The 140,025-nt window shown below is 38.6% G+C and overlaps 21 protein-coding genes and 1 pseudogene across 21 annotated transcripts in view; all 22 read left to right on the forward strand.

Moving 5' to 3' along the window:
- The window catches only part of LOC132851134 (extracellular calcium-sensing receptor-like), a 3,665-nt gene extending 3,623 nt beyond the window's left edge, over nt 1-42 (forward strand). The window contains exon 7 of the mRNA XM_060877769.1: nt 1-42. This exon is cut by the window's left edge and continues 857 nt beyond it. Within this exon, the coding sequence (XP_060733752.1) occupies nt 1-42 (42 nt within the window).
- Nucleotides 43-7,998: 7,956 nt separating this feature from the next.
- On the forward strand, nt 7,999-11,316 carry LOC132851135 (extracellular calcium-sensing receptor-like). Its single transcript, XM_060877771.1, has 5 exons — nt 7,999-8,151; nt 8,817-9,569; nt 9,656-9,883; nt 10,110-10,233; nt 10,397-11,316. Exons 1-5 carry the CDS (start codon nt 7,999-8,001, stop codon nt 11,308-11,310), a joined length of 2,172 nt encoding a protein of 723 aa, XP_060733754.1. The 3' UTR covers nt 11,311-11,316.
- A 1,304-nt stretch (nt 11,317-12,620) lies between these two features.
- On the forward strand, nt 12,621-21,903 carry LOC132851136 (extracellular calcium-sensing receptor-like). The gene is made up of 8 exons (XM_060877772.1): nt 12,621-12,690; nt 13,936-14,117; nt 18,288-18,445; nt 18,535-18,823; nt 19,326-20,081; nt 20,174-20,401; nt 20,704-20,824; nt 20,990-21,903. Exons 1-8 carry the CDS (start codon nt 12,621-12,623, stop codon nt 21,901-21,903), a joined length of 2,718 nt encoding a protein of 905 aa, XP_060733755.1.
- A 2,219-nt stretch (nt 21,904-24,122) lies between these two features.
- LOC132851137 (extracellular calcium-sensing receptor-like) lies at nt 24,123-27,630 on the forward strand. The gene is made up of 6 exons (XM_060877773.1): nt 24,123-24,316; nt 24,406-24,694; nt 25,157-25,912; nt 25,999-26,226; nt 26,425-26,548; nt 26,717-27,630. The coding sequence occupies exons 1-6, from the start codon at nt 24,123-24,125 to the stop codon at nt 27,628-27,630; spliced, it is 2,505 nt and encodes an 834-aa protein (XP_060733756.1).
- Nucleotides 27,631-29,027: 1,397 nt separating this feature from the next.
- LOC132851138 (extracellular calcium-sensing receptor-like) lies at nt 29,028-38,174 on the forward strand. The gene is made up of 8 exons (XM_060877774.1): nt 29,028-29,295; nt 30,061-30,131; nt 34,162-34,313; nt 34,815-35,103; nt 35,753-36,511; nt 36,595-36,822; nt 36,972-37,095; nt 37,261-38,174. The coding sequence occupies exons 1-8, from the start codon at nt 29,028-29,030 to the stop codon at nt 38,172-38,174; spliced, it is 2,805 nt and encodes a 934-aa protein (XP_060733757.1).
- Nucleotides 38,175-40,052: 1,878 nt separating this feature from the next.
- Nucleotides 40,053-43,505, forward strand: LOC132851706 (extracellular calcium-sensing receptor-like). The gene is made up of 6 exons (XM_060878691.1): nt 40,053-40,246; nt 40,397-40,685; nt 41,053-41,808; nt 41,907-42,134; nt 42,332-42,455; nt 42,592-43,505. Exons 1-6 carry the CDS (start codon nt 40,053-40,055, stop codon nt 43,503-43,505), a joined length of 2,505 nt encoding a protein of 834 aa, XP_060734674.1.
- Nucleotides 43,506-47,436: 3,931 nt separating this feature from the next.
- On the forward strand, nt 47,437-50,864 carry LOC132851139 (extracellular calcium-sensing receptor-like). The gene is made up of 6 exons (XM_060877775.1): nt 47,437-47,597; nt 47,757-48,045; nt 48,342-49,097; nt 49,183-49,410; nt 49,671-49,791; nt 49,957-50,864. Exons 1-6 carry the CDS (start codon nt 47,437-47,439, stop codon nt 50,862-50,864), a joined length of 2,463 nt encoding a protein of 820 aa, XP_060733758.1.
- A 1,324-nt stretch (nt 50,865-52,188) lies between these two features.
- On the forward strand, nt 52,189-55,290 carry LOC132851140 (extracellular calcium-sensing receptor). The gene is made up of 6 exons (XM_060877776.1): nt 52,189-52,391; nt 52,542-52,827; nt 52,920-53,717; nt 53,847-54,074; nt 54,166-54,289; nt 54,383-55,290. The coding sequence occupies exons 1-6, from the start codon at nt 52,189-52,191 to the stop codon at nt 55,288-55,290; spliced, it is 2,547 nt and encodes an 848-aa protein (XP_060733759.1).
- Nucleotides 55,291-55,964: 674 nt separating this feature from the next.
- Nucleotides 55,965-59,327, forward strand: LOC132851750 (extracellular calcium-sensing receptor-like; annotated as a pseudogene).
- A 3,951-nt stretch (nt 59,328-63,278) lies between these two features.
- Nucleotides 63,279-66,491, forward strand: LOC132851707 (extracellular calcium-sensing receptor-like). The gene is made up of 6 exons (XM_060878692.1): nt 63,279-63,493; nt 63,617-63,908; nt 64,024-64,815; nt 64,930-65,157; nt 65,264-65,387; nt 65,584-66,491. Exons 1-6 carry the CDS (start codon nt 63,279-63,281, stop codon nt 66,489-66,491), a joined length of 2,559 nt encoding a protein of 852 aa, XP_060734675.1.
- Nucleotides 66,492-70,394: 3,903 nt separating this feature from the next.
- On the forward strand, nt 70,395-73,640 carry LOC132851141 (extracellular calcium-sensing receptor-like). The gene is made up of 6 exons (XM_060877777.1): nt 70,395-70,606; nt 70,724-71,015; nt 71,181-71,972; nt 72,092-72,316; nt 72,424-72,547; nt 72,733-73,640. Exons 1-6 carry the CDS (start codon nt 70,395-70,397, stop codon nt 73,638-73,640), a joined length of 2,553 nt encoding a protein of 850 aa, XP_060733760.1.
- A 3,824-nt stretch (nt 73,641-77,464) lies between these two features.
- On the forward strand, nt 77,465-80,834 carry LOC132851708 (extracellular calcium-sensing receptor-like). Its single transcript, XM_060878693.1, has 6 exons — nt 77,465-77,679; nt 77,823-78,114; nt 78,267-79,058; nt 79,196-79,423; nt 79,536-79,659; nt 79,927-80,834. Exons 1-6 carry the CDS (start codon nt 77,465-77,467, stop codon nt 80,832-80,834), a joined length of 2,559 nt encoding a protein of 852 aa, XP_060734676.1.
- A 2,103-nt stretch (nt 80,835-82,937) lies between these two features.
- LOC132851142 (extracellular calcium-sensing receptor-like) lies at nt 82,938-86,322 on the forward strand. Its single transcript, XM_060877779.1, has 6 exons — nt 82,938-83,149; nt 83,277-83,568; nt 83,811-84,602; nt 84,736-84,963; nt 85,074-85,197; nt 85,415-86,322. The coding sequence occupies exons 1-6, from the start codon at nt 82,938-82,940 to the stop codon at nt 86,320-86,322; spliced, it is 2,556 nt and encodes an 851-aa protein (XP_060733762.1).
- Nucleotides 86,323-92,236: 5,914 nt separating this feature from the next.
- LOC132851143 (extracellular calcium-sensing receptor-like) lies at nt 92,237-95,539 on the forward strand. The gene is made up of 6 exons (XM_060877780.1): nt 92,237-92,451; nt 92,590-92,881; nt 93,034-93,825; nt 93,964-94,191; nt 94,302-94,425; nt 94,632-95,539. The coding sequence occupies exons 1-6, from the start codon at nt 92,237-92,239 to the stop codon at nt 95,537-95,539; spliced, it is 2,559 nt and encodes an 852-aa protein (XP_060733763.1).
- A 2,120-nt stretch (nt 95,540-97,659) lies between these two features.
- LOC132851710 (extracellular calcium-sensing receptor-like) lies at nt 97,660-101,069 on the forward strand. Its single transcript, XM_060878694.1, has 6 exons — nt 97,660-97,874; nt 98,002-98,293; nt 98,458-99,249; nt 99,413-99,640; nt 99,845-99,968; nt 100,168-101,069. The coding sequence occupies exons 1-6, from the start codon at nt 97,660-97,662 to the stop codon at nt 101,067-101,069; spliced, it is 2,553 nt and encodes an 850-aa protein (XP_060734677.1).
- A 2,651-nt stretch (nt 101,070-103,720) lies between these two features.
- LOC132851144 (extracellular calcium-sensing receptor-like) lies at nt 103,721-106,978 on the forward strand. The gene is made up of 6 exons (XM_060877781.1): nt 103,721-103,935; nt 104,081-104,372; nt 104,545-105,336; nt 105,430-105,657; nt 105,817-105,940; nt 106,077-106,978. Exons 1-6 carry the CDS (start codon nt 103,721-103,723, stop codon nt 106,976-106,978), a joined length of 2,553 nt encoding a protein of 850 aa, XP_060733764.1.
- Nucleotides 106,979-109,550: 2,572 nt separating this feature from the next.
- Nucleotides 109,551-113,061, forward strand: LOC132851711 (extracellular calcium-sensing receptor-like). Its single transcript, XM_060878695.1, has 6 exons — nt 109,551-109,765; nt 109,895-110,186; nt 110,332-111,123; nt 111,324-111,551; nt 111,647-111,770; nt 112,157-113,061. Exons 1-6 carry the CDS (start codon nt 109,551-109,553, stop codon nt 113,059-113,061), a joined length of 2,556 nt encoding a protein of 851 aa, XP_060734678.1.
- A 3,161-nt stretch (nt 113,062-116,222) lies between these two features.
- LOC132851712 (extracellular calcium-sensing receptor-like) lies at nt 116,223-119,455 on the forward strand. The gene is made up of 7 exons (XM_060878696.1): nt 116,223-116,440; nt 116,545-116,836; nt 116,947-117,738; nt 117,878-118,099; nt 118,205-118,328; nt 118,557-118,708; nt 118,838-119,455. The coding sequence occupies exons 1-7, from the start codon at nt 116,223-116,225 to the stop codon at nt 119,453-119,455; spliced, it is 2,418 nt and encodes an 805-aa protein (XP_060734679.1).
- A 2,257-nt stretch (nt 119,456-121,712) lies between these two features.
- Nucleotides 121,713-124,994, forward strand: LOC132851145 (extracellular calcium-sensing receptor-like). Its single transcript, XM_060877782.1, has 6 exons — nt 121,713-121,927; nt 122,041-122,332; nt 122,524-123,309; nt 123,423-123,650; nt 123,777-123,900; nt 124,093-124,994. Exons 1-6 carry the CDS (start codon nt 121,713-121,715, stop codon nt 124,992-124,994), a joined length of 2,547 nt encoding a protein of 848 aa, XP_060733765.1.
- A 1,467-nt stretch (nt 124,995-126,461) lies between these two features.
- Nucleotides 126,462-129,694, forward strand: LOC132851713 (extracellular calcium-sensing receptor-like). Its single transcript, XM_060878698.1, has 6 exons — nt 126,462-126,676; nt 126,856-127,147; nt 127,242-128,033; nt 128,192-128,419; nt 128,519-128,642; nt 128,787-129,694. The coding sequence occupies exons 1-6, from the start codon at nt 126,462-126,464 to the stop codon at nt 129,692-129,694; spliced, it is 2,559 nt and encodes an 852-aa protein (XP_060734681.1).
- Nucleotides 129,695-132,963: 3,269 nt separating this feature from the next.
- Nucleotides 132,964-136,156, forward strand: LOC132851714 (extracellular calcium-sensing receptor-like). The gene is made up of 6 exons (XM_060878699.1): nt 132,964-133,178; nt 133,268-133,559; nt 133,685-134,476; nt 134,651-134,878; nt 134,984-135,107; nt 135,246-136,156. The coding sequence occupies exons 1-6, from the start codon at nt 132,964-132,966 to the stop codon at nt 136,154-136,156; spliced, it is 2,562 nt and encodes an 853-aa protein (XP_060734682.1).
- A 3,627-nt stretch (nt 136,157-139,783) lies between these two features.
- Nucleotides 139,784-140,025, forward strand: part of LOC132851146 (extracellular calcium-sensing receptor-like) — a 2,974-nt gene continuing 2,732 nt past the window's right edge. Inside the window, exon 1 of the mRNA XM_060877783.1 lies at nt 139,784-140,025. This exon is cut by the window's right edge and continues 10 nt beyond it. Within this exon, the coding sequence (XP_060733766.1) occupies nt 139,784-140,025 (242 nt within the window).

The following is a 140,025-nucleotide window of genomic DNA, read 5'->3' on the forward strand; positions in this document are numbered from 1 at the left end:
CCTGAACTGAACACAAAGAAAAATATGATGGGGAAAAATTGAAGCATCTAAATCATTTTAAGAAACAAACTTTTCATTGTCATTTTTTTTTTAACATTCATGAAGAATGTTAATCTTGGAGACATTAAGTCAAATATAAAAACTAAATAACATTGTCTAATATGTTTAGTATACTTTATTTAATTAAATCTGATATGGATATGCTTGTGACCTGAATAAACCAATCATGCAAAAATGAGCCTTAGTTTCTTATTTCTGTCCATAGAAATATATTCTGTATTCAGCAACATGCATGTTTGTAATATGGATCTAATAAAAAGTTTTTATCAGCACAAATAATTTTGAATTGTCAATGTCCATGAAAAAAGAGAAGACTGCTAAACTGCACATTAGCATGAACCAAGAGTCCATCCAACCAACCAACCAAACAAGCAAATATATACAGATATAATGACAGAATTGAACATAAACTTCACAAACAAAATATGGTTATACACCATGGTTATGGTGATGAATAGTAAGTAATTTTTAAAATGCATCTTCTGTAGTCTCCATCCAATCACTTGTGGGCACTGTTGCCTGGTTGACAATCTCAAGACTATGCAAAAGCTTTCAAACAATTTACCCAATATCCTTATTTAGTCTTATTCAGATAAAGGAAGCAGAGCATGCGGAATAGAGGTCCTAGAACCAGGCCCAGCTCCATGGGGGGGCCAGAGTGGGCCTGGCCCACCCAATCAGAGGCTTGGCCCACCCTGGCCCCACACCACATAACAGCCAATCACAAAATTGGTGCGATATTCAATTCAGCTCGAGATACGTTATTTTCTCATTTCTGCCCAACCCCTTTTTTTCCCCTCCTAGACAGACAGACAGACTTAGCTCATTCATTCACATTCACGCAACCTTTGAGGTAAACGGACATGCTTATAAAGCAATAAACGACAGTCACACTAACTTTATTAGAACTGTTAGTGAACTTGATTAACACACTATATATAGCCTAATAAAATACAACATGTACAGATTTCTTGTTCCGAAAGGACAAAAGAAAACCACTTTAGCTCTCCAGGACACAGCTACCACCTCCTCATCCATTTGCAGCAATGAGGTGGGAGAAATGGTCGAGTTCATCTGCAGCTTCCGATGGTGTCAAAAGCACAAATACACCCACTCAAAGATGCAGCAATTCTGTCCCGAATGATTTAAACAGGGCGAATCCTTACCAGCCAGTTCTGAAATCATGCCCCCGAACTCTTTTTGGAGGGAGAGAGATGTTTTACGGCCGCTTGGTATCAGTCACAATATTACAAATGCAAAAAGAGAGAATGTAAAAATAAACATGTTAACCCTTTTTATATATAAAGTTACTAAATGGTTCCAAAATATGTACAAAAAAAATATTAAAAATGAAGAAAACACAAACACAACAATAACAAACAACCCTAACAATTGTCTTAAATATATGGTATTAAAACTATAGACATGAGAGACAAAAGCATTAAAGAACCCCACCCCCCCACCCCCCAATCCAACCGGCCCACCTGGAATATCACTTGGTCCACCTTTCATCTCATATTTGGAGCCGGGCCTGCCTAGAACTGATCCTTGAGGGACCCCATAATTAAATTGCAAAAAACTGGAGGATTCACCATTTAATTCTACAAAATGGTGTCGATTAGACAGGTATGATCTAAACCAACTTAAATCCTGTCCCTGAATACCTGTGTAATTTTGTAAGCGATCTAGGAGAATGTTGTGATCTATAGTGTCGAATGCAGCACTAAGGTCATGGAGAACTAATAGGGACATGCAGTCTTGGTCCAAAGCTAGGAACAAGTTGTTTGTAACTTTCACAAGTGCAGTTTCTGTGCTATGATGTGGCCTGAAACTCTTCAAAGATATTGTTCTCCTGTAAGAAGGAGCTCAGATGAACAGACTCAACCTTTTCTAGTATTTTAGACTTAAACAGAAGATGAGAAAAAGGTCTGTAATTTGATAGTTCGTTGGGATCTAAATTCTGTTTCTTAATGAGCGGCCTAATAACTGCCAACTTGATTTAGGGACCTAACCTAAAGATGATTTAATAATATTAAGAGGAGACCAAGGCAGAGCCAAAAGTTTATGAATGACCATGGTTACAGTATGGCAAATGTGAGACTCAGGAATGACCTCCGTGCTCACATTATAGCATAAGTGAGAGTTGGCATGATGTGAGCAGGCGTTGGCATAGCAGGCATGACGTGAGTAGGCTTTGGCATGACAGGCATGACCTGAGCAGGCTTCGGCATGACAGGCATGACCTGAGCAGGCTTTGGCATGGTAGGCATGATGTGAGCAAGCTTTGGAATGGCAGGCATGTGAGCAGGCTTTAGATTAGCAACTTGTTCCTCTTCCGCGACACCCACAGAAAAAGCAGATCCACTAAACCTTAGTCTATGCATTGTTTCAGGGTCCATTGTGGGGTATGTGAAGGCATTAACAGTGAAATTTCACTCGATAAACCAAGCTGGAAAATGTCATAAAATTTTACCTTATAAGCAAGTCCGCAGAATTCCTCCACAAAGTCTGTCTGTCGAATCCCCTAACGAAGGCATAAAATCCTCACTGCTGGATCCATGATATGGTTGTTTTTTTTGTAATGTGTGCTGAAAGATGAGGCAGAGTATCCAAGTGCAGCTAAAATATTTTATTTAAAAATAACACAAAGTAATTTGGGCAAGGGCAATGACAATGACAAAAGAGGATGAGCATCAAGAGCACATGAAACAGCCATTAGAGACAACAACCCACACAAAAAAAAAACTTTTCTTTTCTTGGTTTATATGGCGGGTCGCAACCAACTTGTTTAGGTGCATACCGCCATCTACTGTACCAGGATATGCAACCTCAGGGCTTCAATGTACCTACACAAAAAATAAATAACATAAAAATAAAAAACATTCTATATTCTATGGTATATTTCTAATTCTTTTAGAAAAATAAATAATTATTACATTCCCACATTTTTCACCAAACCCTAATATCCCTTTCAAACTCCATTCTTTTCCCAACTCATATCTTTCCTTTAAATATTTCCCTTTCTAAGTTATATTTTTTTACACATCATTATGGCATGTTCCACATGTTCTGGAATATTTCATGCATCACATTTACTGATTTGCATTTTCTCATTAAAAATATGGTTGATTTTAATCCAGTGTGTCGTAGTCTTAATCTTGATAAAATCACTTCATTTCCCTTTAGTTGTCTTGACCTTGATTGCATTTTGTATATTATAATAGTGTCTCCCTTGTGTTATCTATATCCCATTTTTTCTGCCATGCTTCCTCTATTGCTGTTTTTAATAATGACTTGGCCTCACCTTTCCCAAATAGGATTTTCATAATTTCCTCATTCTTTATTTTTAGGGCATTTTTTGCAGTCAGATCTGCTCTCTCATTGCCCTCTACACCAACATGAGCCGGGGCCCAACAAAATTGTACATCAATTCCAAGTCTTTCTATTCTTAGCATTATCGTGAGTATTTCGTTTAATAGGTCATCTCTTGCTGTTTCATTTGAATCCAAGCTATAAAGTGCTGCGATAGAGTCAGAACATATAATTACTCTTTGAGGTTTTACTTCTTCTACCCATTGTAAACCTAGAATTATAGCTACAACTTCAGCTGTGTACACAGATAGACTATCATTATTTTTTTTTTTTACATATATTTGTCAAACTCTTCCTTTGATAGTCTATCTGATTTTCTTGACTTAAGTGCTTCCTTAGAACTCTTAATTTCTTTACTTTAAAGAAAGACACTTTCAGTTTCTTTCTTTAATTGCATTTTTACATTCATCATTCCACCATGGAACTATTTTCTTTTTTCCATTCACTATACTTCTTGGAATACAAATTGTTGCAGCATTTATAACTAAGAATGTCACAGCTTCTGTACATCTATGAACATCTCCCTCCATCATTATGGTTTCAATGGCTTCCAGACAGCATTCTCTGAACTTTTCCCAATCTGCTTTATGAAAGCACCACCTCTCTATTCTGCACACTTCCTGCATATGTAGCTCAAAGGTATAAATGTACTTAATATCATGTAATGATCACTCCCTGTATTGATGTTGTTAAATAATTTCCATTCACAAATATTACTCAAATTTCCAGTAACAAAGTAAGGTCTAGACAGGATACTGACTTCTTTCTATAACATCTACTCTAGTACCACTTCCATCATTAACACACACAAGCGATCTCTTGTCCATTAATTCTTCAACTACTTCTTCATTCTTATATGTATGATCACTTCCTGAAAGTCTATTATGAGCATTAAAATCTCTGCACCATATTTCTCTTCTATCAACATTTGGTAAAATGACTTGAAATATTTGTGTTGTTAAGTTCTTACATGGATTATAAAAAATTATCAATTTAATATTACCTCTTGGACTGCACATTTCTATAACTACACATTCATGTTCATTTGAGACATTTATTCTTCTATATGCCAAGTTATCTTTAATGAATATTATACATCCTCCACCTTGTGATCCAATTCTGTTGCTTATATACATAGCATACTTATTTTTTTCCTTTTTTTCAATAGCTTTTTCAGCTTTACCAGGTGAAAATGAACTCCTTCTCTTTTGAATGTTACCATCACTTTCCATTCCATTTCTTCATCCTCCTTTCTCATGCTTGTCTTTACAGTAAAACCTACAGTTTTTTTGTTTTGTTTCACTAGTCTCCAAGCCTAATGTAGAGCTTCCAGAATTATTACTCCTATATTTCCTCTTCCGTGATACCTCCTGCCAGTGCATACCTATCACCATCAGTACTTTCACCCATGATAGTTGCATCCATGGTACAGTTGTTACTAACCCACCACTAGCACACTTCCTAACATAGGGAGCCAAACCATCGCTGAGTGTTCTCGTCTCTCCTTGGATCTAGTCACAATGCTATGTGGGGGTTCAAACAAACGCTGACTTAGAGCCAAGATGGCAGACAACTGAAATGTGGTCGAGTTACCGAGTTCTCTTTATACACTTCCTCTCCACAAAAAATCTGGCAAACACTTATGGTTAAATACACACAGGGAACCAATGACAAATAGAAACACATGACTAACAACAACCAATCACAACATGACACATACACTAGGCCAGAAAACATAAGGGCAAGGGAAGAAAAACAAATGATACAAAACAGGTTAGAAAATAAAAGACATGAAAACCAGAACATAAAACCAAAGCATTTAACAATGTGACATGTAAAGCTGGAAATTTGCCCCTCCATATGCAAGCCTAAAAAGTTTGTGTTTTGTTTGCTAATGTATTAACAAAAGTAAAAAATATTACAATAGGTAATTGGCCAGGATTCTGGACCACCCTGTGATGTGTCCACTCAGATGGGGGACTGAAAGGAAGAACACAATACTGGAATGCTTCTCTACAAAAGTGAAACTGATTAACTTTCTGTGCTTTTGCAATGTGAAAAAAATGTTAATGGTGTAGAAAGAAACAAAAGAAGAGTTTGTGATATGGGTGAGGACTGAAGCAATTCTGATTGGATAAATCAAGACAAGTGATTCTGATAAGTGCTTCCCATACATCAAGCAGCCCACACAGAGTAAAAATCCATGTGCATGAGGATTACTGACGGGGTCACAACAGTTCTGGTCCTTACCACAAAACACAGTCAAACTGTTAAATCAAAAACAATATTGAAAATGTGCTCAGAAAAAAGGGCACGGACAAATTACCAGATATCACAAAATGGGGTCAGATGGGGAGCAAGGCACACGGCGAAGCAGGTGGGAGGAGCAAGGCACACGGCGAGGCAGGTGGGGGAAGCAAGCCACACGGCGAGGCAGGTGGGGGAAGCAAGCCACACGGCGAGGCAGGTGGGGGGAGCAAGCCACACGGCGAGGCAGGTGGGGGGAGCAAGCCACACGGCGAGGCAGGTGGGGGGAGCAAGCCACACGGCGAGGCAGGTGGGGGGAGCAAGCCACACGGCGAGGCAGGTGGGGGGAGCAAGCCACACGGCGAGGCAGGTGGGGGGAGCAAGCCACACGGCGAGGCAGGTGGGGGGAGCAAGCCACACGGCGAGGCAGGTGGGGGGAGCAAGGCACACGGCGAGGCAGGTGGGGGGAGCAAGGCACACGGCGAGGCAGGTGGGGGGAGCAAGGCACACGGCGAGGCAGGTGGGGGGAGCAAGGCACACGGCGAGGTAGATGGGGGAGCAACGCACACGGCGAGGTAGATGGGGGAGCAAGGCACACAGTGAGGCAGGTGGGGGGAGCAAGGCACATGGTGGCGCAGCCAGATAGGGCCGAGCGACGTCCACAGCTGAGCAGATAGGCCGAGCAATGTCCACAGCCGAGCGGAAGGGCCGAGCTACGTCCACCGCCGAGAAGAAGGGCCAAACACTACCCCGATACACCGTGACCAGACCCATGTCTCAAAGACCAGGGAGGAAGGGAGGGAAAGATCCTCTGCCACGGGCCTGCAACACCCCCATGGAACAAAAATGAGGCAACGTATTCCACGGAAAACCAGGAAGTGAAGCAACATCCCCCACCAGAACAGGTGCGGGACGATGCAGCAGGACCCCCCAAAAAAAGACAAAACCGGGATGGTGACATCGTCTGTAGAACAGAAGTGAGGTGATGTGCTCCGCCTGGGAACCGGACGTGGAGTGGCGCCCCTCACCAAAAATGCGGAGCAATGTCACCAAAAAAAGGAAACAGTCCAGGGGAAAACAGAAAGACTGGAAGAACCATCCAGAAGGAAAGTAAATATGCTTGCAATAAGCCAGTCCAGGCTGGAAGCTATCCTGCTGGGTCCGAGTTTGCGCGGAATCATTCTGTCGCACCGGAAGGAGGAAGACAGACCCATACGCAGGATAGCTTCAAATAAATAGGGTTTAATAACTTAATAAACACAGAAGAGGATCAAAGACGAAACTAAACAGGACAAAGGACAAGGTTACATTGACGATGATTCCGCACTGCCATCGGGAATGCGGCACGGTTAAATAGACATAACAATAGGGAACAGGTGTGCAGAGAAGGGGAGGAGTAAACAAGGGTGGGGCAGACACGTGAAACGGAACATAAATAGAAGCACATGGCCAAAAGTCCGGGCTGAGTAATGACACTAATATACAATATATAGGCTTCTAGCTTTTACCAAAGTGGCCTAGGAGCAATATTATATGAACACAATAGAGTCACACAAATGATTGAATGAACACACATTTTTGCCACACTGTTTGAGAGTTCATGCAGGCCCAGCATACAAACCAACATAGTGTCTAAAATAAAGTTATTTTGAATTAATCGAATTAATAACAGAAATAACAGAGTTGCAGGCAGCATTCTGTCTTTCAGTGACATCACAAATCTCACCAGCTCTTTGATTTGTCCAACCCAAATTGTCATACCCAGAAGACTCAGAGCATGTCCATAAATACATCATGAAGATATCCTTTTGAGAGTAATGCAGCAAAAGCAGTGGAAACACTTTGTGATGTTATTCCTAATACTACTCTTTTCTCTTAGCCTGGTAATAGGAGAATATTGCCATATTCTGGAAAACCCAGCAAATCCTCTGCTGTCTAAAGATGGAGATGTGATAATTGGAGCTATCTTTTCAATACATAAGGAAACACAGATGCGGTCATTAACATACACTGAAAAACCTCAACCTTTAATCTGCAATAGGTTTGTTATAGTGGACACTTTAACATAATACTGATTTTGGGAAATGTACAATTGTGTGCTTTGTAATAATTTGCATTTATTTGTTATATAACTTTACATTTCATAAAAAATAATTTCATATGATTTTCATGTATATTTGTAGCATTGACCTAGGTGAATTACGCCTTGCTCAGTCTGTGACTTTTACAGTTGATGAAATCAACAGAAACAAAGGCTTGCTCCCAAATATCACAGTTGGTTACAGGATTTATGACAACTGTCTCTCAGGTTTGTTAGCTATGAATGCAGCCTTGGCTTTTATGACTGGTCATGAAACAACAGCAGATGATGGCTGCTCTGGACAAGCAGCAGTACAAGCCATCATAGGAGAATCAGAGTCTACTCCTACTGTAGCACTCGCACAAACTACAGGACCTTTTCAGATGCCAGTGGTAAGGAGCAAATAATTTAATTATTGTTTAATAACAATGGCTTTTATATACTTTAAATATGCATATGAGATGATGATCTTTATTAACAAAGAAATTTCATCAATTAAGTCATTACATATTTATTTTTAGTTATTTTTTTAATTATCAATTCTTGGATCTGAGGCATTATATATTTATTGCCTATTTATTTAATCTATTTGCTATTTATCAGTATTCCGAACTGAGGTTCTTTGAATTAGAATTGAAGCTCAATATTTGTTTCTTTGGTATTCAATTCAATTCAAGTTTATTTGTATAGCGCTTTTTACAATGGACATTGTCTCAAAGCAGCTTTACAGAACATAAACATAGAGCAGAAGGTAAACATAAGGAGAAGTATAAAGGATTAATATAATAAAAATTCAAGATGTATATAGTTCACAGCATGTATGTATGTATGTATGTATGTACATGTATTTACCCCCAATGAGCAAGTGTGAGGTATCCTGAGGGTTATTCTTCCTATCAAGATCATTTACACGGGTATACAATATAATTAGATGTATAGTACTCCATACATAAGCTTTTGTTTTTGTCTCTTGGGAACATTGGAAGTTGAAGAACTTTTGGTGTAAGGGGCACAGAAACACAAATGGGCCTTATGGTTTTTTCCTGTCTTTCTTCAGGTAAGCCCTTCTGCCACATGTGAATGTCTGAGCAACAGAAAAATATACCCATATTTCTTCAGGACAATACCAAGTGACTACTACCAGGGTAGAGCTCTGGCATATTTGGTCAAGCACTTTGGCTGGTCTTGGGTGGGAGCTGTGAACAGTGATAATGACTATGGGAACAATGGAATGGCTATTTTTCTGAAAACAGCCAAAGAGGAGGGAATATGTGTTGAGTACTCTGAGAAGTTTGACCGGTCAGTTCCTTCTAAAATGAAAAAAATTGCTGATATTATTAAGAAAGGCACAGCCAAAGTAATCATTGTATTTTTTGCCTACTTTGATATGACCATTCTAATAGAACATCTTATTCTAAACAATCTCACTGGCTACCAGATTATTGGGGTTGCATGGATTTCTGCTATCAGCCTACAAACACCAAGAAGTTTTACTGTACTTTCTGGATCTATTGGATTTGATGTGGGAAAATTGAAAATTGCTGGGTTTGCTGACTATGCTCTTGATGAATTTTGGCAAAATGATTTTCCTTGCTTGGATAAAGATGGAAAGATGATTTCTCAGACTGAAAGCTACTGCAGCAAATATGAAGATATAATTTACTTTAAAAACATTAGTAAAGATATTACAGACCTGAGATATGCAAATAATGTCTACAATGCAATTTATGCTGTGGCACATTCTCTACACAGCCTGTTGAAATGCACAGAAAATAGTTGTGAGAAAGAGAAAAAAATACAATCATGGCAGGTAACACAAAGAAGATAAGCAAAGCAGATCAAATCAACAGCTGATGTTATCCTGAAATTTATACTTGTTTTCTTTTTAATTTAAAGGTTGTTGAGTCCCTACAAAAAGTAAATTTTACCAGTAAAATAGGAGACCATATTTTACTCGACAGCACTGGGGCAACAGCTGCAAAGTATGATGTGGTGAACTGGCATCGAGGGCTCAATGGTGAAGTGGAGTTTAAGGTTGTGGGCTATTATGATGCCTCTCTGCCAGATGGACAACAATTTGTACTAAATCATGAAGATATAATCTGGGCTGGAGAGAAAAGAGAGGTGAATAAACTATTTGCAATTTCCAAGTAACTGAAATATATCAATAAATAAATAAATAAAGCCCTTTATGTACCACGGATTCTACATGAAACATCTGTGGTGTGGTTCAAATAACAAGTATAAAACTGTAAACCTGCATAGATTTCATTATTAAACATGCAGTTATGGCAGAAACAGATAAAACCTTACTATTCCAAGGTTGTAGCCAAAATATATTGTATTTTAGAAGCCGAGGTCTGTGTGCAGTGAGAGCTGTCCTCCAGGAACCAGGAAAGCTGCACAGAAAGGAAGGCCTGTCTGCTGCTACGACTGTATACCATGTGCAGAAGGAGAGATCAGTAACCAGACAGGTAATTTCAGCATAAATAAAATTCTAAGAGAATTTGTTAAATATAATTTCTGTATACTTATATTATTATTCAGGATACAGTTCCTTATTAATGGTATTAATAAATAAAACCATAATAAAAATATTTTTCCTTCCTAATGATAATAACCTTAATTATTTTGCAGATTCAAATAACTGTGAGCAGTGTCCAGAAGAATATTGGTCTAATGCTCTCAAAGATAAATGTGTTTTAAAGGTTGTAGAGTTTCTTTCATTTACAGAGGTCATGGGGATAATACTGGTGTTTTTTTCTTTGCTTGGAACTACATTAACTGTGTTAGTAGCTATTTTATTTTTAATAGAAAAAGACACTCCTATTGTTAAAGCCAACAACTCTGAGCTGAGCTTCCTGCTGCTCTTCTCTCTGACTCTGTGCTTCCTCTGTTCACTTACTTTCATTGGTCAGCCCTCTGAGTGGTCCTGTATGCTGCGTCACACAGCATTTGGGATCACCTTTGTCCTCTGTATCTCCTGTGTTCTGGGGAAAACAATAGTTGTGTTAGTGGCCTTCAGGGCTACACTTCCAGGCAGTAATGTCATGAAATGGTTTGGGCCTCTACAGCAGAGACTCAGTGTACTCGCCTTCACTCTCATACAGGTTCTTATCTGTGTGCTTTGGCTGACAATTTCTCCTCCTTTCCCATACAAAAACATGAACTACTACAAGGAAAAGATTATATTAGAATGTAGCTTGGGCTCAGCTATAGGTTTCTGGGCTGTGTTGGGGTATATAGGAGTTCTAGCTTTCCTGTGCTTTGTTTTAGCTTTTCTAGCTCGGAAGCTGCCTGATAATTTTAATGAAGCTAAATTCATTACATTCAGCATACTGATATTCTGTGCAGTTTGGATTACTTTTATTCCAGCTTATGTGAGTTCACCTGGAAAATACACTGTAGCTGTGGAGATATTTGCTATTTTGGCCTCCAGTTTTGCTCTACTATTCTGTATATTTACACCTAAATGTTATATTATTCTGTTTAAACCTGAACTGAACACAAAGAAAAATATGATGGGGAAACCGGCATCTAAATCACTCTAAGAAACAAACTGTCAAACATATGCATTGTCATTTTTGCTAAAGATTGTTGAACTTGGAGACATAATTAACTAAATAATATTTACAAAATGTCTAATATACTTAATTTAATTAAATCTATTATGGATATGCTTGGTACCTGATTAAACTAATCATGCAAAAATCTCAACTGTGTCTTATTTCTGTTCATAGAAATGTACTCTATGTTCAGCAATATGCATGTTTGTAATCATGGATCTAATACAAGTGCTTGTCCCAGTGCACATTAGCATAAACCAACATTCCATTCCACCAACCCAACCAAGCAAACAACAAACAAGGAAATAAATACATGATGAGTAAAACGGCATCTAAACCCCTTTAAAAAGCAAACTGGTTAAACATATACATTGCCAATTTTGCTGAAGAATGTTGAACTTGGACACATAATGTCAAACAATCAACTCATTAGTATTTAGAAAATATCTGATTTTCGTCATTAAATTAAATCTAATGCGTAGTAATGAGTAGAAATAAGCCTGGGACCTGATTAAACTAAACATAAAAAATCTGAAATTTGTGTCTAATTTCTTTTGATAGAAATATATTCTATATGCAGCATATTCTATTGAATATACCCTATTCTATAGAATATATCTTATATGCTATGTTTATAATCATAAATGTAATTCAGTTATCTCATTGGCACAAACAAGTTTGTGATATGTTAATGTCCATGAAAAAAGAGAAGTTTAAAAATTAAAAAAAGAGTGCTATCTTCTCATAGTAATCATCGCATTTTATATTAGCATAACCCAACAATTCCTGAACAAGCAGATAAATACATGTATAATGACAGAAAAAAAAAATCTAACCACAATAGATGCGAATAGTCAGTGGGTATTGCATACCAGATCGGTTGAGGCCTGATTAACAATGATCGCCACCCGCGCAGTTGACATCCAGGGTGACGGCTTGGACCACTGTTGGTCGAGGAAGGAGAGGAGGATGAAGGCTTCATAGACAGAAAGAAAAGATAGGTAGTAGTATATGTCCAAGAATTGAGACTCTTAACAGGGAAATGACAATGACAGGGCGAAGATAAAGATAGGAGGACATGATGGAGAGAAGGAAGGTAGATATACTGTGTGTGCAAGAGATCAGGTGAAAGGGAAGCAAAGTATGTAGTATTGGAGGGATATACAAACTGTTTTATTATGGTATTGATAGGAAGGGAAATGGGGTATTAGTGATCCTGAAAGATGAGATTGTGAAGAATGAAAAGATTGTCAGACAGAGTAATTAGTTTGTATTTAGATAAGGGATAAGGGATAATGTTGAATGTCGTCTGCGGTTACGCTCCACAAGAAGGCTTTGAGTTAGAAGAGAAGGAGAGATTCTGGTGTGAGTTACCCTGGTGAGGGGAACAGAGGTGGTGAGAAGGTGATGGGCAGTTTTGGTGTTAAGGAAAGGAACCTAGAAGGACAGATGGTGGTTGAAATTGCTAAGCAGATGGAAATGACTGTAGTTAACACTTATTCCCACAAGAGAGAGGAACATATAGTTACATATACAGTAAGAGTGGAGGTAGGAGTATGCAGGTAGAGTACATTCTATGTAGACGAGGCAATCTGAGAGAGTTTAGTTACTGCAAGATGGTGGTACTGTATGGGACAGTGTAGCCAGGCAGCATCGGATGGTGATGAGTAGGATGTCTTTGGTGGTCAGGGAGAAGAATGATAGAAAAGAAGTCCAAGTGGTGGAAGGAAGTTGTAATGAATTCAGAATTCAGACAGAAGCTGAGGCAGGCTTTGGTTGGTCAGGAAGAGATTCCAGATGACTGGGAAACTACAGCAGAAGTGATTAGGGAGACCGGTAGGAGAGTGCTATTTGTGGCATCTGCATGAAGAAAAGAAAGAAAGGCCAAAGAGGAGATTTATCAATGTGGTAAAAGAGGACATGAAATAAATTTTTTTGAGTGTAGAGGATGCAGAAGAAAGAGTTAGGTGGAAACAGATGATTTGCTAGGGTGACCACTAACAGCAAATCCAAAAGTAGAATAAGAAGATGACAAAATAAAGTATACACTTCAAAAAACAATATATGGTTTCACCTGGTGATGGATGGTTATCGTTTACTTTAAAAATGCATCTACTATGGTCTCCATCAGAACATTAGGGGAACACTAGACTCATAGTTAAGACCACAAGGTCAAGCATTAGGAAACAATTCTCACACAATATACTTATTTAGACTGGTTCATATATGGGAGCTGGAGCCTGTGGAATTATGGCTGAGGTGGTTCTGTGAAGATTGTCCATACAGATAGAGGAAAGTGCAAAAAGCAAAGAAATCATAGAGATCGCATCTGGGTTTGATTGGGACCCCAGACAAAGGGGTCACATTAATTGAAAAATAAAAAGCCTGGTTAAGTGCCAGAGCTGTATGGGGTCTGCTGTATGGCTGTAAATACCTACCCTCCAGTAGAACTAGGAAAACTATACTACGTTAAATATGTAACCCAGCTCCCTGAGAAGGGAATGAGACGCTGCATCATGGCTGACACTATGGGAATGCTCTGTATAAAAGGTGCGCATAAAAAGTGTCTGAAGCTCTGTATAAAAGGTTTAAGTTATATAACCTGATAAGGGTGTGCGAAAGGACCAACCCGCCACTGCACAAATCTGCTGGAGGGGCTGTCCCTAGCCAGAGTAGTGGACAAGGTGACACACTTAGTGGAGCAAGCTATAATCGCTAGAGGCAAATCCACACAGTGTGCCACAAAGGCCAATGAGATAGCTACCACTACCCTGTGTTGTGGAAGTTCTGAGGTTCAAGAGATTTTAAAGTATAAAGTATCACACTGGTAAACACGGGCAAGAGTAAAAAAAGGTTTCACAATTTATTGTGTTCAGCTGCGAAGCAGGACCCAAGACTCCGCATATAGCATGGGAGATGAAGGGCCACGATCGTTCATTACATCAAGATTTTATATAGACAGAACTCAAGTAAAGAAGATATGTAAAAGCAAAACATCATCAATCATTGGCTCAACATCACCGCATGCTCATCTCCTGATCAAGCTAATCTGGACCGGCCAAGGTCTGCTAGCAGGCCTACTAGAAGATTTACTGAAAGTTTTTTTATGCCTAATTTTCAACAACTCGTCTCCAGTCCCTTCTGCCCTTGTCATAATCTAAGAAAACAACTGCTGACAATGTCAGTTTCTAGCCACTACTGATACAAGGTAAAAGCATAGAACACATGTCAAACTCAGGCCCTACTCAGCGCCGAGTTTTCCCGACGATTTGCCGACTTTGAAGCCCAGAAAGGCAGATTTGAACTGCTCACTAATCCATTTGCGATCGACGTGGAAAGCGCACCTACCAATCTCCAAATGGAGCTAACTGAACTCCAGTGTAGTGGCATGCTCAAATCAAAGTATGCCTCTGCTGGTGCTGCACAGTTTCCATGTTTCCTCCTCGACACAATGCCCCAATCACATGCTCTCTATGTTCGGCAGTACATATCTATGTGAGCAACTGTTCTCTATTATGAAGTTGAACAAAACACCTCACAGGAGTTGACTCAGTGATGAACACCTTCAATCCAGCCTGACTCCAGACATTGATGAACTTGCATCTAAGAAAAGATGCCAGGTATCTGGCTTAGATCACTGTGCAGAGTAAATCAGAGTGTAGCAAACTGAGTTTGAATATATGTTTTCTTTATGCACTTTTTCTACTCTAAGGCATGAACTGTTAATAATCGAAAAGTTGGATTTTCATTGAATGAAATTATTTTTTTTGGTTGTTTTGTTTTTGAAAAAGATCCACTTCAAAAAGGAACTTAAAATGATGCAGTGAGAGGCATCATTTATTTTATTTATTCAAATGTAGCCCTCTCACTGATTAACTGGCTCAAACTATGTCTAGGGATATAACTTTACACGTGAGAGGCACATCTAAATTTACTGAAGGTGTAATATGTTTATTACCAAAGTAACTCAAAACTACTGTATTTAACCTAGGGCTTCAGACTTCAGTGTTTCTTTTAAATATTCTCTTCTCTCTCTCAAAATAATTAATGATAACAGATAATAATAAAAAAGGGCATTTGTACCACACAATAAAATAAATCTTAAGTCACCTAACAGTCCTCCTTTTATCAATCTCTTTTTTTCCATAAGAAATCACAGGAGATTATGCTGTATAAACAATAAACAAACATTTATAAACTCAAACAAATGTAAATGAACAAAACCCCACAAAAGAAATATTTTACCCAGCTGGGATTTAAGTCTCTCGTTGGTGCACTTCGTTGGAGCTCATGTGAATGTATGTACACTTTATAATACTCACGAAATCCAATGGAACCGTGAAACTCAATAACGAAACACCCACTTAGAAAAACACGATAATCCGATCAGCCGATAGGATTTTCACTGACGTCCATCCACGAACAAACACTGTGCTAATCGCCCATCCGACGAGGTTAACGAGGCAAAGTTGCATAAGTCCCCACGCGGCCTTGGTCTCTCCTGAAAGCTGCCTTCACACTGCACACGACAAACGACCGCCGATAAACCGGAAGTCATTCATTTTCTATGGAGAGTCGCAAGGTCGCTGCGTGAGGTGCCGACCATCTGCGGATCCGTAATTTTCGGATCCGTTTTGAGCGTTGGATCTGTTAAAAAAATTGAACTTGTGCGACTACACCGCATCCGATATGCCGACCGGATGTGATGTATTCTAATGTTGTCCTATCAGGTTCGTGTGCGCGAGGTGATAAGAATTATTGAAAAGCATTAATATTTATATTGTATTATTTTTAATGTTGCGTCTATGTTTCCTCAAAAATTATTCAAGGTCTTTCTGGATTTATTGTTGCATTGATTGTTTGTATTTACTCCTTCATTAATTCATTTCTTCATTCACCACGATAAATGGAGGGAGAATACAGGCTCTTGCTTTTACTCTCCTTTACTGGAGACGCCAAAGAAAACATTGCAAATCAGTGTGTATAAAACACTACCTGACTCGGAGAAAAAGTCTCGGCGAGTATCACCGTTTAGTGCAAGAGTTGCGCCTTAATGGAGAAGATTTTTGTCACGATCATCTAGTAATGGGTTTTCCGAGACCGCGAGAATGAATTTATCTCCCATGTTGACGTCTACACGATCATATTGCATATTCCGTGCGACTGTCACTAGGGGGCGAAATCCGACAGTCGTGTCCGTTTGTCGTGTGCAGTTTGAAGGCGGCTTCACACTTGCACTCCTCTATGTAGAGTTCATTCACGTTTATTTTACTTAGCAGTCTCTTATCTGTTCAGTGTTTTTGTATGCAGTCTGCAAACTCAAGTTTCAGCTTTACAGACTGATTTTCCCCGGACCGGGCGATTCGCGCACGTTTGTCGGCCACCTCGTGTCGTCCGTTCCTCTCACTCCACTTCCTACTTCCCCCACACTCTGCCCTCTGACATCCAGAGGTCAGTCAGAAACCCACCTCATTGGTTAATACAACACCACATTTTTTTAACAACAGTAGTTATTTTTCTTATTTTCTTAGTTATTTTTCATCTGTTTTAAAGTAACAAGTTTTTAACTGTTTTGTGTGAAAGAAAACACAACCTAAATTATTATTAGACCTTAATTTAGCAGGGCTCTACAAAAATAAGAAATGAACACCACTGATGTGTCTTTTATTTCAAATTTAATTTCTTATGTGTATGTAATATCAAGCTCTGGTTGTTCCAAATCCTGTGTTCAAGCAAAACTAAAGTTTGTTTCCATATGAAACGGTTGAACATTACATATCAGTTGCAGTTAATTTTTCAATAAATATTCAGTTTGGCCCGTGACTTCATCTCAGTTTTATATTTTGGCCAACTGTGAATTTAAGTTTGACGCCCCTGGCATAGAAGGACAAAGCCTATAAACATCTTTAGATTAGAAATTTCCACCACACCTGCATAAGGTGCTGCTTGGAGACTGGATTGCTTTTGTTGCAGTCACCAAAGCAGATGAAAGGGAGAGGATTTACCCCACATGCTCAAGTAATGAGTGTAAAATCTGAGAACCATAACTTTGCACAGATGGCAAAGATGTGCACTTTTTTCACACAGACAAAAAGTTTGGATTTTGTTTTGCCTTAATAATAAAAACCTTCATTTAAAAACAGCATGTTGTGTTTACTTGTGTTATCTTTGACTAATATTTAAATTTGTTTGATGATCTGAAGCATTAAAGGTGGGGTGCACTCAGAAAACTGAGTCGGGTTGAAAAACAAAACAAACGTGTAGCCAATGAGCAGAAAGGGGCGTGTCTTGTCAATGTACGGTGGAGAGAATGTTCAGTGCGCATGTCTGACATCAGCTGAAAGCGATTGAAACATTGACATGGAGGAGACTTGCCGTTACCTCTGCCTCGGGTTCTACTGTAGGTGTTGAACATCGTCTTCCGTGTGAAACGGAGCTAAACCTTTCATGGTACAACACACAGTACTACAAAAACACATTTGTATTGCCATAGTATTACTCATTGAGTTCATTTATTGATAAAAAGATCCCCTCGGCCAGCTGCCCCAAAAGGAAATACCAATACAATCTTTGCCAAAGAAGCCAAAGAGCAATATCTGTTCCCACACTGGTGAGTGAACACATGCGAGAAATACAACAATGCAAATAGATTTTTACACACAATTTTACAGCACATGCAACCCCAGCATGTACAAGCCAACATTGGTAGCTGTAAATACTTTTTTGGATTATGATAAATCATTTTAACCAGACATAATTAAGACGTGTGTAGCATTCTGTCCCTCAATGACATCACCAAGCTCAGCACCTCTCTGATTTGTCAATAATAAATGGCAATACCAAGAACTTCCACTGCATGTGTATAAATATATGAAGAATATAGAGGTTGAGGACTGATCCAGCAAAAGCAGTTGATAAACTTCGTGATGTTATTCCTTGCACTACTATTTTGTTTTTACCAGGCAAAGGGAGAATATTGCCATATTCTGGAAAACCCAGAAACTCCTCTGCTTTCTAAAGATGGAGATGTGATAATTGGAGCTATATTTGCAATACATCATGATACACAGATGCAGTCCCTGACATATACTGAAACACCTCAACGTTTAATCTGCATTAGGTTTGTTTTACTGGAAAGTGTGGCACTGTATTCATAATCTTTCATTTAAAATAGGTAATTTGATATATGATATTTATGTATATTTGTAGAAGTGACCTCAGTGAATTACGCTTTGCTCAGACAGTAACTTTTGCAATTGAAGAAATAAACCGAAGCAACAGCTTGCTCCCAAATATCTCAATTGGTTACAAGATTTATGACAATTGTCTCTCAAGCTTGTTATCTATGAAAGCAGCCATGGCTTTTATGACTGGTCATGATACAACAGGAGATGATGGCTGCTCTGGACAAGCAGTAGTACAAGCCATCATAGGAGAGTCAGAGTCTACTCCTACTATAGCACTCACAGAAACTACAGGACCTTTTCATATCCCAGTTGTAAGTAGCAATGTTTTTAATCATCAGTAATTTACCAATTTAATTAATAGTTACAAAACAAACTTGAAATATACATGAAATGATTTTTATTCATTTATAGAAATGTCTACATCTTCAATTATACATCTATTGTTATCTATTTACTAATCATTTTGCCTTAAGAGAAGCTCAATTTCACCTTGTTACACAATTAAAATGAGGATGTAAATTATAGGAATTCTATTTAAGAGCCCTGAAGATGTGTGTTATTAACCATAATATCTATTGGTTTTTTGAATGATATGTTATGATATGGATATGTTATTGGATGGCACAGTGGTGCACTGGTACCATTGGCACATCAAAGCCCAAGGTTTAATACTGTGCTTGGGCTACTCTTTGTACAGGGTTTAGCATGTTCTCTCCATGTTTGAACCCTTTGAATTATGCAGCAAAAATGCTGTTTTACCTGTCAATTTACAATTAGCTTTACAAATTGTTTTACCTGTCATTCTGTTTTCAGATAAGTCATGCTGCTACATGTGAATGTCTGAGCAACAGAAAAGAGTATCCATCTTTCTTCAGAACCATAGCGAGTGACTACTACCAGAGTAGAGCTCTGGCATATTTGGTCAAGCATTTTGGCTGGACTTGGGTGGGAGCAGTCTACAGTGATAATGACTATGGAAACAGTGGAATGGCCATTTTTCTGAAAGCAGCCAAAGAGGAGGGAATATGTGTTGAGTACTCTGAGAAGTTTGACCGCTCAAATCCTGAGAAAATCATGAAAGTGCCCAATATTATTAAGCAAGGAACAGCCAAAGTAATTATAATTTTTCTTGCCTATTTTGATATGAACATTCTAATAGATCACCTAATTTTAAACAATGCCACTGGCTACCAGATGATTGGTGTCGAAGCATGGAGTTCTGCTGTTGACCTAGCAACGCCAGCAAGTTTCAGCATATTGGCCGGATCTATTGGATTTGATGTAGGAAAATTAAAAATTGCTGGATTTGCTGATTATGCTGTCAATGGATTTTGGCAAAAGGATTTCCCTTGCTTACATAAAGAAGGAACAATTTCTCAGACTAAAATCGACTGCAGCAAATATGAAGATGTGATTCAATTTAAAAACTATAGTAATGACATATCAGAACTGAGATATGCAAATAACATCTACAATGCAGTTTATGCTGTGGCACATTCTCTACACAGCCTGTTGAGATGCAGAGAAGGTTCAGGTTGTGAGAAAGGCAAAACAATACAACCATGGCAGGTAACACAAAGAAGAGAAGCAAAAGAGGCAATATCCATGATTGATAATGTAATGAAATTAATACTTGTTTTCTGTTACATGTACATTTACAGGTTGTTGAGTCTCTAAAAAAGGTTAACTTTAACACTAATATAGGAGACCATATTTTGTTCGACAGCACTGGGGCAACAGCTGCAAAGTATGATGTAGTGAACTGGCAACGAGGATTCAATGGAGAAGTGGAATTTAAGGTTGTGGGCTATTATGATGCCTCTCTGCCAGCTGGACAACAATTTGTTCTAAACGCTGAAGATATTATCTGGGCTGGAGAGAGAAGAGAGGTACATAAATTGTTCCTACATCTTAAATGAATATAATCTAATCGGGTATTTTTTTTCTTTATTAAATAATTTTCTTTACAGCTTTATATAACGAGTTTCTTCCAAAAAGCAAATTTTCTACAGTACAAATAAATGATCCAGTGAATATATACGAAACGGTAAATATACATGAGACAATCTGCACCAATATAGTGTTTTAAGTAAATATTACAGATCTTTAAAGCTGCATATAATGCAACATTAGTAAACAAACAATTATGGTAATTAAGTTTGTAGCTGTAAAATATTGTTTATACTAGAAGCCGAGGTCTGTGTGCAGTGAGAGCTGTCCCCCAGGAACCAGGAAAGCTGCACAGAAAGGAAGGCCTGTCTGCTGCTATGACTGTATACCATGTGCAGAAGGAGAGATCAGTAACCAGACAGGTAATTTCAGCATGATCAAGTTTCAAAGAATATTTGTTAATTGTACATTCTGTGTCCTCCTTTTATTATTTAGGATACAGTTCCTCATTAATGGTATTAACAAATAAAACCATGAGTAAAATTTCATTTTCCTTCCTAATAAGAATAATCATGATTATTTTGCAGATTCATATAACTGCGAGCAGTGTCCAGGAGAATATTGGTCAAATGCTGAGAGAGATAAATGTGTGTTAAAGGTTATCGAGTTTCTTTTATTTACAGAGGTCATGGGGATAATACTGGTATTTTTTTCCTTACTTGGAGCGACATTAACTGTGTTAGTAGCTATTTTATTTCTAATAGAAAAGGACACTCCCATTGTTAAAGCCAACAACTCTGAGCTGAGCTTCCTGCTGCTCTTCTCTCTGACTCTGTGCTTCCTCTGTTCACTTACTTTCATCGGAAGGCCCTCTCAGTGGTCCTGTATGCTGCGTCACACAGCGTTTGGGATCACCTTTGTCCTCTGTATCTCCTGTGTTCTGGGGAAAACTGTAGTGGTGTTAATGGCCTTCAGGGCTACACTTCCAGGAAGTAATGTCATGAAATGGTTTGGGCCTCTACAGCAGAGACTCAGTGTACTCGCCTTCACTCTCATACAGATTCTTATCTGTGTGCTTTGGTTAACAGTGTCTCCTCCTTTCCCATACAGAAACATGAACTACTACAAGGAAAAGATTATATTAGAATGTAGCTTGGGCTCAGCTATAGGTTTCTGGGCTGTGTTGGGGTATATAGGAGTTCTTGCTTTCTTGTGCTTTGTTTTAGCTTTTCTAGCTAGGAAGCTGCCTGATAATTTCAATGAAGCTAAATTCATTACATTCAGCATACTGATATTCTGTGCAGTTTGGATTACATTTATTCCAGCTTATGTGAGTTCACCTGGAAAATTCACTATAGCTGTGGAGATATTTGCTATTTTGGCCTCCAGTTTTGCTCTACTATTCTGTATATTTACACCTAAATGTTATATTATTCTGTTTAAACCTGAACTGAACACAAAGAAAAATATGATGGGGAAACCAGCATCTAAATCACTTTAAGAAACAAACTGTCAAACATATGCATTGTCATTTTTGCTAAAGATTGTTGAACTTGGAGACATAATTAACTAAATAATATTTAGACAAAATGTCTAATATACTTAACTTAATTAAATCTAATATGGATATGCTTGGTTCCTGATTAAACTAATCATGCAAAAATCTCAACTGTGTCTTATTTCTGTTCATAGAAATGTACTCTATGTTTAGCAATATGCATGTTTGTAATCATGGATCTAATACAAGTGCTTGTTCCAGTGCACCTTTAGCATAAACCAACATTCCATAAACCAACCCAACCAAGCAAACAACAAACACGGAAATAAATGCATGATGAGTAAAAAGGCATCTAAGCCCCTTTAATAAAACAAATTGGTCAAACATATACATTGCCAATTTTGCTGAAGAATGTTGAACTTGGACACATAATGTCAAACATAATCAACTCATTAGTATTTAGGAAATATCTCATTTTCGTCATTGAATTAAATGTAATGCATAGTAATGAGTAATGAGTAGCAATAAACCTGGGACCTGATTAAACTAAACATAGAAAAATCTGAATTGTGTCTAATAACTTTTGATAGAAATATATTCTATATTCAGCATATTCTATTGAATATACCCTATTCTATAGAATATATCTTATATGCTATGTTTCTAATCATAAATGTAATTCAATTATCTCACTGGAGTATAGGTCCAAGAATTGAGCCTCTTAACCTACCTGTTTTCCTCAGGACAATCTGATTTTAATGTGTCATAACTTGGGTTTTTCTCCCACATATTTGCCTGAAATTTACCAGGATTGTTCCACATTATGAACTTTGCAAGTAAAATTTATTTAGTCTATTTTCATTGAACTACGTGTTTGTACCAATAAACACTTTGCAAGTTTGGTCCTCCCTGGTCAATTTGACCTCGCCACATTTACTGTAGTAAGGCAATAGGTCACACTTTTGCCCTTTTCAGCGCAATGAACATACATACAGACACAGAAATGCACACATAAAATGTCCACTAACACACGCACCCAAAACACACACTCACATACCACACACACACACACACAAACACATACACAAATTGAGCATTGCATTTCATTAGGCCTCCAGAAAAAAAACTACATATTTGTAAATATTTCACACTTTTGATATCCCTTTGCCTAGCAGAGGGCAAAATATGATCTACCAAAATGATGCTACACACGCAATTCATTAGGCCTCCAGACAAAACAAAAGCTACTCATTTGTAAATATTTCACACTTTATATGCATTTGTCCAGCTGGTGGCAAAATCTGATCTACCAACAAGCTTCTCACACACACACACACACACACACACACACACACACACACACACACAGTTTCAAACACTGTTCAAAGCATTGGGCATTGCATTTCAGTTGGCTTCCAGACAAAACAAAAGCTACACATTTGTAAACATTTCACACACACACACACACACACACACACACACACACACACACACGCACACAGTCAAAGCATTGGGCATTGCATTTCATTGGGCCTCCAGACAAAACAAAAGCTATGAGATATGCCTTTGCCCAATTGGGGACAAGATAACAATAAAAAAACAAAAAACCTGAATTTATAGCATTTATAACACTGAGACAGCAAAATGAAGAGGACCTACACTACTTTACAGGCACTTGACCTCATTTTTGACCATGTGAATGAGGACAGAGATGAGGAAGAACCAGCAGAAGAGGAGAAGGAAGTGTCAGGGAAGGAAATGTGACTGAAACGGATGAAGATTTTGTTCCATCTGAATGTGAGGAATCAAGTGATGAGGAGCTTCCCGACACTGAGGATATTTTACAGTCCAAAGATGGAAATATTCTTTGGGCCTCCATTCCTCTGAGTGACAGACGCCATATGATGGGGGCAGAGCGGGAGAGGAAGAAATACAACAGTGCATAGATTTTTACACACAATTTTACAGCACATGCAAGCCCAGCATGTACAAGCCAACATTGGTGGCTGTAAATGTTTTTTGGATTTTGACGAATCATTTTAACCAGACATAATTAATACGTGTGTAGCATTCTGTCCCTCAATGACATCACCAAGCTCAGCACCTCTGTGATTTGTCCATAATAAATGGCAATACCAAGAACGTCCACTGCATGTGTATAAATATATGAGGAATATAGAGGTTGAGGACTGATCCAGCAAAAGCAGTTGATAAACTTTGTGATGTTAGTCCTTGCACTACTATTTTGTTTTTACCAGGCAAAAGGAGAATATTGCCATATTCTGGAAAACCCAGAAACTCCTATGCTTTCTAAAGATGGAGATGTGATAATTGGATCTATCTTTTCAATACATCGTGATACACAGATGCAGTCCCTGACATATACTGAAACACCTCAACGTTTAATCTGCATTAGGTTTGTTTTAGTGGAAAGTGTGGCACTGTATTCATAATCTTTCATTTAAAATAGGTAATTTGACATATGATGTTTATGTATATTTGTAGAAGTGACCTCAGTGAATTACGCCTTGCTCAGACAGTAACTTTTGCCATTGAAGAAATCAACAGAAGCAACATCTTGCTCCCAAATATCTCAATTGGTTACAAGATTTATGACAATTGTCTCACAAGCTTGTTATCTATGAAAGCAGCCATGGCTTTTATGACCGGTCATGATACAACAGCAGATGATGGCTGCTCTGGACAAGCAGTAGTACAAGCCATCATAGGAGAGTCAGAGTCTACTCCTACTATAGCACTCACAAAAACTACAGGACCTTTTCATATCCCAGTTGTAAGTAGCAATGTTTTTAATCATCAGTAATTTACAAATTTAATTACTAGTTACAAAACAAACTTGAAATATACATGAAATGATTTTTATTCATTTATAGAAATGTCTACATCTTCAATATACATCTATTTTTATCTAATCATCATTTTGCCATAAGAGAAGCTCAATTTCACCTTGTTACACAATTAAAATGAGGATGTAAATTATAGGAATTCTATTTACGAACCCCAAAGATGTGTGTGATTAACCTAAATATTTATTGGTTTTTTGAATGATATGTTATGATATGGATATGTTATTGGATGGCACGGTGGTGCACTGGTACAATTGGCACATCAAGGCTCAAGGTTTAATACTGTGCTTGGGCTACTCTTTGTACAGGATTTAGCAAGTTCTCTAGATGTTTGAACCCTTTGAATTATGCAGCAAAAATGCATATTTTACCTGTCATTTTGTTTTCAGATAAGTCATGCTGCTACATGTGCATGTCTGAGCAACAGAAAAGAGTATCCATCTTTCTTCAGAACCATAGCGAGTGACTACTACCAGAGTAGAGCTCTGGCATATTTGGTCAAGCACTTTGGCTGGACTTGGGTGGGAGCAGTCTACAGTGATAATGACTATGGAAACAGTGGAATGGCCATTTTTCTGAAAGCAGCCAAAGAGGAGGGAATATGTGTTGAGTACTCTGAGAAGTTTGACCGCTCAAATCCTGAAAAAATCATGAAAGTGTCCAATATTATTAAGCAAGGAACAGCCAAAGTAATTATAATTTTTCTTGCCTATTTTGATATGAACATTCTAATAGATCACCTAATTTTAAACAATGCCACTGGCTACCAGATGATTGGTGTCGAGGCATGGATTTCTGCTGTTGACCTAGCAACGCCAGCAAGTTTCAGCATATTGGCCGGATCTATTGGATTTGATGTAGGAAAATTAAAAATTGCTGGATTTGCTGATTATGCTGTCAATGGATTTTGGCAAAAGGATTTCCCTTGCTTACATAAAGAAGGAACAATTTCTCAGACTAAAATCGACTGCAGCAAATATGAAGATGTGATTCAATTCAAAAACTATAGTAAAGACATATCAGAACTGAGATATGCAAATAACATCTACAATGCAGTTTATGCTGTGGCACATTCTCTACACAGCCTGTTGAGATGCAGAGAAGGTTCAAGTTGTGAGAAAGGCAAAAAAATACAACCATGGCAGGTAACACAAAGAAGAGAAGCAAAAGAGGCAATATCCATGATTCATAATGTAATGAAATTAATACTTGTTTTCTATTACATTTACAGGTTGTTGAGTCTCTAAAAAAGGTTAACTTTAACACTAAAATAGGAGACCATATTTTGTTCGACAGCACTGGGGCAACAGCTGCAAAATATGATGTGGTGAACTGGCAACGAGGATTCAATGGAGAAGTGGTGTTTAAGGTTGTGGGCTATTATGATGCCTCTCTACCAGCTGGACAGAAATTTGTTCTAAATGCTGAAGATATTATTTGGGCTGGAGAGAGAAGAGAGGTATATAAATTGTTCCTACATTTTAAATGAATATAATCTAATCGGGTATATTTTACGGTAAATATACATGAGACAATCTGCACCAATATAGTGTTTTAAGTAAATATTACAGATCTTTAAAGCTGCATATAATGCAACATTAGTAAACAAACAATTATGGTAATTATGTTTGTAGCTGTAAAACTTTGTTTATACTAGAAGCCGAGGTCTGTGTGCAGTGAGAGCTGTCCCCCAGGAACCAGGAAAGCTGCACAGAAAGGAAGGCCTGTCTGCTGCTACGACTGTATACCATGTGCAGAAGGAGAGATCAGTAACCAGACAGGTAATTTCAGCATGATCCAGGTTCAAAGAATATTTGTTAATTGTACATTCTGTGTCCTCCTTTTATTATTTAGGATACAGTTCCTCATTAATGGTATTAACAAATAAAACCATGAGTAAAATTTCATTTTCCTTCCTAATAATAAGAATAATCATGATTATTTTGCAGATTCATATAGCTGTGAGCAGTGTCCAGGAGAATATTGGTCTAATGCTGAGAGAGATAAATGTGTGTTAAAGGTTATTGAGTTTCTTTTATTTACAGAGAATATGGGGATAATACTAGTATTTTTTTCCTTGGTTGGAGCGACATTAACTGTGTTCGTAGCTATTTTATTTCTTATAGAAAAAGACACCCCCATTGTTAAAGCCAACAACTCTGAGCTGAGCTTCCTGCTGCTCTTCTCTCTGACTCTGTGCTTCCTCTGTTCACTTACTTTCATTGGAAGGCCCTCTCAGTGGTCCTGTATGCTGCGTCACACAGCATTTGGGATCACCTTTGTCCTCTGTATCTCCTGTGTTCTGGGGAAAACAGTAGTGGTGTTAGTGGCCTTCAGGGCTACGCTTCCAGGAAGTAATGTCATGAAATGGTTTGGGACTCTACAGCAGAGACTCAGTGTACTTGCCTTCACTCTCATACAGGTTTTTATCTGTGTGCTTTGGTTAACAGTTTCTCCTCCTCTTCCCTACAAAAACATGAACTACTACAAGGAAAAGATTATATTAGAATGTAGCTTGGGCTCAGCTATAGGTTTCTGGGCTGTGTTGGGGTATATAGGAGTTCTAGCTTTTCTGTGCTTTGTTTTAGCTTTTCTAGCTAGGAAGCTGCCTGATAATTTTAATGAAGCTAAATTCATTACATTTAGCCTACTGATATTCTGTGCAGTTTGGATTACTTTTATTCCAGCTTATGTGAGTTCACCTGGAAAATTCACTGTAGCTGTGGAGATATTTGCTATTCTGGCCTCCAGTTTTGCTCTACTATTCTGTATATTTACACCTAAATGTTATATTATTCTGTTTAAACCTGAACTGAACACAAAGAAAAATATGATGGGGAAAACTGCATCTAAATCACTTTAAGAAACAAACTGTTAAACATATGCATTGTCATTTTTGCTAAAGATTGTTGAACTTGGAGACATAATTAACTAAATAATATTTAGACAAAATGTCTTATATACTTAATTTAATCTAATATGGATATGCTTGGTACCTGAATAAACTAATCATGCAAACATCTCAATTGTGTCCTATTTCTGTTCATAGAAGTGTACTCTATGTTCAGCAATATGCATGTTTGTAATCATCGTAATACAAGTGCTTGTCCCAGTGCACATTAGCAAAAACCAACAATCCATAAACCAATCCAACCAACCAAACAACAAACAAGGAAATAAATACAGTATAATGACAGAACTGAAAATAAACTTCACAAACAAAATATGGTTGTACTAGGTGATGACTGGTAAGTACTCGTTTATTTTTAAAATACCTCTTTTCTAGTCTTCATCAGTAACTAGTGGGCAGTGTAGACTGGTAGTTAAGACCACAAATTTGAAACACAATTTTACAGTGTTAACATAAATAATTTAGAAAATACACACTTTTCTTTGTCCTAATAAGTATTATGCAGGCCTGTGGAGCTCCTTCTCTATGTCCTCATATACATAATAATAATAAGAAGAAGAAAATGAAGAAGAGATTTATGTTATATAGTGCTATTTCTACACCTATAGATAACTACACCAGGTTATGTATGTAACCTGGTTCCCTGGGGAGGGATTGAGATGCTGTGTCAGGGCCAGTTTAATGGCTTAGAAAGGACCCTTGTTGAAGTGATTACATGCAAGCAAGTCCATATAAGGGAATCTACATCACATTTCCCCAGCTTCTATTTGTCTGAAGGAAGCGCGAGCGGATGGCCAGGGCATGGCCAGCGACACAGCTTCTTGTTCCCTTTTTCGTTACATACGTAACCTGGTGTAGTTCGCTTTCGGGTCGTCAATAACCGCACTGTCATGCCATCAATGACTGTGCTAGAGGTCTTGAAAGAGCATGAGTGGACTGGGAACAGAACAAAAATAGCCCTTCATGACCTGAGACCCTGCAGTGGGGTCTAGGTCCAGGTTATAGAACCTGATAAAGGTGTGTGGAGAGGACCATCCCACCATAACACAACTATCTTCAAGGCTGACACCCCTGGCTAAGGCACTGGAGGCGATACCCCTAGTGAAGTGAACACCAAGAGGCAAGGCAACACCACGTGCCTCATAGGCCTGAATAATGGCATCTACTACCCAGTGTGCAAGCTCTGTTTGAGGACAGGATTACCCATGTTCTGGCTCCCAAAAGAGGAGGAGTTACGGCACAAGTTCAAGCGGTGGACATAAGTCCTCAAGGCCCTTACTGGGCAAATCAAATGCAGCCTCTCCTGCTACTCCACCTCATGGAGCAGAGAAGAGTAGGCCTGTAGGATGATGGGACAACCTGCCATCCTGGGCATTTTGGGGACCTTGGGGTGCAGGATAGGCTCAGACATGCCGCGGGCAAATTCTAGGCGGGTGTGGGCGATCAACAGGGCCTGCAAGTCTCCCATTCTTTTGAGGGAGACCAAGGCTAAGAACAAAGCAGTCTTCAAGGTCAGAAACATCTCAGAGGCTGACTCCATGGACTCAAAGAAGGCTCCTGGCAGCCTGTCTAGGACCACAGACAAGTTCCAGAAAGGAAGGAATCTTCTGCAGGAAGGTATCAGCTAGAGATGAGCCGGATACTCGGCTGAAACAAGTATCCGGTACGGATAAAGCACTTCTGCCGAGTACGAGTATTATACGAGTAATACGAGTCAATATCTGTGCTCAGATTGAATGAAAATCGTCAATGGGTAGCTGATTGTGTCAGCGTTCTGTGATAGGCTAGTCACAGCGCCCCTCCCATACACACATACAGCTGTATTGTGTTGCTGTGTCTCGCTCTGCTCACTCACAGTCACACACAGAACAGCTCTCTGTCTCTCCCTCAGTCACTCGGGTTCGCGGGTCTTTTCCGTTAACGTTTAGGGTTTCTTCAGCTTTTTACTTCGGGTTGTAACGTTAATAATACGTACTTACTAACCAGTAGAGTTCTGGTAAACGTGGGTTCGTTCAGACGTGGTGCTTGGTTGGTAGAATACGACTCGCATTGCGTCTCTGTCTGTCGGAGATTTTTTTTATTTTTTAAACCTTCAGCTGTCTCTAAGCAGTAACCAGACACTGAGTGTCTGACACGTTTTTGCTGTATTTCATAAAAACATAAAGGTAGTAAGCTAGTGTTATAAATATTACAAATTAATTATTACCAGTTAAAGCACCGCCCATTTCAAGACAAGCCACCGCCTACTTCCGGGTTAGGCCCCACCCACTCCGAGTACAGATACAGATACAGATAATTCATATGGTTAACAGATACAGATAATTCATATGGTTAACAGATACAGATACAGATACGGATAATGCTGTACTCGCTCATCCCTAGTATCAGCCACCTGGCACCTTGCAGAAAGCAAGAGACCAGAGGGTGCCTACCCATGGAGGCCCAGAGGACAGGTTCATGGTTCACACATTTAAAGTAGATGGGGACAGGCACTGAGAAAGGCAAGACTGCAGGAACTCCAGCACTGTACCGACCGGACAGTGAACTGGATACTGACATCGTTCATTGCACCATAGTTGAAAAAGCCTCAAATTCAGAGCATACAGCTTCCTAGCAGTCAATAGAGTCTCCGTCACCTCAGATAAGAGGCCTGCCTCTAGGAACTGGTCCCCCTCAGGAGCCAGGCCCAGAGCTTCCACATCTATGGGTGGACATCTTGCCCCCTGTGCTTGAGAGAGGAGATGCTTCCTGACAGAGATCCTTCCTGACAGAGATCCTTTCTCCGATCTAGAAGACAGACTAGGTCTATGAACCAAACTCGAGAGGGCCAAAAAAGAAGCAACTAGAAGAAGGTTGACTCAGCCGTTGTGCACGCTGGATAGGACTTGTGGGGCAGAGCTACTGGGGGAAAAGCATACAGATGGAGCCTCGCCACGTCTGTAACACGGCATCCAGTCCCAAAGAAGCCACACAGACAGTAAGTCAACTTTTTGGAGGTGAACAGGTCCACTTCTGCCCTGCCAAAAATCTACACAAATTTGCTCCATCACCTGGGAGTTGAGACACCACTCCCCAGGCCTCAGCACCTGCCTTGACAGGAAGCCTACTGATGTACATGCCCTGAGATGTAAATCGGTCTCATTGAAAGAAACCTGGTCTCTGCCTAGGAAAACCTGCTGTGCCAACCTGAACAGGGGCACAAATGCAGACTGCCCTGATAATTAATATAGGAAACCACTGCAATGCTGTCTGTGTGCACTTGGCAGCCCTTGAGGTGTAGGAGAAAGTGTTTCAATGGTAGAAACACGGCCCTCATCTCCTGGCAATTCATGTGCCATAGGGGTCCTCACATAGACCTTGGGCAGGGCAGCTATCCATGATTGCTGCGATTGTGACATGCCCCTTGAGTGGGACCCAAGGCCAGAAAATACAATCTTTTAGACATAAGAAGGGTACAAAGCCACTGTGCATAACCCTTATGAACCTGAGTGGATGTCTGCAAGGATGAAAGCCCACACCCCTGAGCCAGAGCTCAGAACAACAGTCAGCCGTAAGTTTCAACACTTCTTGGTTGTCTTAAAGTGGTGTTAACCTCGTGCCAATATCCCTGTTGCCCTAAAACAGCACACTGGTAGGTAAAAACTCTTTTCAAGGAAGAGGAGTGGGCACAGATCCCATGGCTCCCCAAAGCGCCAGAGGTGGTAAGACAGAAAGTAGGAGAAGCCTCCCTGAAAGGGACGCTCCTAGAAACCCCAGCCCTTGGTCATCAGGATTCCTTTTTAGCCCGCCTAGCCTAGATGATGGACCATAATTCTCCTCTTGCCTGGCGGGTCTGCCACAAAATATTGGCTGTAAAAGCCAGAGACCCGATCTGGGAGGGGAACATGTTCTATGGCCCCTTTCCTCATAAGTAAGTAAAGTTTCGAGAACAAGCTTGGAGAACAAGGTCTGCGCCAATGACAGTGGGCAGCACAACCTGAAAGGAGGAGGATGGGAGGCAAACTGGATTCTGTAGCCTTTTTCAACATTATCCAAAACCCACTGTGACACATCTGGCTTCCACCCTGCCAGATAGTCTTGAGAGGTATCCTCTTGCTGTACTCGCTTCACCTAGTGCCCTGAAACAGCAAGTGTGCAGAGGCTAATCCAGAAGGCCACTACACATAAGGAACAGAAGCATGAGTGGTCATGGCTGAACCTCAAATCACATGATGTGGTGGGCAAGACAGCAGTGGGAACCTTTTTCCAGTAAGGCCGAGAAGAATATCCAGGCAGAATATTGATTATTCCACAGCCTTGACACCACAGTGGGGAGGTCTAAAATATAGGAAATGCCTGCATGGAGGTGGAAGGTGGTATGAAGTTAGGTAGCAATTGTCAAGCTCAGAGCAGACAGTGATAACCTTGCATAAGGCCCGTCTAAGCAAACCTTAGTAATGGCATGTGTGATCATCTCCAGGAGCTAATTGAACACCAGGAATGTGGTGGCAATTCAACTGCTGCTTTCTCCTCATTGCCCACATTGAGCTCCTCAGAGTCAGATGAAGAAAGCATAGAGGATGAGAATAAGGGCTCATCCATCTCTCTTTCTTTTTCCGCTAACTCAACCTGCAACCTCCATGACTGAAGCTGACATGCTGCCTAGACAGATAAGGAAATCCAACCTGGAATGCAGCCAGCAAGAGGGATTGCTGATAATGCAAGCCTCTCGTTCCATGATAAAGAAGGAAAGACCCTAGTCTTAGACAATAAGACAGATAATAGGCACCAACATACACAGAGCGCTTCCTGAAGACAAAGACAGTGGAGTAATGTGAGTAATGCTGGCACGTAATCACTTCATCACGTGTCCTATCTGAGCCATTAAATTGGCATGTGTGTATACTTACCTTCAGACACAACTACCTCAAAGAAGCATTCCTATAGAGTCAGCCCTGATGCAGTGTCGAGTTCCCTCTACTCAAATCTGTACCTGAGTATCCAAAAAAGTCAATGTTTTCTCTATTTAGATTTTAAAATAAGTTCTACAATTTTTTTTTTTTTTTTTTTTAATATCCCCACAAGATCAACATGGCAGATATTTTCCACTAAAAATATGTAGTAAAAATGCTTATAGCAGTGATGGAATTTCTGATGGAAATCTCTATATTCAAAGAAGCAATCCATCTACCCAATAACTGCAGTACAATATTTGAAATGGCACAGACTCGCAGGACAGTTTTTTCAAAATTGTGTCTATAACAAATATATGCAAAAGTCATGCACTAATACCTAATAAGGACTAATGATGACTTAAGATATTGCACTATTCTCAAGCTAATGAAAAGCTACTCTTAACTACAGTTTGAGCCATATGAATTCATGTGTGAATAACGACCACCTTAAGTAAATGTTAGTGCATGTTTTTTAAGTTAAGTAGTAGTCTAAACTCAGTTTAGTGCTCTGGGTGGCCTGGGCCTGGGGCCACAGCTAGGCTTTAAACAGGGTCAATAACGAGGGATCACATCAACTCTGTATTAGGTTATCTATATTGACTTCCTGTGATATTCAGAATTAATATCAAAATGCTTTAAAGCATGTTCTGCTGTCACACAACGATACATTAATGATGTAAATGTGATCTTTGTAGCCGGGCAGTGGTGGCTCAACTGGTTAAGGCGCTGTTGATCGGAGGATCAGGGTTCAAGGCCCAGCACAACCAAGCTGCCACTGCTGGGCCCTTGAGCAAGGCCCTCAACCCTCCCTGCTCCAGGGGTGCTGTATCATAGCTGCCCCTGCACTCTGACCCCAACCTCCTCAGCTGGGGTATGTGAAGAAAGGAATTCCACTGTAATATATATGTGGCAATAATAAAGGCTTCTATGCCCCATTCTGTTCTATTCTATTCTTATCCATGGAATGGTTGCAAGTTGTTGACAGTGTGCCCATCATGAGTGGAGTGAATCCTGATGTGGCCCTCTGCTAGTACAGCTCAAGGTTTGATGAAATGTTTTTCTTCTCACAAATTTTGCAAAGGTTGCTTATATGAGTTACACTAGACCACCTGTCAGCTCAGACCAGTCTAGCCATCTGATCATTCTCTCTCATCAACAATGCATTTCAGCCTTCAGACACTCTGCAAACATGGTGTTTTTTTCTTCATACGATTGTATGTAAAAAACTCTGATAGGATTACTGCCTAAATGTTCCTATTAAAATGCGTTACTATTAAAATGGGCGGCAAGGCTTTATTTGTATAGAGACAGGTTTTGTTGACAAAATTACATCAGATATAATTAAGAGATGCAGCTAGCCTCCCGTGCCATGACATCACAAAGATTAGCACTTCTCTGATTTGTTCAAACTGATTGGCAATACCCAGAAGATCCAAAGCATTTCTATAAATATCTGGAGTGTTTTTGTTGAGGACTGAGCCAGCAAATGCATTGTAGGAACTTTGTGATGTTATTTCTTGTACTACTCCTTTCTCTCCATATGGCAAAGGGAGAAAATTGTTATATTCTGGAAAATGCAGGAGATCCTCTGCTGTCCAAAGATGGAGATGTGATAATTGGAGCTATCTTTGCAATACACGATGGTACACAGGTGCAGTTGCTGACATATACTGAGAAACCTCAACCTTTAATCTGCATTAGGTTTGTTGTAATGGAATACTTTACTATGTGTAATTATTTTTAGAAAACCTGTATTGTGTTTGGGGGGGGCACGGTGGCTTAGTGGTTAGCACGTTCGCCTCACACCTCCAGGGTCGGGGTTCGATTCCCGCCTCCACCTTGTGTGTGTGGAGTTTGCATGTTCTCCCCGTGCCTCGGGGGTTTCCTCCCCCGGTCCAAAGACATGCATGGTAGGTTGATTGGCATCTCTGGAAAATTGTCCCTAGTGTGTGATTGCGTGAGTGTGTGTGTGTGTGTGCCCTGCGATGGGTTGGCATTCCGTCCAGGGTGTATCCTGCCTTGATGCCCAATGACGTCTGAGATAGGCACAGGCTCCCCGTGACCCGAGGTAGTTCGGATAAGCGGTAGAAAATGAATGAATGAATGAATGTATTGTGTTTGTGAATTATATTTCTTTCAGCTTCCATTTTAAATTTTGTAAATATTATTTGTGATTTCTTATAATTTTATGTTTATTTGTAGACTTAACCTCAGTGAATTCCGCCTTGCTCAGACCTTGATATTTGCCATTGAAGAAATCAACAGAAGCAACCACTTGCTCCCAAATATCACAATTGGATACAGAATTTATGACAATTGTCTCTCAAGATTGCTATCTATGAAAGCAGCCATGGCTTTGATGAATGGTCAGGACACGACAGCAGACGGTGCCTGTTCTGGACAAGCAGTAGTACAAGCCATCATAGGAGAGTCAGAGTCTACTCCTACTATAGTACTTACAAAAACCACAGGACCATTTAATATCCCAGTGGTAAGGACCAATGTTTTTTTAATTGATAATTAACATTTATAATTGTTAATTAATAATTTAAAATTTATTTAATAGCAAGACAAACATGTATACATGAGATGACTTTCTTCATTTATAGAGCAGAACAGTCATTATATATCCTTTCTTATTTATTTACTAATCATGAGTCCTCTAAAATGAGCCTTTTTAGTGTCAACAGCTAAGAGAAGCTCAATTTTACTTTGAGACACATTTCTAACAATGAGGTAAAATGATCCATCAAATGTGGATGTTTACACTAGAAATCTATTTACTTTTGAACAAGGCATGTGATTCTTATGGGTGACATGGTGATGCAGTGGTTAATAATACCCCCTAACAGCCCCAGGGTCCTGGGTACAATCCGATGGTTGGGTTACTGCTTGTGCGAGTTTTTCATGTTCACTCCAAGTAAGGATCATTTAGGTTATTAATCACTATTCATAAACATGCATATTGTTTATGAAAAATGCAAAATATGCATATACATGCAGACCAGCTACACTAAATTGCACTGTGAAGAGTGTGTGAATATGTGTGTATCCCTGATCAAAATAGATCAGAAAAGATGAATGAATGAATGAATGAATCTTAATCTTACTATCAGCGTTATCTCTCTTTCTGACCTTAGGTAAGTTATGCTGCCACATGTGACTGTTTAAGCAACAGAAAAGAGTACCCTTCATTCTTCAGGACCATAGCGAGTGATTATTACCAAAGTAGAGCTCTGGCACATATGGTCAAGCACTTTGGCTGGTCTTGGGTGGGAACTGTGAACAGTGATAATGATTATGGAAACAGTGGAATGGCCATTTTTCTAAATGCAGCCAAAGAGGAGGGAATATGTGTTGAGTACTCTGAGAAGTTTGACCGGTCAGACACTGCCAAAATCACAAAAGTGGTAGATATTATAAAGCAAGGCACAGCCAAAGTAATTATCATATTTCTTGCCCACTTTGATATGAAAATTCTAATAGAGCAGCTTATTCTGAAGAATGTCACCGGCTACCAGATGATTGGTGTTGAGGCATGGATTACTTCTGTCAACATATTAACACCAGCAAGTTACAATGTATTTGCTGGATCCATTGGTTTTGCTATAGGAAAATTGAACATTGCTGGTTTTGCTGACTATGCTGTCAATGAATTTTGGCAAACAGCAATCCCTTGCTCGTATGCAGATGGTAACATTTTTCAAACAACTGACAAAAACTGCAGCAAATATAAAGATATTATTCAACTTAAAAGCTACACAGAAGATATAGCAGAACAGAGGTATGCAAATAATATGTACAATGCAGTTTATGCTGTGGCACATTCTCTACACAGCCTGCTGAGATGCACAGAAAACCAAAGTTGTGAGAAAGAGAAAAAAATACAACCATGGCAGGTAACACAAAGAAAAGCAAAGCAGGACATGCCCATGGCTGATATTGTAATGAAATAACTATTTCGTTTCTTTTACATTTACAGGTTGTTCAGTCTCTAAAAAAGGTCAATTTTACCACTAAAATAGGAGACCATATTTTGTTTGACAGCACTGGGGCAACGGCTGCAAAATATGATGTGGTTAACTGGCAACGAGGTTTCAATGGAGAAGTGGAGTTTAAGGTCGTGGGCTATTATGATGCCTCTCTGCCAGATGGACAACAATTTGTTCTAAATGCTGAAGATATAGTCTGGGCTGGAGAGAAAAGAGAGGTACATTGTTTATTATTTTTTTTCTGAATATTATAAAGCCTTATGAGGTTCTATATAACATTTATTTAAAATGTTCTACTTTCCACTGAATATCCATGGAATGTTATACATCACTATAATGCTCAAAGTAAAAAAAATGTTCATTTTAGAAGCCGAGGTCTGTGTGCAGTGAGAGCTGTCCTCCAGGAACCAGGAAAGCTGCACAGAAAGGAAGACCTGTCTGCTGCTATGACTGTATACCATGTGCAGAAGGAGAGATCAGTAACCAGACAGGTAATTTCAGCATGATCAAGGTTCAAAGAAAAGTTGCATATTGTACACTGTGTATCTTCCTGTTATTATTTAGGATACAGTTCCTCAAAAACTGCATTAATAAATAAAACCATGAAATAAAGTTTGTTTTCCTTCATAATAAGAATAACCATAATTATTTTGCAGATTCAAATAACTGTGAGCAGTGTCCAGGAGAATATTGGTCTAATGCTGAACGAGATAAATGTGTGTTAAAGGTCATAGAGTTTCTTTCATTTACAGAGGTCATGGGGATAATACTGGTAGTTTTTTCTTTGACAGGAGCTACGCTAACTGTGTTAGTAGCTATTTTATTTTTAATAGAAAAAGACACTCCCATTGTTAAAGCCAACAACTCTGAGCTGAGCTTCCTACTGCTCTTCTCTCTGACTCTGTGCTTTCTCTGTTCACTTACTTTCATTGGTCGGCCCTCCCAGTGGTCCTGTATGCTGCGTCACACAGCGTTTGGGATCACCTTTGTCCTCTGTATCTCCTGTGTTCTGGGGAAAACAGTAGTGGTGTTAATGGCCTTCAGGGCTACACTTCCAGGCAGTAATTTAATGAAATGGTTTGGGCCTCTACAGCAGAGACTCAGTGTACTTGCCTTTACTCTCATACAGGTTCTTATCTGTATACTTTGGTTAACAGTTTCTCCTCCTTTCCCATACAAAAACATGAACTACTACAAGGAAAAGATCATATTAGAATGTAGTTTGGGCTCAGCTATAGGTTTCTGGGCTGTGTTGGGGTATATAGGAGTTCTCGCTTTCCTGTGCTTTGTTTTAGCTTTTCTAGCTAGGAAGCTGCCTGATAACTTTAATGAAGCTAAATTCATTACATTCAGCATACTGATATTCTGTGCAGTTTGGATCACTTTTATTCCAGCTTATGTGAGTTCACCTGGAAAATTCACTGTAGCTGTGGAGATATTTGCTATTCTGGCCTCCAGTTTTGCTCTACTATTCTGTATATTTACACCTAAATGTTATATTATTCTGTTTAAACCTGAACTGAACACAAAGAAAAATATGATGGGGAAAACTGCATCTAAATCACTTTGAGAAACAAGTTGTTCATATCTGTTCAAATCTGTTAATCAAACTATTTAGATATCTTACATCTAATTGCATATAACACTGATTAAACTGATCCTAAAAATAAACAGAATTGTCTCATCTCTGAACACAGAATGATATTTTGTATTTATTAACATGAATGATTGGAATCACCAAAAGCTTCTTATAAGAAAGAAAGAAAGAAAGAAAGAAAGAAAGAAAGAAAGAAAGAAAGGTGAATAGATTTTGTGCTTTAAATGAGGCTAAAGTACCCAGTGAAAAAGTGATCATGCAGCAGGAAACTGGGGTGGGGGTGACTTGCATTTTATAAAGAAAATGATTGCAAGAAATCATTCAGAACGTCTATTCAGCATTCTGTTATGTAGCCCTCTAAATGCTGCATTTTAAAAGATAAGAAGGATGAACAAAAAGCTGCTAAAAAGATAAATATACTAAGCTCAGGCCAGCACACTCAAACTTATTATGGAGAAAAGTAAAAAAAACTGTAAATATCAGGTCAACCTCACAGCTTCCAAATTAGATAGGAGGCAAGTTAACAATGCATTACAAGGAGGAATGAACTAAAAAGTTGAACTAGGACTAATGAAGCACAGGTTACCCCTTGTCTCTTATGTCATTAGCCTTCTTACACCTCCAGGAAGCCGTAGTGTTCAGCAAGCTAGACCTCTGCAATGCTTACCACCTTATCTGCGTCCAGGAATGGGACATATGGACAACCGCCTTCAACACTCCCAAGAGACACTAGGAGTACCCAGGTTATGCCGATCGGCCTAACCAATGCACCTCCAGTGGTGCTATAATTCTTGCCTTTTCTGACACCCCAGAACTGACACTCATGATTTTGTGCAGACACCCTTATCCTGGGGGACTTTCATTTTTTTTATACAATTTATCCAATGAGCAATTGAGGGTTATGGGCTTTGCTCAGGGGCCCAGTAGTGACAGCATGGTGGACCTGGCATTCGAACCCATGATCTTCTGATAAGTAGTCCAACACCTTAACCACTGAGCTACCACATCTCCTTGATTTGTGTCACTGGCATTCCTCCATCCATTGGGTGCACCACCATCTGTGGTGGATCGTTTCTCCAACATGGCTCACTTCATTCCCCTGCCCAACTTGCTATAAATAGACCAAAGAGACATCCCAGCTCCTACTACAGCCCGTTTTCCAGACAATTTCCAACAACTTCATCTCAGTTCACTTCCAATTTCAAAGTTTTTCCAGATCTTGGGTGTGTCCATCAGCCTCTCCTCTGGATTCCATCTTTAATCTATCATCCAGATTGAGTAGCTGAACCAAGAGCTTGAAACAGGTGTTTGCAAGATACACTATACATTGTGTTTGAAAGAGTCGTTCCACTCCCCCTTACAGTGTCTGTCAGCATCAGTTGTTTGCAAGACATACTTTTTCAGCTAGTCCATTTCTACATGAGTTTGTCAAATTATTTAATCAAATGCTAAAAAGGGTGACAGCTAAGGTTGTACTATGAGGTCTGGACCTATTGTTATTTAATTTCTTATATGCTTTGTAGGATTTTCTATCAAATGGCTTCCTCTTGTACAGGTATAAATTGTTGTTTGGTTTGACTCCATAAGCTTCCAGCTTTTAGACAAAGATATATAGGGGCACATTTATTCCGCTATTAGTCAGTCAACACAACATATTTCATGGCACATGCAATTTTAAAATAGCATGTTTAAAATAGCATCTAGCATCCTGTAATTGAATGACATCACGAAGCTCCTCACCACTCTGCTTTGTCTAATCTGAAATGTCATTCCCAAAAGACCCACAATAGTGCCTTTAAATGTATGAGATGCATTGTAATTCTGTACAGGATTGATTCAGCACAACTCGTCATGTTATTCCTTGTACTACTCCTTTCTATTAGCATGGCAAAGGGAGAAAATTGCCAAATCCTGGAAAACCCATCTTATCCTCTGCTATCTAAAGATGGAGATGTAATAATTGGAGCTGTCTTTTCAATACATGATGGTACACAGATGCAGTCACTGCCATATACTGAAAAACCTCAATCTTTAATCTGCATTAGGTTTGTTGTAGTGGAAAATTTCACATTAGTGTTATTTTCAGGAAATGTGTATTGTATTTCTGTACTTTATTACACAATGACTCCTATAGTTCTGATATAATATTAAATACATAATATGAAAATTTGTATGAATTTTATGTTTATTTGTAGATTTAACCTAAGAGAATTACGCCTTGCTCAGACCATGACTTATGCAATTGATGAAATCAATAGAAGCAACACCTTGCTCCCAAATATCTCAATTGGTTACATGATTTATGACAACTGCGGTTCAAGAATGTTATCTATGAAAGCAGCCATGGCTTTGATGAATGGTCAAAACATGGAATCAGATGATTCCTGCTCTGGACAAGCAGTAGTACAAGCCATCATCGGAGAGTCAGAATCTACTCCTACTATAGCACTTACAAAAACTACAGGACCTTTTCAGATCCCAGTGGTAAGGATTAAAGATTTTAATAATTATTTAATAAAAATATATGTAATAGTTACAAGACAAACTCTATTTATAAGAAAAAAATCTACAGGTAATTTATTCAATTCAATTCTCTCTGAGCAGTGTATGTTATTTGTAATGACAGCATGGAGGCCAACTTGGTAATATTGCCACTTCACAGTTAGGTTATTGGTTCAGTCCTGTGCCAGTGATGCTGATAGGAGGTCTGGCTACATTAAATTGCTTGTAAATCTGAAAATTTGTGATTGTGCAGGCTTCTGTTTAATGTTCTCTTTATAAGAGAAAATAAATGTAATTACTTTCCTGTAAGATGCATCAAAACATATTTTTTTTGTTTTTCTTTCCTCAGATAAGTCATGCTGCCACGTGTGAATGTCTAAGCAACAGAAAAGAGTATCCATCTTTCTTTAGGACCATAGCAAGTGATTACTATCAGAGTAGAGCTCTAGCATATTTGGCCAAGCACTTTGGCTGGTCTTGGGTGGGAGCTGTGAACAGTGATAATGATTATGGGAACAATGGAATGGCTATTTTTCTGAATGCAGCCAAAGAGGAGGGAATATGTGTTGAGTACTCTGAGAAGTTTGACCGTTCAGACACTGCCAAAATCATGAAAGTGGCCGATATTATTAAGAAAGGCACAGCCAAAGTAATTATCATGTTTCTTGCCCATTTTGATATGAACATTCTAATAGATCACCTAATTCTAAACAACGTCACTGGCTACCAGATGATTGGTGTTGAGGCATGGGTTACTGCTGTTAATCTGGTCACACCAGCAAGTTACAACATATTGGCTGGATCCATTGGTTTTGATGTGGGAAAATTAAACATTGCTGATTTTGCTGATTATGTTGTAAACGAATTTTGGCAAACAATTTCCCCTTGCTTGCAAATGGAGGGAAACATTTCTGAAATTGAAAACAACTGCAGGAAATATAAAGATATGATTCCATTTAAAAACTACAATGAAGACATATCAGAATTAAGATATGCAAAAAACATATATAGTGCAGTTTATGCTATAGCACATTCTCTAAACAGCCTGTTGAGATGCAGAGAAAACAAGAGTTGTAAGAAAGGGAAAACAATACAATCATGGCAGGTAACACAAAGGACAAAACTAATTCAAACTTTGCCAATAGGTGATGTATTCATAAAATCAATACTTGTTCGGATATTTGTTTTCTTCTCCGTTCGTAGGTTATTGAAGATCTAAAAAAGGTTAACTTTACCACCAAATTAGGCGAACAGGTGTGGTTTGACAGCACTGGGGCAACGGCTGCAAAGTATGATGTGGTGAACTGGCAACAAGGGTTTAATGGAGAAGTGGAGTTTAAGGTTGTGGGCTATTACGATGCCTCACTGCCAAGTGGACAACAGTTTGTGCTAAACAATGAAGATATAGTATGGGCTGGAGAAAAAAAAGAGGTACATACATCATTTACTAATTCTAAGATTTTTTTTTTATAAAATATTATCTAAACCAAAATAGATTATTCTTCCTCTTACAAAATGAAGACCTTTAAGTCCATATTAGGGGGCTGTACAGCTGCATAGATTTCAATAGAGAAACAAACCCTTAATAAAGATAAAAGTTTCTATCTATACTAAATTTTTCATATTAGAAGCCGAGGTCTGTGTGCAGTGAGAGCTGTCCTCCAGGAACCAGGAAAGCTGCACAGAAAGGAAGGCCTGTCTGCTGCTACGACTGTATACCATGTGCAGAAGGAGAGATCAGTAACCAGACAGGTAATTTCAGTATTACCAAAATTCAAAGATTTGTTAATTGTACCCTGTGTATCCTTCTTTTATTATTTCGGATGCAATTTATTATCCATGTTTCTTTTCTTTTTTTTTATTAATAACAATCATGATTATTTTGCAGATTCAAATAACTGTGAGCAGTGTCCAGGAGAATATTGGTCTAATGCTGAGAGAGATAAATGTGTGTTAAAGGTCATAGAGTTTCTTTCATTTACAGAGGTCATGGGAATAATACTGGTATTTTTTTCTTTGGCTGGAGCTGCACTTACTGTGCTAGTAGCGGTTTTATTTCTAATAGAAAAGGACACTCCCATTGTTAAAGCCAACAACTCTGAGCTGAGCTTCCTGCTGCTCTTCTCTCTGACTCTGTGCTTCCTCTGTTCACTTACTTTCATTGGTCAGCCCTCTCAGTGGTCCTGTATGCTGCGTCACACAGCGTTTGGGATCACCTTTGTCCTCTGTATCTCCTGTGTTCTGGGGAAAACTGTAGTGGTGTTAATGGCCTTCAGGGCTACACTTCCAGGAAGTAATGTCATGAAATGGTTTGGGCCTCTACAGCAGAGACTCAGTGTACTTGCCTTCACTCTCATACAGGTTCTTATCTGTGTGCTTTGGTTAACAGTTTCTCCTCCTTTCCCATACAAAAACATGAACTACTACAAGGAAAAGATCATATTAGAATGTAGTTTAGGCTCAGCTATTGGATTCTGGGCTGTGTTGGGGTATATAGGAGTTCTAGCTTTCCTGTGCTTTGTTTTAGCTTTTCTAGCTAGGAAGCTGCCTGATAATTTTAATGAAGCTAAATTCATTACATTCAGCATACTGATATTCTGTGCAGTTTGGATTACTTTTATTCCAGCTTATGTCAGCTCTCCTGGAAAATTCACTGTAGCTGTGGAGATATTTGCTATTTTGGCCTCCAGTTTTGCTTTACTATTCTGTATATTTACACCTAAATGTTATATTATTCTGTTTAAACCTGAACTGAACACAAAGAAAAATATGATGGGGAAAACTGCATCTAAATCACTTTGAGAATCACGTTGTTCAAATTCACAAAGATACATTTAATCAATTTATCTGAACAATTTTCTTAATATAATCTTTAGTCCTCTTACATCTAATTAAATCTGCTATGCATACTAAGGGTGAGAATAGATTAAACTTATCGAAGAAGTTGTGTCTTAGCTCTGTCTGTAGACAGATATTTTGTACACAGTAACATGCTTGTTTGTAATCAATAACACAATTTACTTTTACACAAAGAACATGTGATGTGTCGAAGTAAAGGTTTGAAGTTAAAATTTACAACCGCACATATTAATAGGCCCCAATTCATCTAACCAATATTTAATTAATTAAACCAATTCATTCACACATACATACAGTAAATACATACATAAATTGCTTATGGTGTACAAATGAGTGTGATTGACCCTTAAATGGGATGATTCCCTTCCCACCTTGTACCCCTGTATATGATAAGCAGTACAGGAATTGGATGGATGATGAATTTAAGAACAAATGTGGATGAGAACATATTAAATACATCATTAAAAAGTGCATTTGTGGTTTTTTTTTTGTTTGTTTATAGACATATATTCTGTATCTACAATATGAGACAATTACATTATTGGCACTAAGAATGTGTGATATCTCATGACTAATTCTATGTCAAATTTAAAATACTTGTACAAGTTGATGATGGTTACTGCTTTGGTTGAACTTGGTTAACTTGATTGTTAAAGCATCTACTATGGTTTCTATCAGATCAGCAGAGGACATTAAAGACCTAAAGTATATGCATATGCAAATATATATATATATATATATATATATATATATATATATATATATATATATATATATATATATATATATATCACAAGATACAAAAGAACAAACAAACAAAAAAATTACGTTTACATCATAAGCTTATTTGGAAATTCACTATTTTGTGTGTACAACTAGAAAGAAACAACAAGGTCAACTAAGGTTATGATGCAGGTGAGAAGGCAGTCAGATGGGAGCATGCAGCAGGAACCTGTGTGTGAGGCAGACGGTTGTCTAGAGATTTAGAGAGTGACATGTTGGAACTTGCACAAGCTGACAAAACACTCCTGTGAGAAAGAACTCATCTGGATAGCAATGTGATAGGTGCCTCTATGAACACTATAATTACAAATAACAACCATATTAATTAAACCCAGCTGGCAGCAACATAATATACTTTCATAAATTCCTGCGGGAATATTGCTGTGAACAACAAACCTCAGCATCAGCAGTGTATCGTACATGACAGTTCAATCAGGAGTAAAGATTATATTGTTTAAATTATTTATAATTATCACAAGTATAATTTGACACATTACCCATACTAACAGGCTAGAATGAGACACATTGCATAATCAGAGTCAAATTAGCTTTTAAATAACAGCTAACAAATACACAATAGTTATTGTTCATTACTTAGCACTGTCATAATAGATTTGTCAAATGATACATAAAGCTGCAAGTGCCATTTATGGGGCCAAGCAGTTTCCTAAGTAATCACATTAAAGCCATAGACCCAATATTTTACCAAAGGGATTCAAGAATGATTTTAATGTTTCACTCATGATGTAGAATTCCCTGACTACAGGGCAAAAGTTTTGGATAACAAATTGGGCAGTAAGCTAGTATTGTACCTGCACCTTTAGATCGGTGTTAGAACAATATAAGCCAAACCTGGAATCATTTTTAACATGTTATTTCAAACTTTGACCAGGAGATGGTGCAGGCAAGAACTTTGGTGAATAGCTTCAAAGCACACATTTAAAGCATAAAGTGGTGTGAAAAAGTGTTGGCCCTTGTTTGTCACACTTTAATGTTTTAGATACTCAAACAAATTTAAATATTAGTCAAAGATAACAAGTAAACACAACTTGCAATGAGTCCATTACAGCACCGTGGAGGAATTTTGGTCCACTCATCTTTGCAGAATTGTTGTAATTCAGCCACATTGGAGGTGTTTGAGCATGAACTGCCTTTTTAAGGTCATGCCACAGCATCTCAATAGGATTCAGGTCAGGACTTTGACTAGGCTACTCCAAAGTCTTCATTTTGTTTTTCTTCAGCCATTCAGAGGTGGACTTGCTAGTGTGTTTTGGATCATTGTCCTGCTACAGAACCAAAGTTTGCTCCAGATTGAGGTCACGAACAGATGGCCGTACATTGTATTTCAGGATTTTTTGGTAGACAGCAGAAATTATGGTTCCATTTATCACAGCAAGTGTTTCCAGGTGCTGAAGCAGCAAAACAGCCCCAGACTGTGTTACTTTTCTGCCAGATGTAATGGGACACACACCTTCCAAAAAGGGGTTTTCATCAAGATGTTTTTGGCAAATCTGAGATGCGCCTTTATTTTCTCTTTGCTCAGCAGCAGTTTTCATCTTGGAACTCTGCCATGTAGGCCATTTTTGCCCAGTCTCTTTCTTGGAGTCATGAACACTGACCTTAACTGAGGCAAGTGAGGACTGCAGTTCTTTGGATGTTGTTGTGGGGTGTTTTGTGACATCTTTAATGAGTAGTCCTGCACTCTTGGGGTATTTTTGGTCAGCCTGCCACTACTGGGAAGGTTCACCACTGTTCCATGTTTTTGCCATTTGTGAATAATGGCTCTCACTGTGGTTCACTGGAGTCCCAAAGCTTCAGAAAGGGCTTTATAACCTTTTCCAGACTGATAGATTACTTTCTTTCTCATTTGTTTCTGAATTTCTTTGGATCACTGCGTGATGTGTAGTTTGGAGGATCTTTTGGTCTACGTCACTTTGTCAGTCAGGTCCTGTTTAAATGATTTCCTGATTGTGAACAGGTGTGGCAGTAATCAGGCCTGGGTTTTGCTAGAGAAATTGAACTCAGATGTGATAAACCACAGTTATGTTTTAACAGGGGGGCAAACACTTTTTCACAAATAAAAACTGCATGTTGTGTTTACTTGTGTTATATTTGACTAATATTTTAATTTGTTTGATGATTTGAAACATTAGTGTGACAAACATGCAAAAAAAAAAAATCAGGAAGGGACAAACACTTTCTCACATCACTGTGTCAGAACCATTGGCCTTTTATAGACAAACTGGTTAATTTGTCAGAATTTGGTCAAATGCACCTTAGAGACTCCACGATCAGTTTGCCAAATTGTATAACCTTTTCTTGACAATTTATTGGGCTGCCATAGACATCATATCCAGAAGAAGAAGAAGAAGAAGACTTTTATAAAAAAAAAAATAAATAAATAAATAAAATAAAAGAACAAACTCACAGACACAATAATAATTAATACACTGTGGTTTTGTTTATGTAGACTGGCCACAGTTGGTTTTGACTGTCAATGCTGCACACACCCCAGTTTGAAGGTCCATACTGCCAGCACAGAGGCTGTGCAATGGAATAACTATAAGGCAGCTTGGAGAAATGCAGAGAAGAACGTCCTCGCCTGTGAGAGACTCCACCAATGTCTTCCTGGGACACTCAGGTTTAGCTTACAACTTGTAAACAACATTTATGACTATAAGGAGAAGATGCTAATGCACATGGTACCCTTTCCACTGGAAAAATAATATACACATACACACACATTTGGCTTACTGTCTTTGCGAACCAACTGTCTCCATCTTTCATTGACAAAAAAGTTTTACTTATAGATCATGTCAAATAATAGAAACGCCCACAGCAGTGTTTGTGAGGAATTTGAGTCTTAATAGTTTTGAATTAACCAGATAGATGGAGCCACAAATGCTGTCCCTTAATGATGTCACAAGATGAGCTTATCACCTCTCTGATTCGTTGAGACTGAAAGGTTATACTAAGGATGCTCAGACCATACATATAAATATGTCATGATTATACCTGTTGAGGACGGATCCAGTAAAAGCATTGGATGAATTTTGTGATGTTATTACTTATACTACTCCTTTCTCTATTCATGGCAAGGGGAGAAAATTGCCATATTCTGGAAAACCCAGCATATCCTCTGCTGTCTAAAGATGGAGATGTGATAATTGGAGCTGTCTTTTCAATACATAGTGGTACACAGATGCAGTCCCTGACATATACTGAAAAACCCCAACCTTTTATCTGCATTAGGTTTGTAGTAATGGAAAATTTCACATTTGAATTATTTCATTATGTATGTACCAAATTTTTAGGAAAACTATGTTATATTTCTGCACTGGAATTCTGTTACTTTTGACTTTATGTTCAATATACGATTCATATTTTCCAATTTTTTATGTATATTTATAGATTTAACCTCAGAGAATTTCGATTTGCTCAGACCATGACTTTTGTAATTGATGAAATCAACAGAAGCAACCGCTTGCTCCAAAATATTTCAATTGGTTACAGGATTTATGACAACTGTGGCTCTAGATTATTGAGTATGAAAGCAGCCATGGCTTTATTGAACGGTCAGGACATGACAGCAGATGGTGCCTGCTCTGGACAAGCAGTAGTACAAGCCATCATAGGGGAGTCAGAGTCTTCTCCTACTATAGTACTCACAAAATCTACAGGACCATTTCAGATCCCAGTGGTAAGGATCATTAATTCTAATAATTATTTAATACCAATCTACTGAATATTTACAAAACACACTTGAAATGTACACCATGCAAGTATATTCATGTATAAAACAATATCTACAATTAAGTAAATGCGTATGCTATATGCTATATATATGCGATTTTTCAGCTAGTTATTGTTAGTATTTTATCTCTCAATGTCTCTCTAAAATTTATTCTTGTTAAAAGGATATAAGCATGCCAAAACCCCACCACGTTAGGTCCAACAATACAGACAGTTATCTTTTATCTGCCTTTCTTTCCTCAGATAAGCCATGCTGCCACGTGTGACTGTTTAAGCAATAGAAAAGAGTACCCGTCTTTCTTTAGGACAATAGCGAGTGATTACTACCAAAGTAGAGCTCTGGCATATTTGGTCAAGCACTTTGGCTGGTCTTGGGTGGGAGCTGTGAACAGTGATAATGATTATGGAAACAGTGGAATGGCAATTTTTCTGAACGCAGCCACAGAGGAGGGAATATGTGTTGAGTACTCTGAGAAGTTTGACCGCTCAGATCCTGAGAAAATCAAGAAAGTGGCCGATATTATTAAGAAAGGCACAGCCAAAGTAATTATCATTTTTCTTGCCCACATTGATATGAACATTCTAATTGACCATCTTATTTTAAAGAATGTCACTGGCTACCAGATGATTGGTGTTGAAGGCTGGATCACTGCTGTTAATCTAGTCACACCAGCAAGTTACAACATATTGTCTGGTTCCATTGGATTGGATGTGGGAAAAATGAACATTGTTGGGTTTGCTGATTATGTTATTAAAGAGTTTTGGCAAACTGATTTCCCTTGTTTGCAAACAGATGGAAACATTTCTCAAAGTGAAAACTACTGCAGGAAATATGAAGATATGACTCCGTTTAAAAACTACAATGAAGACATATCAGAAATGAGATATGCAAATAACATATACAATGCAGTTTATGCTATAGCACATTCTCTACACAGCCTGTTGAGATGCAATGAAGGTCAAAGTTGTGAGAAAGGGAAAACAATACAATCATGGCAGGTAACACAAAGAACAGAAGCACGCAAGTGATAACCATGACTGGTATTGAAATTAAATAAATATTTGTTTTCTTTTCAATTTAAAGGTTGGGGAGTCTCTAAAAAAGGTCAATTTTACCACCAAAGTAGGAGAACAAGTGTGGTTCGACAGCACTGGGGCTACTGCTGCAAAGTATGATGTGGTAAACTGGCAACGAGGCTTCAATGGAGAGGTGCAGTTTAAAGCAGTGGGCTATTATGATGCCTCTCTGCCAGCTGGACAACAATTTGTTCTAAATTCTGATGATATAATTTGGGCTGGAGAGGCAAAAGAGGTACATACAATTATGCTATTATTAAAATAAACTATAAAGGAAGAAATAAATATGGTATATACATGCCACTAATATGTACAGTATGAAATTACTCCATATTGCTTTAGTGTATAAAACTATAACATTGAAATGCTGCATGGATTTTATCAAAGAGCAATACATTTGTAATAGGATATATTTATCACATTTTTAACTCAACCAATTTATATTTTCTGAAATTTATTCTGATTGTGGAAATAACATATTGTTCATATTAGAAGCCGAGGTCTGTGTGCAGTGAGAGCTGTCCTCCAGGAACCAGGAAAGCTGCACAGAAAGGAAGGCCTGTCTGCTGCTACGACTGTATACCATGTGCAGAAGGAGAGATCAGTAACCAGACAGGTAATTTCAGCATAACCAAAATTCAAAGACAAATTGTTAATTGCACATTTTGTATCATCCTCCTATTATTTAGGGTACAGTTCCTCAACAATGGATTGAATAAATAAAGGCATGAGGCAATTTTTTCTATTCCCTCCTAATAAGAATAACTATAATTTTTTTCAGATTCAAATAACTGTGAGCAGTGTCCAGGAGAATATTGGTCTAATGCTCAAAGAGATAAATGTGTGTCAAAGGTTGTAGAGTTTCTTTCATTTACAGAGGTCATGGGGATAATACTGGTATTTTTTTCTTTGTTTGGAGCAGCAATAACTGTGTTAGTAGCTGTTTTGTTTCTGATGAAAAAAGACACTCCCATTGTTAAAGCCAACAACTCTGAGCTGAGCTTCCTGCTGCTCTTCTCTCTGACTCTGTGCTTCCTCTGTTCACTTACTTTCATTGGTCAGCCCTCTGATTGGTCCTGTATGCTGCGTCACACAGCGTTTGGGATCACCTTTGTCCTCTGTATCTCCTGTGTTCTGGGGAAAACAGTAGTGGTGTTAATGGCCTTCAGGGCTACACTTCCAGGCAGTAATTTAATGAAATGGTTTGGGCCTCTACAGCAGAGACTCAGTGTACTTGCCTTCACTCTCATACAGGTTCTTATCTGTGTACTTTGGTTAACAGTTTCTCCTCCTTTCCCATACAAAAACATGAACTACTACAAGGAAAAGATCATATTAGAATGTAGCTTGGGCTCAGCTATAGGTTTCTGGGCTGTGTTGGGGTATATAGGAGTTCTTGCTTTCTTGTGCTTTGTTTTAGCTTTTCTAGCTAGGAAGCTGCCTGATAATTTTAATGAAGCTAAATTCATTACATTCAGCATACTGATATTCTGTGCAGTTTGGCTTACATTTATTCCAGCTTATGTGAGTTCACCTGGAAAATTCACTGTAGCTGTGGAGATATTTGCTATTCTGGCCTCCAGTTTTGCTCTACTATTCTGTATATTTACACCTAAATGTTATATTATTCTGTTTAAACCTGAACTGAACACAAAGAAAAATATGATGGGGAAAACTGCAGTTAAATGACAAATAAAATGATTCAAACCTGCAACAGGAGTCATTTGATTGCTTTGAATGGACTGTTTGACGATTCTAAATTCTACTACTACTACTACTAATAATAATAATACTACAAATAATAATAAAAATAATTACTCTTCGAAATTTCATATACATAAAAGAAAGGAGGACACCATACAAATAAATCAAATCAATCACCTTGTATGGACAGACAGTCATCTACCTCAAGTACCTTAAGCCAGGCCAGGCTTGCAAGTACAACAAAAATAACGGTTACATAAAATGTGTTTAGTGTGATGTCCACATACTCCATTGTAGTGAGAAGGGCCTCAGAGCAATGGGATATGAAATATGCAGGTAATTTGCAGCCAGCTGCTAGTGATTGACAAGCAGTGACTGGGATGCAGAAAGAGTCCTGTGTTCAAAAAATCTAAGCACCAGAAGAATTGTTTACTATTAATTGTTAAATTATTAGGTTTCAGCTAATGATGGTGAATATTTTGATGGGGATTATATTTCAATGTGGACTCCTGTCTCCCTAATGAGAAAAATCATACAGACACCTATAAAGATCCCTTATTAGATTGAGACCTTTTCATGGTAAACAGGCTTGTGTACCTATGTGTAACACATGAAGCTCAATACTCCCATTGTTTTGTGCAGTATTAGATATACAAACATAATCCGCATGGAAAGGTGATGTACTGTATGTACAAAAAATGGAAACATGTGATAATGTATTTGCCGGTGACCAATGAATTATTGCACAGGTAGGTGGAAGAGTGGGTTTCAGGAAATATCAACAAATTCAGGAAACAAATGTTTCGTAGTCAGCCGAGGAAACCGAACATATCTAACATATCTTTGGTGTTATGTTTAGATATGTTCGGTTTTCTTGGCTGACTAAACCACATTTGTTTACTGAATTTGATATTTACTGAAAACCACTCTTCTGTCTACCTGTGCAATAAGGCTTCTAGAAGGAAATTAATAATATTATTATAATCAATAATATTTTATGAACTTGTAATATTTGCAGAAAATACGTTTTTATAATAGTTTGCTACATTGCTCCAGGGAATAATAATCGGGCATATGTTGCCGAATACAATCACAATTATCTGTATACACACTAACATAAATGTATTTATGGGACGGAAAACTAACCATAAAGTATGCATTCAATATAACCACGAAAAAAATGGTGATGACGTGTTGAGATATGATCACATGATTTCATATTGAAGGCACCCAGAAGGATCCGTCACTCCCTATATAACTTGCTCTTCCATTTGTAAAGGAAATACACTAGTGCCCCAGAGCCTCTGTGATGTTTCTACATGCATTTTTGCTCCTCTGTGTCTTCAAAGTAAAGGGAGAAAAGGCTAATTGCCAAATGATTGGGAACCCCGAGTACCCCCAGCTCTCCAAGGATGGTGATGTCATCATTGGAGGAGCTTTTTCAATTCACAGCAAAATTACATTACAGCCAGTGTCATTTACTGAGAAGCCACAACGTCTAATCTGCACAAGGTTTGTTTATTTTTAATCTTTCTTCTTCTTTTGTAATTTATTTGTCAGGAACTGTGGAAGTCAAAGTGTATAAACAAATTGTGAATAATAATATGAAATCATGCTAATGTGAATAAATATTAATAAGATTGTTAATATTTATTTATTTAGCTTGAACTTCAGAGAATTCCGGTTTGTTCAGACCATGATCTTTGCTATTGATGAAATAAACAAGAGTGGCCTGCTTCCTAATATTTCCATTGGATATAAGATATTTGATAGCTGTGGCTCAACATTAGCCTCAATGAGATCGGCAGTGGGTTTAATAAATGGTCAAGAGCTTACAGCTCATGAAACATGCTTGGGGCATTCAGCAGTGCAGGCCATCATTGGGGAATCAGAGTCTTCCTCGACTATAGTGATGTCTAGAGCAACAGGACCATTCAAGATTCCAGTGGTAAAATACATGGAGATAAAAGTGATAGTGTTAATTCTTTTAAATGTGATACATGAATAATGCTGTCTTGACATGTCCCTTACTTTCAACAGATCAGCCATTTTGCTACGTGCGCTTGCCTGAGCAACAGAAAGGAATATCCATCCTTCTTCAGAACAATTCCCAGTGATTATTACCAGAGCAGAGCTTTGGCTCAGTTAGTGAAGTATTTTGGATGGACCTGGGTTGGAGCAGTAAGAAGCGACAATGACTATGGCAACAATGGCATGGCCACATTTGTGGAGGCAGCTGCAAAAGAGGGAGTCTGCATTGAGTATAATGAAGCAATTCTAAGGACAAATTCAAAGGAGAGCATTGCTAAAGTTGTAGAAATAATCAAAAAAGGAACAGCTAAAGTTTTGGTAGCCTTTTTGGCTCAAAATGAAATGGATGTTTTGTTAGAGGAGGCCTTTGCTCAAAATGTGACAGGGCTTCAATGGGTAGGCAGTGAGTCCTGGATAACTGCCAGATATTTAGCAACTGAAACTACATCAAAGGTTATCAGCAGTGCATTAGGATTTACCATCAATAAGTCTAAAATTCCAGGGCTAAAGGACTTCCTTCTAAAGGTTCATCCATCTCAGATTCCCTCAAATTCCCTTTTAATAGAATTCTGGGAAGTGACATTTGGATGTCAGTTTTCACCAAAAACAGAGGGTGTAAAACTCTGTACTGGATTTGAAGATCTCAAAGGAATAAATAATACATTCACTGATGTTTCAGAGCTAAGGATTTCCAACAATGTGTATAAAGCAGTTTATGCAATAGCTCATGCTTTACATAACGCTTTGGCTTGTAGTGCTGATGGAAATGTAAACTGCACCCAAACAAATCTGTTTCTACCTGGCCAGGTAAGAAAATAAATGAAAAATAAATAATAAATAAATAAAAATAGAACAGTAAAAATACAACAGTACTGAGAGGAAAGGATTACAAGAAAATACACATGGATGTAAAAATAACATGATTTCCCAATGCAGGTACAAGAATCCTTACAGCGTGTGAACTTTACAATACCATCAGGTGAACGTGTCTATTTCAATGCTAATGGAGACCCTACTGCAAAATATGAGCTGGTAAACTGGCAGAAAAATTTAGTTGGAGAAATAAACTTTGTCGCAGTGGGTTACTACGATGCCTCTCTCCCAGCTGACAAGCAGTTTGTCATGAATCCTGTTAATATAGTTTGGGCTGGAAATAGCAATATGGTAGGTATGGAGTACAGAATTGAAAACTTATTGTGAAATTATACTAAATGTTTTATTTCCCAAATTTGAACTAAAACGGAATGTGTGTCAGAGGCCGAGATCAGTGTGCAGTACGAGCTGTGAGCCAGGATACAGACAGGCACAAATCAAAGGGAGGCCTCCATGCTGCTTTGCCTGCATACAATGCCCTGTGGGTGAAATTAGCAACGAGACTAGTATGTTTTCATGTGTTACTTTATGGCTAATATATATAGATATATATATAGAGATAACAGATGAATGATTGTGACCATTTTCTCTTATTTTAGACTCTGTTGAATGCATCAGATGCCCCCAGGAATACTGGTCAAATGAAAATCATAGTCTGTGTGTTCCAAAGAAAGTGGAATTCCTTTCGTTTGATGAAAACATGGGGATTCTCCTGACAGCTGTTTCATTAACTGGAGTTTCTATCACTATAGCAGTAGGATTGGTGTTTTTCTATTTTCGAGACACGCCACTTGTAAAGGCAAGCAACTTTGAGCTGAGCCTCTTGCTGCTCTTCTCTCTGACTCTGTGTTTTCTTTGTTCACTTACTTTCATCGGACAGCCTTCTGAGTGGTCCTGTAAGCTGCGCCATACGGCATTCGGCATTACTTTTGCACTTTGTATGTCCTGTGTTTTAGCAAGAACGATAGCAGTGGTGATGGCATTTAAAGCCACAATGCCAGGTAGCAGTTTCCCTCAATGTTCAGTGCCTGTGCAGAGAATGAGTGTTTTCTGCTGCACCCTTTTTCAAGTCATTATATGTATACTGTGGTTAACACTTGCACCACCAGTGCCTCAAAAAAACACTGTTCATTATATAGATAAAATAATCCTAGAATGTGATTTGGGCTCAGTTATAGGTTTCTGGGCTGTGCTGGCATATATAGGACTTTTGGCTCTTTTATGTTTTATTTTAGCTTTTCTGGCTCGTAAACTGCCTGATAATTTTAATGAAGCCAAATTAATCACATTCAGCATGCTCATATTCTGTGCAGTTTGGATCACATTTATTCCTGCTTATGTCAGCTCTCCTGGAAAATTCACTGTAGCTGTAGAGATATTTGCTATTTTAGCATCAAGCTTCGGTTTACTATTCTGCATATTTGTTCCAAAGTGTTATATAATCATATTTAAGCCAGAAAAGAATACAAGAAAACATCTAATGGGCAAAGCAAATACAAAATCTTAGTGGGACACGGTGTACTGATGGAAAATTCATACATGAAATAAATGTTTTAGTATGTTAACGAGTTCAACACGTAAAAGCAATAAAGACAATTATTTTTCAATCACAATGTTGAATTTTTTTTTCAAATATATTTTAATAATATACAATTTAATAAAATAAAATAAAATAGTAATAATCATTTGTTTGAGCAATAACTTTGGAATCATAATTGATCATTTAATTAAATATGTAAAAATTAATTGTTGATATTTGAGAACGCTGCATAATGTGTACACAGTATAATAATAAAACAAAATTAAATAAATAAATAATAATAATAATAATAATAATAATAATAATAATAATAATAATAATAATAACAATAATAATAATAATAATTATTATTGTTGTTATTATTATTATTGTTATTATTATTATTATTATTATTATTATTTATCTAAAGGCAGGACAAAAATGCAATAAAGTTGTTTTTTTTTTAGCCTAATTGAGCTAAATGTGTAATCCACATATCAGTGCTTGTTTTTTTGTTTTTTTATATTTATCACCAGATCATTGGAGAGAATTGGTGAACATGCAAATTAGGTCCCATGTTCCACAGTTATTAGAAGTATATAAGGAAAGGATGTGTTAGGCATAGTCCAAGGATCAGAGACATATGCTTTCTATATAGCACAATGCTTTTACTATCAGATATACTAATGATAATATTCTTTACTGCTAAAGCTGAAGATCAGCAATGTGTAGCATACGGAACGGATGAACTCCTTCATTTTTCCAAAGAGGGTGATGTAACAATAGGAGGCATTTTTTCATTTCATCAAAATCCTCTTGGTATAAATCCAACACTGCTGGTCAACCCAGGAAATATGAGATGTTATGGGTAAGTTGATAGTTAATGGAATATTACAGACCTGAAATGAAATACTTATGAACACCAAAAATGGTAAGACAACACTAAAAGGAATACATGAAAAAAGTGCATTCAAATTCAAATGTTATTTATACAGTATATAAATTGTCATGAATATACCTACATCTGTTTTCAGTATTGATCCAGGAGAATTGCAGTATGCCATGACAATGATATTTGCTATAGAGGAGATTAACAATAGCACAGATATTCTTCGGGACCTTACACTGGGCTACAGAATATATGGCTCCTGTCCCAGCATTCCTCTCTCTGTAATGGCGTCTCTGCTTCTCATGAACAGGCCAGGAGTGGAGAAAGAAAACTGCTCTAAATCCTCTACTGTACATGCTGTCATTGGGGAAACTACTTCCACAGCAACTATAGGTATTGCGAACACCATGGGCCCATTTCATATACCAGTGGTGAGTAATTGGGTAATCTCAGATTACCTGTGTACTGTTTATTCTAAAAAAAAAAATGCAAACTGAATATAAAGATAATGCAAAAGATATCATTATATACCGATAACTATTAAAAAAAAATTCTGGATATAATATCTGTCTAGAATATAGCTGTCTAATCACATTATGCACTAAAATCTGTGTGATTAAATGGATGTAATTATCAATTCTATGACAATTATTAAATGGTGCATTTCGTTTGCAGATTAGCCACTCAGCTACCTGTGCATGTCTTAGCAACAGAAAAGAGTATCCATCTTTCTTTAGGACAATTCCTAATGATTATTACCAAAGCAGAGCACTGGCAAAGCTGGTCAAATATTTTGGTTGGACTTGGGTGGGAGCTGTTAGAAGTAGGAGTGACTATGGAAATAATGGAATGGCTGCTTTTCTAGATATTGCTGAAAAAGAGGGAGTATGTATCGAGTACTCTGTGGCTATTGACAGGACTGACCCTTTAAAAAAGTTTCTAAATGTGGTGGATATTATCAAGACATCCACCTCCAAGGTCATTGTAGCTTTTGCAGATGGGAATGATCTGGACATCCTCATAAAAGAGCTTTACTATCAAAATGTGACTGGTTTTCAGTGGGTTGGAAGTGAAGGATGGATTACCTACAGCTACCTATCCAATGACATCAATTATGCGGTGCTCGGTGGTGCAATAGGTCTTGCAGTACCCAATGCCTACATTCCTGGCTTGAAAGAATTTATTGCAAGTAGGCGGCCCTCTTTAAACCCAGGTAATACAGGTCTGGTTGAATTGTGGGAGAGTGTGTTTGACTGCAATCTAAGCCCCCAGTCACAGATGGCTGAGAAATCCTGCACTGGAGATGAGTCTCTTGAGAATGCACACACTCGCTTCACAGATGTTTCAGATGCTAGCTTATTAAACAACATTTACAAAGCTGTATATGCTGTGGCTTATGCTGTGGATAGGATTTTAGCTTGTCATGATGGGAAGGGGCCATTTCCCAAAGATACATGTGCAGATGTAGGAAGCATAGAGCCATGGCAGGTGATTCCATTGCATTCATTTATCCATTAATTTTGGTCAGTACAAAAAATAAATAAACAAACAAATAAATAAATAAATAAATAAAATAAATAAATATTTGTTTCAGGGTATACTGAACCCTATATATCTTTCAGGTGCTCCAAAACCTAGCTCTTGTGAACTTTACTACCAAGAATGGTGATATTGTATTGTTCGACAAAGTAGGTGACCCCGTTGCACGCTATGCCATTGTCAACTGGCAGAGGAATCGTAAAGGAACAATCATATTTGAGTCTATTGGCATGTATGATGCGTCTCGGCAAGAAGGCAAGGAGTTTGTAATTAATACCAGCAGTGCAATCTGGACAGGAGCCCAGCATACAGTAAGCACCAGCATGCAGAGAAACTGCAAATATCCTTATGACCTCTAAACATATTGTATTACTCTGCCTATTGCTTAACAAACTCATTCTTAAACAGGGTTACATGTATACTCCAGGTTCCTTGGTCTGTATGTAGTGACAACTGTCTCCCAGGGACCAGCAGGACTGCCATAAAAGGAAAACCAATATGCTGCTTTGACTGCATCCCCTGCGCAGATGGGGAGTTCAGCAACACAACAAGTGAGAAGACCAGGCTCCTTTCATTTACATTACTGCTTTTGCTTTTTTTTAAACATCCCCTAAAAGCTCACATGACTTCACACAATCATAAAATGTCCTCATTTTGCCTTTCTAATATATCTGTGGTTTCAGATGCAGTGACATGTCTCCCATGCCCTCTTGAATACAAGTCAAATGGGAACAAGACTCAATGTGATCTGAAAAACATTGAATTCCTGAACTTTAATGAACTTATGGGCATTCTTTTGATGGCATTCTCTTTGTTTGGTGGATGTCTCACAATCATAGTTGGGTTAATATTCTTTTACTACAGACAGACTCCTATTGTTAGGGCTAACAACTCTGAGCTGAGCTTCCTGCTGCTTTTCTCTCTGAGTCTGTGTTTCCTCTGTTCGCTCACTTTCATTGGTCAGCCCTCTGAGTGGTCCTGTATGCTGCGTCACACAGCGTTTGGGATCACCTTTGTCCTCTGTATCTCCTGTGTTCTGGGGAAAACAGTAGTGGTGTTAATGGCCTTCAGGGCTACACTTCCAGGCAGTAATGTCATGAAATGGTTTGGGCCTCTACAGCAGAGACTTAGTGTTATTTCCTTTACATTAATTCAAGTTTTCATATGTAGTCTTTGGCTGATGATTTCTCCTCCCTTTCCTTATAAAAATATGTCCCACTACAAAGATAAAATAATTTTAGAATGTCATGTGGGATCAGTTTTAGGTTTCTGGTCTGTGCTTGGATACATAGGCTTTCTTGCTTTCTTGTGTTTTATCTTAGCTTTTCTAGCAAGGAAACTCCCTGATAATTTCAACGAAGCCAAATACATCACATTCAGCATGCTCATATTCTGTGCAGTTTGGATTACATTTATTCCTGCTTATGTCAGTTCTCCTGGAAAGTTTATTGTAGCTGTGGAAATATTCGCAATTTTAGCCTCAAGTTCTGGGTTACTTTTTTGTATCTTTATTCCAAAGTGCTACATAATTTTGCTCAAGCCTGACAAAAACACCAAAAAACATATGATGAATAAAACACCCTCCAAACCACTCTGAATAGGGTCACATACAAATGGATGTAAGAAAGGAAACAAACCAACTAATTAAAATAAGTATATGTTTATTCATGGATGCTTGCTAGTTTTGCTATAAAATCATACATGTAAACCTCTAACTGGCTATGATTTAAAATGTATGGTAATCATTTAATAAAATGATGAATTCTACAATCAAGAGATGTCTATGAAGGAATGAATACACAAAGAAATAATATGGACTATTACATTCAGCTGTGTGTGTTTGGGCATATTATTAAAAGATCAATGCAATAACACCAAACAAGCCCTCAAGTTAAGCCTTTTTCTTTTGCTTAGAATTAACTGTCACTATACATAAAGTATTCAAACCTTACAGTATTTTGACTGGGAACTATTATCCATCCAGTTCAGCCTGCTCAATTTCCTGTTACTTACAAACAACCATTTGAGTTGAACAATTTGGGTTTATAAACACCTAAACCCAAGGCCAGTGATAATAATCTAGAGTTATTCTTTCACACATGCCAAGACCTTTAACAAAGCCAAACAATGATATTGTAATGACAGGTCATGAGACGGAGGATCCATGTGCATGCTTTTTAATACAAGCTCGAGGTACAACAGGCGTAGGTCAGAATCAACAAACACAATATCAAAGATGAGGCAAAAATCAGAAACGGTAATACAGGCAGAAGGTCGGGGCAGGCGGCAGACAATCATAGAACGGAGCAAAAACCAAAACAGAGTCAAAACCAGGAATACACAGACAGACAAACGCTCAGACGGATAGCAGAGGCAAATCGAGACTTCGCAGTGAAAGGAAGTTCAAGTTCCTGCTTTATAGGAAGCAGGTGATTGAAAGCAGCTGGTGGTGTAATAATGACAGGAGCGGTGGTTTGTGGGAGATGTAGTTCGGGAGTTGCTAGAACTCGGGCGAAGGTTCCCTCTGGTGGTGGTTGGGAGATGAGGCAGGTGCTTCATTCATAACAGAGCCCCCCCTGTGAGCGGCTCCCGAAGTGAGGATGAGTGCGTCATCGGGGCCGCCCGCGAGGTCGAGGGGCTGGTTTGTCTGGATGGGCCTGGTGAAACTCAGCAGTGAGTGAGGGGTCCAGGATGTCTTGTGATCTCACCCACAACCGTTCCTCCGGACCATATCCCTCCCAATCGACCAGGTACTCGTGTTGTCCACCCCGGCGTCTGGAGTCTAAAAGGCTGCGAACCTGGTATGCCTCCTCGTCCCCGATCAGCAAGGGCGGTGGCACTGGTGGATCGGCAGTCTCCTCTTGCTCCCCTCTCGGACCGTCGGCCGGCTTAAGCGAGACGTGAAATGTGGGAGAGATGCAGTAGTTGGGTGGTAGTGTCAGGCAGTACGATACAGGATTCACTTGTCTAAGAACCTGGAATGGACCCACGAACCTGGGGCTGAGTTTTTTGCAGGGGAGACGGAGACAAAGAACATAGCCCATCGTGCTTGACGGGGATTCATCCGCTTGGCCGCGCGTAGGTACTCGAGGTTTTTATGGTCTGTGATAACCGTGAACGGCTGCTGAGCACCCTCTAGCCAGTGTCTCCACTCCTCGAAGGCCGCCTTCATGGCCAGTAACTCAGTTTTCTCAGGCCGCCTTCATGGCCAGTCCCCCACGTCGTAATTGCGTTCAGCAGCAGATAGTTTCTTTGAGTAGTAAGCACACGGAAACAACTTATTAGCCGGACCTTGTCGTTGAGAAAGAACCGCTCCGATGCCTGTACTGGATGCGTCCACCTCTACTACGAACGGCCGAGCCGGATCAGGGTGGTGCAGGATGGGAGCTGTTGTGAAGCACTCCTTCAGCAGGTGAAAAGCGCTGATAGCTTCAGGTGACCATGATAGACAGGATGAGGCTTTCTTCATCATTGACGTGAGTGGCGCCGCGGCCGTGCTGAACCCAAGAATGAAGCGGAGATAGAAATTCGTGAAGCCGAGAAAGCGTTGTAATTCCTTGACAGTCTGGAGCTGGGGCCACTTTAATACTGCCTCTACCTTGGACTCGTCCATGGCGACCCCTCCAGCGGAAATGACATAACCCAGGAATGATGTAGAGGTTCTGTGGAATTCACATTTCTTGGCTTTTGCATAGAGCTGATGTTGTATCAGTCTTTTCAGCACTGCACGTACGTGCTGGATGTGAGCCTCCATAGTTTCAGAATAAATTAATATGTCGTCGATGTACACGATTACCCATCGATCCAGCATGTCTCGGAACACGTCATTGATAAATGACTTGAACACGGACGGACTGTTAGCTAGGCCGAACGGCATGACCAAGTATTCATAATGGCCGGACTGTGTGGAGAAGGCGGTCTTCCATTCGTCCCCCTCTCTGATGTGGATCAGGTTATAAGCACTGCGTAAATCCAATTTGGTGAAGAATCTGTCTCTGCGCAGCTGTTCCAGGGCTGAGGGGACCAATGGAAGAGGGTAGCGAAATTTGACGGTTACCTCATTCAGAACCCGATAGTCTATGCAGGGGCAGAGCCCCCTGTCTTTCTTTTTTACAAAGAAGAAGCCGGATGATGCTGGTGACACTGAATGCCTAATAAACCCCTTCTTTAATTCCTCCTCGATATAAGCATTCATAGCCTCGGTCTCCGGCTGTGATAGCAGGAAGATTCTGCCTTTTGGGGGCGTGGCATTCGGTAGAAGCTCGATGCTGCAGTCGCCGGGACGGTGAGGAGGTAGCTTGGTGGCCTTGACCTTGCTAAATGCCTCTATGAGGTTGTGATATTCAGCCGGGAGGTCGGGGATGATGGGAATGGCCGGCGCGGTGGTCGCGGAGTATAGCGGAAGTAGGGCTTCAGGGAGCTGGTTATGTGGAGCGCAGGTCTTATCCCAGGCTATAAACCGTGGTTCTCTCCAGGAGATGATCGGATTGTGGAGCTTTAGCCAGGGTAACCCCGGGATCAGAGGATGACGAGGAGAGGTAGTGACGTGAAACCGGATCGTTTTGCTGTGATGCGGACCCACCAGTAGCTCGATCTCTTCGGTGATGAATCTTATCCGTCCCTCTCCGACGGGTCGACCGTCTATTGCTTTGACTGCTGCGGGGACCTCACACTCTGTCAGTGGGATGGCGTTGGCTTTGACACACTCCTCTGAAATGAAATTTCCAGCGGTGCCGGAATCAATGAGAGCTTCCAATTCGATACTTCCGCCAGATATGTTCAGGCGCACGGCGAATCGGGCACACGTCTGAGTTCGTGAGGCGAAACTAGTCACACTCACTAATGTACTCCGCTCGTTGTGTGGTCTGACGGGACAGGAGGGCAGATGATGTCCGAACTCGGGCGAAGGTTCCCTCTGGTGGCGGTCGGGAGACGAGGCAGGTGCTTTATTCATAACAGATATAATTTGATATAAATACTGTTATATTTTCACATAACTAACAGAATTAATTTTCCCCTCTGCTCCTTATGGACAATGTTCAGTTAATTCATGTCAAAAGATATATTCAGTCAGTTTCAGTTTCAGATTTCCACAAAGGTAGAACATTTCAAGGGGGTAAATTTGAGCCACAATAAATGACTAATAATGATAATCATTTATATTGCATTGACTAGCAAGACAGTGAAAATTGAAGGGGAACTGTATGCAATCGGTTGTATAAAAAAATGTCAAGTATAGAGATTTTTAATTCTAAAAGTCCAAAATATCATTTGAGTGAATGAATGAGTGAAATACAAAAATAAGAAAATCAACAGCAAACAAAAGTGACTATTAGCCCTGATTAGCCCAGAAAGGTGAAACAATATCTCATGAGCTACTCATTTCTGTGCATAATAATGACACACCTTCTTTGATTTTACAGAAAGGATTTGCATTTCTATTTGTATATATACTAAAGATCCTCCCTGTTCAACTAGATGACATATCAGACTTTGCATACATGCTCACACTTACTATTATTACATTTAACTTCTATAGGTACTGTAGATGGAGTCATTGTTTACTCTCTTGCATGTGCTAATGGCCATCATCAATTTTTCCAGAGCTAATGAGACAATTTGTAGCTTGTATGGAGAACGTGCATACCCACATCTGTGGAAAGATGGTGATATTATAGTTGGAGCTATTTTTCCTTTTTATAGTAACTGGGAGATCTCTGACTTACCTTATTCAATCATGCCACCTCCAGTAAAATGCACAAGGTAAGCAGCATATGAAAATGAGCAATTTAAATGAACATATAATACATATTTTATTAATTGCATTGCAGTTATATGCTCTAATATATTAACATATTTATGTCCCTGTCTTACTTTTTTAACCAGCATGGAATTTAAAGGCTTCCATTATTCACAGACCTTAATTTTTGCATTAGAGGAAATCAACAATAGTTCTACGTTACTGCCTGGAGTCTTGTTGGGCTTCAAGATTTATGACACCTGTGGCTCCACATCTTTGGGTGTTAAAGCGGCAATGACACTTCTGAATGGGAATGAGAACTCTGTCTCTGATGGGATCTGCACAAAGCCAGCTGAGGTGCAGGCCATAATAGGAGAGACATATTCATCAGTGTCCATGGCTATAGCTAAGAGTATTGGACCTTTCAGCATGCCCTTAGTAAGAATTTATGCATTTTTTGAAAAAATCTACAGTTGGAAGGTCATTTTATATTTCAATGTTTTGTGACCGTCTGAGCATAATGTCTGATATACCTGTTTGGTTCTAATTGCAGATCAGTTACTACTCTACTTGTGAGTGTCTCAGTGATAAATGGAAATATCCCTCATTTCTGCGCACTATTCCCAGTGATTTCCACCAAAGCAGAGCACTTGCAGAGATGGTCAAGCACTTTGGTTGGACCTGGGTGGGAGCAATAAGAAGAGATGATGAATATGGCAATAGTGGGATGGCAACTTTCTCGAATGTGGCAGAACAGCTAGGGGTTTGCTTAGAATATTCCCTTCCATTCTTACCAACCTACTCACAAGAAAAAGTGCTGAGAATCATTGAGCAAATTAAAATGTCCACTTCTCGTGTGATAGTAGCCTTTTTCACTCAATGGGACTTCGATGTTTTGCTACCCATGCTTTCTGAACACAACATCACCGGCTATCAGTGGGTGGGAACTGAGGGCTGGATCTCTGATCCAGTTGTGGCCAAATTAGATAAGCACAACATACTGCAAGGAGCTATAGGGCTAGCCATTCCCAAAACAAAAGTCACAGGTCTGAAGGATTTTATTCTTGATATTAAACCACTGAAATCGGTAGGCAGTGCCATTTTTACTGAATTCTGGGAAGCTTTGTTTAAATGCAAATTTACAGTGCAGAATGATTCAGCCCACTCAACGGTATGTACAGGTGAAGAGAAACTCTCTGAGATAGAAAACACCTTTACCGATATGTCTTTTATGCCAATTTTCAATAATATCTATAAAGCAGTCTATGCCATAGCCTATACTCTACACAGTCTTCTTGGCTGCCAACAAACATGTCCTACAAAGAAGCAGCCGGATCTGTTCACAGTGAGTAAATACCATTTCTAAAATGCATTTTGCGCTGAAATATGAACTTTACACAAACTCATAAATTACATCAAATATGTAAAGCTTTCCTAAAAATTTGCTCTATTCCATCAGTTTCTAGAACAACTCAAAAAGGTACGTTTCAAGACAAAAGATGGTGAAGAAGTTTATTTTGATGCAAATGGTGATCCTCCAGCAAAATATGAAATAATAAACAGGCAAATGAGTCAAGATCATCAGTTTGAATTTGTTACAGTTGGACTTTATGACTCCTCTTTTCCTATTAATGATCGATTAGCAGTAAAAAAGGCCTCCATTGTGTGGGCAAACAAATCAAATCAGGTGAGTATTAGGGGATAAAATTCTATGGTATCAATAAAAATCATAAAAAGACTTTACAGACTGTATATCATATTATAATCTAACTACATATTGTATTTAAACAAAGGTGCCCACATCTGTATGTAGTGAGAGCTGCCCCCCTGGTACAAGGAAAGCTGTACAGAAAGGAAAACCCATCTGCTGTTTTGACTGCATACCATGTGCTGCTGGAGAGATCAGTAATATGACAGGTACAGAATATCTCTAATAAAGAAATATAATAGGAAATTAATGCTACTACTACTATGAATAATAATAATAATAATAATAATAATAATAATAATAATAACAGATACAGTTATATACAGGTATAGGAATTAACATTTTATCTAAATGTATCTCTAAATGTTTCTCATTTTGTAATTGTTATCTCTCACTCTATGGCAGATTCCATTGAATGTGAACAGTGTCAGCAAGATTACTGGTCAAATGCTGATAAGAATAAATGTGTAAAGAAGGAAGTTGAATATCTGTCCTATGAGGAAACAATGGGGATTTTGCTAACAGTTGTTTCTATTGTTGGTTCTTTAATGACAATAATAATATCAGTCATATTCTTTAAATATAAAAATACACCAATAGTCAAAGCCAACAACTCTGAGCTGAGCTTCCTGCTGCTCTTCTCTCTGACTCTGTGCTTCCTCTGTTCACTTACTTTCATTGGTCGGCCCTCTCAGTGGTCCTGTATGCTGCGTCACACAGCGTTTGGGATCACCTTTGTCCTCTGTATCTCCTGTGTTCTGGGAAAAACAATAGTGGTGTTAATGGCCTTCAGGGCTACACTTCCAGGCAGTACTGTTATGAAATGGTTTGGGCCTCCACAACAGAGACTCAGTGTACTTGCCTTCACTCTTGTACAGGTTCTTATCTGTGTGCTTTGGCTGACAATATCCCCTCCATTTCCCTTTAAAAATCTAATTCACTATAAGGAAAAGATCATTCTTGAATGTAGTTTGGGCTCAGCTATAGGATTCTGGGCTGTGCTGGGTTACATAGGATTTCTTGCTTTCTTGTGCTTTATTTTAGCTTTTCTAGCAAGGAAGCTTCCAGATAATTTTAATGAAGCTAAATTCATAACATTCAGCATGCTGATGTTCTGTGCAGTTTGGATCACATTTATTCCTGCTTATGTCAGCTCTCCTGGAAAATTCACTGTAGCTGTGGAAATATTTGCCATTTTAGCATCGAGCTTTGGTTTACTCTTCTGTATCTTTCTTCCGAAGTGTTACATAATCATCATGAAGCCAGAGAAAAACACTAAAAAGCAAATTATGGGAAAAGTGCCAGGTCAGTGATTTAATAATGTAAACATACTGATTAATGGGGACCAAAATAAAGCAAATGTAAAAAAAATTATTGACCTGTTGTTTTAATGCTGTACCACTACTGCATGATATTAACCTTTTTATTTTGAATGTATATTAAGATGTTATATACATATGGTATGAACTAATTAGGAACTACAATAAAACTACTTGCAGTGTTACAAAATAAGTGATGAATTGTGACTTGTTGTTTTAGATCTTGTAGTTATTTTGAACCTCATCTTAGCTCTATTCAGTTATATGCTCCTTCTGCTTACCAACTAAAATAGCTTAGTTTATTATTTACCCAATATTCAATCAAGTCTTACATACACTCAATATTCCTATATTATACCATTTCATGTTTTCACAGGAGACAAGAGTATTACACAATTCTAATCAAAAAGTTATTAATTATAAACTTGTTCTATGCACTTCTGGCATGTGGCATATGTTATTACCTCATTGTATGGTTTTTAATTATAGATATCAATGCATAACAGATGGGATGAATTGCCATTTATGTCATTTTACAATCATGAAGGGCCGTGTTCAGGAATCCAGCAGTGGCAGCTTGGAGGTCCTGGGATGTTAACCACTGAGCTATTCATATTAAGACCCTTTGAAATTCATGTCCATAAATCACGCTAGCCATGTAGCTAAAATATTATCTCCTATTTCATATTTGTGAAATCCGTAAAATCTGTATGTAGTGCTGCCCCCCCAGGTAAAAGGAAAGCTGTACAGAAAGGAAAACCAGGCCAGGTTACACATGTAACCAGGTTCCCTGAGGAGGGAACGAGAGGCTGCGTCAGTGCTGACGCAATGGGAATGCTTCTGTGAGGAAGTTGTGTCTGAAGCTCTGTGTGCACACACGCCAATTTAATGGCTCGGGAAAGACACATGATGAAGTGATTACGCGCCAGTACTGTAAGTCCAAGAAAGCGTGAGAGGACGCCCGGGGATTGGCCAGCAACACAGCATCTCGTTCCCTTCTCAGGGAACCGGGTTAAATATGTAACGTTCCCTTCTCAGGGAACTGGGTTACATATGTAACCTGGTGTAGTTCCCTTTCGAGGGAACTCAACGCTGCGTCAGTGCTGAGGCTATGGGAATGCCAAAACCCACGTCACCATGCACCGGTTGATGACTGTGCCAGAGACCATGAAAGAGCACAAGCAGACTGGGAACAGACCATCAATGGCCCTGCAGGACCTGGGAACCTGGAGTGGGGTCCAAGTACAGGTTATAGAACCTGATAAAGGTGTGCGGAGAGGACCAACCTGCCGCAGCACAAATATCTTCAAGGGGGACACCCCTGGCCAAGGCACTGGACGAGGCAATACCCCTATTGGAGTGAGCCCTGATGCAGAGATGTGAGGCAAGACCGCACACCTCATAGGCCTGAGCTAATGGCCTACACAACCCAGTGCATAAGGCGCTGCTTGGAAACCGGATTACCCTTATTCCGGCCCCCAAAACAGACAAAAAGGGTGGAGGAGTTACTCCACGAGCTAGAGCAGTGGACATAAGTCCACAAGGCCCTTACTGGGCAAAGCAAATGCAGCCTTTCCTGTTCCGCCGACTCATGGGGCGGTGGACACTAGGCCCGCAGTATGACTGGACAGCCAGCCATCCTGGGCACCTTAGGGACATAGCCTGCCCTGGGGTGCAGAATAGCCTTGGACATGCCAGGGGAAAAATTCTAGGCAGGCGGGGCAATCGACAAGGCCTGGAAATCCCTCACTCTTTTGAGAGAGGCCAAGGCTAGGAGCAGAGCCAACTTCAGGGTCAGAAACTTCTCAGAGGCTGACTCTATGGGCTCAAAGGGGGCTTCCAGCAGTCCCTCCAGGACCCCAGAGAGGTCCCAGGAAGGAAGGCGCAGTCTGCAGGAAGGCCTCAGCCACCTGACACCACGCAGAAAGCGAGAGACCAGAGGGTGTCTACCCAAGGAGGCCCCAAGGACAGGCTCGTGGTTCGCAGCGATGGCCGGTATCGTACACCTTTAAAGTAGATGGGGACAGGTCCCGAGAAAAAACAAGACTGCAGAAACTCCAGCACTGTACCGACCAGGCAGTGAACTGGATCGTGACAGTGTTCATCGCACCATAGGCAAAAAAGCCTCCACTTCAGAGCATATAGCTTCCTAGTGGAGGGAGCCCTAGCAATCAGTGGAGTCTTGGTCACATCAGATGAGAGGCCTGCCTCTAGGAACTGGTCCCCCTCAGGGGCCAGACCCAAAGCTTCCACATCTCGGGGCGGGGTTGTAGGATTGCCCCCTGTGCCTGAGAGAGGAGATTCTCCCTGACGGGAACCTCCCATGGAGTGCCGGTCAGGAGGGAGGCTAGGACTGTGATTCAACTCGAGAAGGCCAACGAGGCGCAACTAGAAGAAGGTTGACCCGGTCATGGCGCACTCTGGCTAGGACTTGCCGGAGCAGAGCTACCAGGGGGAAGGCATACAGATGGAGCCTCTGCCACGCCCATACCAAGGCATCCAGGCCCAAAGGGTCCGGATAAGAGAGGGAAAGCCACGGCGGACAGTGGGTCGACTCCGTGGATGCGAACAGATCCACTTCCGCCTGGCCGACCATCTGCCAAATTCACTCCACCACATGGGGATGGAGACCTCACGCCCCGGGCCTCAGCACCTGCCTCGACAGGAAGTCTGCCTCCCGATTTACATGCCCTGGAATGAAAATCGCTCTCAGCGAAAGGAACCTGGTCTCTGCCCAGAGCCGAATCTGCTGTGCCAACCTGAAAATGGGGCGCAAATGCAGACCGCCCTGATGATTGATATAGGGAACCACCACAGTGCTGTCTGTTAGTACTAAGACATGGTAGCCCCTGAAGTGTGGAAGAAACTGTTTCAATGCTAGAAACACAGCCTTTATCTCCAGGCAGTTTATGTGCCATGAGAGATAGTGGCCCTCATAATTGACCCTGGGCAGGACGGCCATCCAAGACCATTTCCCAGCCCGAAAGTGAGGCGCCTGTCGAAAAAGTCCTGCGACGGTGACACGCCCCTAGAGTGGGACCCAAGGCCAGGAGCCAGTGTGTTTTCCACATAAGAAGGGTACAAAGCCCATGGCGTGTAACCCTTATAACCCTGAGGGGATGTCTGTGAGGATGAAAGCCCGCACCTCTGAGCCAGAGCTGGAATGGCCTCATGTGAAGCAGACCCAAAGGGATAACGTTGGCTGCTGCCGACATGAGGCTGAGCACCCTTTGTGCCTCGGCGACAGAGAGGCTTCGGCCTAGCCGAATAGCTTTCACCGCTGACAAGATGGAAGCCACCTAAGCGGGAGACAGATGTGCCCGCATCGTGGTGGAGTCCCAAACTAGCCCCAGAAAGGGCCTCCACACTAACCCTTTTTACTGCCCTGAACACATGAGGAACAGGTGTATAGAAACAGGGAGGAATAAACAAAGGCGGGGCAGACACATGACACGGAACATAAACAAAAGCACATGGCCAAAAGTCCGGGCTGAGTCCTGACAAACTCACTATACTGTAGTTTCCTATTTTGTCATTCCTTGTGTCATTCCCCCATTTCCTATTTTGTCATACCACGTTCACCGGAAGCAAACAACCCTTTCCGGTAGCATTACAGTTCCGTTTCTTGAGGGGCCAGCGTAACATTTTAGCAATGCATGAAAAAGGGCATTAGTACACACTATCTGTCGGAGTGCCCGGAGGTCAAACAGGGTAAAGGCCTAATTTATCCAGAATAGAACTGTCACACCTCCTCTGGCTGTGACCCACGTGTGTAACTTTACCATGGAGGATTTGTTTTGCTTTCTATATAAATACCACCTATTCTTTTTGTTCAGTTAGCTAAGAGATTAGACCATAGATTATAAACTTTTCTCTTCTCTAGAGCTGGATAGCTTGATGGAATCAATGTTTACACTCATTCATGTGGTAATGGCTATCATCAATTCATATACTGCAGAAGAGACTTGTAACCTGCATGGAGAGCCTGCATACCCACAGATATGGAAGGAGGGTGATATTATAATTGGAGCAATTTTCCCTTTTCATTTTAAATGGGAGATTACAGACTCGTCCTATTCGTTTATGCCACCTCCAGTGAAGTGCACAAGGTAAGCAGTATACATATTATGTGAAATATTATAATACATTACTAATAAGATCAAAACTAATAATAGTATTAAATTCTTTACACACACAAATACATATTTCTATCTGTTTTTAACAAGTCTGGAATTCAGATCCTTCCAATATTCACAGACCTTGATATATGCAGTAGAGGAGATCAACAACAGTTCATCTTTATTGCCTGGAGTCTCACTGGGCTACAAGATCTTTGATACCTGTGGTTCCACAACACAGGGAGTGAAAGTAGCAATGGAACTTCTGAATGGAAATGAAAACTCAGTTTCAGATCAGATCTGCACAAAGCCTGCACAGGTTCAAGCAATAATAGGAGAGACATATTCATCAGTGTCCATGGCTATATCAAAGAGTATTGGACCTTTCAGCATGCCCTTAGTAAGTATTCACATTACTTACATTTATGTTATTGTGAACATGACATGAAAGTAATTCATTGAATTGCACATTCCTAACTGATGATTTACAACATAATGATATTATGTTACAGCAAAAAAGATACTGACTGATATTCCTGATGTAACTGTGTGAATCTCATTTTAGATCAGTTACTTTGCTACTTGCGAATGTCTCAGTGACAAAAGGAAATATCCCTCATTTCTGCGCACTATTCCCAGTGATTATTACCAGACCTTGGCACTTGCAGAGATGCTCAAACACTTTGGCTGGACTTGGGTGGGAGCAATAAGAAGAGATGATGATTATGGTAACAGTGGGATGGCTGCATTTACTAAAATTGCAGAACAACTAGACATATGTTTAGAATACTCACTTCCATTTTTTAGAACGTATTCCAAAGAAAGAGTCTTGAGAATTGTTGAACAAATTAAAAGCTCTACATCTCGAGTGATAGTGGGCTTTGTCACTCAATGGGACTTTGAAGTTTTGCTACCTGTGCTTTCTGAACACAACATCACTGGATATCAGTGGGTGGGAACTGAGGCCTGGATAGCTGATCCAGTTGTTGCCAAACTAGATGAGCACAAAATACTGCATGGAGCTATAGGGCTAACTGTACCCCAAACAAAGGTGACAGGTTTGGAGAATTTCATTCTTGATATAAAACCACTAAAATCGGTCAGCAGTGCCATTTTTAATAAATTCTGGGAAGATTTGTTTACCTGCAAATTTACAGTGCAGAATGATTCAGAGGACTCAGCAGTATGTACAGGTGAAGAGAAACTCTCTCAGATAGAAAACACCTTTACTGATATGTCTTTTATGCCAATTTTTAATAATATCTATAAAGCAGTCTATGCCATAGCCTATACTCTACACAGTCTTCTTGGCTGCCAACAAACATGTCCTACAAAGAAGCAGCCGGATCTGTTCACAGTAAGTTGATAGTCATTTTTGTACTCAAGCATTTTACACAAGCACATACACTCATTTAATTAACTAGAAGAAAAATAACACTTATAAAAAAAAAAACGTAATTTACTCTATTATATCAGTTTCTAGAACACCTGAAAAAGGTGCATTTCAGGACCAAAGAAGGTGAAGAAGTTTATTTTGATGAAAATGGAGATCCTCCAGCAAAATATGAAATAATAAATAGACAAACAACTAAAGATCAGTACAAATTTGTCACAGTTGGACTTTATGACTCCTCTCTTCTTGTTCATGATCGACTAGCAGTAAACATGGCCTCCATTGTGTGGGCAAACAATTCAAATCGGGTAAGAATAAGAAAAATGTGTGGTAAATGTAATGAATAATCACAGAAATTCTTTATAATGTGATTTTATCATATGATAATTTTAAATAACCACATTTTCTATCAAAGGTGCCCAAATCTGTATGTAGTGAGAGCTGCCCCCCTGGAACAAGGAAAGCTGTACAGAAAGGGAAGCCCATCTGCTGTTTTGACTGCATACCATGTGCTGCTGGAGAGATCAGTAATATGACAGGTACAGAATATTGCTAATAAAAAAGTAATAGAAAATTAATGATACTACAACTATTATTATTATTATTATTATTATTATTATTATTATGAATAATAATAATAATAATAATAATAATAATAATAATAATAATAATTCATCTACATTATTTCTCATTCTGTAATTTTGTCTCTCTAACTCTATGACAGATTCCATTAAATGTGAACAATGTGAACAAGATTACTGGTCAAATGCAGACAAGAATACATGTGTAAAGAAGGAAGTTGAATATTTGTCCTATGAGGAAACAATGGGGATTTTGCTAACAGTTGTTTCTATTTTTGGTTCTTTTATGACAATAATAATATCAGTCATATTCTTTAAATATAAAGACACTCCAATAGTCAAAGCCAACAACTCTGAGCTGAGCTTCCTGCTGCTCTTCTCTCTGACTCTGTGCTTCCTCTGTTCACTTACTTTCATTGGTCGGCCCTCTCAGTGGTCCTGTATGCTGCGTCACACAGTGTTTGGGATCACCTTTGTGCTCTGTATCTCCTGTGTTCTGGGAAAAACAATAGTGGTGTTGATGGCCTTCAGGGCTACACTTCCAGGAAGTAATATCATGAAATGGTTTGGGCCTCCACAGCAGAGACTCAGTGTACTTGCCTTCACCCTTGTACAGGTTCTTATCTGTGTGCTTTGGTTGACAATATCCCCTCCTTTCCCTTTTAAAAACCTAATGCACTACAAGGAAAAGATCATTCTTGAATGCAGTCTGGGCTCAGCTATAGGTTTCTGGGCTGTACTGTGTTATATAGGATTTCTTGCTTTCTTTTGCTTTCTTTTAGCTTTTCTAGCTAGGAAGCTTCCAGATAATTTTAATGAAGCTAAATTCATTACATTCAGCATGCTGATGTTCTGTGCAGTTTGGATCACATTTATTCCTGCTTATGTCAGCTCTCCTGGAAAATTCACTGTAGCTGTGGAGATATTTGCTATTTTAGCATCAAGCTTTGGTTTACTATTCTGTATCTTTCTTCCGAAGTGTTACATAATCATCATGAAGCCAGAGAAAAACACTAAAAAGCAAATTATGGGAAAAGTGCCAGGTCAGTGATTTAATAATGTAAATATGCTGATTAATATGGACCAAAATAAAGCATATTATTCACTAGAATCAAAATCTAATTTTCATTACATCATTTAGATTTTCTGAAAAATAATTGGATGTTTTAAAAAAATTCTAAAATTACTGTATTCAGTACAAAAATATTAGTAATTGTCTGTTAAATATATAATATTATTGTTATATTAATGCTGTGCCACCATTTGTGATTTTACAGCTCTCAGTACAAATGACATAAAGCAGAATTCTAATAAAACCACCTTCAATGATACAAAATGAGTGATCTGTCAGTTGTTATTTATAGGTTTTCTCAGTACAATTGCATGAACCATATTTTAGCTGTATTCATTAGTTACCTACTTTGCTACCAAATAAACTAGCCTACAAAGGAAGATTCAAAATATGTACAAGCTGAATTTTATTTCAGCTGCATCAGAATAAGCAAGACATTTCACTGTGTTTCAGATGTCTACTTCAGATGGGGCCAATATGGCATCTGCAAATAACAGGGATGCTACCTCTAGTTACCTAGACTGTATCATAAACAGAAAGCTGACACACAACCTAATTGATGAATTTCACTTAATGCCAAGAGAAACTCTCATTGCTCTCCCACAGAGACTATATAAAATAAAGTAGCAACTCAGATATCCTGTAATAATGTAAAGATACACGATCAAAGGCCTTCTCCATACACACAAAACACATGCAGACTGGATTAGCATTTTCCCATGACCCCTACAAATATGTGCATGTATAAAGAGCTGGTCCATTGTTTCAGAGCCTGGGATGGACCTGTATTGTCCTCCCTAATCCTCTTGGGCTAAATCTCCTCTCTATAACATTGGTATATACCTTTATTAAGGAGATGAGTTTCTCAAATCTCATCCACCCTTGATATCTTGGTACTAAGATGGGCTCTGGAATTCCAGAAGTGCTCTATTGATCAACAATATCCCTAGAAGAGATCAAAACACATACAGATCATATTCATGCTTTTGCCTTTACTGTTGCTCTTGAGGCAATTTTTTGCCTGAACATTGAGGCCACCCAAAATTCTGTTTATATGGCCTCTCTGAACTATGTATATTTTTTGTGTCTACAAACATGATTTTATTTTTCCTTTTACAAGTTCTCTTGGCTCTCCTAGACCTCTCAATTTAATGACTTTGTGAGCAGTAATTGGAAGGCAACTTTTTTTTTGTCTTGATAGATTTACTCATCCCTGGTGTCCACCATAAATTTGTAGGCTTGTGTGTATCCAGTCGGTATATTTAAAGCACCTTCACAATAACTCTGCCATCATCCTCTCCATCTGCAGCCAAAGCTTGAACAAGCCCCCACCTCCACACTCCAAATATGAACATTCAATGCCGCAATACCACCAATCAGTCAGCAGAAGGTACCTTCTTGATCAGAATATTCAGAATTTTCTTTCTTCTTTCTTAGGACTCATACAAATTGTGGTTGTAAGGCAAACTATATCTAGTCTATAACGTTCTGTCTCTCAGACTAACTATTCTTCTCTTATTCCTGTATTGACAAAGGCAGTGGTAGAACTTGGCTTGTGTTGATAAGTTAAGATATACCTTTATTTGTTTCACAGTGGGGAAATTTCCGTTATAGCAGCAAAAAAAAGGGCAAATGTAAAGTAGAAACATAGTACAAATATACTGTATACACTCACTCACTCATTTTCTACCACTTATCCGAACTACCTCGGGTCACAGGGAGCCTGTCCCTATCTCAGGCGTCATCGGGCATCAAGGCAGGATACACCCTGGATGGAGTGCCAACCCATCACAGGGCACACACACTCTCATTCACTCATGCAATCACACACTACGGACAATTTTCCAGAGATGCCAATCAACCTACCATGCATGTCTTTGGACCGGGGGAGGAAACCGGGGGACCCGGAGGAAACCCCCGAGGCACGGGGAGAACATGCAAACTCCACACACACAAGGCGGAGGCGTGAATCGAAACCCCCAACCCTGGAGGTGGGAGGCGAACGTTCTAACCACTAAGCCACCATGCCCCCCATACTGTATACAGTAGTGTATAAATACAAAATAAAATAAGCAAACAATACGGTAGTTACACTTTCAAGCAAATTGCACTAGGTAATACTAATAATGTATTATGCAGTTTAAAAAATTGTTTTATTGCACAGTTGCTATTGCAAAAAAAGTTATTGTTAGTGCATGTTTTAGCAGACCTAGTTTGCATGGAATAACAGACCTGATTATACAGTCTAATAGCAGCAGGGAAAAAATGCCTTCATTATTGATCCTTCAGACACTTAGAATGTAACAGTCTGTCTCTGAAGGAGCTGCTCAAAGATGAAACTGTTTTGTACAAGGGTGAGAGTCATTTTTCATCAATGATGATTGCTTAGCTACCATCCTCCTTTCTCCTACCTTCCTCCAGGGGAATCCCCATGACTGAACTGGCCTTCCTTATCAGCTTGTCCATTCTCTTGCTGTCTGCAGTAGAGATGCTGCTGCACCAGCAGACCATTCCATAAAAGATGGCTGAGGCCACCACAGAGTAAAAAAAATTCTTCATTAGTGCTCCTTGCATTCCAAAAGACTTTATTCTTCTCAACAGAAAGAGTCTGCTCTGCCCTTTCTTATTTACATCTTTTGCCTGCGGAAATTCACCATCAGTTCTTTGGACTTCTTTACATTTATCTGGATCAGTCCTTTGTACTCTCTGTCATCATCCTCCATGATCAGGCTGACAATGGCAGAGTCATCACAGAGCTTCTGCAGGGGCTCCTGTGTTGCAGATAACCATGTCAGACTCACAGTTACAAGTCTTAACATACTGTGGTCAGTTTGTGAAGTAATCCAGTATCCAGGTAGATCGATGATAGGCCACTCCCATGTACTCCAGCTTATCCATCAGAAACAGTCTAAAAGCACTAGAGAAGTCAAGAAACATGACTCTCACTGTGCTCCCAGAGTTTTCCAGGTGTGAAAGCCCTATTAAGAGGGTAAATGAAAGCATCTTCAACTCCAATGCCAGGCTGGTAGGCAAACTGAAGTGGCTCCATTCATAAGTTGACCATGTCAGAGATGAGTAAGCACCAGCCTCTCCAAAGTCTTCATCCGATGTGAGGTCAGTGCTACTGGTCTGTAGTCCCCAAAGTCTTTTGGGCATAACGTCTTTGGCATCTTCCCCAGCTTCAGGCGCAGACCAAACATGTACAACAACATGCCAAACAGCTGGTCTGTCTTAAGGAGCCTGGATCTGATGCTAGCTGGGCCTTCAGCCTTCCTAAGCTTTATCATTTTGAGCTCCATTCTTACCTGGGCTACTGTAAAGGGCAGTATGTTGTGGTTGGAGTGCGGGCTGGGGTTAATTGGTAGGGGGATAGGATGTATGTGTTGTGGCTGAACTGTGAGCTGAGCGCGGCGAAGAGAGATGTGTTGCTGGAGCAGGGGTGAATTTGGTATAAAATGGTGATGAATGCACAGTTGCAAACAAGGAAGCCTTCAGAATACCTAATAATGTTAAACTTTACTCCAAATGTACATTAAATCATATGCGTACGGATACAGTGTATCAATCATTCATTGAAAATCTTTCCCAAAATAAATAATATGGCAAAATTCCAAGGATAAAGTATAGCATATATTTTAAAAGAAAAATGCCACACCTCCTTTGGCTGTGATCCAAATGCATAACTTAACCATGGATGATTTGTTTTGCTTTCTATATAAATACCACCTATTTTTCAGTTCAGTTAGCTCTGAGATCAGACCATAGATTATAAGATCTTCTGTTCTCTAGAGCTGGATAGCTCAATGGAATCAATATTTACTCTCTTTCATGTGGCAATGGCCATCATTAATTCATATACTGCAGAAGAGGCGTCTTGTAGCCTGCGTGGAGAGCCTGCATACCCACAGATATGGAAGGAGGGTGATATTATAATTGGAGGAATTTTCCCCTTCCATTTTAAATGGGAGATTACAGACTCGTTCTATTCGGTTATGCCACCTGCAATAAAGTGCACGAGGTAAGGAGTGAATCATTCAAGTCAAATATTAAAATTTATTAATACTAATATTCACACTGATTATAGTATTCACTGATTTACAAAATAATGTAAATATATTGTAAATGTAAAATAAGGAATTGTTTTCTATTTGTTTTTATAAGTATGGAATTTAGAGCCTTCCAATATTCACAGACCTTGATATATGCAGTAGAGGAGATCAATAACAGTTCATCTTTACTGCCTGGTGTCTCACTGGGCTACAAGATCTTTGATACCTGTGGTTCTCCAGCACATGGGGTGAAAGTAGCAATGGCACTAGTGAATGGAAATGAGAACTCAGTTTCAGATGAGATCTGCACAAAGCCTGCACAGGTTCAAGCCATAATAGGAGAGACATATTCATCAGTGTCCATGGCTATATCAAAGAGTATTGGACCTTTCAGCATGCCCTTAGTAAGTATTTATGCATTTATAACTTTTAGACTTATTATATTATTCTACATGTGAGACATATTGTGATGGGTTTTTTTTACAGCTCATGATATTTGACAGCATGAATGATACTGACTATTGTTCCTGATGTAACTGTGTGAATCTAATTTTAGATAAGTTACTATTCCACCTGTGAATGTCTCAGTGATAAAAGGATATATCCTTCATTTCTGCGCACTATTCCCAGTGATTATTACCAGACCATAGCACTTGCAGAGATGGTCAAACACTTTGGCTGGACCTGGGTCGGAGCAATAAGAAGAGACGATGATTATGGTAACAGTGGGATGGCTGCATTTACAAAAATTGCAGATAAACTGGGCATATGTTTAGAATACTCGCTTCCATTTTTTAGAACATATTCCAAAGAAAGAGTCTTGAGAATTGTTGAGCAAATTAAAAGCTCTACTTCTCGAGTAATAGTGGGATTTGTCACTCCCCGGGAATTTGAGATTTTGCTTAATGTATTTTCTGAACACAACATAACTGGATATCAGTGGGTGGGAACTGAAGGATGGATTGCTGATCCAGTGGCAGTCACGTTGGATAAGTACAACATACTACAAGGAGCCATAGGGCTAGCTATTCCCAAAACAACTGTAACAGGGCTGAAGGAATTCATTCTAGATATAAAACCATTGAAGTCAGTAGGCAGTGCTATTTTTACAAAATTCTGGGAGGCTCTGTTTACTTGCTCATATAAAGTGCAGAATAATTCTGGGACTATTCCAGTGTGTACAGGTGAAGAGAAAGTGTCTGATGTGAGAAACACCTTTACTGACATGTCTATGATGCCAATTTTCAGTAATGTGTATAAAGGAGTGTATGCCATTGCCCATACACTCCATGAACTTCTTGGCTGCAAACAAACATGTTCTACAAAGAAGCAGCCTGATCCCTTAACTGTGAGTTTTTTAAGTCATGTTTTTTGGTCATTTAATATTGACATATGAAGATTCACTTATTTAAATGAGCATGCAAAATATTTTATAGTTTGTACAAATCCATTATTTTCTAAACACAATGAACTTTATTCAATCAGTTTCTAGAACACCTGAAAAAAGTACGTTTTAAGACGAAAGAAGGTGAAAATGTTTACTTTGATGAAAATGGTGATCCTCCAGCAAAATATGAAATAATAAACTGGCAAAAAACTAAAGAAAACCAATATGAATTTGTCACTGTTGGACTTTACGACTCCTCTGTTCCTGCTCAGAATCGATTAGCAGTAAATATGTCCTCCATTGTCTGGGCCCAAAATACAAATCAAGTGAGTATAAAAAAAATAATGAATTGGAGTCAGTGAATTTAATGACCATAGAATGATGCCATAATGTTTGCAATAGTGTAGGTCAACTAATCACATTTTCTACTTAAACAAGGTACCAAAATCTGTATGTAGTGAGAGCTGCCCCCCTGGTACAAGGAAAGCTGTACAGAAAGGAAAACCCATCTGCTGTTTTGACTGCATACCATGTGCTGCTGGAGAGATCAGTAATATGACAGGTGTGTAACATTTCTAAAGAAACAAAATATTACAGAATAAAACTACTACTAAATAATAATAATAATAATAATAATAATAATAATAATATATTATGGTATATATATATATATATATATATATATATATATATATATATATATATATATATATATATATATATATATATATATGTGTGTGTGTATAATAACTGCAACACCACAAATTTCTTCCATATTGCTTTTTTATTTCTGTAATGTCTGAATTTTTTGTCTCTCACTCTATGGCAGATTCCCTTAAATGTGAACAGTGTCAGCAAGATTACTGGTCAAATGCAGACAAGAATAAATGTGTAAAGAAGGAAGTTGAATATTTGTCCTATGAGGAAACAATGGGGATTTTGCTAACAGTTGTTTCTATTGTTGGTTCTTTAAAGACGATAATAATAGCAATCATATTCTTTAAATATAAGAATACACCAATAGTCAAAGCCAACAACTCTGAGCTGAGCTTCCTGCTGCTCTTCTCTCTGACTCTGTGTTTTCTCTGTTCACTTACTTTCATTGGTCAACCTACTGATTGGTCTTGTATGCTGCGTCACACAGCATTTGGGATCATCTTTGTCCTCTGTATCTCCTGTGTTCTGGGGAAAACCATTGTGGTGTTAATGGCCTTCAGGGCTACACTTCCAGGCAGTAATGTCATGAAATGGTTTGGGCCTCCACAACAGAGACTCAGTGTACTTGCCTTCACTCTTATACAGGTGCTAATCTGTGTAGTTTGGTTGACAATATCGCCTCCTTTTCCCTTTAAAAACCTAAAAAGCTACAAGGAAAAGATTATTCTAGAATGTCATTTAGGCTCAAACCTAGGTTTCTGGGCTGTGCTGGGTTACATAGGAGTCTTAGCACTTTTATGTTTTCTTTTAGCTTTTCTAGCTAGGAAGCTTCCAGATAATTTTAATGAAGCTAAATTTATCACATTCAGCATGCTGATGTTCTGTGCAGTTTGGACCACTTTTATTCCTGCTTATGTCAGCTCTCCTGGAAAGTTTACAGTAGCTGTGGAGATATTTGCTATTTTAGCATCAAGCTTTGGATTACTATTCTGTATCTTTCTTCCAAAGTGTTACATAATCATCATGAAGCCAGAGAAAAACACGAAAAAGCAAATTATGGGAAAAGTGCCAGGACAGTGAGTTAATGTAAATATGCTGATTAATATGGACCAAAATAAAGCATATTATCTGCTGGACATGAAGTTTGATTCTCAGAATATTTATTTATTTAGATTGTATGTATTTCCTATGAAGATTTTTGGATTATATAAACTGATATATCCAATTCAAGGGGAACGGTGGCTTAGTGGTTAGCACGTTCTCCTCACACCTCCAGGGTTGGGGGTTCGATTCCCGCCTCCGCCTTGTGTGTGTGGAGATTGCATGTTCTCCCCATGCCTCAGGGGTTTCCTCCGGGTACTCTGGTTTCCTCCCCCGGTCCAAAGACATGCATGGTAGGTTGATTGGCATCTCTGGAAAATTGTCTGTAGTGTGTGATTGCGTGAGTGAATGAGAGTGTGTGTGTGCCCTGCAATGGGTTGGCACTCCATCCAGGGTGTATCCTGCCTTGATGCCCAATGACGCCTGAGATAGGCACAGGCTCCCCGTGACCCAAGGTAGTTCGGATAAGCGGTAGAAGATGAATGAATGAATGAATGAATGAATATATCCAATTCAGTAATATTATATGTGAGGTTTTAACAACAAAAAAAAACTACACACATCTATACTATTGTTGTGATGAGGCAAAGGCGAGTGAGGATCCAATTGCAGTGAAACATTTAATAAACAAAACAAGAAACAGGAACACAGACAGGTAGGCAAGACTAGGCAGAACACTGGGCTGACAGGAAACAGAAACACATACAACGACTAGCGACAGGGAAGTGAACAAACAGTGTATATATATTAGACAGGAACCACTCACAAAGCAGAGACAATGAGTAACTAAGACAACAAACGAGAGGGAATGAATGAGTTCAATGAGTTTCCATGGCAACAAACGAGTGGGCGGAGCAAACAATTAACAGCAGGGCAAGACAGCAGACAGAAACAGGGCAAAACACAGACAGACTCATTACAACTATATACTTCTATTGTTGCATCCTATGCCTTCTATACCTTATGAGGAACATCTCTGTATTCTTTCTTTGGTAGGTTTTACTAAATGACATATGGACACAAACAATAGCATTAACACCAAACTGCAGTACAGTTGCTCCTTGTGGAATCTGTATCAATGATCTACCATCTTAACCTGGGTAGCAGCACCTGGTCTTAGCAAATCAAGCAAATGTTAATCTGCAAGAAACAGTTAGACTTATTTAATTCTTTTTTTTTCTCAGGTCTAAATAAAAAAATTAATTCAACAGGCTGGCAATGATATTTAGGGGAATTGGTCTGCAAACATTCTAAGCATTGATTACAGTGACTGGAAGCATTTTTTAAACTATATTTATGTGTCTGTTTTAGAAATGTTTTAATATGGGAGGTCACAAGAGAGTAAATGTTCCCATAGAAGGCATATTTGATAAAAGAGCACTTCTCCAGAAATTACATGAAAATTAAGGTCCTATCCATGTCACTGAAGGTCAACTCCAGGAAGGTCTGACAATTTAACCACTTTGATTAAAGTCACAAACTATATTATTTTTAATAAAACACTTCAAATAAAAGATTGATAGTTTAAGCACAAAGAGCATGCTAAATATGAATCTTGGGCCAAGATGTCCTATTTGTTTTTAGTTAGAAACATGCCAAGGGGGCACGGTGGCTTAGTGGTTAGCACATTTGACTCACACCTCCAGGGTTGGGGGTTCGATTCCCGCCTTGTGTGTGTGGAGTTTGCATGTTCTCCCCGTGCCTTGGGGGTTTCCTCCGGGTACTCCGGTTTCCTCCCCTGGTCCAAAGACATGCATGGTAGGTTGATTGGCATCTCTGGAAAATTGTCCGTAGTGTGTGATTGCGTGAGTGAATGAGAGTGTGTGTGTGCCCTGCGATGGGTTGGCACTCCGTCCAGGGTGTATCCTGCCTTGATGCCCAATGACGCCTGAGATAGGCACAGGCGGTAGAAACATGTCACACCTCCTTTGCTTGTGACACATATATTAACACAGAGCATTTGCATTTCCTAGTATATAAAAGTCTCAAATCCTTTCTGTTCAGTTGGCTGACAGATCAGACATAACGTATATTTGATTATTTATCTCTTTGAATATCTCTTCTTTGAACCTGAAAAGATAGATGGGGTCAGTCATTACACTTATACCTATACTGATGGCCACAATCGATTTGTACACTGCCAAAGAAACTACTTGCACTGTGCTTGGAGAGCCAGACTATCCACTGCTCTGGAAGGATGGGGATATCTCAGTTGGAGGAATTTTCCCCTTTCATAAATGGCAACTCATGTACGCATCCTATTCGGTTATGCCACCTCCAATAAAGTGTATGAGGTAAGCATAAACATTAAGTGAATATTGTAATAAATTATATTCTACAGTTGGTAATAATCCTAGGATTAATTATATGATATACAGAATAATACATCTGTATTTTTTCTATTTGAATTTTTTGAACAAGTATGGAATTCAGAGCCTTCCAGTATTCACAGACATTAATCTTTGCAATAGAGGAGATCAACAACAGTTCATCTTTACTGCCTGGTGTCTCACTGGGCTACAAGATCTTTGATACCTGTGGTTCTGCAGCACAAGGAGTGAAAGTAGCAATGACACTTGTGAATAGTAATGAGTACTCAGTTTCAGATGAGATCTGCACAAAGCCTGCACAGGTTCAAGCCATAATAGGAGAGACATATTCATCAGTGTCCATGGCTATATCAAAGAGTATTGGACCTTTCAGCATGCCCTTAGTAAGAATTTAATTATTTTTTATTAAAAAATATGGTTATTATTTCAAAGGTGAGAAAGCATTTTGTATTTTATTTGCAGCTAATGTTATGTGGCTGAATGAACAATACTGACTATTATGCCTGATATAATTGTGAATTTATTTTTTGTTTAATTACTGTCTTAGCTATGAATATCTAATTTTACTACTGATGTTATGCAACTGACCTTAATGCCTGAGATAACTGTGTGAATCTGATTTTAGATCAGTTACTTTGCTACCTGTGAGTGTCTCAGTGATAAAAGAAAATATCCTTCATTCCTGCGCACTATACCCAGTGATTATTACCAGACCTTAGCACTCGCAGAGATGGTCAAACACTTTGGCTGGACCTGGGTGGGAGCAATAAGAAGAGACGATGATTATGGTAACAGTGGGATGGCTGGATTTACTAAAATTGCAGAAGAACTGGGTATATGCTTGGAATATTCACTTCCATTTTTTTTGTCGTACTCACAAGAAAAAATTTTGAGAATTGTTGAGCAAATTAAAAGCTCCACTTCTCGAGTGATCGTGGCATTTGTCACTCGTTGGGACCTGGAGATTTTGCTTAATGTATTTTCTGAACACAACATAACTGGATATCAGTGGGTGGGAACTGAAGGATGGATTGCTGATCCAGTGGCAGTCACGTTGGATAAGTACAACATACTACAAGGAGCCATAGGGCTAGCTATTCCCAAAACAACTGTAACAGGACTGAAGGACTTCATTCTAGATATAAAACCATTGAAATCAGTAGGCAGTGCCATTTTTACTAAATTATGGGAGGCTCTGTTTACTTGCACATATAAAGGCCAGAATAATTCTGGGACTATTCCAGTGTGTACAGGTGAAGAGAAAGTGTCTGAAGTGAAAAACACCTTCACTGACATGTCTATGATGCCCATTTTCAGTAATGTGTATAAAGGAGTGTATGCCATTGCCCATACACTCCATGAACTTCTTGGCTGCAAACAAACATGTCCTACAAAGAAGCAGCCTGATCCCTTAACTGTGAGTTATATGTTTTAATAATATTTGTTTGTCATTTAATTTTGACATATGAAGACTCACTTATTTAAATTGTCATGCAAAATATTCAATATTTTGTAAAAATCTATTATTTTTATGGACTTTATTCAATCAGTTTCTAGAACACCTGAAAAAAGTACGTTTTAAGACAAAAGAAGGTGAAGACGTATTCTTCGATGAAAATGGTGATCCTCCGGCAAAATATGAAATAATAAACTGGCAAAAAACTAAAGAAAACCAATATGAATTTGTCACTGTCGGACTTTACGACTCCTCTGTTCCTGCTCAGGATCGATTAGCAGTAAATATGTCCTCCATTGTCTGGGCCCAAAATACAAATCAAGTGAGTATATTAAAGTTATTGTAGCTTGAACCCAATTAAATTTATTACCGCGGTATTTATTTATAATGTCTATCTTACTTCACGAACCCACATTATTTTGTTTCTAAAAGGTGCCCACATCTGTATGTAGTGAGAGCTGCCCCCCTGGTACAAGGAAAGCTGTACAGAAAGGAAAACCCATCTGCTGTTTTGACTGCATACCATGTGCTGCTGGAGAGATCAGTAATATGACAGGTACAGAATATCTCTAAAGAGGATAAACAACAATTAACAATACAATTACATTTCCTTCTTTTTTAATGAAGTACTTAGATTTAATAATAATAATAATAATAATAATAATAATAATAATAATAATAATAATACATATTTAGTCTGCCCATAATTTATTTTATAGATTTAACTTTTGAACTTTTTCTGTAATTGTTATCTCTCTCTCACTCTATCACAGATTCCAATGAATGTCAACAGTGCCAGCAAGATTACTGGTCAAATGCTGATAAGAATAAATGTGTAAAGAAGGAAGTTGAATATTTGTCCTATGAGGAAACAATGGGGATTTTGCTAACAGTTGTTTCTATTATTGGTTCTTTAATGACAATAATAATAGCAATCATATTCTTTAAATATAAAAATACACCAATAGTCAAAGCCAACAACTCTGAGCTGAGCTTCCTGCTGCTCTTTGCATTGGCTCTGTGCTTCCTCTGTTCACTTACTTTCATTGGTCAACCTACGGATTGGTCTTGTATGCTGCGTCACACAGCATTTGGGATCATCTTTGTCCTCTGTATCTCCTGTGTTCTGGGGAAAACTGTAGTGGTGTTAATGGCCTTCAGGGCTACACTTCCAGGCAGTAATGTCATGAAATGGTTTGGGCCTCCACAACAGAGACTCAGTGTACTCGCCTTCACTCTTGTACAGGTTCTTATTTGTGTGCTTTGGTTGACAATATCTCCTCCTTTCCCTTTTAAAAATCTTATGCACTATAAGGAAAAGATCATTCTTGAATGCAATTTGGGCTCAAACATAGGTTTCTGGGCTGTGCTGGGTTACATAGGAATTTTAGCAATACTATGTTTTGTTTTAGCTTTTCTGGCTAGGAAACTTCCAGATAATTTTAATGACGCTAAATTCATCACATTCAGCATGTTAATGTTCTGTGCAGTTTGGATCACATTTATTCCTGCTTATGTCAGCTCTCCTGGAAAATTCACTGTAGCTGTGGAGATATTTGCTATTTTAGCATCAAGCTTTGGTTTACTATTCTGTATATTTCTTCCAAAGTGTTACATAATCATCATGAAGCCAGAGAAAAACACAAAAAAACAAATTATGGTTAAAGTGCCAGTTTTCTAGGCCAACTGTATAAAGATACTCGATTAAAATTTAACTTATGAAAACATTTATTCATTGATATTTGTAAATAAACAAATAGAAATAAAAAAACCTTGACAATAGAGCACTGGCTATCATTGTTAATGGTGACATTATTTTGTGTCTATTGCTGTTAAAACTTTCATTAAAGAAAAAGGTACATATATACACACTATATATATATATATATATATATATATATATATACACACTTGTAAGGACTCTGCCCGGACTCTGGCCACGTGCGTTTGTTTACGTTTCTCGTCACGTGTCTGCCCCGCCTTCATCTGCTCCTCCCTGTCATCACACCTGATCCTTATTGTGTCATTGTCCTTTTTGTATTTAACTGTGAAAACCAATAATCTACTGTGGTCTTAGTTCTGTTTAGTCCCGTCTCGAGTCTGTGTTCCTGTTTTGTGTTCTGTCATTAAACCCTGTTTATTTATGCTATCCTGCGTTTGGGTCCGCTCTGTTCCGTGTTCATTACAGAAGATGCCGCCACATTAGGACCCAGCGGGATAGCAGCAACCTGGACCGGCCGACTGGGAGTACTTTTTTCCTGTTTGTTTTTTTCCCCCCCTGGACTTGGTGCGTTTGGTGACATTGGTCCGCATTTTTTCGGTGAGGGACGCTGCCCCGCTTCCGGTTTCTCTGCGGGGGGCACCGCCTCACTTCCTGGTTGCGGGCCATGTCGCCAGCCCGAGGTTTGTTCTGTTTTTCGGTGTCCTGTGACACCGCACTTTCCGGTGGGGGGCGTCGCTTCACATTTGGTTTCCGTGGAGGACGTCGCCCCACTTCCTGTCCGTGGGGGGTGTTGCAGGCCTGCGTTTTTCTCTGTTTTTGGATATTTTTCTTTTCTGTGGAGGATTTTTTTTTCCCCCTCCCTCCCTTTCCTGGACTCTGGGGGTGGATCTGGCTGGGGTGCATCGGGGGTTGTGCTCGGCCCTTCAGCTCGGCTGTGGATGTCGCTCGGCCCTTCAGCTCGGCTATGGACGTCGCTCGGCCCTTCAGCTCGGCTGTGGACATCGCTCGGCCCTTCAGCTCGGCTGTGGACGTCGCTCGGCCCTCTCTGGCTGCGCCGCCATGTGCCTTGCTCCCCCACCTGCCTCGCCGTGTGCCTTGCTCCCCCCACCTGCCTCGCCGTGTGCCTTGCTCCCCCCACCTGCCTCGCCGTGTGCCTTGCTCCCCGCACCTGCCTCACCGTGTGCCTTGCTCCCCCTCCCGGACCCGTCGGGACTGCCTGGACGGATTGGTGTGTCGGGAGCCGCGCCTTGGGGGGGCTCTGTAAGGACTCTGCCCGGACTCTGGCCACGTGCATTTGTTTACGTTTCTCATCACTTCGTCTGCTCCTCCTTGTCATCACACCTGATCCTTATTGTGTCATTGTCCTTTTTGTATTTAACTGTGCCGCGTTGCCTCGTGCAGCACGGCATCTACTGTGGTCTTAGTTATGTTTAGTCCCGTCTCGAGTCTGTGTTCCTGTTTTGTGTTCTGTCATTAAACCCTGTTTATTTATGCTATCCTGCGTTTGGGTCCGCTCTGTTCCGTGTTCATGACAACACACGCACATATATATATATACGTATATATATATATACACATATATACGTATATATATATATATATATATATATATATATATATATATATATATATATATATATATATATATTATATCAAATAAACAATAAAGCAGGAAAAGAAACAATAACAAATTACTAGATAAGAATGACCAAGCAAGAAAATACAACACAACTACAACAATACTGTCACGAACTCGGGATAAAAAAAGGACCCAAGTGCAGGATAGCGCAACAGAAACACGTTTTAATAACTTAAAAAACATGAAACATGGTCACAGACTAGCAACAGGACTAAACAAAAGACAACAGAGGATTCCGCGCTGCTCAAGGCAACGCGACTCAACTAAATAGTACAAATAATTAATCAGACATGAGGAACAGGTGTGCAGAGGCGGGGAGGAAAAGACATGGGTGGGGAAGACACGTGACCACAGAACATAAACAAAAGGGCACATGGCCAAAGTCCAGGCAGAGTCCTGACAAATACACTCAGTAAGAAATGAGGGGAAAACACAGAATTTATATAGGCTTTATTAATTTATTAAACTCATCAGAGGAACACAAAACAGGTGCAGAAATACAGGATGTGATTAGAGACAATACAAGAACACATTCAAAATGTGAGTGAAGGTGCCATCCAGAAGTAGTGATGCAATAAATAAAAAATAATAAAAACATTTGATAAGATGAGAAAGGTCAGTAAGGACAGAAAGGCTAAATTAGATTAGATAACCACTCTGTACAACTGTGGTGAGCAGAGAAGCATCTCAAAATATTAACATGTCAAACATTAATCAAGGGCAGAAGAATTCATCACAGGGGACCTCATGACATTGTATACCTGAATCCAATGTGACAAAATTAATGGGCCAAACTTGAAAAACAATGGTGCATCAAACAACATCAGGTTACATACAGTATGTGATCTTGTTCTCTGAGAAAGGAACAAGATGCTGTGTCATGGCTGACAGCATGCCAGCAAGACCATAAAAGGGTGTCTACTGTATATCACATTACTCCAGTTTCTACTGGATGTATGAGTTGGGTCCAGGTCCAGGCTATATAATGTGATAAGGGTATGTGGAAAGGACCAACCCCCCTGCAGCACAAATATCCTGGTGGGGTATGACCCTTGCCAGAGTGCTGGACAAGGTGATACACCTACTGGAATGAGCCATAATCCCTAGAGGCGAAGTCACACAGCAAACCTCATAGGCCTGGAGATACACTGTAGCTACCAGCACCCTGACTATGGTGCTGTTTGGAGACCAGATTGCTTTTGTTGTGGCCACCAAGGCAGAAAAAAGGGAAAGGATTTACCCCGATTGGCAATGGGCATAAATTGTGAGAACCCAAACTCTCCTGGAGTGGCCTGCAGAAAGACAAAGAGAACTTCAAGCAGCCCCTCCAGAACCACTGAAAGGCGGCCCAGAATCCCAGGAGGCGACACACTTTCTGTAGGAAAGCCTCAGTTGCCTGGCACCACACTGAAAGCAAGAGACCAGAGAACGGGCAGGTGACTCATAGCAATGGCTGCCATGTAAAACTCAATGTAGAGGCTAATAGACATGTCTGCAGGAACTGTAGCACTGTACTAACAGGGCAGTAAACTAGATACCAATACTGATTACACCAGAGGCAAAGGTTCAACTTTGTCTCCAAAACCTTGGTTGGGAGACAGGAATCAAGAAGCTGGATCCCCTCCTCCTGGTCTGGGGATAGACTAAGAGGTTCCAAATCTCAGGGGCGGAGATGGAGAATCACCTCCTGTGCCTGAGAAAGAATGTTCCTCCTGAGAGGAATCTCCCAAAGATTTGATTGATTGGTGTTGGGGACCACCAAATTTATCTCCTGAGTTTCATGGATGATTTGAGTACAAGGATGCAATGGGGTGCAATGATGCCAGAGCAGATATCTTCACATTGACATATTGCCAGAGCACAGAAGTCTTGCCAGAAATTATCATCGCAAACCAGTCCTTGAGCCTGATCTGCAACACAATGAACTTGAGAAAATGTACATTCAATTTGGAGCACACAGGTCCCAAGTTGGGCATAGCCCCTGTCCTTCTTGGGAACCAAGAAATGCTGGTTGTAAAGCCAGAGGCTAGACCAGGGAAGGGAATATACAGTACTCTACTGCCCCTTTCTCAGATAGAAGAGAAGTTGCTTCTGGAGAAACGAGGTTTGTTCCGTGCCAATAATAGTGGACAGCACAACTTGAATGGTGGCAAACTGGATTCTGTAGCCTTTTTCCACATATCCAGAACCCACTGTGACACACCTGGCAGGCTTTTACACTGCCAGGTGGTATATGTTTTTTGTCCTTGGGCATTACAATCTCTTTCTGACCACAGATGAGCTTTGTTAGCAGGTCAGCTTGAAAAACTGCCATTTTGTGCAGCACTGCACTGGCTTAATTTACAGGATTGTAGGCTTGAGGTAGGATTCTTTTAGGATTGAGCTCTTCAGGGTACAAAGTGATTTCCCAGAATCGAAGCAGAGGCATTAATTCCAGCGGAGAAGATAAGAGAACTGTTTCCCAGCAAAATTGTTCCATTTTCACCAATTTCCCACAGAGCTTCAGACACTGCTTCGGTGAGGAGCATTCCCATAGCTTCAGCCATGACGCAGCATCAAGTTCCCTCAAAATGATATCAGATTACCCTAGACCTCTCAAAACGTAATGGACTATGTTGATTATTTGTGGTGTTTTCTTTTCTTTGCTGATCTGCCACAGTTACATTGATCAAAAGGTGCAGGCTCTTTGTTGGTACCTTGAAAAATTTAAGCTGCTGTAGTAGGTTGAACTTGCTCATATAAAGACCCACAGTTATGGAACTGCCACCCACTCCAAGTTTTGGACTCAGACACAGACCTAGTGTTTAAGTTTATGTGGAAAACTAATTTAGCCACGTTTTTTTTTTTTTTTTTTTTATGTAAAGGCACAGATGAGGAATCATTGGCATAGAATTTGCTTCTGGTGGTCCTTGTTGAAGACAGATTTCAAAATGAATTTCCAAGTTTGCCCAGTATGTTCGCAAACTCGCACTCCTAGTCTCCCCAAAGGTCTCTTAGAGCCACTCTCCATGCCACAATGCCTAGAATATGCCCAGAACTCTCTTACTTGAGTGTTCTCCGGTCTCACCTGCATTCTCAGATACCAACCACCACCTTCCCATGGTCAGGGGAGCAAGGAGGTCTGCGAAAGTGCCCTTGTATGCCTGCAAAGGGCACTTCACAACCAACATCTCCAAGCTGTCCACAGAAGACACACTCAACTACCATGGGCAGATGGTCTGGCTATCAACCAAGAATCTATGCCTGAAATTACCATGCTGGAAGCTTAACTCCCGTGCCGATTTAAGATTCTAGGATCTCCCTATCCTTCCATGCCTAACTCCTCAAGCCGACCCATGCTACCACAACCATGGGAGAGAACCCAGCTCCGACCTGGTTCACGACATCATCGTCTCTCAGAGATGGAGGGTATGTCTTCAGTAACTTGTAGACTGGGAGGGTTACAGCTCAGAAGAATAGTGTTTGGTCAACACCAATGATATGCTTGACCCCTCTCTCAAAACCAGAGACCACCAATCACACCCTGACCGACCCACACCCTGAGTCCGGTTCTCCCCGAAAAGAAAAACAGCTGTAGGTGTTCTTTGAGCGGGATTCTGTAAGAACACCAGCCACAAATAAGGGGTTCACTACCAGTTTTACTTTTTGATTTCAATTCCAGGTTAACAAACAGTTAAACCATGCGCACACATTATCACCAGTCTTGCTGCAAGCCATTTCTCGCCATGGTGTTTGACATTGTTGTATTTGGATTTTTTGATTGTTGGATTAAATGAATTTAGTATTTAATACAACATAGTGTGCAAGCGCAAGTTGGGTCTCATTTAAATATATTTACATAGAAATTATGTAACATTATATTTTATAATTATATTATAACATATTTTTCAGAAATGTCATATATGTTAAATGTTATATGAATATCATTACATATAAAAATCATTATTTTATAAAAAAAAAATAGTAATAATAATAATAATAATACATTTGAAAAAAGATAAACAATGCAAAACAAAGGAACACTCCCTGATACATTGGTAAGCAAGCATAACCCAGAGGAAACAATAGAGTAAATGACAACAAAACCCACCTGATTCACCTGATACAATTATGTCACACCTCCTTTGGCTGTGTTCATATAATATGAGGTGTTATTGTTTCCTTCTTTATAAATAGCATAGGTTTCTTCTGTTCAATGATCTAACAGATCATACATTCATTATTACTCACTAGATGGAGTCAATCTGTACATTATTGCATATTGTAATGACAATCATTAATTTTTCCAGGGCCCAAGAAAAAACTTGTAGTGTGTATGGAGAGTTTTCATACCCACAGCTATGGAAGAATGGTGATATCATTATTGGAGGAATTTTCCCTTTCCACAGTAAATGGGAGATGACAGATTCATCCTTTTCAGTCTTGCCACCTACAATAAATTGCATGAGGTAAGCCATGTAAATATTATTTTAAATAATACAACAAATGACTACCAGCAATTTGCCTATTGCATATGATATGCACAGGCATATGATATCATAAATTGAATAATGTATCTGAATTTGTATTTGATTCTCTTTTACAAGTCTGGAATTTAGCGCCCTGCAGTATACACAGACATTAATCTTTGCAATAGACGAGATCAACAACAGTTCATCTTTATTGCCTGGTGTCTCACTGGGCTTCAAAATCTTTGATACCTGTACTTCTCCAGCACAGGGGGTAAAAGTAGCAATGGCACTTGTGAATGGAAATGAGAACTCAGTTTCAGATGAGATCTGCACAAAGCCTGCACAGGTTCAAGCCATAATAGGAGAGACATATTCATCAGTGTCCATGGCTATATCAAAGAGTATTGGACCTTTCAGCATGCCCTTAGTAAGAATTGTTTTAATTATTTAATTTAGAACACTATGTAAGAAGACAGAAAAGTATTTTATTGCTCATTCATAATTGATAATGTTGTGTGATGGTAGGAAAAATACTGACTGAATATTATGCCTGATATAAGTATTTAAATCTAATTTTAGATCAGTTATTATTCCACCTGTGAGTGTCTCAGTGACAAAAGAAAATATCCCTCATTTCTGCGCACTATTCCCAGTGATTATTACCAGACCATAGCACTTGCAGAGATGGTCAAACACTTTGGCTGGACCTGGGTGGGAGCAATAAGAAGAGACGATGATTATGGTAACAGCGGGATGGCTGCATTTACAAAAATTGCAGAAGAACTGGACATATGTTTAGAATACTCACTTCCATTTTTTAGAACATATTCCAAAGAAAGAGTCTTGAGAATTGTTGAGCAAATTAAAAGCTCTACTTCTCGAGTAATAGTGGGATTTGTTACTGCCCGGGAATTTGAGATTTTGCTTAATGTATTTTCTGAACACAACATAACTGGATATCAGTGGGTGGGAACTGAAGGATGGATCGCTAATCCAGCAGCAGCCACATTGGATAAGTACAACATACTACAAGGAGCCATAGGGCTAGCTATTCCCAAAACAACTGTAACAGGACTGAAGGACTTCATTCTAGATATAAAACCACTGAAGTCATTAGGCAGTGCCATTTTTACAAAATTCTGGGAGGCTCTGTTTACTTGTACATATAAAGAACAGAATAATTCTGCGACTATTCCAGTGTGTACAGGTGAAGAGAAAGTGTCTCAAGTGAAAAACCCCTTTACTGACATGTCTATGATGCCAATTTTCAGTAATGTGTATAAAGGAGTGTATGCCATTGCCCATACACTCCATGAACTTCTTGGCTGCAAACAAACATGTCCTACAAAGAAGCAGCCTGATCCCTTAACTGTGAGTTAACAATGTTTTCTAAGTCATGTTTTTTGTAATATAATTTTGACATAGATTCACTTATTCAAATAAGCAACAAATATTTTATAGTTTGTAAATAAGGGTTATTTTCCTAAACTATGAACTTTATTCAATCAGTTTCTAGAACACCTGAAAAAAATACGTTTTAAGACGAAAGAAGGTGAAAATGTTTACTTTGATGAAAATGGTGATCCTCCAGCAAAATATGAAATAATAAACTGGCAAAAAACTAAAGAAAACCAATATGAATTTGTCACTGTCGGACTTTACGACTCCTCTGTTCCTGCTCAGGATCGATTAGCAGTAAATATGTCCTCCATTGTCTGGGCCCAAAATACAAATCAAGTGAGTATATTAAAGTTATTGTAGCTTGAACCCAATTAAATTTATTACCGCGGTATTTATTTATAATGTCTATCTTACTTCAAGAACCCACATTATTTTGTTTCTAAAAGGTGCCCACATCTGTATGTAGTGAGAGCTGCCCCCCTGGTACAAGGAAAGCTGTTCAGAAAGGAAAACCCATCTGCTGTTTTGACTGCATACCATGTGCTGCTGGAGAGATCAGTAATATGACAGGTACAGAATATCTCTAAAGAGGATAAACAACAATTAACAATACAATTACATTTCCTTCTTTTTTAATGAAGTACTTAGATTTAATAATAATAATAATAATAATAATAATAATAATAATAATACATATTTAGTCTGCCCATAATTTATTTCATAGATTTAACTCTTGAACTTTTTCTGTAATTGTTATCTCTCTCACTCTATCACAGATTCCAATGAATGTCAACAGTGCCAGCAAGATTACTGGTCAAATGCTGATAAGAATAAATGTGTAAAGAAGGAAGTTGAATATTTGTCCTATGAGGAAACAATGGGGATTTTGCTAACAGTTGTTTCTATTATTGGTTCTTTAATGACAATAATAATAGCAATCATATTCTTTAAATATAAAAATACACCAATAGTCAAAGCCAACAACTCCGAGCTGAGCTTCCTGCTGCTCTTCTCTCTGACTCTGTGCTTCCTCTGTTCACTTACTTTCATCGGTCGGCCATCTCAGTGGTCCTGTATGTTGCGTCACACAGCATTTGGGATCACATTTGTCCTCTGTATCTCCTGTGTTCTGGGGAAAACTGTAGTGGTGTTAATGGCCTTCAGGGCTACACTTCCAGGCAGTAATGTCATGAAATGGTTTGGGCCTCCACAACAGAGACTCAGTGTACTCGCCTTCACTCTTGTACAGGTCATTATTTGTGTGCTTTGGTTGACAATATCTCCTCCTTTCCCTTATAAAAATATCATGCACTATAAAGAAAAGATCATTCTTGAATGCAATTTGGGCTCAAACATAGGTTTCTGGGCTGTGCTGGGTTACATAGGAATTTTAGCAATACTATGTTTTGTTTTAGCTTTTCTGGCTAGGAAACTTCCAGATAATTTTAATGAAGCTAAATTCATCACATTCAGCATGTTAATGTTCTGTGCAGTTTGGATTACTTTTATTCCTGCTTATGTCAGTTCTCCTGGAAAATTTACTGTAGCTGTGGAGATATTTGCTATTTTAGCATCAAGCTTTGGTTTACTCTTCTGTATCTTTCTTCCAAAGTGTTACATAATCATCATGAAGCCAATGAAAAACACTAAAAAGCAAATTATTGGAAAAGTGCAAGTGCTATAAGCCAATTGTGTAAAGGTAATTGATTTTTAAGTCTAACTCATAAAAACATTTATCAATTGATATTTGTAAATGAAAAAAAAAGAATATTAGTAATAAAAGAAAACTTGACAACCGAGGACTGACTATCCGTGTTAAAGGTGACAATTTTTGTGTCTATTAAAACTTTTATTAAAAAATAAATGGTATGCAGGTACACATAAAATGAACAATAAAGCAGGAAATAAAACAACAAAACAAGAACAAATTACTATATAAGAATGGCCAGGCAAGACAATACAACACAACAACAACATTACACTCAGCAAGAAATGAGAAATGTACAGAAAATATGTAGTCTTCAGGATGTGATTACAGACAATAAAAGAAGACATTCAATATGTGAGTGAACGTGCCCCTTCTGCTACGCTGAGAATTGTCCAAGATGCTTGTGGAAATGCTATTTAATATACAAATCTACTAAGCATTTTATTAGGAACACCTGTACATTTACTTACTGTAGGCCACTCATGTCAATCAGCCAGTCATGTGGCAGCAGCACAATACATACAATCATGCAGAGAACAAGGACAGAACCTTGTGCTAATGTTCATATCAGCTTTCAGAATAGATGAAATAAATTTAACTCAGTACCTTTTGCCCGGCTGCCAGGTACCTTGGATTGTTGGTGCCAGGTACGTTGTTTCAGTATTTCTATAACTTGATCTCCTGAGATACTGATGCAAAGCAGTCTACACCAGATGGTGCATTAAAGTTAAAAAAGAAAAAGGGTGATGAGATGTGAAAGGTCAGGAAGGACAGAAAGGCTACATTAGCTCAGATTATCACTCTGTACAATTGTGTTGAGCAGAGAAGCATCTCAAAATGACAACATGTCAAACATTAATACAATACAAGTAAGGATGAATTCATCACTGGGGCCCTCATGACTTTGGGGACCTGGGGACCTGAATCTAATGTGTCAGAAGGAATGGGCCAAACCTGAACCACAATGGTGTAAAAACCTAATTACTTATCTAATTACCTCTCAAAGCTAAAAGTAAAATAACCTACAGTGGTGTGAAAAAGTGTTTGCCCCTTCCTGATTTTTTTATTTTTTGATCCAATGGAGGACAAAGATCCAAAACACACCAGCAAGTCCACCTCTGAATGACTGAAGAAAAACAAAATGAAGACTTTGGCGTGGCCTTGCCAAAGTCCTGACCTGAATCCTATTGAGATGCTGTGGCATGACCTTAAAAAGGCAGTTCATGCGCAATGTGAATTACAACAATTCTGCAAAGATGAGTGGACCAAAATTCCTCCACAGTGCTGTAAGAGACTCAGTGCAAGTTATCGCAAATGCTTGATTACAGTTCTTGCTGCTAAGGGTGAGCCAACCAGTTATTAGGTTTAGGGGGCAAACACTTTTTCACACAGGGCCATGTACAGTAGGTCTGGATTTTGTTTTCCCTTAATAATAAAAACCTTCATTTAAAAACTGCATGTTGTGTTTAGTTTGATGATTTGAAACATTAAAATGACAAGATGCAGAAAAAAAAAATCAGGAAGGGGCCAACATTTTTTCACACCACTGTATATTGATAATTTGTGGTGTCTTCTGGGCTTTGCTGGTCTGCCACAGTTACTTTGATCAAAAGGTACAGGCTCTTTTTTGGTACCTTGAATAATGAAGGCTACTGTATACAATTTAATAAAGTTATTATTTCAATATTTTATAAAACACATTGTGCAAGAGCAAGTTGGGTCTCATTTACATATATTTACAGATATGTTATAGATTTCTGACCCAGGAAAACATTTTTTTTTTAGAAATGTCATATACGTATATGTTTTGCGTTCTATGCATAGCCACAATAATATATGTAAAATAAAATGAAAACAATATTTGAAGAAAAACAAAATAAAGCAAAACACAGGATCATCTCTGCCCCACCCCATGGTAAGACATAACCCAGAGGAAAAAAATAATATTAAGGCCCACCTGATTCAGGTTAGAATCGCCACACCTCCTTTGGTTGTGTTCATATAATATGAGTTGTTATTGTTTCCTTCTTTATAAATAGCACATGATTCTTCTGCTCAGTGACTCAACAGACCATACATTTATTATTACAAACTAGATGGAGTCAATCTGTACATTATTGCATATTGTAATGACAATCATTAATTTTTCCAGGGCCCAAGAAAAAACTTGTAGTGTGTATGGAGAGCTTTCATACCCACAGCTATGGAAGAATGGTGATATCATTATTGGGGGTATTTTCCCTTTCCACAGTAAATGGGAGATGACAGATTCATCCTATGCAGTCATGCCACCTACAATAAATTGCATGAGGTAAGCCATGTAAATACAGTATTATGTTCAATAATACAATAAATGACCACCAACAGTTGGCAATACCACTGCATACGATATAAACTGAATAACGTTTCTCTATCTTTATCTGATTCTATTTAACAAGTCTGGAATTTAGAGCCTTCCAGTATTCACAGACATTAATCTTTGCAATAGAGGAGATCAATAACAGTTCATCTTTACTGCCTGGTGTCTCACTGGGCTACAAGATCTTTGATTCCTGTGGTTCTCCAGCGCAGGGAGTGAAAGTAGCAATGACACTTGCGAATGGAAATGAGAACTCAGTTTCAGATCAGATCTGCACAAAGCCTGCACAGGTTCAAGCCATAATAGGAGAGACATATTCATCAGTGTCCATGGCTATATCAAAGAGTATTGGACCTTTCAGCATGCCCTTAGTAAGTATTTATGCATTTACCTGTATAACTTTTAGACTTATTATATTATTCTATATGTGAGACGTATTGTGATTATTGCTTATTTACAGCTCATGATACTGTATGTGACAGCATGAATGATACTGACTATTGTTCCTGATGTAACTGTGTGAATCTAATTTTAGATAAGTTACTATTCCACCTGTGAGTGTCTCAGTGATAAAAGGATATATCCTTCATTTCTGCGCACTATTCCCAGTGATTATTACCAGACCATAGCACTTGCAGAGATGGTCAAACACTTTGGCTGGACCTGGGTGGGAGCAATAAGAAGAGACGATGATTATGGAAACAGCGGGATGGCTGCATTTACTAAAATTGCAGAAGAAATGGGTATATGTTTTGAATACTCGCTTCCATTTTTCAGAACTTACTCACAAGAAAAAGTGTTAAGAATTGTTGAGCAAATTAAAAGCTCTACTTCTCGAGTGATCGTGGCATTTGTCACTCCCTGGGACCTGGAGATTTTGCTGAACGTATTTTCTGAACACAACATAACTGGATATCAGTGGGTGGGAACTGAAGGATGGATTGCTGATCCAGTGGCAGTCACGTTGGATAAGTACAACATACTACAAGGAGCCATAGGGCTAGCTATTCCCAAAACAACTGTAACAGGGCTGAAGGACTTCATTCTAGATATAAAACCACTGAAGTCAGTAGGCAGTGCTATTTTTACAAAATTCTGGGAGGCTCTGTTTACTTGTACATATAAAGGCCAGAATAATTCTGGGACTATTCCAGTGTGTACAGGTGAAGAGAAAGTGTCAGACATTGAAAACACCTTCACTGACATGTCTATGATGCCAATTTTCAGTAATGTGTATAAAGGAGTGTATGCCATTGCCCATACACTCCATGAACTTCTTGGCTGCAAACAAACATGTTCTACAAAGAAGCAGCCTGATCCCTTAACTGTGAGTTAACAATGTTTTTAGGTCACACTTCTTGTACTTAGTCTATAGTGCTTTGGTTGCTATAGACAGAAACATTTATATTTTAATATAAAATGCATTTGAAAATTTTCATTTTCAAATGCATTTGATTTGCATTTGAATTCATTTCAATTTTACCCATCAGTTTCTACAACACCTAAAAAAGGTGCATTTCAAAACCAAGGAAGGTGAAGAGGTTTATTTTGACAAAAATGGTGATCCTCCAGCAAAATATGAAATAATAAACTGGCAAAAAAGTAAAGAAAACCAATATGAATTTGTCACTGTCGGACTTTACGACTCTTCTGCTGGTGCTCAGCATCGTTTAACAGTAAATATGGCCTCTATTATCTGGGCACAAAATACAAATCAGGTGAGTATTTAATGACATTTGTGACTTGAATTAAGGTGTTCTTACTCTATATAATATATAAATTTAGTTTAATTATATTTTTTGTGCCCATGGCTTATATATATATATATATATATATATATATATATATATATATAAAATGCTTAAGCAATGCCCAGTGGAAACAACATTTAATATGAATTTAAACATTTGCCTTGGTCACAGGTGCCCACATCTGTATGCAGTGAGAGCTGCCCCCCTGGCACAAGGAAAGCTGTACAGAAAGGAAAACCCATCTGCTGTTTTGACTGCATACCATGTGCTGCTGGAGAGATCAGTAATATGACAGGTACAAAAATGTCTACTCAAACTACAAAAAGAAGTTAAATATAGTATTACCTTTAAAATGTAAGAAATCAGAATATATTTTAAAATATTGTAATGATACATATAACAGCAACAAAGTATGTGTTCTATTATATTGTGTGTTTCTGACGTATTTACATGTAAAAGCACTTTTTTACTCTGTATCTTTCTCTCTGTGACAGATGCTATTAAATGTGAACAGTGCCAGCAAGATTACTGGTCAAATGCAGACAAAGATAAATGTGTAAAAAAGGAAATTGAATATTTGTCCTATGAAGAAACAATGGGAATTTTATTAACAGCAGTGTCTATTATTGGTGCTTTAATGACAATAATAATAGCAATCATATTTTTTAAATATAAAGACACTCCTATAGTCAAGGCCAACAACTCTGAGCTGAGCTTCCTGCTGCTCTTCTCTCTGACTCTGTGCTTCCTCTGCTCACTTACTTTCATTGGTCGGCCCTCTCAGTGGTCCTGTATGCTGCGTCACACAGCGTTTGGGATCACCTTTGTCCTCTGTATCTCCTGTGTTCTGGGGAAAACAGTAGTTGTGTTAATGGCCTTCAGGGCTACACTTCCAGGAAGTAATGTAATGAAATGGTTTGGGCCTCTACAGCAGAGACTCAGTGTACTCGCCTTCACTCTCATACAGTTACTCATTTGTGTGCTTTGGCTGACAATATCTCCTCCTTTCCCTTTTAAAAACCTAATGCACTACAAAGAAAAGATTATTTTAGAATGTCATTTGGGCTCAGATTTAGGTTTCTGGGCTGTGCTGGGTTATATAGGCCTTCTGGCACTTTTATGCTTTGTTTTGGCTTTTCTGGCCCGAAAGTTACCAGATAATTTTAATGAAGCTAAATTCATTACATTCAGCATGCTGATGTTTTGTGCAGTTTGGATCACATTTATTCCTGCTTATGTCAGCTCTCCTGGAAAATTCACTGTAGCTGTGGAGATATTTGCTATTTTAGCATCAAGCTTTGGTTTACTATTCTGTATCTTTCTTCCGAAGTGTTACATAATCATCATGAAGCCAGAGAAGAACACCAAGAAACAATTAATGGGAAAGGTGTCTTAACTGAGATAATATACAGTACATTATGATTTATTATATAACCCACTTAATCTTTCAAACCTTCTTCAAAAGAAGGAGGATCTTTACGTCTAAGTAAACTAATAGGCAATACGTTTTCCTTTGTAAATCAATATTTGTAAAATAAATAAAAAATGTCCTTAAAATGATAGAATTAATAAATATTACCATTTCCCTATTTCCCCTTCCAGTGTCATTTACTTAAATCAGATTTTTTACGGTTAACAAATTGATAGTACCTGTTTTGCTTTTTTAATATTTATCATATATACTGTAAAAAGATCATACCAAACGTATTTGCCTACTTAAGCCTATTAGATTTACAATACTGATTGTTATAAATACACATTATATTTAATGAAGGTTTGCACACATTTCCTTACATCCCCTTCCTACCTTACCTTTGATATGTGTATGACAGTCTGCCTTAAGGTGTATTTGGATTGGAATCTAATATGCAGGACATATCGATACATAGAAACATCAAATCTCATAGAAACAGTATTGTTATGCTTTACTGTTTCTCATGTAACCCTAATTAATCAGTTATTATGGAGCTGTATAATTTCATATGAGGATTAATGTAGAACTGTACTGATTTGGCCATTTAGCTGTCATTTTCTACGTATCCACAGGGGGTCACTAATTCCTGCTGTTTCTGAAATGTTACACATAGCTTTACACATGGGTCAGAGATTCTGTAAATATATTCTCAATCTCCTGCCAATATTTCTTTATACGTCTTAGTTTCTGCTTGGAAGGTTGCATAATGCATAATTTCTTTTTTGGGCATAAACACCACTTATAAATGAAAACCCAGCTGATTAAATATAGGCTCTCTGTAGTGACAAAAGCATTTTATATCATGCATGAAATAAAAAAAAAAAATTCACATTACTGGCTATGGGAGTCAAAGCAATGATACCACTTCCAGCATCATGCTTTTTCTCTCATAGGCATCTCTTTGGTCTTCATGATAGTTTCCTAACAAATGCACTCTTCATGGGAAAACTCAGGTTTTAAAAAAATGAGTGAGTTCAAACAAAAATATCAGGTTCTATGTTGTTTTTTTACATCATGATCTAAATATCAGAAAATGAACGCTGAGCTTCTGATTTATCATCTCGTACCTCTCTCTCTCTCTCTCTCTCTCTCTCTCTCTTTATATATATATATATATATATATATATATATATAATATATATATATATATATTATATAGCATATAAAGGACATGGGGCACATTGGCTTAGTGTTTAGCCCGTTCGCCTCACACCTCCAGGGTTGGGGGTTCTATTCCCACCTCTGCCTTGTGTGTGTGGAGTTTGCATGTTCTCCCCATGCCTCAGGGGTTTCCTCCCCCGGTCCAAAGACATGCATGGTAGGTTGATTGGCATCTCTGGAAAATTGTCCGTAGTGTGTGAGTGTGTGAGTGAATGAGAGTGTGTGTGTGCCCTGCGATGGGTTAGAACTCCGTCCAGGGTGTATCCTGCCTTGATGCCTAATGACGCCTGAGATAGGCACAGGCTCCCCGTGACCCGAGGTAGATCGGATAAGCGGTAGAAAATGAATGAATGAATGAATGAATATACAGGACATGCTAGCATGCTGAGTGGCATGTGGCCCACAATTGAAGAGATTAAAATAGCATAATAATTCAAAAATTTAAGAATGAACTAAAAATGACATGTCTCTGCCTATATAGTAAGCCTTTTCTGAAGTCTTACAAAGCCAAGAGGCTAACTGATGTAGTGGAGAATAAAGTATTTAAAAAACAAACAAACAAAAAAAACATTGGCAAATATAGTCTTATAATTGCCTAGCAGTTTCATCTGCATACTTACTACAGAAAGGTATATTCTCTGAATTTTGGAATAAGGTGCCAGTTAGTGCTGGTGAGTGACAGATGCAGTTCTCACTCACTCACTCATTTTCTACCGCTTATTCGAACTACTTCGGGTCACGGGGAGCCTGTGCCTATCTCAGGCGTCATCGGGCATCAAGGCAGGATACACCCTGGACGGAGTGCCAACCCATCGCAGGGCACACACACACACTCTCATTCACTCACACACTCACACACTACGGACAATTTTCCAGAGATGCCAATCAACCTACCATGCATGTCTTTGGACCGGGGGAGGAAACCGGAGTACCCGGAGGAAACCCCCGAGGCACAGGGACAACATGCAAACTCCACACACACAAGGCGGAGGTCGGGAATTGAACCCCCAACCCTGGAGGTGTGAGGCGAACGTGCTAACCACTAAGCCACCGTACCCCCCCCACAGATGCAGTTATTCTACATAATTGTTTGTAATATCTAGAATTACTGATCATTCTTTACCACTAAAGAACAATATATTGGGGGTGCAGATGCTCAGATTAAAGATTTAGCAAACATACAGTAGATTCTGTGACCGAGGAAAAGAAACAGGAAAAGTAAAGATAAAACAGGCTCACATTGTCACGCCTCCTTTGATCATGACCCACAAGTGTAACTTTACCATAGAGATTTGCCTTTCGATTTGTATAAATACCATCCATGCTTCCTGTTCAACTTAATGATATATCAGACAACACACACATTCAGACATACACACTCTCTTATATCATTTCTCGAGCATTAGTACTAAATGGAGTCCATTTTTACACTTGTGCATGTTTTAGTGGCCATTGTCAATTATTCCAGAGCTAATAATTATACTTGTAGCCTGCGTGATGAGAATGTAGACCCACATATATGGAAGAATGGTGACATCATAGTTGGAGCAATTTTCCCCTTTCATAGTAATTGGGACATCACGGAGTCATCTTATTCTGTCAGGCCATCTTCAATGAAGTGTACGAGGTAAGCATCATTGAAAAAATAAATCATGGCATTATTGATCATCTATTATAATTAATATATGTATAATGATCCACAAGTAGTAAAGTTACTGTTAGTAAATCATATTAAGTCATTTTAATGCACTTTTTTTCTGATTTTCTTTCAGTCTGGATTTCAGAGCTTTCCAGTATTCACAGTCCTTGATTTTTGCAACAGAGGAAATCAACAACAGTTCCTCTTTATTACCTGGGATATCATTGGGTTACAAGATCTATGACACCTGTGGTTCTGCAGCATTGGGGACGAAAGTGGCTATGGCTCTCATTAATGGAAATGAAAAATCAGCCTCTGATGAGATTTGCACAAAGCCTGCACAGGTGCAAGCCATAATAGGAGAGACCTACTCTTCAGTGTCCATGGCTATATCAAAGAGTATTGGACCTTTCAGCATTCCCTTAGTAAGGTTTAACACAATATTTATACATTTTGGGGAAAAACATTACAACAGTATTTTAAGAATGTATATGAAATGAACAGCTGGAAACAAACTTTCTAGTTTATTTCTGATGTGAAATGAAAATATTCTGACTGAACCTAATGCTTGAGATACCTGTGTGAATCTGATTTTAGATCAGTTATTTTGCCACCTGTGAATGTCTCAGTGACAAAACGAAATATTCCTCGTTTTTACGCACTGTTCCCAGTGATTATTACCAGAGCAGAGCCCTGGCAGAGATGGTTAAGCACTTTGGCTGGACCTGGGTGGGAGCAATAAGAAGAGATGATGATTATGGTAACAACGGTATGGCCACTTTCACCAAAGTTGCCGAGCAACTGGGCATCTGCTTAGAATATTCGCTTCCATTTTTTGGAACCTACTCAAAGGAGAAAGTGCTAAGAATTGTTGAGCAAATTAAAAGCTCAACCTCTCGAGTAATAGTGGGATTTCTCACTCAATGGGATTTGGAAATTTTGGTGCATGTGCTTTCTGAACACAACATCACTGGATATCAGTGGGTGGGAACTGAGGGCTGGATCGCTGATCCTATAGTGGCCACAAACGATAAGCACAACATACTGCAAGGAGCCATAGGGCTGGCTATACCCAAAACAAAGTTGGCAGGTCTAAAGGACTTCATTCTAGATATAAAGCCACTAAAATCTGTAGGAAGTGCAATTTTTACAAAATTTTGGGAGAGTTTGTTTAAGTGTAAATATACAGTGCAGAATAATTCAGAAAACTCACCAGTGTGCACAGGAGAAGAGAAGTTGTCTGAGATGGACAATGCTTTCACTGACATGTCCCTGATGCCTATTTTCAGTAATGTGTATAAAGCAGTTTATGCCATTGCCCATACGTTACATGAACTTCTTGGCTGCAATGAAACATGTCCTACAAAGAAGCAGCCTGATCCCTTCTCAGTAAGTTAATACCATAATACATAATACTTAATTTTTTTACAGTTTTACATCTACATTTTTTTATTGACATATAAATTTGCTTTATTTCTTAAGTTTCTAGAACACCTCAAAAAGGTACATTTTAAGACCAAAGAAGGTGAAGAAGTTTATTTTGATATAAATGGTGACCCACCAGCAAAATATGAAATAATAAACTGGCAATTAAATAAAAACAATCAAAGTGAATTTATAACTGTTGGACTTTACGACTCCTCTTTACCTGCTCCTGGTCGACTAGCAGTAAACTTGCCCTCGATTGTGTGGGCAAAAAATAGCAATAAGGTGAGTATAACGTAAAATTTAAATAAAAATCCTCATATTTTAAATATTTAGTTACATATTGACATGGCTATTGTTTAAATTATTTAATACTTAAACAATTAAAATAAATGATAAATAAAATATTCATAATTTCTTTGTAAATATTCATATCGATGCTAGGTACCGATATCTATATGTCAAGAAAGCTGTCCTCCAGGCACCAGGAAAGCTGTACAAAAAGGAAAACCCATCTGCTGTTTTGACTGTATTCCTTGTGCTGCAGGGGAGATCAGTAACATGACAGGTAAAGAAATGACCAAGAAAGGAACAGGGAAACAACATTCCCAGTTGAAGGGTCTCCAATATTTCAATAACCTATATATGCATCACTTTGTCTATCTTATTTTTTATTACTTACTTTCTCTTTTTCTATGTGACAGATGCTATAAAATGTGAACAGTGCCAGCAAGACTACTGGTCAAATGCACACAAGGATGAATGTGTAAAGAAGGAAATTGAATATTTATCCTATGAGGAAACAATGGGGATTTTGCTAACAGTAGTGTCCGTTGTTGGTGCATTTATGACGATGGTAATAGCGATCATTTTCTTTAGATATAAAGATACCCCAATAGTCAAAGCCAACAACTCTGAGCTGAGCTTCCTGCTGCTCTTTGCATTGGCTCTGTGCTTCCTCTGTTCACTTACTTTCATTGGTCAGCCCTCTCAGTGGTCCTGTATGCTGCGTCACACGGCGTTTGGGATCACCTTTGTCCTCTGTATCTCCTGTGTTCTGGGGAAAACCATTGTGGTGTTAATGGCCTTCAGGGCTACACTTCCAGGAAGTAATGTCATGAAATGGTTTGGGCCTCCACAACAGAGACTCAGTGTACTCGCCTTCACTCTCATTCAGGTGCTAATCTGTGTGCTTTGGCTAACAATATCCCCCCCTTTTCCTTTCAAAAATCTAAAGCACTACAAAGAGAAGATTATTCTAGAATGCCATTTAGGCTCCAGCTTAGGTTTCTGGGCCGTGCTGGGATATATTGGACTTTTGGCACTTTTATGTTTTGCTTTAGCTTTCCTCGCACGAAAGTTACCAGATAATTTTAATGAAGCTAAATTCATTACATTCAGCATGCTAATGTTCTCTGCAGTCTGGATCACTTTTATTCCAGCGTATGTGAGTTCACCTGGGAAGTTTACTGTAGCTGTGGAGATATTTGCTATTTTAGCATCAAGCTTTGGTTTGCTGTTCTGTATCTTTCTTCCAAAATGTTATATAATTATATTGAAGCCAGAAAAAAACACTAAAAAGCAAATCATGGGGAAGGTTAAGTAAAGCTAATAGTTTAAATACTAATCAACTCTATTGCCCTATATGAAGCTTATTGCCAAATACTTTAAATACTAACGTTACGTTTTTTCACTGAAACACCAATATAGATATAAATATTATTCTTAACATTAATTCAACAGTATAAATTGCTGTTACAGCTTTGAACCATTGTACAGTGTAAAGTTTATTTTACTATATAGAACCCATTTCGTTTGTTGTAATAGAAAGGGTGTAATGCCTTAGGGCCTTTGAACTCTTCAATAAATTTGCATACATCATATATAACAGTTGAAGTAGCTTATTACATAGAAACATACTGTAGATTATATCGGAACTAGTGCAGTAAAATGATGCATAGTCTATATGGAAAACCCTATTATAAAAAGGAATAAAGTTCTGTCATTTTAAAGAGTTTGTGGTGTGAAGATTTCTATGGAATGTACCTGTACCGGATTCTTGTACTCATGCCTTATCTGAAACTGCCTTCAAGTTTAGTTACCAAGGGCTTAATAACACTTGTGTGGTGTTCACCAAGTTCTGTAAACACACAAATAACCCAATTGACAATTAAATACAAATAGAAAAAAGACAGCAATAACTGCGAGTCATTTTTCCAAAGCATAAACCAACATTCATAGAAATCAGGTGAGGAAAAAGTTTTACCTACTGTACAGCCACATGTAGCACCACCTACACCACCAACACCTACAGCCACAATATTTTAATTTACAACTCTTTTTTGATGTACAACTCATTTTACAAGACATTTTATAGCCTCAGTTCATTGATATTTGAAAGCACGTGTTTTTTGTAGTGATAGGTTATGTTTGCTTTTTACCCAATGTGATGCTTTGTATAACGACCAAGCATCTCCATCTTGGTCTCATCAGTCCAAGTCATGTTGCCATATTCTTTATGGAGAAAATTGGTCACCCTTACATAGCCATATGTTTAGTCTTTTTCTAATTGTGCTGTCACGAACATAAACATTACATGGTCTGATGTAACATCTGGACCTGCAATGCCGACCCAAAACCACCAGATAGAGTGGAGCACCATCCCCATGCAGCTTAACAAATCAGACATTGCTGTGCAGCATGATGCCTGGTGTGTAGTTTCAGTTTTGTGTATTCTTACAGTGTCATAAATAAAATCATTGCACTAAAAAAAGTAATAACATTTTAAGGCCTTGGTACAAGTGTAGTTGAAGGACTGAGAAGTACTTCATGAGCTTGGTAGAATTAGCCAGCGCTCTCGCTGCTGGTTCTCAAAGCCCTTGCGTCACTGTATTGAAAATGACCTGGAGGAACAATTAAGAAGCATCTTTGAGCATGTAGCAGGGATATGGTGCTGGCCAGATTCAAAGTGGACAGTCTGTGTCCAGCTTACATTTACATTTACATCATTTGGCAGACGCTCTTATCCAGAGCAACTTGCATTATCTCATTTTTTTTATACAGCTGAGCAACTGAGGGTTAAGGGTCTTGCTCAGGGGCTCAACAGTGGCAGCTTGGTGGACCTGTGATCGAACTCACAACCTTCCGGTTGGTAGCCCAACACCTTAACCACTAGGCTACCACATGCCCCTTTCTGCCTTCTTCAAGCTTCTGCCCAATACGCTACATATTGTGAGACAGCCATTTTTCCTGATCCATTCTGAGTTGCCACTATGAAGCTGTGTTGTACATGGTTGTGGACATTCATTCATTCATTCATTCATTTTCTACCGCTTATCTGAACTACCTCGGGTCACGGGGAGCATGTGCCTATCTCAGGCGTCTTCAGGCATCAAGGCAGGATACACCCTGGACAGAGTGCTAACCCATCGCAGGGCACACACACTCTCATTCACTCACGCACACACTCGCACACTACGGACAATTTTCCAGAGATGCCAATCAACCTACCATGCATGTCTTTGGACCGGGGGAGGAAACCGGAGTACCCGGAGGAAACCCCCGAGGCACGGGGAGAACATGCAAACTCCACACACACAAGGCGGAGGCGGGAATCGAACCCCCAGGTGTGAGGTGAACGTGCTAACCACTAAGCCACCATGCCCCCCTGGTTGTGGACATAGCTATAGGAATTCTATAAGTAAGCTTATAGTTCAAATATTATAAATTATTATGACCCAGTATAAAAAATAGATAACCATAGCTAAATACATTGGAAACATATACAATGAATGTAGAATCCCAGTGTTCAAAGCAAACACGTGTTGAGACTGTGTTATATTTGGAAAGCAAAAAAATTAGGGTCACTGCAGGACATGGAAAGACACCAAAGACAAAACCTCAGCACTGCTTTTTCTGTGAACTGTATAAGACTTTTTATATTGGTAATACATAATTTCCATGGCATGTAATCAGGTTGTGCAGGGGGAATGTATTTCAGAAAACATCTCACCTCCTTTGATTGTGGCTCATGTGTGTAACTATACCATAGAGGATTTGCATTTCCATTTGTATAAATACCATTAAATCCTTCCTGTTCAACTTACTGGCAGACCATAACTTAATAGGCACACATATGCTCTGTATTCATCATCTGTTCTCAAAAGCAGGATAGATAAATGGAGTCAATATTTACTGTCTTGCATATGATAATAGCCATTATCAATTTTTCCAGAGCTAATGAGACAACTTGTAGCCTTCAAGGAGACCTTGCATACCCATATTTTTGGAAGAATGGTGAAATCATGGTTGGGGGAATTTTTCCCTTCTATAGTAGTTGGGAGTTCGCAGACATGTCATTTTCAGTCATGCCACCTCCAATAAAGTGCACAAGGTAAGCATTATTGACAAAGGATAATTCATGTTATTAATTGAGTGTTTACTATGGAAAATTATGATTAGATGCCTTTACTGTATTCTAAAATGTTGGATTTGTCACTCTGTCTGATTTTTTTTTAATCAGCTTGGATTTCAGAGCCTTTCAATACACACAGTCCTTGATCTTTGCCATAGAAGAGATTAACAACAGTTCCTCTTTACTTCCTGGAATCACCTTGGGCTACAAGATCTATGACACTTGCAGTTCTTCAGCAATGGGAGTAAAAATGGCAATGACGCTTATTAATGGAAATGAGAACACAGTTGCTCATCAGGTCTGCACAAAGCCAGCCCAGGTGCAAGCCATAATAGGTGAGGCATACTCATCGGTGTCCACAGCTATAGCGAACAGCATCGGACCTTTCAACATGCCCATAGTAAGAATTTATGTGATTTTTAACACTTTAAAGATGTTTAAGTTACAGCTAAAGGCATTGTTATGTATAGCTCACTCTTTGTGCATTGTGTTGTGCAAAATGACTGAACATAATGCCTGGGTTGCTTGTGTTCATGTAATTTTAGATCAGTCACTATTCCACCTGTGAGTGTCTCAGTGACAAAAAGAAATATCCCTCATTTCTGCGCACTGTTCCCAGTGATTACCACCAATCTAGAGCCATGGCTGAGATGGTCAAACACTTTGGCTGGACCTGGGTGGGTGCAATAAGAAGAGACGATGATTATGGTAATACTGGGATGGCTACATTTACTAAAGTTGCAGAACAGTTGGGCATCTGCTTAGAATATTCCCTTCCATTTTTTAGAACCTACTCCAAAGAAAGAGTGCTGAGAATCGTAGAGCAAATCAAAAGCTCCACTTCTCGAGTGATAGTGGGATTTCTTGCTCACTGGGACTGGGAGATTTTAGTGCATGTATTCACTGAACACAACATCACTGGATACCAATGGGTGGGAACAGAGGGTTGGATTGCTGATCCAGTTGTGGCCACACTGGATAAACAAAATATACTGCAAGGAGCCATAGGGCTGGCTATTTCCAAAACAACTGTAACAGGACTAGAGGACTTCATTCTAGATATAAAACCACTGAAATCTGTAGGAAGTGGCATTTTTACCAAATTCTGGGAAGCTCTTTTTAACTGTAAATATGCAATGAAGAATGATTCAGAGGGGTTACCACTATGCACAGGAGAAGAAAACCTGTCTGAAGTGGAAAACACCTTCACTGATATGTCTATGATGCCCATTATCAGTAATGTGTATAAAGGAGTTTATGCCATTGGCCATACCTTACATGAGCTTCTTGGTTGCAAAGAAACCTGTCCTACAAAGAAGCAGCCTGATCCTCTCACTGTGAGTTAAAAGTGGTGCTAAGGCACTGTTTATGCACACTGTATAGCTTTGACACATACAAATATGCTGTATTGAAAGAAAACTGTGTATACTTTACACACAAAGTGTAATACTCCTCACTTTAGAGAATTTCTAAAGTATATAATTTTTCTTAACACTTGAACTTTCCTTGGTTAATATCTAATTGTTGTTATTTTTAGTTCCTTGAACATATCAAAAAGGTGCATTTCAAGACCAAAGATGGAGAAAGCATATATTTTGATAAAAATGGTGACCCTGCAGGAAAATATGAAATAATAAACTGGCAAAAAGATAAAGATCACCCACATAAATTTGTATCGGTGGGATTTTATGACTCTTCCCTACTTCCTCAGAGTCGTTTATCTGTAAACATGCCCTCTATTATTTGGGCAAAAAATACTGATACAGTGAGTATATGGGAAAATATGTGAACATATTTCATGATATCATTCTTTTAATATGTATGCACTATAAAGTACTAAATAAAAATGTTTTTGCTTAGATTCCAAAATCAATATGCAGTGAGAGCTGCCCACCAGGAACAAGGAAAGCTGTGCAGAAAGGAAAGCCAATCTGTTGCTTTGACTGCATACCATGTGCTGCAGGAGAGATTAGTAATATGACAGGTACAGAAACATCTAGGTGTTGTGACAATTACAGTGCCATTCAAGACTTTGCCCTGGTCATCTAAAAGCTTGCAAATAAGGTTAATAATTCATTAAGGGTTATAATTTAAAAGGGATAATAATTCATAAGGTTATAATTCAAAATCAATTTGATGTGCATACACATATTTATGATACAACTAATATTAAGAATGACAAGTATTTAATGAGCTGTGGTCAAAAATATATGGATATTATATTATACGGACATATAATAATAAATTATATAAATTAAAATAATTAAAATATAATATTAGATTTACATTATTTAAATAAACACAGTCATTTTTGTATTGATTTGTACTTATTTATCAAGTATATCTAACTTCTTTATTTCTCTATTACAGATTCTATTGAATGTAAACAATGTATGCAGGATTACTGGTCAAATCCACAGAAGGATGAATGTGTGAAGAAAGAAATTGAGTATCTGTCATATGAGGAAACTATGGGAATATTGCTCACAGTTATTTCGGTTGTTGGTGCATTCATGACGATGGTAATAGGAGTCATATTTCTTAAATATAAAAACACACCAATAGTGAAAGCCAACAACTCGGAACTGAGCTTCTTACTGCTCTTTGCATTGGCTCTGTGCTTCCTCTGTTCACTTACTTTCATTGGTCAGCCTTCTGAGTGGTCCTGTATGCTGCGTCACACAGCGTTTGGGATCACCTTTGTGCTCTGTATCTCCTGTGTTCTGGGAAAAACCATTGTAGTGTTAATGGCCTTCAGGGCTACACTTCCAGGCAGTAATGTCATGAAATGGTTTGGGCCTCCACAGCAGAGACTCAGTGTACTCGGCTTTACTTTCATTCAGGTGCTAATTTGTGTGCTTTGGTTGACAATATCGCCTCCTTTCCCCTTTAAAAACCTAAACCATTACAAGGAAAAGATTATATTAGAATGTCATTTAGGCTCAACCATAGGTTTCTGGGCTGTGCTGGGTTATATAGGACTTTTGGCTCTTTTATGCTTTGTTTTGGCTTTTCTGGCTCGAAAGTTGCCTGATAATTTTAATGAAGCTAAATTCATTACATTCAGCATGCTCATATTCTGTGCAGTTTGGATCACATTTATTCCTGCTTATGTCAGCTCTCCTGGAAAATTCACTGTAGCTGTAGAGATATTTGCCATTTTGGCATCAAGCTTTGGTTTACTCTTCTGTATCTTTCTTCCAAAATGTTACATAATTATACTGAAGCCAGAGAAGAATACGAAAAAACAAATTATGGGAAAAAATACCAGTTAACTAAGCTAATATTCCAAATATTATTAATAAATACTGACTTGTAAAAATATGACTAGGTAACCTTAATGAACACACTGGATAAAACACCAAAGCACCTTAAGTTCTTTGCTGTACTTTTACTCTTTTAATAATAGATTTTATTTTCTCCCCCACTTAAAAAACACTGTGGCTCATTGATATTGGACATCTAGTTATTATGCTTTAATGATAAACTTCTATTTTTAAATGTTTCTATATCTATATAAACTAGTCAGCGTATGTAGAACGCCAGTGTCCAAAACGAATGCATATAAAACATCACCAGTATCAGTGCTGAATTATGGCCAAGTGTAAAATCACTGGCTAACAGTAATCAAACACTATGGACCAAGACCAAAGGCCACAGACCAAATGAACAATACCAAATAATTTGGTAAGAAATACAATCTTCCATCATTTTAGTTTCCTAAATACATTATATATTAAGATAAATATAATTCTAAATACAGGGGTGGCACATTTTCTCTTCCTTAAGCCCTATTCGTACGGGATTAGTTTTACGTGGGGACGTGGAGTAATGCAATATTACCTCAGGACGTCTGTAATATTAATTGGCCAATTCGCACGGGACAAGACATCTCAGTAAACTAGCAGAAGTGGGAGGGGTAACTCGCTTTACGCACCACAGTAACTTCCTTGTCGTCATGTGCGTATGATGTTGCTTCCTGTTATCAAACAGACAAAATGGCGCCTCCATGCTTGCAAAACGCGCCAAAAACTACTTTTAAACAGGAAATGACGGAATTGTACCGTACGTACATATTTACAGCGGGTCTATTCGGGCGGGATTAGTATTACCTGAGGTAATTTTTCCGGACCTTTTTACAGAAGGTAAAAGTCGCCGTAATCTTTACTGACATTGTCCGTAATGATTACCGAGATGGCACATTCGGACGGGACTAAAATCACAGAGAAGCTCTGGTAATAATTACTTTACCCCCACGTCCCCACATAAAACTAATCCCGTCCAAATAGGGCTTTAGAATGTGAAGACATTCAAATGTCTTACATGAGAATATGTTTTCTGTTCTAATTCACTTTATCGAACAATCAGAGGCAGTGTTTAATTCTTTGACATCCACTTTTGAATGCAGGTACATGTAGGGACATTCAACAATATCACACTGTGACAGTGACATAGTATTTGCTATAAATAATCGAATGCCTAATGAATTCTCCCCTTCTTTTTTAACTTGCATTTGTGCATGTACCAGGTAACATGGTCCCACAAGAGCCCTTTATTGAGTATTAGTATTTATATTAGAGTACTTTAAGACCTCTATTTACAACTCCTAAAGGATACTTTTAAGAAGTGGGTATAATTTAGCAAAAAGGTGGGAGAAGTGCATGCCTTATTATTAACCTTGCCCTGCATACCTTTGTAACTGGTTAATTCCATATTGGTCTTGTAGATTAGACCACTATTCTGTGTAATGGGACAGTAAAAACTGCTGCTTGTCAGTGAATGAATAAGCAAACAGAATTTATAGAAGTGAGAAATTAATTTGCAGAAAGAGTGAAAAATTGGAATAGGCTTCTGAATCCTGGTATTATAGGTGAATCAGCCTGGCTACTGAGTTCTCCAGATTGGACGCTCAGACTATGTACTGCTACTCCCCTCTGCTGGCTGTTGGTGGTGTAGCACAGAATCTTTGAGGACCCTACAATACCAAATTAAAATAATAGCTAGAAAACTGGGTCAGACAACAGACTGCAGGCATCCTTTACACATAGACAATGTGTTGAATTGATAGCTCCATTGTCCCCCTGGTGGAAGGGACCTTGGACAGAGCTACAATTCCAAGTATCAGTCAACTAGAACCAGCAGGACTCTTTGCCGCTGGACCCGAGAAGACCTTTAAAAATGCCCAGGGATATTTGTGACCATTAGAGATTAGGAATAATAAGGGGATGGAGAAGGCCCATTGGGGTGGTGTAAGGGTTCTTATTGAGGATGCACACATGGAAAGCTGCAATAAAGGCCAGGACACCCTTTGACCATTGGCAGGAGAGGGCATCAGTCTTACTATTACAAATCAAACCTGCCTAAAAAACAAAAGTCTCGGGTTTGAGACACTTGGTCTGTTGGATATAGGTGCTTAGCCCAAATGGGTGCTTAGCACACTCCAGACACTGCTACACTTCTTCAAACACCTTCTTAAAAGTGAAAATGTCTCGGTCCCCATTATCATAATTTTACTCCCGCAGGGTATGCCTGTTGAATATAATGCCCAATGACTGTGAAAGAACTGCTACCATGAATACCGTGGATGCAGGATGGATCTCTTTTACAAATGGTACCTTGTGATCAGCCAATTCAAGAACTGGGACTCAGAAACTCAAAAAACGGAACTCAGGCTGACTCCCTCAGGATCCCATTAATAAACATTGATTAAATGTCGGATGTCATTATTTGTTTTAGTGAATACTGATGTTTTTCACACCTGAGTAGATACTCACACACTAAAAGGGTCTATAAAGGTGGAATGCCTCGAGCAAGAATTTGATCAATGCACAATATTGTGTTTTTTATAGTGACTGGAAACAAATAAAACTAGACCCTTTTACAGTTTCATATAATGTCTTCCTCTTTACTGTTCAACCATAAATAGTGACATATCATTTATACAAGAAATATAATACATGATGAGATGCAGGATTCGCTTGAAGGAAAGTAATCAAATAAATGATCATATCATAGGGAGAAAGCAGCCACGAGCTTAATTACATTTGTTACTTAATTCTAGTAACATATTTTATTGAGAGAAGTAGTCCCTCTTACGAGATTTTTCCGAAAGGCTGCAAAACAGACATCGCATAATGATAAATATCCAGAGAGATCCCAAAAATGGTAATAATCAGTTTAAAAGATACACCATAAGAAAAAAATACACAATACACAAAGAGAAAATTAACAGTGAGTAGTAGGCCATCATGGAAAGATACAAGCTAAAAAAGGGCCTAGCTGTTTGGTCACACCTCCTTTGTCCCATCAGTGTAATGTTTCCACAGAGATTTTTTTCCATTTGTATAAATGCCACAAAATCATTCTGATTCAAACAGCTAGGACAACAGACCTAGCAGACATAACTGATATCACCATCCTGTAGCTGAGTAGGTTGATGGAGCCTTTACTCTTTACTCTTTTACATATGGTAACGGCCATAATAAATTTTTCCAGAGGTAATGGGACTACCTGTTCGTTGCGAGGAGACCCTACATATCCACAGATTTGGAAGGATGGTAATATCATTGTTGGAGCAGCTTTCCCTTTTCATAGTAATTGGGAAACCTCGGACATGTCTTATTTGGTCATGCCACAACAAATGAAGTGTGGGAGGTAAGAACTTGAGCATGTCACACATTTATCATCTATAATATTAAACATGTTTTCATTTTTCAGTCTAAAATAATAATATTGTATTTTTCTCTGATTTTAAACAGTCTTGATTTCAGAGCCTTTCAGTATTCACAATCCTTGATCTTTGCCATTGAAGAGATCAACAACAGTTCCTCTTTATTACCTGGGATATCACTGGGTTACAAGATCTATGACACTTGCAGTTCAGCAGCATTGGGGGTGAAAGTAGCTATGGCTCTCATTAATGGGAATGAAAACTCAGTCTTGGATGAGATGTGCACAAACCCAGCACAGGTGCAAGCCATAATAGGAGAGACCTACTCTTCAGTGTCCATGGCTATTGCAAAGAGCATTGGACCTTTCAGCATTCCCTTAGTAAGAAAAATTTAAGTAAAAATGATTCTGATGTTTTGAGCCATATGAAATGACAAAGAATTATTACCGATCATAATGCCTGTGAAATATTTTTTTAAATATAATTTTAGATCAGTCATTACTCTACCTGTGAGTGTCTCAGTGACAAAGGGAAATATCCCTCATTTCTACGCACTATACCCAGTGATTATTACCAGACAAGAGCACTTGCAGAGATGGTCAAACACTTTGGCTGGACCTGGGTGGGAGCAATAAGAAGAGACGATGATTATGGAAACAGTGGGATGGCTGCATTTACTGAAGCTGCAGAGCAGTTGGGTATCTGCTTAGAATATTCCCTTCCGTATTTTAGAACGTACTCGGATGAAAAGGTGCTGAAAATTATTCAGCAAATCAAAAGCTCCACATCTCGAGTGATTGTTGCATTTCTTGCTCACTGGGACTTAGAAATCTTGCTCCAAGTCTTTTTTAAACATAACATCACTGGATACCAGTGGGTTGGAACTGAAGGCTGGATTTCTGATTCAGAACTTGCTGCAAAAGATGAACACCATATACTGAAGGGAGCCATAGGACTAGCTATACCTAAAACGACAGTGACGGGTCTAAAGGACTTTATTCTAGATATTAAACCACTAAAATCTGTGGGCAGGGACATTTTTACTAAATTCTGGGAAGCATTATTTAAGTGTAAATATGCAATGCAAAATGCTACAATGGACTATCCGTTGTGTACGGGTGATGAGAAACTCTCAGAGATGGAAAACATCTTCACCGACATGTCCCTGATGCCTATTTTCAGTAATGTGTATAAAGCAGTATATGCCATTGCCCATACACTACATGAACTTCTAGGCTGCAAAGAAACATGTCCTACAAAGAAGCAGCCCGATCCTTTCACAGTGAGTTAATACTGCTGCTTAGACATCATTTTAGCACTGCAATTAAATCAATTAACCAAATGCTACTCTTTAAGTGAGAACATACTTTCCAGTACTGGAGAACACTTTTCATGTGAAATAATTATTTATATTTCTTCAGTTTCTAGAAAATCTAAAGAAAATACATTTTAAAACCAAAGAGGGCGAAGAAGTGTTTTTTGACAAAAATGGTGACCCTGCAGCAAAGTATGATATAATAAACTGGCATGGGAATGTACAACATGAATTTGTTACTGTTGGACTTTATGACTCATCCATAATGGGTCATGATCGATTAGCAGTAAATATGGATTTAATTGAATGGGCACATAATATCAAGCAGGTGAGTACAAATGAATGACAAAATCGCAATTGATAATTTGCATCGATAAATGTTTCCCTAATCTATGAAAGCATTCAAATATATAAATATGTTTCTCAATCAAAGGTGCCGATTTCGGTGTGTAGTGAGAGTTGTCCTCCTGGCAAAAGGAAAGCTGTACAGAAAGGAAAACCCATCTGCTGCTTTGACTGCATACCATGTGCTGAAGGAGAGATCAGTAATATGACAGGTACTGAGACTAAAAGAAAATGATTACTAGAAAACAATCTAGAAAATGATTTCTGTTGTAAATATATTAGACGATATGTTAATTCATGTTTGGTTGTTTTGAGTCAGGTAAAGAGAATGTGTTTTTTTTTTATAGTCAACTCCGTTAGAGAATTGTATTTGTATTATATCATGCTGCGGATTTCTACATGGATCCATTTTTGCTATTTTTCTTCTCACTCTGTGACAGATTCCATTGAATGTCATCAATGCTATCAGGAATACTGGTCAAATCATCAGAGAGATCAGTGTATAAAGAAGGAAGTTGAATATTTGTCTTACAAAGAAACCATGGGAATTCTGCTAACAGCTGTTTCTATTATTGGTGCATTTTTGACGATGGTAATAGCAATCATATTATTTAGACATAAAAATACTCCAATAGTCAGGGCCAACAACTCTGAGCTGAGCTTCCTGCTGCTCTTCTCTCTGACTCTGTGTTTCCTCTGTTCACTTACTTTCATTGGTCAGCCCTCTGATTGGTCCTGTATGCTGCAACACACAGCCTTTGGGATCACCTTCGTCCTCTGCATCTCCTGTGTTCTGGGAAAAACGTTAGTGGTGTTAATGGCCTTCAGGGCTACACTTCCAGGAAGTAATATCATGAAATGGTTTGGGCCTCCACAGCAGAGACTCAGTGTTATAACATTCACTCTCATACAAGTCATAATTTGTGTGGTTTGGTTGACAATATCTCCTCCTTTCCCATTTAAAAACCTAAAGAGCTACAAGGAAAAGATTATTTTAGAATGTAATTTGGGCTCAACTGTAGGTTTCTGGGCTGTTCTGGGTTATATAGGGTTTTTGGCTGTTCTCTGTTTTATCTTGGCTTTTCTGGCCCGGAAGTTGCCTGACAATTTCAATGAAGCCAAATTCATCACATTCAGCATGCTGATATTCTGTGCAGTTTGGATCACATTTATTCCTGCTTATGTCAGCTCTCCTGGAAAATTCACTGTAGCTGTAGAGATATTTGCTATTTTAGCATCAAGCTTCGGCTTATTATTCTGTATATTTCTTCCAAAGTGTTACATAATAATACTGAAACCTGAGAAGAATACTAAAAAGCAACTGATGGGCAAAGTGTAATTTACATGAACTAGTAGTCTGTATGTGTGTAGGAATGATTATTGATATGATCTGGAAGTAACAACAACCCATATACAAAGTCCAATCTGTGGGCTTCCTTCTATGAAGGAAGAACCATTATGGCTCAGACAGCTACCACTACCGGACAAAGTAAAAACAAGCTTTTGCTTACATTCAGGAAAATAATTCATATTATCATTAACTATCACAATACTTTTGTTATTGATAAAACTTGTACTACCAGAGAAAGATATTTCATGACCAAAATGTCATTTTTTTTCAGTTATATACTGTATTAGCTATAATAAACAAGTGCTAAAACAAATGTGCAACAAAGTCATAGACTAATAACACTTTCATCTCTCAAAAATGAAAATCTCCCATCATACATATATTCCTCACACCTGTATCTGCATACAGTACTTATCTACATTTTCTTAGGTTTAATGCAGTTACTGTATCATTTATTTAATTTCCATTATTTCCATAATATGGCTTACTATGCAATATGTAATAACAATTATTGATATTACTTGTATGTATTCTGATACATAAAAATGACTTACTGTAAATTGGACTTTATCACTTCTGTAATCATTGGAGGTGTAGCTGAGCCTTTTTATAAGGTTCCTGTGCAAGCCATGAGGTCAATAACAAAGACTTTATTTGAACACATGGATTTAAGTATACAGTCAGTTCTTTATATTTTTAATTGTTTCATTGGAGTTAAATCATGCAGAGCTGTCAACTTATCATCACTTGGTGGTGAGTTAAATTTCTCACACAGGGCATGTGACAAATTTACCTGGTAAACCCAAGAAAAAGATTTTTGGGTATCGTGGCAGCAACTGGTAAAATACATGACGTTTTACAATAGATTTTACTTTTAGGAACATCTTTAATTCCTTTATGCTAGAGGCAGCTGTATTAATCTGTGGAGGAGGTGGAGGATTATCTTGGTCCACAGTGTTGCTAGCAGTGAAGAAATGCTAGCAGTGTGTAAACCATATGAGGTAGTGCAGTAGTAGCTCAATGCTTTAGATGGTAGACTGTAATGTTGCCTGAAACCAATTCACCAAATTTGATGAGAAGAGAGGCCAGTTGGAAAGACATAAATGATTTAAAGGTGGGGTGCACAATGTTTGAAAGCCAATGTTGACATTTGAAATCACCAAAACAAACACGCCCCTAACCCAAATGGGTGTCACCCCTGTTTTGATAGCTCCGCCCCACACATACATACGTAACCCAGGCAACTATTATGGCGGAACCTGCTGGGGCGGCTGGCTGAGGGGATATTTTTATCAATAAATGAACTCAATGAGTAATACTATGGTAATACAAATGTGTTTTTGTAGTACTGTGTGTTGTACCGTGAAAGCTTTAGCTCCGTTTCACACGGAAGACGACGTTCAACACCTACTGTAGAACCTGAGGCAGAGGTAACGGCAGGTATCCGCCATGTCAATGTTTCAATCACTTTCTACTAATGTCAGACATGCACACTGAACACTTTCTATACCGCATATTGACAAGACACGCCCCTTTCTGCTCATTGGATACACGTGTGCTTTGTCAGTTGGCTCGACTCAGTTTTCTGAAGCATTTTTCAAACATTGTGCACCCCACATTTAATAGGAAATCTAGGGGTAAAACTGTCTTCAGGACCCAATGGGATTTCATCCAAGTTGTCTTTGAAGGTGACATTAAAGATATATCTTTTTGAGACCTGGTTATGTACAGAGGTTTTAGCCCTTACAAAAAAGCCTCTAAACACCTCAAGAACCTTTGAACCACCTTACTAATACATGTGGACAAGAAAATCTTTGGAATCCTGATAAAGAGGCTGACAGTTTTCAAAGATTAATAATAATAATAATAATAATAATAATAATAAGAAGAAGAAGAAGAAGAAGAAGAAGAAGATGATGAAAATGAAGAACAAGAAGAAGAAGTATATTAAGGCAGCAAAAAATGAAATGGTATACAATAATAAAAGTTACAAAAATAAACATTGCTAAGGCACAATCCAGTAGGTACGCACAGGCTAAACATAAGATTGAGGCCTACATACAACAGATTGCTGTTGATTACAGTTGCAAGTCACACCTCCTTTTTCCCACCAGTGTAATATTACCACAGAGAATTTGTTATACTGTCTGTATAAATACTACTACATAATTTTTAATCACTCAGATGAGACACCAGTCCTGGCAGAATTTTAACCAGTACCACTGTTGTGTAGCTGGACAGATAGATGGAGTCCATTTTTATCCTATTACATATGGTAATGGCCATTATCAATTTCACTAAAGGTAATGGGACTACTTGTATACTTCAAGGTGAGCCTGCATATCCACAGTTATGGAAGGATGGTGATATCATTGTTGGAGGACTTTTTCCCTTCCATAGTAATTGGAAAACGACAGATTTGACTTATGAGGTCATGCCACAAACAATGAAGTGTATTGGGTAAGAGATTTAGCAAATGCAGCATCAGATCATTCACAATTAAACAACAATGAAAAATTCAAAAAAATTTTTGTAAATAACGTGACGATTTTTCTCTGATTGTTATAAATTAGTCTTGATTTCAGAGCCTTTCAGTATTCACAGTCCTTGATCTTCGCAGTTGAAGAGATTAACAACAGTACCACTTTACTGCCTGGAATCTCACTGGGTTACAAGATATTTGACACCTGCAGTTCATCAACAATAGGAGCACGAGTCGCAATGACACTTGTGAATGGAAATGAGAACTCAGTCTTGGATGAGATCTGCACAAAACCAGCTCAGGTGCAGGCCATAATTGGTGACACATACTCTTCAGTGTCCATGGCTATTGCACAGAGCATCGGACCTTTCAGTATTCCATTAGTAAGAATTTACCCATTATATTATATATACAGTATTTTTTAAGTGTGCATGTTGAAAATAGAAATGTGGAGATAAATTATTTTCTTTTTTTCTTGTGACTTACCTTCATTTTCTTGTGTCATATTATAATTGGCAGTTATGTTCATGTACAAAAACATGCCTTAGATTTACATTTGTAAATCTAATTTTAGATCAGTCATTATTCCACCTGTGAGTGTCTCAGTGACAAGAGGAAATATCCCTCATTTCTGCGAACTATTCCTAGTGATTATTACCAAAGCAGAGCACTAGCGGAGATGGTCAAGCACTTTGGCTGGACCTGGGTGGGAGCAATGAGACGAGATGATGAATATGGTAACAGCGGAATGGCTGCATTTATAGAAGCTGCAGAACAGCTGGGCATATGCTTAGAATATTCCCTTCCGTATTTTAGGTCTTACTCACAAGAAAGAGTGCAAAGAATTGTTGAGCAAATCAAAAGCTCCACTTCTCGAGTAATTATTGGATTCCTTGACAACTTGGACTTGGAGAGTTTACTGCCAGTATTTTTTGAGCACAATATCACTGGATTCCAGTGGGTTGGAACTGAAGCCTGGATATTTGATTCAGAATTGGCCACAATGGATCAACACCATATTCTGCAGGGAGCTATAGGATTAGCTATCCCTAAATCAAAGGTGACGGGTCTGCAGGACTTCATTTTAGATATACGTCCACTGAAATCTGTAGGCAGTGCTATTTTTACTGAATTCTGGGAGGCTTTGTTTAACTGTAAATTTGCAATGCAAAATAATTCACAAACAGCCTGCACTGGATATGAGAAGCTGTCTGAGGTTGAAAACACATTTACTGATATGACCCTGATGCCAATATTCAATAATGTGTATAAAGGTGTATATGCAATTGCTTATACCTTACATGAACTTCTTGGCTGCAAGAAAACATGCCCTACGAATAAACAGCCTGATCCCTTCACTGTGAGTTTAAAGTACTTAGCATAATCCAAATAATCGTCCAAAATGCTTTACTTATATTTACTCCCTTTATCATTTTGTAATGTGCATTACTTCTATTGTGTTTAATTTCTTAGTTTCTACAACAGCTTAAGAGAGTGCATTTCCAAACCAAAGAGGGTGAAGATGTTTTTTTTGACAAAAATGGTGACCCTGCAGCGAAGTACGAGATAATAAACTGGCATTTGAATAAAGAGAATCAGCATGAGTTTGTCACTGTTGGTCAGTATGACTCCTCTCTAACTGGTCATGACCATTTATTTGTAAATATCACCTCTATCATGTGGGCACAACATAAAAATCAGGTGAAGAATTATTAGAAATTAGAATCTCAATGCAATCTGAATAAAAATCATTGCTAAAATTGAACATTCTAAAAGCTTGCAGTTAAATAATTAGTTTGGTTGTTTAAATACGTCTCTTGATCGTAGGTGCCAAAGTATGTATGCAGTGAGAGCTGCCCTCCTGGCACAAGGAAAGCTGTACAGAAAGGAAAACCCATCTGCTGCTTTGACTGCATACCGTGCGCTGAAGGAGAGATAAGTAATCTAACAGGTACTAAAATTTCCTTCCTTCTATCACTTCATTTTCTCTATTAACTATATGACTAATGAACTGTCCAGAAGGTTCATTTTTTTCAGTCAGGTATTTGTGGTTCTTGTAACACCAACATTTTTTCTTGAATCTGATTTGTACTTTAAGTTGCTTATTTTGCTATGTTTTATTTCCACTCTTATTTTGTGAAAGATTCCATTGAATGTCAACAATGCTATCAAGATTTCTGGTCAAATCCTCAGAGAGATGAATGTGTGAAGAAGGAAATTGAATATTTATCCTACAAAGAAACCATGGGAATTCTGCTAACAGCTGTTTCTATTAGTGGTGCATTTTTGACGATGGTAATAGCAATCATATTCTTTAGACATAAAAATACTCCAATAGTCAAGGCCAACAACTCTGAGTTGAGCTTCCTGCTGCTCTTCTCTCTGACTCTGTGTTTCCTCTGTTCACTTACTTTCATTGGTCAGCCCTCTGATTGGTCCTGTATGCTGCGTCACACAGCGTTTGGGATCACCTTCGTCATCTGCATCTCCTGTGTTCTGGGGAAAACATTAGTGGTTTTAATGGCCTTCAGGGCTACACTTCCAGGAAGTAATGTCATGAAATGGTTTGGGCCTCTACAGCAGAGACTCAGTGTACTCACCTTCACTCTTATACAGGTTATTATTTGTGTCATTTGGTTGACAATATCTCCTCCTTTCCCCTTTAAAAACCTAAAACACTACAACGAAAAGATCATTCTAGAATGTCATTTAGGCTCAAACCTAGGTTTCTGGGCTGTGCTGGGTTACATCGGATTTTTGGCTCTTTTATGTTTTCTTTTAGCTTTTTTGGCCCGGAAGTTACCCGATAATTTTAATGAAGCTAAATTCATTACGTTTAGCATGCTGATCTTCTGTGCAGTTTGGCTTACATTTATCCCTGCTTATGTCAGCTCTCCTGGAAAATACACTGTCGCTGTAGAGATATTTGCCATTTTAGCATCAAGCTTCGGCTTATTATTCTGTATCTTTCTTCCGAAGTGTTACATAATAATACTGAAACCTGAGAAGAATACTAAAAAGCAAATGATGGGCAAAGCTATTTGAATTAGTGACATTTCTTTTTGTTTTTGGTTCGCTTTAAAACATGTGACCTCAGCTGTATAATTTTTATTTACTTTAATCATATATAGTGAGACAGTTTATGTAAGATGATTTTGAATTATGTGTACTATACCAGTTTTATGTGTAAATATCAAGTGTAAATACAAATTTGCTGATACAATAATCATTCAACTAAGAAAAAGGTTTTTTCCCCCTGTTGTCAGACCTGTATGTTCAAACACCATTCACATTATCAGACACTGAACCAAACACCATTTGAATATCAGCCACTGTCTTTTAATTCTTGGTAGATGATCACAACTTCATAAAACTTGTCATCGGCTCTTCTGTAACATGAACGGCATTGTCTCTCACTCTGTACATGTTTTAATGTGAGACAATGAAGCACCAAATATCAGTCAAAAGTAAACAGCTGATTGAATTGTTATATCCAGCATTACTGTAATAGTCACTTTTTAAACCCAAAAAATGAAAATTGGCTTCATAAGCACTCTAGACATTAACTCTTCTGATAAGATAATACATTTTATTGCATTATATGCAGTAGTAATACATGCATTTGTCATATGCAGTAGTAATACATGCAGTGCTTATATGCAGTGGTAATATACACAGTGGTTACTGTACTGTATATGCAGTGGTAATACATCTGACCGTCCAATACAAACAATATATACAAGGTTTTAATGTCTCATAGCGAGAAAACACTATGAACCTCTTGGAATCTATAAATGAAATCAGATAGATCACAAAGATGTGATTTTATAGTATGGGAATAATAGTGAAGTGAAGTGACATACAGCTAAGTATGGTGACCCATCACCTTCGTCAAAATAAACCCCATCAAAGACCAAATGCAAACGTTTTTTCTTTTTTTTTTTATTATAATATTTTTTTCTTATTGTATTAAAATCTCATTGAACCAAACCTTTTTTAACGCACTGTGTTGTGTTGCTATGTTCAGGATGTAAAGGGGGTTTGGTTTTTAATCCTCATGAACTGTGTTCTGATATTGAGAAAGTCCATGATCCAGAAGCTCATTATATTTTCTAATATGTTTTCCAATTCTTTGTACTTAGCTGATGATTTAATAAAACGGTTTAAAATGAAGCTGCTTGTATTGACATTTATGGAAAAAACCAGTGGACACTGCCTTAATGTAGTCATTTTACTGTAAAAAAATATATATCATAATTTTCTGTGCATTCTGGTGGATATGAAAGGGTTAAAATAATAGTTTAAACAAAGCCTTGAATACTCTTTTATGATTAGTGATAGTCACGTATGAAAGGCACACCCCCATTTACTGTGGCCATGAGACGTCACCCTTCCAGTGAGAATTTGTCTTACTAAATTATAAATGCAGCAAATCTATTTTGCTTACTGCTCATCTAAACGAAATCAACCATATCGTGCATGCTCTTAGCATTTCTACTGCTGAATAGATAAATGGATCCAGTTTTTCCCCTATTGCATGTGGTAATGGCCATTCTTAATTTTTCAAGAGCTAATTTAACTACTTGCAACCTACAAGGACATCCACTATATCCACAGCTGTTGAATGATGGAGATATCATAATTGGAGGTATTTTCCCCTTACACAATTATTGGGAGATCACAGATTTGTCCTATTCGGTCAGTCCACCTCCATTGAAATGCAGAAGGTAAGAAATATAAGAAAGGTATTACACAAGAAAATGGACAATTATGTATTTTGATTGAGTTTCATGACCCCAAAATAACAACTCAGTGATTGAAGTCATTAAGATGAACTAATATTAAAACACTCTAATTTCAGACAATATTTTATTTATTTATTTATTTTATTTATTTTTTTGACAAGTCTTGATTTCACAGCCTTGCAGTCTTCACTGACCCTGATTTTTGCAATAGAGGAGATCAATAACAGTTCATTGTTATTGCCTGGAATCACGTTGGGCTACAAGATATATGACACATGTAGTTCTGCATCACTGGGGGTCAAAATGGCTATGGCTCTTGTGAATGGATATGATAACTCAATCTCGAGTGAGCCCTGTACAAAGCCAGCGCAGGTGCAAGCCATAATAGGTGAGGCATACTCATCAGTGTCGATGGCTATAGCGATGAGTATTGGACCTTTCAGCATTCCTCAAGTAAGTATTTAATCATTAGCAATTAATTAATTAGCAAATATTAAAACAACAACATTTATTTTACTCACATTTTGTTTTATATGTGCTATTTTAGATCAGTTATTTTTCTACCTGTAAGTGTCTCAGTGACAAAAGGAAATACCCTTCCTTTCTGCGCACTATCCCTAGTGACTACTTCCAGAGCAAAGCGCTGGCAGAGATGGTCAGTCACTTTGGCTGGACTTGGGTGGGAGCGATAAAAAGAGATGATGATTATGGTAACAGTGGGATGGCTGCATTTACTGAAGTTGCAGAAAGATTGGGTATATGCATAGAGTATTCCCTACCATTTTTTAAAACCTACTCCAAAGAAAGAGTACTTCATATTGTCGACCAGGTCAAAAGTGCCACGTCTCGGGTGATTGTGGCGTTTCTTGGCACTCGTGAGCTGGAGATCTTGCTTCAGGTTTTCTTTGAGCACAACATCACTGGATTCCAGTGGGTAGGAACAGAGGGTTGGATCTCTGATTCAGAACTGGCCAAACTCGACAAGAGCAAAATATTACAAGGAGCCATTGGGCTAGCTATTCCTAAAACAAAGGTTACAGGTCTAAAAAACTTCTTTGTAGAAGTAAGGCCGCTGAAATCTTCAGGCAATGTCATTTTTAAAGAATTCTGGGAGACTCTCTTTAAGTGTAAATATACAAATCAGAGTAATTCAGTGAACATAGCAGTGTGCACAGGACAGGAGAAATTGTCTGATGTGGAAGACATATACAGTGACATTTCCTTAATGCCTATTTACAGTAATGTGTATAAAGGAGTATATGCTATTGCACAGACCCTCCATAACTTTCTCGGGTGTAACAAAACATGTCCTACTAAAACTCAGCCTGATTCTCTCACAGTGAGTCAGCGATTTTTTCAATCCTTGTTTTTGCATTAAGGCCTAAGAGCTTTGACATATACATGTAACTGTAAGCAGGCAAATATTACACCACTATGAATAAAACAACCTTTAACTAAAAACCGTAATAAAAATATAGACTGTGATGTGTCTTACAGTTTCTACAGCACCTTAAAATGGTGCATTTCAAAAGCAAAGACGGTGAAGAAGTTTATTTTGATGAAAATGGTGACCCTCCTGCAAAATATGAAATAATAAACTGGCAAGTAAACAGAGAATATAAACATGAACTTGTGACTGTTGGACTTTATGACTCATCTGTGTCTTTTCCGGAGCATCTAATGATAAATATGACTCATATTTTGTGGGCACAGAACAACACTAAGGTGAGGAAAAGGGAATTCTCTACATGGGTTACAATAAAAAAAGCTCCTCTTAAAATGTGAGTACTTGCAATGTGTAATTAAGTTCTTTTTTTATCAAAGGTGCCAAAATCTGTGTGTAGTGAGAGCTGCTCTCCTGGCACAAGGAAAGCTGTACAGAAAGGAAAACCCATCTGCTGTTTCGACTGCATACCATGTGCTGAAGGAGAGATCAGTAATATGACAGGTACCAAGAACCCCAAAGATTAAACGAACATTAAGTTTACAACATTTTAATGTCTTTAAGTTTAGTCTTAAATCCTGATTTAATTCCTTATTACAGGAACTGCTTCAGAAGTAACCGAAAACTATTTTCTTTCCTACTCCACAGATTCTATTACCTGTGAACAATGCCAGCAAGATTACTGGTCTAATCCTCAGAAAGATGAGTGTGTAAAGAAAGAAATTGAATATCTTTCTTATGAGGAAACCATGGGAATTTTACTGACAGCAGCTTCTATTCTTGGCGCATTTGTGACAATGATAATAACAATGATATTATTTAAATATAGAAGTACCCCAATAGTCAAAGCTAACAACTCTGAGCTGAGCTTCCTGCTGCTCTTCTCTCTGATTCTGTGTTTTCTCTGTTCACTTACATTCATTGGTCAGCCCTCTGATTGGTCCTGTATGCTGCGCCACACAGCGTTCGGGATCACCTTTGTCCTCTGTATCTCCTGTGTTCTGGGGAAAACTGTAGTGGTGTTAATGGCCTTCAGGGCTACACTTCCAGGAAGTAATGTCATGAAGTGGTTTGGGCCTCCACAACAGAGACTCAGTGTACTTGCTGTCACGCTCATACAGATTCTTATTTGTGTGCTTTGGTTAATAATATCCCCACCTTTCCCCTTTAAAAATCTAGAGCGCTCAAAGGAAAAGATCATTCTAGAATGTCATTTGGGATCAGCCATAGGTTTTTGGGCTGTGCTGGGTTACATAGGACTTTTAGCACTGTTGTGTTTTATCTTGGCTTTTCTGGCCCGGAAGCTGCCCGATAATTTTAATGAAGCCAAATTCATCACATTCAGCATGCTGATATTCTGTGCAGTTTGGATCACATTTATTCCTGCTTATGTGAGTTCACCTGGAAAATTCACTGTAGCTGTAGAGATATTTGCTATTTTAGCCTCGAGCTTTGGTTTATTATTCTGTATATTTTTCCCAAAGTGTTACATAATCATACTGAAACCAGAAAAGAATAACAAGAAACAACTTATGGGTAAAATACCGGGTAGTTGAGCCAGTACTTTATGCTCATTTACATTTGTGGCTATCTGTTTTTGTTTTATTTGAACTTTCAAGTTGCCGTGTATTTTTGTATTAGTTGGGTCATCATGAGTCACCACTGATCACCTTCAATGTACAATGGCACAGATTACACAAATCACTAGAGCTGTACTCCAGTGATCGACATTTTCAAAATTTACTTTAGCTGTTGTTTTGTTGATTGTACAGTAGAAAGAAACTGTCTCCACAATCATTTTCTACAGAAACTCCTGTAGGTGTAGGTTTTGAGAACTATGATGGCCATAGCATTTGATTGACATAATTGTCATCTTCATCGATCCATTCAGTGAATCCTTATGTGGATGTGAGCATTGCCATCCTGGAAGGGATGACTCCTGACAGGATATAAATGTTCCCATATAGGATTCAGAATAATTTTTATGAAGACCATCACCTTTATGAAGACAACTGCACCTAGATCATAAAAAAATAAAGAGTACAACAGAATATAGCCACAGTGTTACAGATAATTAATGTGATTTGTTAGATTTGTCCCCCTAATTTTATCTACATTTCTTTCCGATAGGTTATAGGGATAAGCTATATCAACTGAATAATCCTTAGAAACTAGATAACCAGAACTTTGGTCTAGCTGCTGCAATAGGCCTCTTGAGAGCAGGAAAGCTACCAGAACAGACAAAACACTGACCCTTCTAAAATAAAATAAAAAATCTGAATCTGCTCACTGGGATAGCTGTAAACACACAGCCAGCTTGGGGCAGTGGTATCTCAAGAGATTAAGGCTCCGGGCTGTTGATCAGAAGATCAACAGCACCGCCAAGCTTCCCTTATCGGGTCCCTGTCCAAGGCCCCAAACCATCTCCATACTCCAAGGGTGCATGTTCTGATGGCTCATGATGGCTGACCCTGTGCTCTGACCACAGAACATGGTCTTAGGATATTGGGATATGTGAAGAAAGGATTTCACTGTGCTGTAATGTATACGTGACAATAATAAAAGCTTTTTCTTATTATTCTTAGTGTAATAAATGAAGGCAACCGATATCTTGGGTAAATGACTAGGACAGATGTATAAAGATAGATGTATTAATTATAAGGGTTAGGAGTACCCAAAAGACTATATGATGAACCTCACACATATGTTAAATAACATGGTACTAATGACAAAAAAATAAATAAATAAATAAACACATTTATTATGTCAGTGAGCCCTACCTGTTTCAAATTTGTGATGCTCATATTTGAAATTTCCATGACTGCATGAGATTTCTAAATGGATCTGTATAAATACATCTTTAAATTATACAGGGTTAACTGATGTTTCTGATATTTCCCTGAATACTTTGACGAAATCTGTATTTACTCATGCACTTGTGCTATGTAGGGATAACATCACTTCTTGTAGCCTGCAAGGAGAGTTGGTCAATTCACATCAGTTAGAAAAGTGATAATGTGCCTGTTTGGTTATATAAACTCCAAATGTAGTGCACGATGTAAGTTAAAATGCAAGGAAGCATTCAGAAAATTAGTACATTTGTGTTCTTTTAAAAAATGCTAATTTTAGGTACATTTTGCATCACCAGCTTTTTCCAGCTCTTCCAGAAAATTGACTCTAGTGGTTGTGATATTTGCCATTTTTTGGCTTCAAGTTTTTGCTTACTCTTTTGTATTGCTGTCATTATTCTGACCAAGATAAGAAATAGCCGTTGTTTCCTGGTGAGACACAGGAAGAGCCTGTTCATGAGTCCACCCCAAGTTTCTGGAATCTACATCAGATAAAAATGTATGATGAAAAAATGAAATGAAAGCCGTTCGTAAAGTCAAAATACCAACAAAAACTTTAAGGAAAGATGTAAAATTGTATCCAGGATGTTCTCTGTATGTATTCGTAAGGCTGTAATATGTTTTTCATTGACTGTAAAACATGTCACCTCACACACCACCAGATGTTCTTACCACAAAAATGTTGATCACTTAATAAATGATTATATATAAACTGGAATTACTGTAATATATTACATGGAGGGGGGCACGGTGGAGTCGTGGTTAGCACGTTCGCCTCACACCTCCAGGGTCGGGATTCGATTCCCGCCTCCGCCTTGTGTGTGTGGAGTTTGCATGTTCTCCCCGTGCCTCGGGGGTTTCCTCCGGGTACTCCGGTTTCCTCCCCCGGTCCAAAGACATGCATGGTAGGTTGATTGGCATCTCTGGAAAATTGTCCGTAGTGTGTGAGTGCGTGAGTGAATGAGTGTGTGTGTGTGCCCTGCGATGGGTTGGCACTCCGTCCAGGGTGTATCCTGTCTTGATGCCCGATGACGCCTGAGATAGACACAGGCTCCCCGGGACCTGAGGTAGTTCAGATAAGTGGTAGAAAATGAATGAATGAATGAATATTACATGGAATATTGCCAGTCCTCCAGCAGATGGTAGCAACTTGCTTTTGGTAGTCAGGTAATATGATGTAAAAATACATTGACTTCAGAATCATATCCACATTGTACTTAACTTCTGTAAGGAAATAAAAAATAAAGCTCTCAGAAAGATCATACGGTCATCTGTATATCAAATGTTTCCTTTCTGTCTCTGTAAATCCACTTCAACGTTATACAACACAACCCTATTAAATATCTAGTCCACTCCATGTAATCCACCATATTTCCTACTAGAAGATCAGTTATTTGGCTTTCTGTATACTTTATTATTTTTTTCTATTATTATTATTATCTGTGTATTTTTTCTATATTAATAGTTGTTATTGTTTGAAATAGCAGATATAAATGATTTTGTAGGTAGATATATGATATATAAGATATAAGGGATATATGCACAAATATGAAAGAGACAATAAATAGTACTTGATGTAAAGCATTATTGCTACTTGTATTATAAGTACTTGAAATCAACTGAATAGTTTATAATAAATCTTATTCTCTGATCATTTTACAACATTATCTAATGTATAAACACTGATCGTTGTAAAACTAAATACAATCTGACGAATTAAATAAATGCAAAATATTCACAGAAATCTTTCATTAAAAATAAATCATGTGGCTAAATTGTGAGGAACCAAAAGCTATAGGTAGAACAGAAGGACCCATTGTCACACCTCCATCATCTACAGCCCACTAGTGCATCATTACATTAGAGGATTTGTATTTCCAAATGTATAAATACCAGAACTCTTTCCATCTCACTTGGCTGAATCTTTGTTCCTACCACATTGTGCTCTTCATCTCCACTTGAACACCTTTAAATGCATGGAGCCTGTTTTTACATTCCTACATATGGTAATAGCCATAATTAATTTTTCCACAGCTAAAGAGAGTGTGTGTATTCTGCAAGGAGAGCCTGTATACCCACAGTTATGGAAAAATGGTGATATCATTGTTGGAGGAATTTTCCCATTTCATAGCAGTTGGGAAATCCGAGACTTATCCTATGTGTCGATGCCACCTCCACTAAAATGCATGAGGTAAGCAGCGTAAGTTTATTATTATTGACCCAATGAGCAGGAAGCTCCAAGGTTTTATTTTAAACTATCTCTGTCTTTCATTTATTAAGTCTTGATTTCAGAGCCTTCCAGTATTCACAGGCATTGATATTTGCAGTAGAAGAGATCAACAACAGTTCTTCATTACTGCCTGGGGTTTCACTGGGTTACAAGATCTATGACACATGTAGCTCTATGGCAAGAGGGGTAAAAGTGGCACTGGAACTGATTAATGGAAATGAGAAATCAGAATCAAATGAGAACTGTACAAAGCCAGCCCAGGTACAAGCCATAATAGGAGACACAGCCTCATCACCATGCATGGCCATTGCAAAAAGTATTGGCCCCTTTAGCATCCCTATTGTAAGTATTTATTTCTTTAATCATTGGCAGTTTAATGATTTTTGTGATTTTTTATGCTTTATCTAGGTGGTTAAGCTCTGAATATACATAATACCTAATGTGCATCTGTATGTCGATCTCTCTAGATCAGTCACTATGCCACTTGCGAGTGCCTCAGTGACAAAATGAAATATCCCTCATTTCTACGCACTATTCCAAGTGATTATCATCAAAGCAGAGCCCTGGCAGAGATGGTCAAACATTTTGGTTGGACCTGGGTGGGAGCAATAAGAACTGATGATGATTATGGGAACAGTGGAATGGCCACTTTCTCTAAAGTTGCACAACAACTTGGTGTATGCTTAGAATACTCACTTCCATTTTTTCGAACCTACTCACAAGAAAAAGTGCTGAGAATTGTGGAGCAAATCAAAAGCTCCACTTCTCGAGTCATTGTGGCTTTTCTTGCTCACTGGGACTTGGAGATCTTGCTTCATGTGTTTTTTGAGCACAACATCACTGGATATCAATGGGTAGGAACAGAGGGTTGGATCTCTGATTCTGCTGTAGCCACATTAGACAAGCACAATATTCTGCAAGGAGCCATAGGGCTAGCTATACCCAAAACAAAGGTGATGGGTCTGAAGGACTTCATTCTAGATATAAATCCATTGAAATCTGCAGGAAGTGAAATTTTTATTAAATTCTGGGAGGCTATGTTTAAGTGTAAGTACCCTACTCAGAATGATTCTGCAGATATAAAGATTTGCACAGGCAATGAGCAACTGTCTGATATAGAAAACACATTCACAGACATGTCACTGCTGCCTATTTTCAACAACGTCTATAAGGGTGTGTATGCTGTTGCTCATACCCTACATGGCCTTCTTGACTGCAAACAAACATGTCCTTCAAAAAAGCAACCTGATCCTCTTACAGTGAGTTCAAACTCTCTTTTAATCATTTGGTCAAACCAATTTGTCACACACACACAGCATTCACAGCATTAGGCAATTTAGTGCTATTCAAAAATATACAAATCCATATTGGCTCTTCTTAGTGTAGCCCATTTTGTTTTTGAAATGTTTTTAATTGTGTGTCCAATTCATTAGTTTCTGGAACACCTAAAAAAAGTGCGTTTTGAAACTAGTGAAGGAGAAGAAGTTTATTTTGATGTAAATGGTGACCCGGCTGCAAAATATGATGTAATAAACTGGCAAACCAATAAGGAACATCAACACGTGTTCGGCACTGTTGGCCGCTATGACTCATCTTTTCCTGTCCATGAGCGATTGAATGTAAATATGTCCTCAATTACGTGGGCACAAAATACCAATAAGGTGTGTACACTCTATGTGACTTCTATAAAGAATGTGTTTGCAAAAATATTATCACTTTGAGTAATAATACATTTGTAAGCAATTATATGGTTTCCTGAATTATAGATACCGATATCGGTGTGTAGTGAGAGCTGCTCTCCTGGCACAAGGAAAGCTGTACAGAAAGGAAAACCCATGTGCTGTTTCGACTGCATACCATGTGCTGAAGGAGAGATCAGTAATATAACAGGTAAAATAGGAACAGGAGAAAATATGTAACATATCTAATAATGAATTGGAACTTTTTTCTTAAGAGCATTTTTTTTTAACTGTCAATAAATGATGCCCCATTTTTATAACATTTTTATGTGCTCTAACCCTATTACAGATTCTATTGCATGCGATCAATGCCAACAAGAGTATTGGTCAAATCCTCACAGGGATACCTGTGTCAAGAAGGAAATTGAATATCTCTCCTACGATGAAATTATGGGAATTTTACTAACAACTATTTCTGCCATTGGTACATTTATGACTGTAATAATAGCAATCATATTCTTTAAATATAAAAATACCCCAATAGTCAGAGCCAACAACTCTGAGCTGAGCTTCCTGCTGCTCTTTGCATTGGCTCTGTGCTTCCTCTGTTCACTTACTTTCATTGGTCAGCCCTCTGAGTGGTCATGTATGCTGCGTCACACAGCGTTCGGGATCACCTTTGTCCTCTGTATCTCCTGTGTTCTGGGGAAAACTTTAGTGGTGTTAATGGCCTTCAGGGCTACACTTCCAGGCAGTAATGTCATGAAATGGTTTGGGCCTCCACAACAGAGACTCAGTGTACTCGCCTTCACTCTTGTACAGGTCATTATTTGTGTACTTTGGTTGACAATATCACCTCCTTTCCCCTTTAAAAACCTAAAAAGCTACAAGGAAAAGATTATATTAGAATGTAGTTTGGGCTCAGCTATAGGTTTCTGGGCCATTTTGGGTTATATAGGCCTTCTGGCACTTTTGTGTTTTATCTTGGCTTTTCTGGCCCGGAAGTTGCCTGACAATTTCAATGAAGCCAAATTCATCACATTCAGCATGCTGATATTCTGTGCAGTTTGGATCACATTTATTCCTGCTTATGTCAGCTCTCCTGGAAAATTCACTGTAGCTGTAGAGATATTTGCCATTTTAGCATCAAGCTTTGCTTTATTATTTTGCATATTTCTTCCAAAGTGTTACATAATTTTACTAAAACCAGAGAAGAATTCTAAAAAGCATATGATGGGGAAGAACGCTTCACATTCTTAGTATAAATATGTTTTGTGAAGAAACTCTTTTCTTATTAACTCTTGTAATAAAATATTTGACACGTCTCCACTCTTAATTAATAGGAAAGACATGTGTTAGTCTTCCTTACATCACAAACAAGCAAACATTAAATTATTTTTTTTAACAACAATTTACATGAAGACTTATTTAGGGAATGAATAGTTGACCAAATGCTGTACTGTGCATGGTAACATGCCTAAACAATATAATTTAAGACTCTATCAGCAAATTAAAGAGTAATTCTAAGTGTGTAAATAATACATGAATCACAGCTTTTTCAAAATTCCACTTGAGCCTTCAGCATATCGAGGTTTGTCAACATTTGCTAACAGTTTAGCTAAAAGGTTTTTACCATAGCATTTAAAATTAAACAGCACTGTGCTCTCTATTCACGTTTGTGATGGCATAAGATCAATGCAAATGCACTTTGATAGAATCACAGGAATTTGAAACCAGACCAATGCTATGGAGGCAGCAGGAAAAGAATACAGCAAATCTGCAGAAAGTGACAACCACCTCAGTCCAGCATTAGAATAACTTATTATGCTTTCTGGAATGCAAGACATTTATAACCCAGAGAGCAAATTACATTTTTATTTTATTTTATACAACTTAGAAATTGAGGTTTAAGGGCCTTGCTCAAGGGCCAAGCAGGGGGCAGCTTGGTGGACCTGAAATTTGAACTCACTACCTTCCAAGTAGTCCAACAACTTAACCACTACACTACCACATCCCCAGTGATGCCCATTGATAACCCTCACTCACTCTCACTCATCTTCTACCGCTTATCCGAACTACCTCGGGTCACGGGGAGTCTGAGCCTATCTCAGGCGTCATCGTGCATCAAGGCAGGATACACCCTGGACAGAGTGCCAACCCATCGCAGGGCACACACACACACTCTCATTCACTCACGCAAACACACACTACGGACAATTTTCCAGAGATGCCAATCAATCTACCATGCATGTCTTTGGACCGGGGGAGGAAACCGGAGTACCCGGAGGAAACCCCTGAGACACGGGGAGAACATGAAAACTCCACACACACAAGACGGAGGCGGGAATCGACCCCCAACCCTGGAGGTGTGAGGCGAACGTGCTAACCACAAAGCCACCGTGCCCCTGCCATTGATAACCATTGATTATTATTATTATTAATATATTTAATGGTATGTGTATGCTGGCTTCTTGAGAACCACATGGTAATGCAAACTAAAAAGACTGAAAACACATTCGCAAAAACCTGCAGTCATCCGATACTTATTCTCAAATCATTCATTATTCATGCACCTGAACTCAGTACAAACACACCCATTGCACAGACCAAGCCAATCACTATCACAGTGTGAAGTCTCTCTTCAGAAAGCCTTATCCTATGTTACCAAGTTGATTTTATTTATAAACATGTTTTATAACTTAGTTAGCATAAACTTTAGTTATAACTTTTTTGTATTTAGAATACAAACATTTGCTATGTTAAAGCACAGTGAAATTTCTTTCCTCATGTATCCCAACTTACAAAAAATACAGCACCCCTAGAGCAGGATGGCTTAATGCACTTGCTCAAGGGCAGTTCCAGGGCTTGAACTCCAATCCTATAATCAACAATCCTGAGCCTTATCCACATGAGTGACCACTGCCCCATTTAGACCTCGCTCTTTATTTATATTTACCCTATTTAACGATAAATGACAATAAGCTACCTCTTCATGTTTTGGGTGCTATCTTGCACAGAATGCCCTTTAGTTTGTTAACCTGGAATTTATTTAATAAAGCTTTTATCCAGCACCTGTATCCTTCTGATTGAGTCCACCTTATGGAACCCGGTAGAACTCAACAAAGAACTCAATACTTTATATACTTACATGCTTTTTTCCTTCTTTTACCTTAAGGCAAACACCATTTCATTTAAAAAATGAATGGCTAGTGCACACTAGCAGATAACCTCCAAGGAAAAGTCAGAGATCAGTGGATAGATTTGTTTGGCTATATAATGAGGATGAATAAGCTATCTGACTAGGTGTTTAAATATTTACAATATTAATGTAATAATGTGTGAAACTAATGTAATACATGTAATTAGTTTTACATCATAGAGCTTCAAGCTGACAGTAATGTTTCTGTTCAATGAACATATTGAAAAAAGGTTGAAACTACCTCAGGTCACGGGGAGCCTGTGAAACTACCTCGGGTCACGGGGAGCCTGTGCCTATCTCAGGCATCATCGGGCATCAAGGCAGGATACACCCTGGACGGAGTGCCAACCCATCGCAGGGCACACACACACTCTCATTCACTCACGCAATCACACACTACGGACAATTTTTCCAGAGATGCCAATCAACCTACCATGCATGTCTTTGGACCGGGGGAGGAAACCGGAGTACCCGGAGGAAACCCCCAAGGCACGGGGAGAACATGCAAACTCCACACACACAAGGCGGAGGCGGGAATCGTACCCCGACCCTGGAGGTGTGAGGCGAACGAGCTAACCACTAAGCCACCGTGCCCCCATTTAGTTAAAATATTTGCCTGTATAATTTGTCATCTTATATAATTGAACTCGGTAATATATTTATTTAATACAGGTTTGTCCATATAATTGAGTCTTGGGGTGATTCATGGAGTTATTTTGCCATCTTGTGGATGAGAGAGAGATGGAGAGATATTTATTGTTTAATATTATAAAAAACATCTTTTATATAACTATTATAATATTATATAAATGAAGTCCATATTTCATCTGACAACCCATTGCTTTAAAAAAAAAAGACTAAATATTACTAAATATTATAAACTAAATGTTATGAAATATTTAGCTTTTTATAATGATATACAAACAAATTTCTTCTTCCATTACATTTCTTGCTGATAAAATAATGTTTGGAAATCAAAACTATATTTCTATTGCTTAATAATGCGAAGTCATAAAATAAAGAATAAAATGTGTCATATATAAAAAGATTTGTAAAAAAAAAAAAAAAGAAGAAGAAGAAGAAATAAAAACGCATTAAAAATTGCATTGATTGCAGTGATTTAACATGAGAGTACATGAAGTAGAAAAAGATAACATAACTGATTTGGTATTAGTAAAATCTACCTTATTTATGGAAAGTCTCTCGGGGTTAATAACACGTGGGCTACCAGAATATTTAAAGTACTTTCTGAGTTTCTCGTGTGCATAAAATCTGGGGTCTGTAGTGTGAAGAAAACATCGCCTGATCACCCGGTCATGCTTCTCTTTCAACTGCCCTTAATGGTTTTTCTTTCTCAGGCACAAGAGCCTGTCTGCAGGGTAAACAGTCACATGGAGCAGCCTGAACTTTATAGAGATGGAGATCTCATCATCGGAGGTATTTTCTCATTTCGCACTGGACAAGATGGCTACATAGACACTTTTAGAAGAATGCCAGAAGTACGCCCATGCATGGAGTATGTATACGTCATACTACAACTTCCGTCTCACCTTTTATTAATACAAGGAAGATGAGAAAAATATGTATTTATTACTTGCATGTTTATCTTTTGACTAAAATAATGATCTAAAACTAACTAACACAATGTCTAAAGTTTTAATTTCAGAGAGTTTCAGTTTGCACAGACAATGATATTTGCTGTGGAAGAAATAAACAAAAATCCAGACATTTTGCCTGGATTATCTCTGGGATACAGAATATACAATAACTGTGGATCTATGGATATACTTAGATCATCTTTGGCTTTGGTAAGTGGTAATTTGAGCTCAACAATAAATGAAAAGTGCAAATCCCAAACAGCTCATGCCATTATTGGACATTCTGGGTCAACACCAACAATAGCCATTGCAAGGACAGTTGGTCAGTTCCA

This window comes from Tachysurus vachellii, chromosome 9, assembly GCF_030014155.1.
Source record: "Tachysurus vachellii isolate PV-2020 chromosome 9, HZAU_Pvac_v1, whole genome shotgun sequence".
NCBI classification, from domain to species: Eukaryota; Metazoa; Chordata; class Actinopteri; order Siluriformes; family Bagridae; genus Tachysurus; species Tachysurus vachellii.

Coding starts and splice junctions, on each gene's coding strand:
- LOC132851712 (XM_060878696.1), top strand. CDS start 116,223: ATGGAGCCTTTACTCTTTACTCTTTTACATATGGTAACGGCCATAATA. Junction 116,441..116,544: donor CAACAAATGAAGTGTGGGAG/GTAAGAACTTGA, acceptor GATTTTAAACAG/TCTTGATTTCAGAGCCTTTC. Junction 116,837..116,946: donor GACCTTTCAGCATTCCCTTA/GTAAGAAAAATT, acceptor ATATAATTTTAG/ATCAGTCATTACTCTACCTG.
- LOC132851136 (XM_060877772.1), top strand. CDS start 12,621: ATGTTGAATGTCGTCTGCGGTTACGCTCCACAAGAAGGCTTTGAGTTA. Junction 14,118..18,287: donor TGTGTTGTGGAAGTTCTGAG/GTTCAAGAGATT, acceptor TGTTTTTACCAG/GCAAAGGGAGAATATTGCCA. Junction 20,082..20,173: donor AAACAATACAACCATGGCAG/GTAACACAAAGA, acceptor GTACATTTACAG/GTTGTTGAGTCTCTAAAAAA.
- LOC132851140 (XM_060877776.1), top strand. CDS start 52,189: ATGTTTCTACATGCATTTTTGCTCCTCTGTGTCTTCAAAGTAAAGGGA. Junction 52,392..52,541: donor CAACGTCTAATCTGCACAAG/GTTTGTTTATTT, acceptor TTATTTATTTAG/CTTGAACTTCAGAGAATTCC. Junction 54,075..54,165: donor GGGCTGGAAATAGCAATATG/GTAGGTATGGAG, acceptor AATGTGTGTCAG/AGGCCGAGATCAGTGTGCAG.
- LOC132851713 (XM_060878698.1), top strand. CDS start 126,462: ATGGATCCAGTTTTTCCCCTATTGCATGTGGTAATGGCCATTCTTAAT. Junction 126,677..126,855: donor CCTCCATTGAAATGCAGAAG/GTAAGAAATATA, acceptor TTTTTTGACAAG/TCTTGATTTCACAGCCTTGC. Junction 128,420..128,518: donor GGGCACAGAACAACACTAAG/GTGAGGAAAAGG, acceptor TTTTTATCAAAG/GTGCCAAAATCTGTGTGTAG.
- LOC132851714 (XM_060878699.1), top strand. CDS start 132,964: ATGGAGCCTGTTTTTACATTCCTACATATGGTAATAGCCATAATTAAT. Junction 133,179..133,267: donor CCTCCACTAAAATGCATGAG/GTAAGCAGCGTA, acceptor TCATTTATTAAG/TCTTGATTTCAGAGCCTTCC. Junction 134,477..134,650: donor AGCAACCTGATCCTCTTACA/GTGAGTTCAAAC, acceptor CCAATTCATTAG/TTTCTGGAACACCTAAAAAA.
- LOC132851710 (XM_060878694.1), top strand. CDS start 97,660: ATGGAGTCAATCTGTACATTATTGCATATTGTAATGACAATCATTAAT. Junction 98,294..98,457: donor GACCTTTCAGCATGCCCTTA/GTAAGTATTTAT, acceptor ATCTAATTTTAG/ATAAGTTACTATTCCACCTG. Junction 99,250..99,412: donor AGCAGCCTGATCCCTTAACT/GTGAGTTAACAA, acceptor TTTACCCATCAG/TTTCTACAACACCTAAAAAA.
- LOC132851137 (XM_060877773.1), top strand. CDS start 24,123: ATGTTAGTCCTTGCACTACTATTTTGTTTTTACCAGGCAAAAGGAGAA. Junction 24,695..25,156: donor GACCTTTTCATATCCCAGTT/GTAAGTAGCAAT, acceptor TTTTGTTTTCAG/ATAAGTCATGCTGCTACATG. Junction 26,227..26,424: donor GGGCTGGAGAGAGAAGAGAG/GTATATAAATTG, acceptor TGTTTATACTAG/AAGCCGAGGTCTGTGTGCAG.
- LOC132851708 (XM_060878693.1), top strand. CDS start 77,465: ATGGAATCAATATTTACTCTCTTTCATGTGGCAATGGCCATCATTAAT. Junction 77,680..77,822: donor CCTGCAATAAAGTGCACGAG/GTAAGGAGTGAA, acceptor TGTTTTTATAAG/TATGGAATTTAGAGCCTTCC. Junction 79,424..79,535: donor GGGCCCAAAATACAAATCAA/GTGAGTATAAAA, acceptor TACTTAAACAAG/GTACCAAAATCTGTATGTAG.
- LOC132851138 (XM_060877774.1), top strand. CDS start 29,028: ATGGGACAACCTGCCATCCTGGGCATTTTGGGGACCTTGGGGTGCAGG. Junction 30,132..34,161: donor CATGGAGGCCCAGAGGACAG/GTTCATGGTTCA, acceptor CATATGGCAAAG/GGAGAAAATTGTTATATTCT. Junction 37,096..37,260: donor AGAGATCAGTAACCAGACAG/GTAATTTCAGCA, acceptor ATTATTTTGCAG/ATTCAAATAACTGTGAGCAG.
- LOC132851143 (XM_060877780.1), top strand. CDS start 92,237: ATGGAGTCAATCTGTACATTATTGCATATTGTAATGACAATCATTAAT. Junction 92,452..92,589: donor CCTACAATAAATTGCATGAG/GTAAGCCATGTA, acceptor CTCTTTTACAAG/TCTGGAATTTAGCGCCCTGC. Junction 92,882..93,033: donor GACCTTTCAGCATGCCCTTA/GTAAGAATTGTT, acceptor ATCTAATTTTAG/ATCAGTTATTATTCCACCTG.
- LOC132851139 (XM_060877775.1), top strand. CDS start 47,437: ATGGCAAGGGGAGAAAATTGCCATATTCTGGAAAACCCAGCATATCCT. Junction 49,098..49,182: donor AAACAATACAATCATGGCAG/GTAACACAAAGA, acceptor TTCAATTTAAAG/GTTGGGGAGTCTCTAAAAAA. Junction 49,792..49,956: donor AGAGATCAGTAACCAGACAG/GTAATTTCAGCA, acceptor AATTTTTTTCAG/ATTCAAATAACTGTGAGCAG.
- LOC132851711 (XM_060878695.1), top strand. CDS start 109,551: ATGGAGTCAATATTTACTGTCTTGCATATGATAATAGCCATTATCAAT. Junction 109,766..109,894: donor CCTCCAATAAAGTGCACAAG/GTAAGCATTATT, acceptor TTTTTTAATCAG/CTTGGATTTCAGAGCCTTTC. Junction 111,552..111,646: donor GGGCAAAAAATACTGATACA/GTGAGTATATGG, acceptor GTTTTTGCTTAG/ATTCCAAAATCAATATGCAG.
- LOC132851707 (XM_060878692.1), top strand. CDS start 63,279: ATGGAGTCATTGTTTACTCTCTTGCATGTGCTAATGGCCATCATCAAT. Junction 63,909..64,023: donor GACCTTTCAGCATGCCCTTA/GTAAGAATTTAT, acceptor TTCTAATTGCAG/ATCAGTTACTACTCTACTTG. Junction 64,816..64,929: donor AGCAGCCGGATCTGTTCACA/GTGAGTAAATAC, acceptor CTATTCCATCAG/TTTCTAGAACAACTCAAAAA.
- LOC132851142 (XM_060877779.1), top strand. CDS start 82,938: ATGGGGTCAGTCATTACACTTATACCTATACTGATGGCCACAATCGAT. Junction 83,569..83,810: donor GACCTTTCAGCATGCCCTTA/GTAAGAATTTAA, acceptor ATCTGATTTTAG/ATCAGTTACTTTGCTACCTG. Junction 85,198..85,414: donor AGAGATCAGTAATATGACAG/GTACAGAATATC, acceptor ACTCTATCACAG/ATTCCAATGAATGTCAACAG.
- LOC132851706 (XM_060878691.1), top strand. CDS start 40,053: ATGTTATTCCTTGTACTACTCCTTTCTATTAGCATGGCAAAGGGAGAA. Junction 40,247..40,396: donor CAATCTTTAATCTGCATTAG/GTTTGTTGTAGT, acceptor GTTTATTTGTAG/ATTTAACCTAAGAGAATTAC. Junction 42,135..42,331: donor GGGCTGGAGAAAAAAAAGAG/GTACATACATCA, acceptor TTTTCATATTAG/AAGCCGAGGTCTGTGTGCAG.
- LOC132851144 (XM_060877781.1), top strand. CDS start 103,721: ATGGAGTCCATTTTTACACTTGTGCATGTTTTAGTGGCCATTGTCAAT. Junction 103,936..104,080: donor TCTTCAATGAAGTGTACGAG/GTAAGCATCATT, acceptor ATTTTCTTTCAG/TCTGGATTTCAGAGCTTTCC. Junction 105,337..105,429: donor AGCAGCCTGATCCCTTCTCA/GTAAGTTAATAC, acceptor TTATTTCTTAAG/TTTCTAGAACACCTCAAAAA.
- LOC132851135 (XM_060877771.1), top strand. CDS start 7,999: ATGAATGCAGCCTTGGCTTTTATGACTGGTCATGAAACAACAGCAGAT. Junction 8,152..8,816: donor GACCTTTTCAGATGCCAGTG/GTAAGGAGCAAA, acceptor GTCTTTCTTCAG/GTAAGCCCTTCTGCCACATG. Junction 9,884..10,109: donor GGGCTGGAGAGAAAAGAGAG/GTGAATAAACTA, acceptor ATTGTATTTTAG/AAGCCGAGGTCTGTGTGCAG.
- LOC132851141 (XM_060877777.1), top strand. CDS start 70,395: ATGGAATCAATGTTTACACTCATTCATGTGGTAATGGCTATCATCAAT. Junction 70,607..70,723: donor CCTCCAGTGAAGTGCACAAG/GTAAGCAGTATA, acceptor GTTTTTAACAAG/TCTGGAATTCAGATCCTTCC. Junction 71,016..71,180: donor GACCTTTCAGCATGCCCTTA/GTAAGTATTCAC, acceptor ATCTCATTTTAG/ATCAGTTACTTTGCTACTTG.
- LOC132851145 (XM_060877782.1), top strand. CDS start 121,713: ATGGAGTCCATTTTTATCCTATTACATATGGTAATGGCCATTATCAAT. Junction 123,310..123,422: donor AACAGCCTGATCCCTTCACT/GTGAGTTTAAAG, acceptor TTAATTTCTTAG/TTTCTACAACAGCTTAAGAG. Junction 123,651..123,776: donor GGGCACAACATAAAAATCAG/GTGAAGAATTAT, acceptor TCTTGATCGTAG/GTGCCAAAGTATGTATGCAG.